The sequence below is a fragment of the Neoarius graeffei genome, chromosome 5, assembly GCF_027579695.1.
Source record: "Neoarius graeffei isolate fNeoGra1 chromosome 5, fNeoGra1.pri, whole genome shotgun sequence".
NCBI classification, from domain to species: Eukaryota; Metazoa; Chordata; class Actinopteri; order Siluriformes; family Ariidae; genus Neoarius; species Neoarius graeffei.
Genome location: NC_083573.1, coordinates 7,572,633 through 7,694,528, shown reverse-complemented (window position 1 = coordinate 7,694,528; position 121,896 = coordinate 7,572,633). Strand labels below are relative to the sequence as shown.

Sequence of the window (121,896 nt, the reverse complement as noted above, 5' to 3'; positions counted from 1 at the left end):
CATGACACACCCACTGATACCATCATGGTTTGCTCTGGAAAAACTAGCTATCTTTTGATTCCATTTGGGAACCAAATTATCAGTTTCTGAACCAATTTATTTTTGGTTGAAATGTTTAAAATTGTTGCGCGAACCAGAACAGAACCCATTTCCTGTTGGTGGAAAAGGGGTATCAGTGTGTTGACGGCGGCTAATCCAGGAACCATCACAAATCCATGATCCATGATTAGCTCGTGCCAACTTACCTGCCTCTTGAAGTCACCAATTTCCCATTAACCCCTATTTACTTCGGTCTAGTTCACCAGTTCACCATTTGTGGTGTTGGAGCCCGTCCACCCATCCATTTTCATCATGTTGTGATGCTTTTCTGCTCAACATGGTTGTAAAGAGTGCTTATATGGGTTACCATACAGAGTTATCATCCTGTCAGCTCAAACCAGTCTGACCATTCTGCTCTGTCCTCTACAAGGCATTCCCACCCCTACAACTGCCCCTCACTGGATGTTTTTCACAGCATTCTTTGTAAACTTGTGTGTGAAAATCCCAGATCAATAGTTTCCAGACTACTCAAACCAGCCCCTGCATAAAAAGTGGTAAATCCAAAAGCTGTGTATATCCATCCATTATCTGTAACTGCTTATCCTGTGCAGGGTCGCAGGCAAGCTGGAGCCTATCCCAGCTGACTATGGGCGAGAGGCAGGGTACACCCTGGACAAGTCGCCAGATCATCGCAGGGCTGACACATAGAGACCCACAACCATTCACACTCAAATTTACATCTACAGTCAATTTCGAGCCACTATTTATCCTGACCTGCATGTTTTTGGACTGTGGGTGAAACCGGAGCACCCGGAGGAAGCCCACGCAGACACGGGGAAAACATGCAAACTCCACCCAGAAAGGCCCCTGTCGGCCACTGGGCTCGAACCTAGGACCTTCTTGCTGTAAGGCTAACCACAAAGCTGTGTATGCGTTTCTTCTACTCAGCTTAACCAGTCATACGCTGATTGTTAGAAGGCCATAAGCCTGTTGGTTTCCAGATATTTAATGCTTTCAACAAATTTGAATACAAACAATGCATTAAAACACATTTAATACTTGACTATACAATCATAACTAAAGAAGTGTAGCTTAATAACAATTACAGTTTATACCAATAACACAACACAGGACAATCAGTCAAAACAAGAACTTAACCAACTACCAAGAACCTATTTTACACTGTTAATATTACAGTAATACAGTTTTTTTTTTTTGCCTTAGTTGGTTCATGGCTGCTGCTAATGAATTCTTGTCTTATAGTGACTAGCTTCTCATTATCGTTTAAAAATTTTTTTTTTTTAATTTTTTTAAACTAGACCAGCAGCTACAATTATCGACAGTCCATAATGATCAACACCTTTTCAGATTTACCACTAATTTGTTTTTACAAAGGTGAGTTTCACCTACAACAGTTATTATTGGTTAATTAATCAACCGGAAGACCCTCCTCGCCCTTTGATCTTGTCGTCTGATGACACAGCTCGTTACCTGAGATAGAATTTTTTTTCGCACCAATCAGCAATTTGAGGAAAACTCGGACGTTATCATCGCAGGTAAGCATGGTGGAAAGATCATGGACATGTTTTTACTGATCAAATTCACCGATATTTCATGATCTCCTCGTCGAAACCGACTTTATTTCTTCCTCTTTCATTTGACAGTCGCCATTTTGTATCGAAACGCGCGTTTGAGAAGTCACGTGAGGTGTCGATAATCATGATCCCTTTCACCGGTGTCCACCATTATCGACACCCTGTGGAATTAAGGGACATTTAGAACTGTTATGGATTGATCTTTGTGTAACATTGTTGAAGTGGATGAAGTACTTTAAAAAAATAATAATAAAAGTGCTGTGATTTATCATAATTTTTTTCTGATTCATAACAGAATGGAATGTTTATAGAGTATTTGGAATCTGATCGCAATAAATAGAATTAGACCAGAATTAAATTCTCGAGCATATAAAAAATTACATGCTTGAAATATTCAGATTTTTCTATTCCATTCAGAAAATATTTTTTGCAGTTTGTTGTAAATATCTACCACATGTTACAAAATCAGTAGACATTTTATATTTTGGCTCGAGGAATAACATGCGACCTTTGACCTGGATTTTTATGTGGTTACAGTGTCAACTGCCTGTTGACATTTATTGGTAAACGACAAAACTAGAAATTAATACAAACAACAATGAGTGATTAACAAAATGTGATCTACGAAAATACTTAGTGGGTAGAAAGTGGAACAAAAAGTTTTTTCTGACGCAGGTTAAACATTATCAGTTCATTTGTTTACAAACATTCGAATTACTTCCTCATTTACGTAAACACCGACATTGATGTATTGATATAAAAGATATTTTGTACTAAATATAAGTCTATGTAAAACAAAATTTAAATAAAAACTTTGTTTTGTTAACTTAATACCACATTCCAATTGTTTTTTATAAATAATCGCCTGGATGTCGATAATTGTGGAATGGTGTCAATAACTGTGGACAGAGGTGTTGATAATTGTGGAACGGTGTCACGTGATCCGATACGCGAAGTAATCAAGAATCAACTCATTTTTTTCCAGTGGAAGTTTGAGTAATTATTCAGGCACAATTTATGTATTGAAAGTCTTTTCTACTTTTGCATCGGCCAGAAGATCGTTAAGGTGTCGATAATTGTAGCCACGGCTCTAATATTACCTGGGCTGTAAAGCAAGGAATTGCATGTACTTATGTACACGTACTCTTTTCAGGTACTTCATCATCATCAGCTGAGACATCTCTGAGACAGACAGTGGAGGCAGTTGAGTATCGCTAACCCAATTGATCAGTAGTTTTTAATGCTTCAGTGCAAAATCATGAGCCAAGTTCTTGGTAGTGGACTTTTTTGTATTTGAAGTAATAACATACATCCTATATACATTGATTTTGCTTTACATTGTATTCCAGTGTATTGCTTTACAATTTCATATTTTGGTGTCTTTCATGTGAAGAAATTGTATGTGTTTGTGTTTCTCAGTCAATAACGCTGCTTTTCCAGATGACCATATAGACCAGTATGGGAATGACGCTGACAGGCAGCAGGGTGAGAACGAGGACAACCCTTGCAGGGGCATCTGGGAGAACGTCCTCTTTAGTGCCACACAAGTTGAAGTATTGCTTATGAACATCTACAAACAGCTCCTGCGCGACAGCGTTTGGGTAGTAACAATGTGCTCTCGCGGCACATATCTCCGAGCAGTCGGACAGGTAATTGTAATAGCTAAAAGGGAACAAGGACATAGATACAGATCTCTTATCTGGCAGCAGAAGGAAATGTCTGTCAGTAATTAGAAGGCAAGAAAGCTTTACTCATGCTTTAGCTGTGTTTGTGTATGTGAATACACTCCTTTCTAAGCAAAATGCAGCTTTTCCTTTACATACTTGCACACTTCCTCCTTAAATGCCGGCATGAAAAGCCTGTTGTTTCAGTAAACTGGGTAAAGAATGTAAAACGGTCTCATGATTGTCATGGACTGCGCTGGGACTACTTTTAACTCACCATTGACAAACTGACTGATTTCCGAAGTTACTAATTTCTGACCGTCAAAACTGCCTTTTATTGACTGACTGAGTGAATAAATGACTAACTGACTGATTCACTGATTGACTAACTGACCATTATAATTGAAAGACTCACAATAAATCACTGATTGAGTGACTGAATGAATGACCGACTGGCCAATTATGTGCCTGCCTGCCTGCCTGACTAAATTATTAACTTTTTGACTGTCTAAATTATTTACTTATAGACTGACTGACTAATTGATTAACTGATTAGCTGACTGGTTGATTGGCTGACAGATAAATTATGTGACCGATTCTCACAGAGTGACTGAATGAATTATGTGACTAATTGACTAACTGACTGACTACTGAGTGTCTGATTGACTGTCTGTCTGACTGACTGATTGAATGACTGAATGAAAGAATGAATGAATGAATGATTACTGAGTGGGTGATTGTCTGTCTGACTGATTGCCTGGCTGGCTGACTGCCTCACTGACTGTCTGTCTGACCAACTGTCTGAATGACTATCTAAGTGACTGACTGACTAATTGACTGATTGACTGTCTTTGTGACCATCTGTTTGACTGGCTGCCTACTGAGTGGCTGATTGACTGATCATCTCTCTGACTGACTGACTGACTGACTGACTGATGGTTTGAATAACTGACTGACTGGCTGACTGTCTCACTGACTGTCTGTCTGACTAACTGACTGATGGTTTGAATGACTGACTGACTGAATGACTGATTGACTGACTGACTGGCTAATTGTTTGAATGACTGACTGACTGTCTCACTGACTGTCTGTCTGAATGACTGACGGACTGTTTGAATGACTAACTGACTGTCTCACTGACTGACTAACTGACTGATGGTTTGAATGCTTGACTGACTGACTGATGGTTTGAATGATTGACTGTCTATCTGACTAACTGACTGATGGCTTGACTGACTGACTTTGAATGACTGACTGACCGTCTCACTGACTATCTGTCAAACTGACTGACGGTTTGAATGACTGACTGACTGATTAACTGTCTGAAAGACTGTCTGACTATTGCATATTATTGCACATGACTATTATTTTACAAATAATAACACTTCAGATATTGTTTTAACAATAATAAGTATTAATGTCTAAATGAGAGAATGCAAATAACTGTATAACTAGATGTCCTTGGGGTTGTTCAGTCATGGAGGGCTGGGAATAGCTTACCATCTAGCCTACAGTTCAGGTCGGAATCCTTTGAGGGTAAATGCTTTGGCTTTTGTAACATTCCGTTCCCAAAAGCTGATGTTGGGAAAAATTCCATCCACAAAGAAGGTTTTGTGGCTTTTGTAGTTTTTTTTTAACTGGTCTTCCATGTTGGGACTCTTTGGGGGAAAAAGAAGGTATATTCCAACATCTATATAGATGTTGGAATATACCTTCTTTTTCCCCCGAAGAGTCCCAACATGGAAGACTAGTTAAAAAAAACCTAATGCTAATGTTAATGCTAGGTCAGAAATCTACATCACTCCAGTCGTTTTGAGGAATTTTGTGTGGATCATAACTGCTAATGAACTCTAATTTCTATGTATATCTATCCTTTGCTTCTTTCTGACTAAGATTATCCAAGTAATCTGGTAGTCAAGCTTTTTTAGCTGTAGTTTTCTTCGGACAACAGCAACAGATGTCGGACATCTTCACTTGGCTTCAAGATATGAACAGTACCTATGTAAACAAAGTTTGCTTGTTTCCCAGGTATAGGGTAGCGATGATTGCTAAGGTAAATGTGATGTCAGTGCAAGGGGTCGATAGCAATGTGCACCTGTCATTCCAAGGTTAAGACACAGTTTACTGGGCCACTTGTCAAATGATAAATACAGAAAAAAAAAATCTAAGTTGGCTACAAGTCAAGCAGTGCAATGTAGTACTTCATTTGGCCACCTGAAGGCGCAACTGCAAAGGCGGGACTCATTAGACAACAAGTCCTGAAACCAAGCTCACATATTTATGCTTGGCAAAACCATAGTGTTCATTTTAATTTATTTTATTAGCTAACAACCTTTATCTATCAGATGATTGTCATTTCACTGATTAGCTAGCAACCGTTATTCACCCTCGTACTGTAATTAATGCACAACTGTCTTCAATCCGATTACCTCAATTTCTATTTAGCCTATTACTTTAACATGATTAGCCATCACGTTATTTGTCCTCGTACTCTAATTTATATTATTAACTGTTCATCCTATTGCTATCGTTTCTGTAGTTAGCTTGCATTAGCTATGGATCATATAACTGTAATTTCTATGATGAACTAGTAACAGTCTGCATGTCTCAGCTGGCTGAAGAATTCAATTAAGGAAGATTTAATTTGACTGATAATTTGGTTGGAAATGTTTGTCAAAACCACAGTGTTTTTGTTTCCTTGTTTCAAGTAGTTGGTTGCGATCAAAGGACACCTTCTGTAAAAATCCATACGGCAGTGGCTATATTACACTTAGGATAATGGACAAAACATAACAAACACATGTAGTTGCTTTATATATTACAGCTAGTCTCCTTTGTCTTCAATGTGTTTTTTTTCTTACCTGATCACCATCTCCCAATTACACCAGCTCTGTTGCCCCAGGTATTCCATATACTTGTGAAAAAAGTCCAAGCATTCTAGTTCTACGCAATACATGAGCAGTGTTTCATTACAGTTATTATAGTGATGCTTTTTCTCCTGATCCTGGAAATCCTCTGGAAAAGACAATGATATGGAGTATCACATGAGTGTCTTTAACATTTGTTCTGGTTGCAAGGTTTATATGAATGCACTCTTTCTAATACGTAATTGTTTCTTGAGTAACAAAGAAAACAGTGACTTGTATTTTGTATGGCAGTCGCTCCACATGGAAAAAAAAATTGTGTGAGGAAATGTTTATTTAACATTGATGGAAGGAGTCTCGAGGGTCAATATTTAATAGACAGGTAGTTTTTCCACCATGGGAAAGTCTTCAGTACTTGTAACACGGCAACAGCGTTTCTTTTGTCTGATTAAACTTCGGAAAGAGGGAACGACTGCTTGTACAGTGCCCTGCAAAATTATTCATCCCCCTTGGTGTTTGTCCTGTTTTGTCGCATTACAAGCTGGAATTAAAATGGATTTTTGGAAAGTTAACACCATTTGATTTACACAACATGCCGACCACTTTAAAGGTGCAAATTGTTGTTTTATTGTGACACAAACAATAATTAAGATGAAAAAAAACCCTAGAAATCTGAAGTGTGCATAGGTATTCACCCCCTTTCATATGAAACCCCTAAATAAGAGCTGGTCAAACCAATTAACTTCATAAGTCACATAATTAGTTGATGAAGATCAACTTGTGTGCAATCAAAGTGTCACATGATCTGTCACATGATGTCTGTATATATAAATCAACCTGTTCTGGAAGGACCCTGACTCTGCAACACTACAAAACAAGCAACATGAAAACCAAGGAGCCTCCAAACAGGTCAGAAACAAAGTTGTGGAGAAGTATAGATCAGGGGTGGGTTATAAAAAATATCCCGAACTTTGAATATCTATGGCACTGCTACAAACCTGATAAGAGAAGGCCACCCACCAAAACTCACAGACCGGACAAGGAGGGCAGTAATCAGAGATGCAACAAAGACACCAAAGATAACACTGAAAGAGCTGCAAAGATCCACAGTGGAGATGGGTGTATCTGTCCATAGGACCACTTTAAGCCCTACACTCCACAGAGCAGGACTTTATGGAAGAGTGGCCAGAAAAACGTCATTGCTTCAGAAAACACATTTGGAGTTTGCCCAACAGCATGGGGCAGACTCCCCAAACTCATGGAAGAAGATTCTCTGGTCAAATGAGACTAAAATTGATCTTTTTGGCCATCATGGGAAATGCCATGTGTGGTGCAAACCCTACACCCTGAGAACACCATTCTTACAGTGGAGCATGGTGGTGGCAGCATCATGGTGTGGGGATGTTTTTCATCTGCAGGGACAGGAAAGCTGGTCAGGACTGAAGGAAAGATGGACGGCACTAAATACAGGGCAATTCTGGAGGAAAACCTGTTTGAGTCGGCCAGAGGTTTGAGACTGGGACGAAGGTTCACATTCCAGCAGGACAGTGACCCTAAACATACCGCTAAAGCCACACTCGAGTGGTTTAAAGGGAAACATTTAAATGTCTTGGAATGGCCTAATCAAAGTCCAAACCTCAATCCAATTGAGAATCTGTGGCAGAACTTGAAGATTGCTGTACACCAACGCAACCCATCTAACTTGAAGGAGCTGGAGCAGTTTTGCCTTGAGGAATGGGCAAAAATCCCAGTGGCTAGATGTGCTAAGCTAATAGAGACATACCCCAAGAGACTTGCAGCTGGAATTGCAGCAAAAGGTGGCTCTACAAAGTATTGACTTTGGGGGTTGAATACCTATGCACACTCCATTTGAATTTCAGCTTGTAATGTGACAAAACAGAACAAACACCAAGGGCGATGAATACTTTTGGAAGACATTGCATATAGTAGTTGACAAATAGCTGTAGTGTAAGAGGGATAAACATATAATTACATGTTGTTATAATTGGAAAATAATAAACTTTGGGGTGATAACAGTAACTCCTATGCTTCATACACATACACACAGTGCTCTGTCGTACCTTGATCTTCATGAACGACATCGCCATGCATGGTTTCTGAAAAATAAGACACATAATTTGTTATGACCAGCATCAAACTCCTCCATCAGAATGGATTTTCACTTCATTTCCTTCTGAAAATAAGCTTCATAAGAATGACAGGAAGTACAGGATTATCTCATCTCATCTCATCTCATCTCATCTCATCTCATCTCATCTCATCTCATCTCATCTCATCTCATTATCTCTAGCCGCTTTATCCTTCTACAGGGTCGCAGGCAAGCTGGAGCCTATCCCCGCTGACTACGGGCGAAAGGCGGGGTACACCCTGGACAAGTCGCCAGGTCATCACAGGGGTACAGGATTATGTTTTTCATAATATCCTGACTGAAGGAGCTTGATTTGAAAGAGTAGCTGTTATTAGCCCCAGCGCTGTCGAATTCTCCATTCTGATTGGTCAGAAAGTATTCTGGAAAATCACATGTTTATATTAAAGCACTCATTCGAATTTGTTCTCGTTTCTGTTGTAACAATTTGCACCGGGACTTATAGCTCCTGTAACCTGTATGGTAAGTGATAACCAGAGACAACTTGTTTTGCAGCTTTTAAATGTAACTATAAATGGATTAAAAATGATAACGTGCATTTATTTCATTAATAAAGTTGCTTTAGCATAAGAAATCGGGACATGATGTTTGAGGAAAATAATCAGTTTTCGGATTGTAAGAGTTACTCTGTGTCATGCTGCAGTGCATCACAAAACTTAATCTGATCTCATCTCATTATCTGTAGCCGCTTTATCCTGTTCTACAGGGTCGCAGGCAAGCTGGAGGCTATCCCAGCTGACTACGGGCGAAAGGCGGGGTACATCCTGGACAAGTCGCCAGGTCATCACAGGGCTGACACATAGACACAGACAACCATTCACACTCACATTCACACCTATGGTCAATTTAGAGTCACCAGTTAACCTAACCTGCATGTCTTTGGACTGTGGGGGAAACCGGAGCACCCGGAGGAAACCCACGCGGACACGGGGAGAACATGCAAACTCCGCACAGAAAGGCCCTCACCGGCCACAGGGCTCGAACCCGGACCTTCTTGCTGTGAGGCGACAGCGCTAACCACTTCACCACCGTGCCGCCCTACTTAATCTGATATGTGATGTAAATAAATTCAACCCAAAAAAGCACCACCTATGGAAACACACCATCGCATTAGAAAGCACTCTGATTCAACTTCAATAGTGATTCAAAAGCATCAGAGATGAAATTTCATCATCATGGATTTTTGTGCCTTTCACCACATTGCACATGTTCAAGGGGCTACTGTGTACAGACTTGCAAATTACTCAGACAATACAGGAAGCAGGAAACAGGAAACAGGAAAACACAGCTATCATAGTCATGAGCAAGAGGGCGTCCCAGTGCTAGAGCAGATCTTTATTTGTATACAAGATTCACAGAATCGGAAACAACACACAGATCCAACCAATAAAGAGAAGTAAAATCATTTCATTACATTTTAAACATCTTTGTTTCTCTCTTCTATGGTATGAGCAGCGGTTTGATGTTATCAGTGTGATCAGTGAGTCTTGTGGTGAGCCCAAGGCATGTTGTGCTATTGCATTTTAATCTTTAAGGTGATCTTTGGAACAAATCTTCATTTTTCATCCAAGGAATATTATCATGTACATATTTTTTCTCCAGTTTTTTTTTGTGTATTAAAAGTGCTGCATTTATGTTCTATATGCACTTGAGTGACATGTATCACTGACCAAATGCTTCCCGAAATCTGCCATTGAGCATCTGTACGTGCAAATTAATTTTAAAAAATGTGGATTTAAATAAAGCTGTAAAATTATTTTGGAAAATGGGACGGTTTACCTGTCAAGATGGTTCCATTTACTCCAGAAACGTGTGAAACATTACGAACCACATCTACACAAATAAGAAAACAGGAGAACAGGCCACTTAACAGACCCAATTTCCAGAAAAGTTGGAATATTTTCCAAAATGCAGTTAAAAACAAACATCTGTGATTTGTTAATTCACGTGAACCTTTATTGGACTGACGAAAGGATAAAGAAAAGATTTTCAATCGTTTTGCTGACTAACATGATTATATTTTGGAAATATAAGTGAAGTTAGAATTTGATGCCTGCAAAACACACAAAAAAAGTTGGGACAGAGGCAAAATAAGACTGAAAAGTTTCTCGGATATTCAGGTAACACCATTTTGGAAGAGTCCACAATAAGCAGGTTAATTAGTAATACGATTGGGGTATAAAAGGAGCATGCACCAAAGGCTCAGTCTTTGCAAGCAAGAATGGGTCGTGGCTCACTCACTTGTGCTAAAATTCATGAAAGAATTGTGAGTCAATTCAAAAAGAACAATTCTCAACGCAAGATTTCAGAGAATTTCGATCTTTCAAAATCTACAATACATAATATTGTGAAAAGATTCAGGGAATTTGGAGACATCTCAGTGCGTGAATGGTGAGGTTGGAAGCCACTGTCAAATCTGTGTGACTTTCGAGCCCTCGGGTGGCACTGCCTGAGAAACCGTCATACTAATGTGACAAATATAGCCACATGGGCTTGGAAGTACTTCGGAAAACTGTTGTCACTTAACACAGTCCTCTGTTGCATCCGGAACTGCAATCTGAAACTGTATGATGCAAGGAGGAACCCATTCATCAATTCTATGCAGAAACTCTGCAGATTTCTTTGGGCCTGAACTCCTCTCAGATGGACCAAGAGACAGTGGAAACGTGTACTGTGGTCAGATGAGTCCACATTTCAGCTTGTTTTTGGGAAAACTGGACGTCAAGTTCTTAGTATCAAAGGAGAACACGACCATCCGGATTGTTATCAGAGAAAGGTGCAAAAGCCAGCATCTGTGATGGTATGGAGGACATCAGTGCTCACAGCATGGGTGAGTTGCACATGTGTGAAGGTACAATTGATATATTGGGGCATATACTCTGATTTTAGAGAGACATATTCATCAAGGCGACGTTTCTTCCTGGGAAGTCCATGCTTATTTGAGCAGGACAATGCCAGGCCTCATTCTGCATGGGCTACAACAGCATGGCTTCATAGACACAGAGTGTGTGTGCTTGACTTGCCTATTGCCAGTCCAGATCTGTCTCCTATTGAGAATGTATGTAGACATAGAGTGTTTGTAGACATAGAGCACATGTGCTTGACTGGTCTGCTGCCAGTCCAGATCTGTCTCCTACTGAAAATTTATGTGGCATCATGAAGAGGAGAATCAGACAATGGCGACCACGGACTGTTCAGCAGCTGAAGTGTTGTATCAAGCAAGAACGGACAAAAATTCCAATTGTAAAACTTCAACAATTAGTATCCTCAGATCCCAAATGATTAAAAGGTGTTATGAAAGGAAAGGTCATGTAACACAATGGTAATAATGCTTCTGTCCCAACTTTTTTTGAGTGTGTTGCAGGCATCAAATTCTAACTTTGTTTATATTTACAAAATATCATAAAATTGGTCAGTAAAACGATTGAAAATATTTTCGTTGTACTTTAAATAAAGGTTCACGTGAATTAACAAATCACAGTTTTGTTTTTATTGCATTTTGGAAAATATCCCAACTTTTCTGGAAATGGGGTTTGGTATATACATGTCTATATTTGTATTTCAGAACATGAAGACTGTATAACGTAATTTATTCATAACTGCATAATTATAAGTGGAATATATGCAAATATAAATATTAAATGGGATGGAATTATGTCAATAATAATGTATTTGACAAAAGAATTGGCCGAGCAGCGAGAGTGAGTATAAAAACTTTCGAAAGAGAATTAGCTGTACATGACATGATTAGGAAAGAATTTTAGAATTTCAGCTCATTTTCAGCTTCATACCTTCAGATATAACCAGGGTGCCTTCTGCGAGCTGACCTATAAAAAAAGGCATAAACATTTTTATGAAAAACACACACTTATAATCGATATAATAAATGGCAAAGTTTGTTTGTCTTGAGCTAACGTTGCCATTTCTCGATGGATTTTCACCAAATTTGACAAGTAGGTCCAGAGATGACCTGAAATTTTGCAGATCTATATAGAAAAGTTCATGTACGGACCCCAGGGGGTCCCCGGTGGGCCCTTGGGTGGTGGATGCTTGGATTTTTATTTGTCTTGGGTTAACAGCACCATTTCTTGACGGATCTTCACCAAATTTGACATGGAAGTCTGGGGGCAACCCAGAATTTTGCAAAACCCAGGCAACACTGGGTAACCTGCTAGTATGCTACGGGGTCCAAAAGTCTGAGCCTCATCTTGAAAATGCTTCAATTTTGCATTATTTTCACATTTACTCCAGCAATTTTCATTGCAGATTCGATCGTCAGTGAAAGCATGAGTGAAAAGTGAAAAAGCCCTACAGAAATATTTACAAGAGTTTCAGAATTAGTATTTGGGTTTGTCCTGCTTTTGCTTTAATGACATTGTGCACTCGTGTGGGTGGGATCAGCAAATTAGCATCACAAATTTGCTGAAACGACCGAGAAATAGTGCTAAATTTTGAATATTATACATTGAATATTCAAGAAAAATCCGCACTGAACCGCAGTGCACTTAAGTAATTATTGTGGATGTCATGAAAGTGAAGTGAAAGAGGATGTACACGACCATTCAAAAGTTTGGGGTCACTTTGAAATGTCCTTATTTTTGAAAGAAAAGCACTGTTCTTTTCAATGAAGATGACTTTAAACTAATCAGAAATACACTCTATACATTGCTAATGTGGTAAATGACTATTCTAGCTGCAAATGTCTGGTTTTTGGTGCAATATCTCCATAGGTGTATAGAGGCCCATTTCCAGCAACTCTCACTCCAGTGTTCTAATGGTACAATGTGTTTGCTCATTGCCTCAGAAGGCTAATGGATGATTAGAAAACCCTTGTACAATCATGTTAGCACAGCTGAAAACAGTTGAGCTCTTTAGAGAAGCTATAAAACTGACCTTCCTTTGAGCAGATTGAGTTTCTGGAGCATCACATTTATGGGGTCGATGAAATGCTCAAAATGGCCAGAAAAATGTCTCGACTATATTTTCTATTCATTTTACGACTTATGGTGGTAAATAAAAGTGTGACTTTTCATGGAAAACAAACACAAAATTGTCTGGGTGACCCCAAACTTTTGAACGGTAGTGTATTTGTCTGAAATCTCAGTCAGGAAGATTTTACATTTCACAGTGTAGTATTTTCTTTCCCTAAAAAGCCTTCTCAATGATTCAAGAAAGTAAAACCCTTTGACACTTCTCATCCAAATATACGGTATGGACAGTCAATCAAGGTAAGGCTGTTTTACCAAAACACCTTAAAATCCAGACCACTTTAAAGACCATTACTTGAATTTAACATCAACCATTATCTTGACTTCTTCGCAAAAGGCGAAATTTTTTATGTATATATATTTTTAACTCCGTGCCCCTGACATAAAGAACATCCATTTCACTTTTAATACAAGTGATATTTCATGACTAAAACATGAAGCTTGTGTTTCAAATTCAAATGATATAGGTTTAATAATAAAAATGCTCATTGAAAGAAACAATTCATATGTGAAAAGATTAAATGAGTTAACACAGCATTCTTTCTGTCCAAGCCTTTATAAGTATATAAATCTCATACCTGAAATTAACACTAAGTCCAGCAAGAGTGACAGTGTTCCTGAGAGCATGTGTCGCATTCTGCAAGTATGTACGTGTCCAACTGTATGTACTGTATGAGCATGTGTGGGAAAGACCAGGATTTGTCAAGTGAGAGCAAGGAGCATTAGGAGGGGACAAAGAGGAGCGTGTGTGTGTGTGTGTGTGTGTGTGTGTGTGGCTGAAGAATACGCCCATGTCTTTTCCTTTCTTTGTTGATGGATAGATTGGGATGGGATAGAATTCTGCTTGAGCTACTGATGTTTGCAGATTGTGTGTGTGTGTGTGTGTGTGTGTGTGTGTGTGTGTGTGGGGCAGGGACGTAAAGTGGAGATAGCCTATTGTGATAAGCTCGTCTAAAGACAGCTCATTTTGCTCCATTCAGTCCCACAGAACCTTTTAATTATTAAAAGCATGCTAACATGTTTCAACACACTTTCTATGCCTAAGTGCATTTGTGGCAAAGTAATGCATGCCTCAGCGGTCGAAACTTCTTCACTGTTTCACACAAATGGCTGCACTTCACATGTGTTTCCTTCTCTGACTCTGCTCAACTTCCCCTCTTTTATCTTCAACAGAGACAGAAAAGTGGTTAAGCTTTGGAGATTCGGAGCCTTGAGTTAAAAATAAATAAATCTTACATTCTTTTTCTGTCTGGTTTTCCGTTATTTCATTTTCTCTACCAGCAATATGACATGTTCTCTTTTTTTGGCACAGAAAAAGCTAGCTTTAGGTAGAATTTAAAGAAACTCTTTGAAGAAAATCTGCTTTGCCAATGGACATCTCCAAAAACAGCCAGTTCTGTTCGAATGGGAAGAATGAATATGAAACTCATCAGTAGGCATGTCACGATTCACCCGATTCACAATTTGATTTTGGTTCACTATTCGATTTTTGAAAAAAATATTAAATGAAGAAAAGTTTATGATCAAAAAAAGCAACAATTATTTTTATTAAAAAAAAAAACTTACTTCATTTTCTTAATCACCAAAAATAATTATTTACCCACATTTGTAAAGGTTGGAGGAAAATATTATAGCCTATTAGCAGGCCTTTTCTTAATAAACTCTGATGAACATTTGTACTTCCTCCATTTTCTTCTCTTTTCTCTATCTTTCAGCAGTCTGTAAAAAAAGAGCTCTGAGGTCGGCATTTGAGCTGTGTTACTTCTGCCTACAGTGAAGTCATGTGTATTCTTGCTGTTTTACGTATCAAAATAACACAATTACAGTGAGGAAACTCGAAGAGATTATATAGCCTGATAATAATCACAATTCATTTTTTATTTAATTGATTTGAATCATCATAAATGTGTATCACGATTTATCATTGCATGATATAATCGTTACATGCCAACTAATCTATAAAACAAAATGCACCAGTAACTGCAAACTCAACTCAAAAATCTTGCTCATATCCATCTAAAGACATGCTCCTGGACAATGCTGTATAAGGAATAAAACAATTGCGGACAAAAAATAATCAACAGCTAGGTTAGGTGCTGCAGCCCGACAGGAAGCAGAGTCACTGCTACCGCCACGGTGTTGATTATTTTCCAATTACAGCATGTACCAAATTGCTTTATTCCTCCTAAACAATGCTAACAATTGTTAAAGAATGACTCTTCATGCTTTATAAATAATAGAATTATTATGACATTAAAAAATTATTCCATGAGATAAAATAATACAAATATTCGAATTAACGTGATCATTAATATTTACAACCCCAAATCAGGAAAAAGTTAGGACGGTATGTTGAAATTGAAATTAAAACTGAAAACAATGATTTGTAAATACTCTTTGACCTGTATTACACTCAGAACAATACAACAGCAGATTATTTGATATTTTACCTCATGAATTTTCTCATCTCATCTCATTATCTCTAGCCGCTTTATCCTTCTACAGGGTCGCAGGCAAGCTGGAGCCTATCCCAGCTGACTACGGGCGAAAGGCGGGGTACACCCTGGACAAGTCGCCAGGTCATCACAGGGCTGACACATAGACACAGACAACCATTCACACTCACATTCACACCTACGGTCAATTTAGAGTCACCAGTTAACCTAACCTGCATGTCTTTGGACTGTGGGGGAAACCGGAGCACCCGGAGGAAACCCATGCGGACACGGGGAGAACATGCAAACTCCACACAGAAAGGCCCTCGCCGGCCCCGGGGCTCGAACCCAGGACCTTCTTGCTGTGAGGCGACAGCGCTAACCACTACACCACCGTGCCGCCCCCTCATGAATTTTATTTTATTTTTTCAAAATCAATACCTTTCAATTTTGATTCTTGCAAAACATTTCAAAAATGTCAGAATGGTAAAGCATTTACTACTTTATAATGTTGTTATTCCATCTCACAACACTGAAAATATGTTTAGGGACTGAAGACACCAAGTGCTGAAGTGTTTCAGGTGGTATTTTGTCCCACTCTTCCTGCAAACAAGTCTTAAAGTGTGAAACAGTCATGATGGGGTCATCATTGCTGTCATATTTTTCATTTTTAAATTCTTCACACATTTTCTATTAGGGACAGAGGGGACACACCCTTTTCTACCACAGCCATGCCTTTGTAATGTGTGCAGAATGTGGTTTTGCATTGTCTTGTTAAAATCTCCCTGGAAAAGATGTCATCTTGAAGGCAGCATATATTGCACGGAAATCTGTGTACGTTTCTGAATTAATGCTCCATCACAGAAGTGTAAGTTATCTTTGCCAAGGGCACTGACACAACCCCGTACCATGACACACCCTGGCTTTTTTTTTTCCTGGTACCAGTCTGGATGGTCCTTTTCGTCTTTGGTTCAGAGCACATGGCGTCCATTTTTTCCAGAAAAGGCCTGGAATGCTGATTCATCTGACCACAATACGGTACATGTTCCCACTGTGTGATGGTCCATCCCAGAAGTCGGTGGCACTTCTGAACACAGTTAACACAAGGCTTCCTTTTTGCACAGTCAAGTTTTAACTGGTGTTTGTGGACGTAACTCTGTATTGTCGAGCTTGACAAAGGTTTGCCAAAGTAATCCAGAGCCCACGTGGTTCTATCAGCTCGAGATGAATGATGGTTCTTGATGCAGTGCTGTCTGAGGGATCAGAGATCATGGGTGTTCAGATTAGGCTTGAGCCCTTTGCCCTTTACGCACTGAAATTCCTCCAGATTCCTTGAATAGTTTAATGATATTATGCACTGCAGAGGGTGAAATATCCAAATCTCTTCATATCATTCTTGCAGTGCTGTCTGAGGGATCAGAGATCGTGGGTGTTCAGATTAGGCTTGAGCCCTTTGCCCTTTACGCACTGAAATTCCTCCAGATTCCTTGAATAGTTTAATGATATTATGCACTGCAGAGGGTGAAATATCCAAATCTCTTCATATCATTCTTTGAGGAAAATTGTTTTTAAACATTTCAATCACTTTCTCACGCATATGTTGACAAACTGTACATCCTCGGCCCATCTTTGCTTCTCAAAGACAAGACCTTTCCTGGATACTGATTTTGTACCAAATCATGGTTAGAATCACTTGTTGACATCACCTGTTTCAAATCACATCATTATATAATTGTTTAACCTCATTGCTCGCCCTAAATTGCCCCTACCCCAACTTTTTTGGAATATGTTGCAGGCCTGAAACTCAGGAATGGATGTATATTAACAAATGAAATGAAGTTGAGCAACGAAACATGAAATATCTTGGGCTCATTCTGTCTGGAATGAAATACAAGTCAAAGTAAATTTAGAAATCACTGCTTTCTTTCTGTTATTTGCATTTTCAATACCGTCCCAACTTTTTCTGATTTTTCATATATCATTTTTATTCCTTTTATGTTGCAAGCACATTCTGACAATAAAAAAATCAACGGAATTAACGCGAACACCTACGTGCCTGATGCAACAGTGCAGCCTAGTGGTTGTAAATACAAAGAATATAATTTGGAGCTACATGCAAGACTGCATAAAAGGTTTTATCTTGAAAGCAAAAGTAGGTGAGTTCTCGAGTTCATGAAAGATAAGTGAATTGACTGATCAGCTGTCATAAATTCCATAAAACGGGACTTTATCTTCGAACCCGTTCTATCAAAGCAGTGGGATATATTCTGATCAAGAATGCATGATCCAATCAAGAAAGAAATAGCACGAAAGGAAGATAGGACGTTTTTGAAACTTACATCATTACATGCATACAGTCTTTAGAGGTTAGTGAGAATGGTGTGCAAAAAAAAAAGGAGGGGGCTCTCAGGAGAGTGATCAGACTGGTTTAGATTAGATTAGATTAGATTAGAGATTAGATTCACTTTATTCATCCCACATTGGAGAAATTCACGTGTTACAGTAGCAAGAAAATGTCAAACAGATAACAAATAAAACTGAAATAAAAATTAGACAAACGAAGAATTAAATACAGAGGGCTATTTGCATTATCTACTGTGAAAAAGTATAGAAAAATTGCCTTATTGAGAGGCTCAGAAAAATTGCACATTACAGGTAGACTCTGTATATATACACACATATATACATAAATAATATATATATATAAGTATGCATAAAAATAGTTTAGGGCCTATATTAATTGCACATAATAATTGCATCGATGAGAGATGGCAGAGGTAGTAGTGGTGAAGTAGTGCAAATATAACGACAAACAGGTTATTGGTGCTATGTTACAAGTTGTGGGTGTTATACAGTCTGACAGCAGTAGGTATGAATGACCTGTGGTATCTCTCCTTCTTACACCGTGGGTGTAGCAGTCTACTACTTAACGAGCTGCTTAAAGCCCCCACAGCCTCATGTAGGGGGTGAGACGGGTTATCCATGATTGAGGTCAGCTTGGCTAACATCCTCCTCTCACCCACCAACTCAATGGAGTCCAGAGGACAGTCCAAGACTGAGCCAGCCCTTCTGACCAGTTTATTACGGTAAATTTCTTCCTGTCCCTCTCTGAACTTCCACAGCCCCAGCAGACCACAGCGTAGAAAATCGCTGATGCTACCACAGAGTCATAAAAAGTCCTAAGCAGTGTCCTGCACACACCAAAAGACCTCAGTCTTCTCAAGAGGTGGAGACAACTTTGGCCCTTCTTGTACAGGACATCTGTGTTGTTAGTCCAGTCCAGTTTGTTGTTGAGGTGAACACCCAGGTATTTGTAAACTGATAAGAAAGCTATGGTAACTCATCATCACTCTTTTGCAACCATGTTGACCAGAAAAGCATCTCAACATGCTGAAGCAGGAGGGATGGGCTAGAACAGCAATCATCCAAGTACAGGAATCTGAGGCTACACACACACACACACACACACACACACACACACACAGCACCATAGATACACAACATGCAGTTAGCTTTATGGAGGACAGCAAGCTGGAGTGGTGCTTCAGGTGGCATGGTGGTGTTGGCACTGTTACCTCACAGCAAGAAGGTGTGTGGGTTTCCTTCGGGGGCTCTGGTTTTCTCCCACAGTCCAAAGACATGCAGATTAGGTCAACTGGCTACTCTAAATTGCCCATAGGTGGCCACTGGTAATCCATCCATCAGCGTTTGAGGAGTTGCAACTCAGGCTTAGATGTCATTCAGCACAGTAAGGCCCAAATATAGATCTGTTAGGGTTTTGCTGGGATTTGAACCCGGGTCATTGGTGTGATAATCCTGCAAACCCTCATTAGGCCACCAGGGGGATGACTCAAGTGCAGAGGCGTGAGGCGAAAGTAGAGTATCAAAAAACAGTTTATTTACACTATTTACAATCCAATGGCAAAAACAAAAAGAAAATCCAAAAGCTCAGAAGATAAACCAAAAATAAAAATATCCAAAGGTTAAATGTCCAAAAACAAAAGGAAAGACAAAATGCTGAATGCTCAGAAGATCAAAAAGGTACAAAGTCCAAAGAAAGCAAAAATATCAAAAACACAAGGGCACAGGCAAGATACGTGAGACAGAGGAAACTAGCACTAGACAGCATAGCATAAAGACTCCGTGACAAGGGAACAAACAGAGGGGTATTTATACACAAACTAATTAAGGAACAGGGCGGGGCAGGAAACAGGCAATCAAGACAAACACAAAACACAATGGCGGCCTCTAGAGGCCAAAACAAACATGACAAGATAAACATAACAGCGACCTCTAGAGGCCAAAACAGTCCCAGTCCTAACAGGACCCCCCCCCCCCCCCCCCTCTAGGAGCGTCTCCTGACGTTCCCAGGGCGATCCGGATGGGCCGAATGGAAGTCCCGGCAAAGTCCTTTATCCAAAATGTCCCAGGTGGGGACCCAACAGCATTCCTCAGGGCCATAGCCCTCCCAGTCTACCAGATATTGAAGCCCGCCGCGGACCCGGCGGGAGTCAAGCAGGCGATGCACAGTGAACACAGTCTGACCCTGGAAGATGCGGGGGGGTGGGGGATTCCTAGGGGCAGGGGCATACGTGGATGTCAGTATGGGCCGCAACAAAGAAACATGGAATGTGGGGTTGATCCTCAGAGTCCGGGGCAACTGGAGCCGGTAGGCGACAGGGTTCACCCTGCGCACCACCTTGAAAGGGCCAATGTAGCGAGGAGCAAGCTTGCGGTTCTCCACCCGCAGCGGAAGGTCCTTGGTGGACAGCCAAACCCACTGCCCAGGGCAGAAAGCGTGGGCAGGTCTTCTATGGCGGTTGGCCTGAGTCTGGTTGGTTCTGGAGGTCTGGATGAGGGTCTTCCTGACATTGCTCCAAGTCTTGCGACACCGTCTCACATATTGGTTGACTGAGGGCACCCCCGCGTCCTCCTCCTGGTCCGGGAACAGAGGTGGCTGGAACCCGAATAGGCACTGGAATGGCGACAGCTTGGTGGCCGATGATTGCAGGGTGTTGTGGGCGTACTCTGCCCATGGCAGCCAGGTGCTCCACGATGTCGGGTTATCCATAGCCAGGCCTCGCAGGGTGGTTTCCAGGTCCTGGTTGAGCCTCTCCGTCTGGCCATTGGACTGTGGGTGGAACCCAGAGGAGAGGCTGGCAGTGGCTCCGATGAGCTTGCAAAACCTGTGCCACACTCGGGAGGAGAACTGGGGCCTCCGGTCAGAGATGATATCCTGTGGGAGACCAAAGACTCAGAAGACGTGATTAAACAATAGTTTAGCTGTTTCAAGAGCAGAAGGGAGCTTGCACAGTGGTAAAAAGCGGCAGGCCTTGGAGAATCTGTCAACTATGACCAAAATGACAGTGTTACCTTGTGACTCAGGGAGACCTGTGATGAAGTCGACTGCCACGTGGGACCAGGGACGCCGGGGAATGGTCAGAGGATGCAGGAGGCCCTGAGGATGCTGTCGTGGGTTCTTGCTTCTGGTGCACACCTCGCAGGAAAGGACGAATGACCTCACTTCCTTCTCCATGCTTGGCCACCAGAAGCATCTTCTCAAAAAGTCCAGGGTCCTTCGAGCTCCCGGGTGGGCAGTGAGAGGGGACGAGTGACCCCACTGGAGAACCTTGGCCCGGGCTTGATGTGGGACGTACAAGAGGCCCAGTGGCCCCATCCCAGGACCGGGGTCCTGGCGTTGGGCTCGTCAGATAGCCTCCTCAATACCCCAGCGGACAGGGGCCACAATCCGGGCCACAGGGATAATAGGCCCAACTTCGCTCTCCTTGTTGGTGGGAGCGAACAGCCTGGAAAGCGCGTCAGGTTTGGTGTTTTTGGAGCCAGGGCGGTATGGTAGGGTAAAGTCGAACTGACTGAAAAACAAGGCCCACCTAGCCTGTCGTGGATTGAGTCTCTTTGCTTGCTGGAGGTACTCCAGGTTCTTGTGGTCCGTCCAGACCAAAAATGGATGTTGCGCTCCCTCCAGCCAGTGCCTCCACTCCTCAAGGGCCAGTTTAACTGCTAGCAGTTCTCGATCCCCCACGTCATACTGGGACTCCGCAGAACTCAGGCGGTGGGAGAAGTATGCGCAGGGGTGCAACCTTCCTTCCGAGCGTTGAGAGAGGACCGCGCCGACGCCGCTGTCCAAGGCATCCACCTCGACGATGAAGGGTTGCGAAGGGTCCAGGAGGACCAGAATGGCTGCCGTGCAGAAGCGGTGCTTGAGGTCTTTGAACGCCTTTTCCACCTGAGGAGACCAGACATACGATCCACCTGTCCCTTTGGTGAGGTCCGATATGGGCGCTGCTACAGAACTAAAGTTCCTGATAAACTTGCGGTAGAAGTTAGCAAATCCTAAGAACTGCTGAACCTCTTTGACGGACTTGGGGGTGGGCCAGTCCCGGACGGCCAGGGTCTTGGCTGGATCCATCTGGAGTTGGCCTGTCCGTACAATAAAACCCAGAAAGGAGACCTCGGGAACATGAAATTCGCATTTCTGGGCCTTAGCGAACAGATTGTTCTGTAGCAGCCTCTGGAGAACCTGGCGGACATGGTGGCGGTGCTCCTGAACGGTCTTGGAAAAGATTAGGATGTCGTCAAGGTAGACAAAAACGTACAGGTTAATCATGTCCCTCAAGACGTCATTGATTAGGGCCTGAAAAACAGCTGGTGCGTTGGTGAGTCCAAAGGGCATCACCTGGTACTCGTAGTGCCCAGACGGGGTGTTAAAGGCAGTCTTCCACTCGTCTCCCTGTCGGATACGGATGAGGTGGTATGCGTTCCGTAAGTCCAATTTGGTGAAGACAGTGGCACCTTGGAGCAGATCAAATGCTGTAGACATCAGCGGAAGGGGATAGCAGTTGCGTACAGTGATCTTGTTCAGACCCCTGTAATCAATACATGGCCGGAGCCCCCCATCCTTCTTGCCGACAAAGAAGAAGCTGGCACCAGCGGGTGAGGTGGAGGGTCGAATGAACCCAGAGGCCAAGCCTTCCTTGATGTACTCCTCCATGGCCTTGCATTCTGGCTGAGAGAGGGAAAACAGTCTGCCACGAGGAGGGGTAGTCCCAGGGAGCAAGTCGATGGCACAGTCGTAGGCACGGTGCGGAGGGAGAACGGCGGCCCTGCTCTTACTGAAAACTTCCTTGAGATCCCAGTACTCTGTGGGAACTTGAGATAACTCGGTGAGATCAGAAGGCTCGGCAGGAGACACAGGAGAGCTAGAGAGCAGACAAGAGGCATAGCAAGCAGGACCCCACTCCACAACCTGGCTAGTGACCCAGTCTATACGAGGGTTGTGGCGGGTAAGCCAAGGAAGACCTAGAATAACTGGGAACTCAGGTGAAGGAATCAGGTGCAGGGATATTTCTTCCTTGTGACCTTGAGACTGGAGGAAGACTGGAGAAGTTACTTGGGTGAATCTTCTGTCACCTAAGGCTTGGCCATCCAGGGCAGACACAGACAGTGGGACTTCAAGAGGTGCAGTCGGGACATTGATACTTTGGGCGAAGTGAATATCCATAAAGTTTCCAGCTGCACCGGAGTCTAACAAGGCCTGACAAGAGTGGACGGACTCACCCCAGGAGATGGAGACCGGAATGTAGACTCCTTGGCCAGGGAGTTCGGGAGAGAGGGTAGGCCCCATCACAACCCTCCCTCGGCTGGACGGGGCGGTCCTTTTCCTGAGAGCTCGGGACAAGATGCTCGGAAATGGCCAGGCTTGCCACAGTAGATGCAGCACTTGTCCCTCCTTCTGCGCTCCCTTTCAGCTGTGGAGAGACGAGTACGGCCAACTTGCATGGGCTCTGGACAGTCACTGGAGGAGGTAGACGGGCTCCAGGTCAAGGCAGTGAGGCCGGGGAAGCTCAGGACTTGGCGGCGCTCTCTAATCCTGTTATCAAGACGAGTAGAATGTGAGATCAGAGTTTCGAGGTCACGTGGGCATCCGATAGAGGCCAGGCCGTCTTTGATAGGGTCAGACAAACCATGGTGAAAGGCTGAAACCAGGGCTGCTTCGTTCCAGCCGCTGACTGCTGCGAGCGTCCGGAACGCGATGGCGTAGTCTGCGACGCTTCCTCCTTGCCGGATGGACATGAGCTTCTTGGCTGTGTCTTTACTGGTGTCTGCCTGATCGAAGACACGAAGCATCTCCTCCATAAACAGCTTGAAATCAGAGCACTCGGGTCCCTGTCTCTGCCAAATGGCCGTTGCCCAAGCTCGTGCCTTACCAGCTAACAAGGTTATCACAAAGGCAATCTTGCGGCGATCCGTAGTGTAGGTGGTAGGCTGAAGCTCAAAGGTGAGTTGGCACTGGGTAAGGAACTCCCGGCACTCACCGTGCTTGCCGTCATACCTCTGTGGTGCAGGAAGTCTGGGTTCGCGAGGTGAAGGAGACAGCGTGGCGGGAGGAACTGGAGCGGGAGCAGATGGTGGAGCAGGAGCCGGATCAGGATGAGGAGATGCGAGCAGAGGAGACAGCTGTGCCAGGGTTTTCCCAATTTGCTGAAGCAGTACCTCGTGGCGAGCAAGGGCCTCACGTTGGCTCGTAAGTGTTCGTCCATGAGTGTACATGGTAGCTCCGAAGTGTGTTAAAGAAGCCATAATTCCCTGAAGGTTAGCCGGGTAGACCGTTGAAGACACCTCTGCTGAGTCGGTCATGACGGAGTCTTTCTGTTAGGGTTTTGCTGGGATTCGAACCCGGGTCATTGGTGTGATAATCCAGCAAACCCTCATTAGGCCACCAGGGGGATGACTCAAGTGCAGAGGCGTGAGGCGAAAGTAGAGTATCAAACAACAGTTTATTTACACTATTTACAATCCAATGGCAAAAACAAAAAAAAAATCCAAAAGCTCAGAAGATAAACCAAAAATAAAAATATCCAAAGGTTAAATGTCCAAAAACAAAAGGAAAGACAAAATGCTGAACGCTCAGAAGATCAAAAAGGTACAAAGTCCAAAGAAAGCAAAAATATCAAAAACACAAGGGCACAGGCAAGATACGTGAGACAGAGGAAACTAGCACTAGACAGCATAGCATAAAGACTCTGTGACAAGGGAACAAACAGAGGGGTATTTATACACAAACTAATTAAGGAACAGGGCGGGGCAGGAAACAGGCAATCAAGACAAACACAAAACACAGTGGCGGCCTCTAGAGGCCAAAACAAACATGACAAGATAAACATAACAGCGGCCTCTAGAGGCCAAAACAGTCCCAGTCCTAACAAGATCATGACATTGGGCCCGGCTGAGGCCGACCGAGTAAGTACAACCCCAATTCCAAAAAAAGTTGGGATGCGACATAAACTGTAAATTAAAAACAAAATGTGATAATTTGCAAATTGTGGAAACCTGGTATTTCATTGAAAATGGTACAAAGACAACATATCAAATGTTGAAACTGAGAAATGTTATTGTTGTTTGAAAAATATATAGTCATTCTGAATTTGATGTCAGCAACATATTTAAAAAAAGTTGGGACAGGGGCATGTTTACCACTCTGTTGCATCACCTCTACTTTTAACAACACTCTGTAAATGTTTGGGAACTGAGGAAACCAATTGTTGTAGTTTTGAAAGAGAAATGTTGTTCCATTCTTATGTGATGTACGATTTCAGTTGCTCAACAGTTCGGGGTCTCCTTTGTCATATTTTACACTTCATAATGTGCCACATGTTTTAAATGGGAGACAGGTCTGGATTGCAGGCAGGCCAGTTTAGCATCTGGGCTCTTTTATGTTGGAGCCATGCAGTTTTAATATGTGGTTTGACGTTGTCTTGCTGAAAGAAGGAAGGGCTTCCCTGAAAAAGATTTTGTCTGGATGGCAGCATATTGCTCAGAAATGTGTATATATCATTCAGCATTAATGATGCCTTCCCAGATGTACAAGCTCCCCATGTCATGTGCACTAATGCACCCTCATACCATCACAGACGCTGGCTTTTGAACTGTGCACTGATAACAAGCCGGATGGTCCCTCTCCTCTTTAGCCTGGAGGACGTGGTGTCCATGATTTCTAAAAAGAATTTCTACTTTTGATTCGTCAGACCTCGGGACAATTTTCCACTTCGCCTCAGTCCATCGTAAAAGAGCTCGGGGCCCAGAGAAGGTGGCGGTATTTCTGGATATTGTTTATATCTGGTTTTAACTTGCATTTGTGACTGCAATAATGAAGTGTTTTCACAGACGATAGTTTTCTGAAGTGTTCCTGAGCCCATACAGTGATTTCCACTCCAGACACGTGTCTGCTTTTAATGCAGTGTCTCCTGAGGGCCTGAAGATCACAGGCATCCAATGTCAGTTTTCAGCCTTGTCTCTTGCATACAGAGATTTCTCCAGATTCTCTGAATCTTTTAATGATATTATGGACCAGAGGTGATGTGATCCCCAAATTCTTTGCAATTTTACATAGAGGAACATTATTCTTAAATTGTTGCACTGTTTGCCCATGCAGTCTTTTACAGAGCGGTGAACCCCTCCTCGTCTTTACTTCTGAGAAACTCCACCTTTCTGGGATGCTCTTTTTATACCCAATCATGTGACTGACCTGTTACCAATTAAATACATTAGTTTTTTTTTTTTTTTAGCATCACACAACCTTTTCAGTCTTGTGTTGCCCCGTCCCAAGTTTTCTGAAATGTTTTGCTGCCATCAAATTCAAAATGAACATCTATGTCTCAAAAAAAAAAAAAAATCTCAGTTTCAACATTTGATATGTTGTCTTTGTACTGTTTTCACTGAAATATAGGGTTTCCATGATTTCACATTCTGTTTTTATTTGCTTCACACAGTGTCCCAACTCTTTTGGAATTGGGGTTGTAAGTAAGTAAGCTGGAGTGTCTCTGTGTGTACCGATGCCATGCTTACCCATAAACCAACCTCTCTGCACAGCAACACACATACTCGGAGATGTGTGGAGGAGATGGAAAAGAAGCTAAAAGTCTGTTCAAAGTATAAATTACACAAAAAAATTGTGATAAGTGATAGAACATGTTACTCAACCCTGAGAGTTAAGCAGTCAGATTATTGCTAGATTAGATTTAATTCTCATGCTTAATATCATGAGCACTTTTTGCTCGAAATTATACTGCAATGTCAGCGTGTGTGTGTGTGTGTGTGTGTGTGGTATGCAGCTTGCATACATGGAGGTGGTGTGTGGGTGTGTGGCCTTCTTACCACAGTACAATCAAAACAAAATATAGGGCGTGGGAAAGTAGCATAGCGGTACGTAAAGATGCGGAAGGAGATTTGCCCAGAGCTCAGCTACAATGCAAAAAAAAAAAAAAATCGGAGTACGACGGGCAACATTAACCTCACTTACCGCAATTACTTGCAAACAAATTCTTGCATACTCCACAGTGAGTGGGAAACAAAGATTCTTAACCACACACTTAATATTTGTAACGAAACACCTGATCTGATTTTCGTCTGTCAACACGCATGGATATAGTCACACACGCATAGATGTGTAATGTGGTGGAAGATGTAAATAATGTGTCTTTGGACTGTGGGAGGAAACCGGAGCACCTGGAGGAAACCCACGCAGACATGAGGAGAACATGGCCAAATAAATTCAACACTGCAAAAAATGATATCTTAGCAAGTGAAAATATCTTGAAAGTAGTTGAAACAGTCTAGCATTTCCTATTAGAAGAATACAAGACACGAATTCTGAGATTATTAGACTTGGTTCTAGATTGCAACCAACTTATTCTAAGATGTCTTATCAAGTAAAAATATCTGTCCATGCAGCAAGATCATTTCACGAGTGTTAAGTAATTAAGTGTTAAGTGAGAGCAGCTGAGAGGATCATTGGTGTCTCTCTCCCTTCTCTAATGGATATTTATAACTCCCGCCTCACCCGCAAAGCCATCAGGATTGTAGATGACCCCACCCACCCATCTCACAGCCTCTTCAGCCTGCTGCTGTCGGGGAGGAGACTGCGGAGTCTCCGGGCCAAAACCATCAGGCTCAAGAACAGTTTCTTTCACCAGGCAGTCAGGAGGCTCAACTTCCTCCCTGTTCTGCCCCTCCTCCCCCCTCTGCCCCGCCCCTCCTCCCCCCTCTGCCCCCTGCCACAGATTCTGCTCGCACACCCCCCTGCCCCCCCTTCAGCATCTGACATGTCATCCTTACAGTTTCCTCCCCCCAACACACACACACATACGGTACATCTCATCGTTCATTAACACACTGAACTCAGGGACAGCACGTCTCACTTTACCTCGCTCATTTGCACTATTCCGCACTACCTCATCTTAACAGCTGCTAGTTTGTTTATTCTGCTTATTTCATGTTTCATGTTTACCTGCTGTACCTCAAGTGCCCTTGACTGTTTGGTTATTTGAACCAATTTATATGTGTGTGTGTGTGTGTGTGTGTGTGTGTATGTATATATATGAGTGTTTAGTCTACGTCTAGTTCATATCTAGAGTGTTTATACTGTTTATATTGTCTGTTTGAGTGTTTAGTCTGTGTGTAGTTCTTATCTAGTGTTTACACTGTTTATATTGTCTGAGTGTTTAGTCTATGTCTTGTTCTTATCTAGTGTTTATACTGTTTATTTATACTGTTTATATTGTTTGAGTGTTTAGTCTATGTCTAGTTCCTATCTAGAGTGTTTATACTGTTTATATTGTTTTTTTTCAATTATTCTATTTTTATTTATTGCATTGCCTGTTTGCACCGTGGGTCAGAGAGGACTGATATTTCATCTGTGCTGTATGTCGAGCATGTATAGCATATTTGACAATAAAGTTGACTTGAATCTTGAATCTTGAATCTAATTTTCTCCTCAAATTCAGTTTTCAGTTTTTTGCAGTGAAGGTGCATGGGGAAAACAATAAAGTGAAAAATAAAACCTGATGCCCTACATACAGTATGTGAAAGTAACTAAATCACAGAAGCACATCTGCTGAAGGAGAAGTCATTCCTATGCGACTAACCTTTTCAACCTACACCCTCCTAAGATTGGGCAGTGCCCCAAAACCACAGGCCTCTAAAGTCATCAAGGTTGACCTGTTTGCACACTCGCACACCATAGGGAAACCAGTACAACCCTGTCATGACCTCAGGTTCAAGACATCTGTAAAGTCATCAGCATATCAAAGTGTACTTTGTAGTCATTTGATTGAGCTTTTACAGTGTGGTGGTTATGTGTTTAACACTCTGAGAGAAAGACAGCAGGGTCCAGACAAGCTCAGGGTCTGGTTCGAGCTTTTGTTTGAATGTTCCAGCTGGTAAAATCTATATTTCTACATTTTGTGTCCATTTAGCTTGGATGCTTTACTGTATCATGTGGCAAAAACAATGAATAAAGAGAAGAAGAAACTAAACACTTCACACATGGCATACTGTTAAAGGAAGATAATGCTATTTATTCTTTTTATACAGCAGCAAATTTGTCAATCCTAATTTTTTTTTCATTCAAGAACAACACGTGGTGGCACGGTGGTGTAGTGGTTAGCGCTGTCGCCTCACAGCAAGAGGGTCCGGGTTCGAGCCCCGTGGCCGGCGAGGGCCTTTCTGTGCGGAGTTTGCATGTTCTCCCCGTGTCCATGTGGGTTTCCTCCGGGTGCTCCGGTTTCCCCCACAGTCCAAAGACATGCAGGTTAGGTTAACTGGTGACTCTAAGGTGGGGTTTACATTAGACCGTATCAGCGGATCATCAGATTAACGTTTTTAAAACGATTAACATGCACACAGCAACACCAATACACGATTCGCCTGCACACAGCAACGCCAAGACACGGATACGCTCGGCTCCGCAGGCATCCTGCGCTCCAAATCACTCCGCCCTGAACAGCGAGTGCCCTCTGGAGGGTGTGCACTCCGGCCCTGCACAGCTCACAGAGCGCGCGAGTGAAGTGCATGAGCTGTGATTCGGGACTGAGCCGCTGTGTGTGTGATCCCAGCACATATCGGGTATGCGCGTCACTTACCACTTGCAAGTGGAAGGATGGCAAGCCTAAAGACAATCATAACTACACAATGGGCAGTATTTGCATCGGTATTTGCAGTATTTTCATACTTTTATACTCTTTTTAATGAAAGGTGATACAAGGCGGAAGTCCGCGCCGTTTTTCAGCAGTCGCGTCACATGACCAACGCCAGCGAATCAGGAAGGTGGATGTCACAGTGATGTTGTCCAATGACGACGCCAGCTAGAGCTCAGCACAGCGTATTCGCGTATTCTCAATGTTTACACAGCACCGGACCAGACACGATCTAGATTGAATACGTGGACGCTGGCGGATTCCCGTTTCCCGGCGTTTCCAGGCGTTTTAATGTAAACGGACAGTGCATCCGCGAAGAAAACGAGACAGATACGGTCTAATGTAAACTTGGCCTAAATTGACCATAGGTGTGAATGTGAGTGTGAATGGTTGTCTGTGTCTATGTGTCAGCCCTGTGATGACCTGGCGACTTGTCCAGGGTGTACCCCGCCTTTCGCCCGTAGTCAGCTGGGATAGGCTCCAGCTTGCCTGCGACCCTGTAGGACAGGATAAAGTGGCTAGAGATAATGAGATGAGATGAGATGAGATGAGAACAACACGTCGTATTTTTTTTTTTTTTTGATTTTCAATCAAGTCAAGTTAGTTCCTGTTACACAGCATCAGTTCCAACCCATTAACGTGACTGGACGAATTGTGTTCCAAACGTGCTTGTGTATATTTATATGTATGTGGCTCTAGGATCCAGATATGTACAGTATCCGGATCCAGGATTTTTTTTTTTGGCCTGTTCCCAACATAACTCAAAAAGTACTGAACGGATTTTGATGAAATTTGGTGGAAAGTGGGCCATGGGCCAAGGAACAACTGATTAGATTTTGATGCAAATCCAGATATGTATCCGGATCCAAGATTTTTTTTTTTGGCCTGTTCCCAATGTAACTCAAAAAGTAGTCAACGAATTTCGATGAAATTTGGTGGACAGCTTTAGTATTATCCTACTTTCAAGTGATTTGATTTTGATCTTGATGTTGCTCATATGTCGCTTGGTAAAGGTCTGTCTACTGAGTCATTCATGTTGCAATGTCTTGAAGTGAAAAAGACAAAAAAAACCCCAACAACAAAACCACATTTTGCCATAACATAAAAAAAAAATTATAAAAATCTCTCTTGCTGTAGAAACGGTAGCATATTAGAATGAAAGCATGAAATATAACCAAGTTTTGACTTGATGATTTTATAGAAAACACATCCATTATAGATGACATGGAAATAAGTGAATAAACGAATTAGAATAGAGAATTCAACAGCTTTGTGGTATAACACATAAAATCAAGTGGTTATGCGCTTGTTTCCAAATTATTGGCACCCATGCCGATAGCATGACCTGACTTAACATTCATGGCAATGCGATGATGCGGGGTAACAGTTCTGTTATTGTAAGCTTGCATTATTTTGCATCTCCAAGATTGTTGTTTGTTGCATGCGACTAAGAAGGAGTGCTGTTAGTTACTTGAAGCATGAGTGTGTACAGTCTATTTGTTCTTGTTTATAAGTCATCTGGGATTAAAAGTGTCAACCCGGAGTAAAAACTTTATTAAGAACACCTCTCGTGCAATTACCGTATTCAGTCAGCAAATCATGTGGCGGCTGCACAACACGATGCATAAAACCATGCAAGTTCTGGTCAAGAGCTTCAGTTAACATTCACATCAACGGTCAAAATGGGGAGGGGAAAAAAAACAAGTGACTTGGCATTGTTGTTGTGGTTTGAGGACTGTGTTTTGGAAACGGCTGACCTCCTGATATTTTCGTGCAAAACGACTCTTGAGAGTTTAGACGGAATGGTCTGAAGAAACAAAAAAACATCCGCTGTTTGTGCAGGTGGAACCCCCCCTGCACCACATACACACACACGCATGCATGCACACACAGGATTTTCAAGAGCAGAAATCTGATGCTGTCATCCAAAATTGGAAAAAGCACAAACAGGTGCACAGAATGCTATTTGAACATACAGTATCGTTCAAAAGTTTGGGGTCACTTTGAAATGTCGTTATTTTTGAAAGAAAAGCACTGTTCTTTTCAATGAAGATCACTTTAAACTAATCAGAAATCCACTCTATACATTGCTAATGTGGTAAATGACTATTCTAGCTGCAAATGTCTGGTTTTTGGTGCAATATCTCCATAGGTGTATAGAGGCCCATTTCCAGCAACTCTCACTCCAGTGTTCTAATGGTACAATGTGTTTGCTCATTGCCTCAGAAGGCTAATGGATGATTAGAAAACCCTTGTACAATCATGTTAGCACAGCTGAAAACAGTTGAGCTCTTTAGAGAAGCTATAAAACTGACCTTCCTTTGAGCAGATTGAGTTTCTGGAGCATCACATTTGTGGGGTCGATTAAATGCTCAAAATGGCCAGAAAAATGTCTTGACTATATTTTCTATTCCTTTTACAACTTATGGTGGTAAATAAAAGTGTGACTTTTCATGGAAAACAAACACAAAATTGTCTGGGTGACCCCAAACTTTTGAACGGTAGTGTACAACATACCGTACAACTCAGTGCCATGTTAATCTGAAATGCATGACAGGACCAATCTAGTGTACATCTGAAGTAATCCGTCACCTCGATTGCGATTCAAATGCGTGAGCTGAGAAAAAACAATGACCATCTTCTTTTCATTTCCACTAAATAAACCAGTCAACACTTTTTTTTCCTCTCTGTCTCTCTCTGAAAGATAATAAGCTTTACCGCTTTACCTCTGCCTGCTGATACTGGAGACTCCTTCCGTAAAAGTTTAATAAACATCTCCTCACATTAAAAACAGCAACAACAACAATGCAACAACAAATCTTTAAAAAAGAGCACATTTGTATGTTTTTTCTTTTTACATTTGCAGCCACGACTACTGTCCAGAAATTAATCATCACCTTCTGACCAATCAGATTTTGAAACATTTTCAATGAGGAATTTCTCTTTTTTTCCCTGTTATTTGTAAACACGCACTCATATTTCCCTTATTCATTCCATCAATCACAGTTTTTGGTCTCTGTTATTTAAGACACTCTGTTCATGTCGGTCTTTCTGTTGTACTGACAAAGATCCTGACCTTTTGACTGAACTAACCCCTCCTCATATGGAGTGCCACCTCAGAACTGAAAAAAACAACTGAAAGCAGTTTGGCACTGCGTTTCCGTGCAGGGTGTGTTATGATGCTATAGTTTTTTTTTCTTCTGACAAATCCACTAGCTCATGTGAAAGTAAGCTGTCTAATATAAACCCATTGGGTTTGAATGACTCAAACGTAACAAAATCAGCACACACACGGACCCCCTGCACACACTGTCTCTCCGAATACTACTGCATTTCTGATACCTGTGCACAAAGGTAAGAGAAACCAGTCTGCATCATAAAAACAATATAGTACAGAACTGAAGATTCTCTCTAAAGCTATGCCTTTTATCTGTCTCTACAAGTGATGTGTTTTAAAATGCATTCAGCAATTTGTAAGTTATGTCCTTATGCATGCATTTGTTCTTGGGAAATCGAGAATATTACATATTGTCCATGGTCTGTAGAAAGTTTTCTTTGATTGACTGAGCTTTCTTCTTGGATGGAAGGCTTTCTTTTATTTTTTTTTTCTGCTAAAGTATAGTCATTGACATGTCACATTTTAAAGATACCAAGATGCCATTTATCCTGAATTTGAATGCATTTCCATTTGCACATTAATGCCATGTTGTTTTTTTAAATAATGAATAGATAGAGATAGAAAGATAGATAGATAGAAATCAATGTATCATTTAAATAAGAAAAAAGATAAATGAATGCGCATTTAAATTTTAATGAAAAAATTTTCTTGCCTCGATATCATTTTGTTGATCAATAATTTAATGAAATTAATTCATTGCCTATTCTGAAGTGTTTTATGCCTCTAAAACCAAAGCAATTTGCTGATTTTATATATATATATATATATATATATATATATATATATATATATATATATATATATATATATATAAACCCCCCCCCCACACACACACTGAAAAAAGTGAAACAAAGCTGTTGTTCATTTAATGTATTTGTTTTCATTCCAGTGAATAAAAAAAAAATACTTTGCTCCCATATTCAAAAGTTGTTTAAATGAATTTAAAATATTCAGGTTTAACAAAGAAGATTGGTTTTATTACTTAATGCAAATAATGTATTTATTTTAATTTAGGAAAATCTGAAATAATTGCTTTGGTTCAACCGTCAGAAATTGGTTTACATGAAGTTAAATATTTCAGGTCAAATCAAATTAATTATTTATATTGTATAACACTACAATATTAGGTGTGATCGATTACCTCAATTTTTTTAATTTGAGCCAATGTTTAATTTTTTTCAGTGCACATATATCTCATCTCATCTCATCTCATTATCTCTAGCTGCTTTATCCTGTTCTACAGGGTCGCAGACAAGCTGGAGCCTATCCCAGCTGACTACAGGCGAAAGGCGGGGTACACCCTGGACAAGTCGCCATATATATATATATATATATATATATATATATATATATATATATATATATATATATATATATATATATATATATATATATATATATATATATATATATATATATAAAATGTGTGTGTGTGTGTTTGGATTGATTTATGCAAAAAATTTTGTACTTTTTTATCCATTTATAGTTACAGAGTGTCCGTAAAGCAAGTTAGTTCTTGTTATCGCTGATGAAAAATTAAAAGTATGAACCTGAAGTACACTTCGTTGAATTAATATTTAATTAGTTTCCATATTATATGTTGGCCCATTGAACAAAAATCCGCTTGCTTTTAATTTTTTAAAGGATGTTTATATTGTATATTTTGTCAATGGCATATATGTGGAACATATATCCGAATGCATGGTTGAAAAATGTCCATGACATTTCTTTCTCATGCACTTTTTAATTTTTGCTTGAGAAAACCAAATCAAGGAAATAAGTAAGCAGCGAGAAAGGAAGTTAGGAGGGAGTAATTAAGGAAGTAGTAAATAAGTAAATAGGACGGAAGTAAACAAACAAACAAACAAACAAACAAACAAACAAACAAACAAACAAACAAACAAAAACAAATAAAGTAATTCAGTAAATAAGTATACTATAAGTAAGTGAGTAATTAAATATGAAGTAAATAGTCAGTAAACAAGTATGTAAATGAATAAATAAGTAAATAGTAAGTTAATTAATAAGTAAATAGTAAATAAGTATGTAATAGTAAATAAGCATGTAACTAAGTAAGTAAGTAAGTAAGTAAGTAAGTAAGTAAGTAAGTAAGTAAATAAGGAGTAAGTAGCAAGTATATAAATATGTATGTAAATAAATAAATAAATAGTAATAATTAAGTGAGTAAGTATGGAAGGAAGGAAGGAAGGAAGGAAGGAAGGAAGGAAGGAAGGAAGTAATTAATTAAAGAGGAAGTAAGTAAATATTAAGTAGGTGATTAAATAAGTACATAGTAAATAAATAAATAAGTAAATAGTAAGTATGTAAATATTAAGTCAAGGAGTAAATAAGTAAGTACATCAAAGTAAATAAGTATGTAAGTAAGTAATTAAATAGTAATTAAGTGAGCAAGTAAGTATGTAATGAAGGAAGTAATTAAATAGGAAGTAAATAAAGATAAAGTAAGTGATTAAATAAGTGCATAGTAAATAAGTAAATAGTAAGTATGAAAATATTAAGTAAAGGAGCAAATAAATAAGTACATTGAAGTAAATAAGTATATAGTAAGTATGTCAGTAAGTAATAGTTCAATAGGAGGTAAGTAAGTAAGTAAGTAAATTAAACACTTGTTAAAATGAAATAAAAATATTTGCATTAATTCATATTTGGAATAAAAGGCCTATGAAACTTACAATTTAAAGGCAATATAACTTGCGTTATTTTCTAATTTAAGTCAAGTCGTGTTTACATTGGAAATATTTTCGATAAAACCATTTGTGCATTTGAATTAACACACTATTAAAATGACACTCGGGTAAGCAGGCCTGTTCGTGCACAGTAATATAGTCCACCATTATCATGCCGTGGCTGATGGAAAAAGAACCACAGACCAGGCTGTAAAAGAGAGAGGTGAATACAGCCATATATATATATATATATATATATATATATATATATATATATATATATATATATATATATATATATATATATAACATTTGGAAAGGAATATAGTACATTTACTAAATTAGACTACAAAGCCATAAAAATATACCTATTATCCACAAGTAACCACACAAAAATATTTGCAATATATTTTAAAATTGTTTTAAAGTGTATTAATAGTACGACACAATTGTTTTTGTATTGTACTTTGATATGGCCTAATAATTGATTCTATTATTGGTGAGATCTAGGCTATTAGATATACATTAGAATAAAATTAATCGAAAATTTAGTCACTAAAACTTACCAAACTGATGCAGGTTATATCCAAAATATGTTGTGAAATTTACAGATCATTTTAAAGTCCTTTAACCCTCTCACCTTTTGCTGGCCTTCCAACCAGGTCGGGCGCGTACACCGTTACATCGCTGCGATGGCCTATACAATGAACACTTTTCAGGGAATATTTTTCGTGATCAGAGCAACACTGCTGTTTATTTCTGTTCTAATGAAGCAGTTTTTGAGTTTTCAAACCTCTTAAAGAGGCTCTAGCACGCAATATGACTGAAAACGCGAAAGATTAATCATCCCAAGAGGTGTTCACACATCAGTGGCTGCACGCGATGTCACCTTATGAGTCCAATATCCGAGCCCTATGCGCTCAGCTCAGCTCAGATTTCGTGCAACTGCAAACCACGAGAAACGTACGGTGACTGTTTTGACGGTTTCCATGCCGTTGTTATGTTTTTCTCTTCAATTATCAGACCGAATTGGGGCAAAAAGCATAAAAAACAGTAACTTACATCTGTTTTAGAAGGGGCACATGCAACTGTGGATTCATCTGAAAAAGCACAGGTGTTTCATGTGGTTAGTAGTTGCACGCAATCCTAGCTATGGGGTTTTTATGGCATCTTAAACCTGGATTAAACAACAACAAAAAAAGCACTCTCAAACACAGAGCAGTTTTCCATGTCGTTGTCAGAGGTACCATCATGAGTACATCTCTTTTGTACCTTGAGTATATATGTTTTACCTAAGAAAGTACATGGGATGTAGCATTTAGAATAATGCTTCTTTAAGGACCAATAAATTATATCCTTGGATGAGCAGAATGTTCAAGAAATCAAGAAATCTCTAAAGTCAATAGAGTTTGGTTCCATCATCATCAGATGAAGATAAAAAAAAATGTATGAGCTTATTCTGGCCAAAAGTTTATGGACACCTGGCCATCATGCCTATACACAGTTGCATAGGTCTTTGTTTGCTGTAGCATTACCTTCACTGGAACTGCGCCCTAAACCTGTTCCAGCTGGACAGTGTCCCTGTCCACAAAGTGAGCTCAGTGAAGACATGTCAAGGTCAAGGTGAAAGTATGTGACTGCGCCTCAGGCCTCCTCGGCATGGAGGTACAAAAACCGCACATGGGTGTGATGGACAGGTGTCCACAAACTTTTGGCCATATAGTACACAATGAGATGCTCGTTTGGTCTGCCTCGCCTTTAAATTATCCAGCACCAACGGTCTGTCTTATAAAATGGAAAAAGAAAATAAAAGAGCTATGCCTTTATACTAAATGTAAATTTGTGCTAGAAAAGGGTGACAAATTGAAACGTCCATAATTCCACAAAGCATTAATCACAGAGAGTTGGACAGTTTGTCATTTAAATGTTTAAAAAAAACCCACTAAATTTGTTTCAAAAATACATTTTGTTGAATGACAGGAAATCCAGACAGTTTTTTTCTTTTCCTTTTTATCAGGAGTAAAACTGATAACTAATAATTTCTCGCCTGGTTCTCAACACCACAAGCAAAACCTCAACTCTTGTTTTTGCTCACAAACTAGTGAGGGTAAATCCCTGTCCACTTCTGATAGTCTGTCTGGGAGATGCCATGACATCAATGATAGTACGGTAGTATTAAGGAATTTTTAAACTGATTCATAAAACGCTTCTTGACATAGAAAGGACTCATTATACCACATACAGTACATCATTATCGCAGCTGTCTTTCAGAGAACTTTCTTCTCAGCTCTTGTTCATAGAAATAAACAAGCTTCTGAGCTTAAGAAGGCAACAGGAAACCATGACTGTAATTTTTCCCGAGAGACGTTGAAGGCTGAAGCCGTCAGAGCAGCCGTGTCACTGCAGTGATGTGCCACAGAGATAGACATGCAGATGCCTGAGCTTATGGTTTAGGTAGATGGGACATTTTTGTTATTGTGAATGCAAATGAGAGAAAACCAAGAGTCTCTCACAATAACAAAAGTTATTTCAGAATTCTCGGTGTGAAAAAAAAGAACACATCGAGAACTACACCACCTTCTATGCTAAAGTCTTCATCCCTTGTTCAAACTGCACTAAGCTTGCCTTTGAACATCCATTGGCTACCAAAGCTTCAGGTTCAGGTTCCCACCCATACCAATCACCATGCTTCAGAAGCCTTCACAGGTCTCAGTCTGGGTTTACAAGACAGTGGGCGAGAGGCGGGGTCCACTCTCGACAAGTTGCCAGGTCATCGCAGGGCTGACACATAGACACAGACAACCATTCACACTCACATTCACATTTCTGTTGGTGACCTCACTGTTGGCCTCATTCTAAATCTTCAGACCTGCACACTTCTAACCTATCAGAACCCGGACCCATTTCTCCTTAAGGGAAAATTATGAGGATACAAAACAGACCAAATGGATCTCATAGAACTCATCTCATCTCATTATCTGTAGCCGCTTTATCCTGTTCTACAGGGTCGCAGGCAAGCTGGAGCCTATCCCAGCTGACTACGGGCGAGAGGCGGGGTACACCCTGGACAAGTCGCCAGGTCATCACAGGGCTGACACATAGACACAGACAACCATTCACACTCACATTCACACCTACGGTCAATTTAGAGTCACCAGTTAACCTAACCTGCATATCTTTGGACTGTGGGGGAAACCGGAGCACCTGGAGGAAACCCACGCGGACACGGGGAGAACATGCAAACTTTGCACAGAAAGGCCCTCGCTGGCCACTGGGCTTGAACCCAGGACCTTCTTGCTGTGAGGCGACAGCGCTAACCACTACACCACCGTGCAGCCTAGAACACATTTCTGACTTTTTTTTTTAATACAACCTTGTAATGTCAAAAATCTTTAATGTTACATATATGTTACATTTGGGCATTTATGGTAAATTTTAGGGGTGGCACGGTGATGTAGTGGTTAGCACTGTCGCCTCACAGCAAGAAGGTCCGGGTTCGAGCCCAGTGGCCGACAAGGGCCTTTCTGTGCGGAGTTTGCATGTTCTCCCCGTGTCCGCGTGGGTTTCCTCCGGGTGCTCTGGTTTCCCCCACAGTCCAAAGACATGCAGGTTAGGTTAACTGGTGACTCTAAATTGACCGTAGGTGTGAATGTGAGTGTGAATGGTTGTCTGTGTCTATGTGTCAGCCCTGTGATGACCTGGCGACTTGTCCAGGGTGTACCCCGCCTTTCGCCCGTAGTCAGCTGGGAAAGGCTCCAGCTTGCCTGCGACCCTGTAGGACAGGATAAGCGGCTACAGATAATGGATGGATGGATGGTAAATTTTATTCCTCGTTTGAAAATAAATCAGCTTGACAGTTTTAGCAACACAGATACACCTTTTTATTCGCATTTTTAACAACATGTCAGTTATAACTTTGCTTGTCAAACAAATTCTTTTTCAGCTTTGTTTGACAATGAAAAAGTATAAAATAAAAATGAATAAAATTAAAACAAATAGGACAGCTTCTGACAGCCTCATATTGGAGGCCTTCTCAAACTACTTTAGCTGTACAAAAAACTTATGTTGTAAACTTGTAACTTGGTAAACTTGTAATGTTATGACCTATGAGCAACAGACTTATGTACTGAACTTCAGAAAACATGTACATAGTGCAAAAATACTGCCAAAAAAACCTGACAGTAAACAAAACCTGTGCATTATCAGCACCATTTCTGAACCACTGTTGTGAGTTTTGACATTTGTAAAACATTTTTGCCCGTTTAGCCTATGCTGAATGGTAACATTTGAAACAGTTTCTTTGCTCAGTGAAGCAAAGACACACATCGCATTTCTCACAGAGGGTGGTGGCTCGATTGGCTTTGCACAATTTGCAACACCCACATTTGCCACATTTCACAGACCAGTATGCAAACTGGTCACTGGAAACATCAACTGAAAGTCTAACATGAACTCTCTTGGGCGGTGGAGGTGGAGATGTGGTATTGGGTGACAGGTGACAAGTTTACTGAAGTTTCCAAGTTTACACCACAAATCTGTTGCTTTTTTCTACAGCTAAAGTAGCTTGAGAAGACCTCCAGTTTGAGGCTGTCAGAGGTTGTCCTATTTATTTTTATTTTATTCATTTTTATTTTATTATTGGACTTTTTTGTTATAAAACAAAGCTGAAAAGGAATGTGTTTAACAAGCAAAGTTATCATTTGTCATCTCCTTGGATGATCTCCAGCGCATCCTGAACACTGAACTGGTACTGGCGCTTGTACCTGTTCTTGTTACTCATTCATCTCATCTCATTATCTCTAGCCACTTTATCCTTCTACAGGGTCGCAGGCAAGCTGGAGCCTATCCCAGCTGACTACGGGCGAAAGACGGGGTACACCCTGGACAAGTCACCAGGTCATCACAGGGCTGACACACAGACAACCATTCACACTCACATTCACACCTACGGTCAATTTAGAGTCACCAGTTAACCTAACCTGCATGTCTTTGGACTGTGGGGGAAACCGGAGCACCCGGAGGAAACCCACGCGGACATGGGGAGAACATGCAAACTCCACACAGAAAGGCCCTCGCCGGCCCCGGGGCTCGAACCCAGGACCTTCTTGCTGTGAGGCGACAGCGCTAACCACTACACCACTGTGCCGCATTCTTGTTACTCATACTAAAAAAAAAAAAAACATTGAAATAAGACCAAAACCTTGTTTGTTTTATCTCACTATTGTTTTATGATATATTCATAATTTATGTAATATGACATTATTTTTATGTTTACATTTGTTTAAATATGCTTTAAAGTGAATAACAGAAAAGATATTGATTCAGAATAACTAAATCAGCTAAATTAATTGAGTCGTTCATCACCATTTTTCTTATTGTGGCAAAGACGTTACAGCATGACGTCAGTGAATATTTTCAGGTTATAAGCCCGATATGACATATGTCACAATGATATGGTCTTAACTGGCTTAATATCAATTTGTTCAAGAAATGTAGCCAAAGCTGCTTAAATGTAATATTTAGCATGTTATTAAAGCTTTAGAATTCTTGAATGTGCCAGAACTCACCTTTAGTAACAAAAACCAAGGTTTTTAAAATTAGCTTGTTCAGCCACATGTGCCAACTAGGTACACCACCATTTTGGAAATGATGCCATGGCAACACAAATTCGCACATTGTCACACCAGGATGTTCAGTATATGTCACTTAGGGACTTCATGAGTTAAAGTCAAGGATAAAGTTGTATAAGGAACTTTCAAGAGCATTGAAAGAGTGTGTGACACTTGTGTCACCATGGGTTCTTCTGGGCTAATGGACTTACTTATTTCCTTGATAATCCTAGCAGCATGTAAATCTGCAACACTTTTCCATGTAAATGTACAACTATTAAACTGTCCAGCTTTACTTCTAGAATTGGCTGTTCACGTTGATGTTACTGGCTTTTATGGGTATGATTGCCTGTTCTCAACCCATGCCACTGGAAAGTTTCCACATGTCAAGGATACTTGGATTTGATTTTGGTATTTGGTATTGCTGAATTTATACGAGCTGTCCTGACTGTCCCTTTCTGTCTAGCACCAGTGGATCATTTAAATTCCAGTCTACCCTGGTCACCAAAGCTACTGACCTCAGATACCACCCTGATCACTGCTTAATCAGATATACTTTACATTGCAAGGTACACAAAGTGTTAAACTTCTAGACGAGAAAGTTCAAGTGCCAACTGAACAAGTGACAGCAATACTTCATGTCATATTCTGTTGAAGTATCAATTCTCAGAAAACAGCCAAAGAAAACAAACCAACCTTACAAATTACAGCGAAATAAAGAACTCAAATGGCTAACCTCAGGCTAGACAGTACACAGCCTGGGTTGGTCTCGAGTGAAAAGCAGTTACACAGTGGGCAGGGAAGCAGGGGAGAGGTGCAGCCTTCAGCCTTCAGTCTGTGCTTGAAGGTGGATGGGGAGTCAGCAGGTCTGACCTCAGTGGGAAAGCCATTCCACCAATGGGGAATAAGGACAGACAGCAGTCTTGAGCTGGCTGGGCAGGAGCAGAGAGGAGGAGGGGCCAGGCAACCAGTAGCAGGGATCTGGCTGGTGTGTAGGGGCAGATCAGTCTCTGGAGGTATGCTGGCCCTAACCTCTTGACAGCCTGGCAAGGTAGCACCAATGTCTTAAATTTGATATGAGCTGTGATAGGTAGCCAGTGCAGGTCGACAAGCAGAGGGGTGACATGGGAAGAATGAGGGAGGTTGTAGACCAGGCGAGCTGCAGCATTCTGGATGGGCTGCAGGGGTATGGTGGCAGATGCTGGAAGGCCAGCAAAGAGAGAGTTGCAGTTGTCCAAGCAGGAAAGGATCAGTGCTTGGACCAGGAGCTGAGTAGAGTAGGTGGTGAGAAAAGGGCGGATCCTTTGGATGTTGTTAATGCGGAATCTACATGTCCAGGTCACTGCAGAGATGTTCACTGAGGAGAAGAGTTTGTCATCGAACATGACCCCAGGTTCTTCGCACTGGGTGACCAAGAGATGTCCCACTGTGAGATGATGATGTCCAGGGGTGGAGAGAATGGAGCAGGAATGTAGATTACCTCCATCTTGCCTGGGTTGAGCTTCAGGTGATGGTTGTCCATTCAGCTCTGGATGTTGCACAGGCAAGCAGAAATGCAAGTGGAGATTTGTGTGTCAGAAGGAGGAAAAGAGAGAAATAGTCGGGTGTCATCAGCATAGCAGTGGTAGGATAGACTATGAGCAGAGATAATTGGGCCAAGAGACTGTGTTGGGTGGAGAGGAAGAAGAGAAGGGGACAAAGACTGAACCTTGAGGGATGCCAGTGGCAAGTGGGCATGGTGCTGATACAGTACTAGACCAGGTAATCTGGAAGGGGTGACCGGAGAGGTAGGACTTGAACCAGTCTCGGACTGTTCCACAGATCCCTAGAGCTGATCATGATGATAGGAGGATGGGGTGATCAACAGTGTCAAATGCAGCAGAAAGGTCATGGAGAATAAGGACAGAGGAGAGGGAGGTGGCACAGGCTGCATGAAGTGCCTCACTGACGGAGAGAAGCGCAGTCTCGGTTGAATGTCCAGCTTGGAAGCCGGACTGGTGTGGATCCAGGAGGTTGTTCCATGAGAGAAAAGAGGAGAGTTGGTTAGCAACAGCACATTCAAGTATCTTTGATAGGAAGGGGAGAAAAGAAACGGGACAGTAGTTCTGGATGACAGCGGAGTCAAGGGTGGTTTTTTTCAGCAGAGGAGTGATGTGGGCCTGTTTGAAGCTGCAGGGAAAGTATCTGGAAGACAGTGAGGAGTTGAAAAGGGAGGTGACAAAAGGAAGGATGTCAGGAGTGATGGTCTGGAGGAGAGATGAGGGGATAGGGTCAAGGGCACAGGTGGTCAGACAGTGAGAGAGCAGGAGCTGGGAGACATCTGAAGTGGAAAAAGGGGGAAAAGCAGAGAGCAAGGGGAAAGAGACAGGGAGGGTGCGGAGGGGGTGGGAGGGGGAGGCAGACACGGTGAAGGAGTTGTGAATGGCTATGATCTTTTCTTCAAAAAAGACCACAAAGTCCTCTGCAGTGATGGAGGACTGAGGTGCAGCTGGTGGAGGGCTGCAGAGGGAAAACAGAAAACAGTTGGCGAGGGTTGGAGATGGAAGTATAAATTTTAGAGTGATAAAAATTGATCTTGGCTGATTTGAGCAAAGCTGTGAACTCAGCAAGGACAGACTGGTAGTGAGACAGGTCAGCAGGGGCCCTCAATTTTCTCTACTTCCTTTCTGCTGCATGTAGACTGATTCTGTTGGAGCGAAGTGTTACAGACATCCAGGAACTAGGAGGGGAATATCTTGCTGGCCTGAACACAAGAGGAGATAATGTGTCAAGTGATGAGGAGAGAGAGGAGAGCAGAGAAGATGCAGCAGATTCAGTGGAGAGATTGGAGAAGGATTCAAGAGGAGGAGGGAAGCAGTGACAGAGGAAGCAAGAGAGGAGGGAGATAAGGAGTGGAGGTTACGATGGACTGTAACAGTGGCGGTAGGGGGAGGTGGGTGCAGAGGAAGAGGGAGGGAGAATGAAATGAATTGGTGGTCAGACAGATGGAGAGGGGTAACTGTGGGATCTGAAGCAGAACAGTTTCTGAGGAAGACCAGCTAGAGAAGATTGCCAGTTTTATGGGTTGGAGGAGAGTGCAGCAGGGACAGGTCCAAGGAGTGGAGTAGTGGAAGGAAGGCAGCAGAGTAGGAGGCTTCTAGGTAAAGCTTGAAGTCTCCCAGGAGCATCGGTGGGGTGTCATCTTCTGGGAAGGAGCTGGGTAGGATGCCCAGTTCATCAAAGAAACATCCCACAGGGCCAGGAGGGTGATAAACAACAAATGACAAAAATGTTAACAGGAGAAGAGACAGAAACCGAGTGAAATTCAAAGGAGGAGATGGAGAGGTGGGAGAGTGGAAGGGATGATAACTTCCATGACTGAGAGACCAACAAACCAGTGCCACCACCATGATGACCAGACAGGTGAGGGTGTGAGAGAAGGAAGTGGAGAGGGCAGCAGGTGTTGTGAGGTGAAATCCAGGTCTCAGTCAGTGCAAGGTTGTGGAGGGACAGGAGGGAGGCATGGGCAGAGATGAAGACAGCCTTCCATGTGGCAGATTGGCAGTTCCATAGTCCAGCAGTGATCCAGAAGGTGTCAGTGGAGGTTGCTGAAAGGTAGATGAGGTTGGCGAGGCATCGTTTTCTCAGGGGGCCATGGCAATAGAGATCTTGCAGTCACGTGACCGGAAAGTATACAACCCCCATCTTGTCGGTCAAAAACACAGCTGAATACTGCTGCACTCGTGTACAGAATGGATCAATTTCAACCGACGGACTACACGGCTCATTTTTCTAATGAACAGATAACTAGATATATGTCTAAAATAAACGATCTACAGATTTGTGACCCTTATGGCTTACCGGACAGAGTTTTCACGACCAGATTTTGAACTGCCAGCGGAATACCCGGACGTGTATGATTACCTCATTAACTTTCCCTCGCTGTTCAGTGGTGAAGCACTGCATGCTTATAAATATCTGGACAGTTTTCTTTACAGAAATTCAGGATTTGTCAGCGACTCAGATGTGGCATCTTGTAAACAAGAAAATAACAATCCTCATTGGATGGGTAAGTCACTTAAGTATTGAGTATAGCACTGACCAGCCGATTATAGAATAGAATAAGGTAATTCCAAATCGTCCGTCTTGTTTACATGGATCTGGCGTTGGAGAGGTAGAGGCTTGGCAGTGGAGGTTTGAGTAGCTGTTTTCTGAGCTTAGTCAACAGGCCGGCTCTGCCTGTAGCCTCGCTTTTGCTTCTGCTCCCGGCGCCGCCTCCTTCGCTTTGCTTCCGATAACAATCCACGGAGACCCCGCTGGCCTCACCCGGAATGTTATTTTTTTTTTTTTTATCGTCCAGAATGTTGTGCATGTGATGGAAATAGCTACAAACCGTCATTTTCTGCTGGAAACCAATGTCCAGTAAGTCCATACGGTTGTAGTGGATATTGAAGTCCGGTACAGACGAACAACACGCAAAAATACACACAAAAAAACATAAAAAACGTGCACAGGTAGGGAGAGCTTGTAGCCGCAGCCGTTGTAGTAGAATTGTATATAGTAGGGTTTTCCAGAAGAAAAGGTAGAAGTAAAAGCAGAAGTAGAACCAGAAGTAGAAGTAGAAGGCGGAATATGGTGTTTGACTGACACGATGGCGTCTGTCACAATCTGGATCGGCTGTGACGTCACATGCAAGTGCTCCATAGAAGCGCCTTTTGTGGGTGAGACCACACACAGGAAAGGTCAAGACACATTGTGAACAGTTATGGGAGCTGTAGGAGAGGGGGAGAGATTTTGGGAAGGAGCGTCTCTCGAAACCACATGAAAAGCCCAGCTAATTAGCAAATGAAAAACAGCTGATTGCTCACGCAATCGAAACTGATGGGTGAATCCCATCTAGTAGCAAAGCAGAAATAAACACAAGGTAAACACAAGGAGTAGCACACACCTAACAAGCAGCAGATATAGAGGATGTGCAGTCACGTGACCCGCACATGTGTACTCCGCCATATTGGACGGCATCAGGATTGTTTACCTTGCGCGAGCGTAATGGATCCAGGGAGTAATCCCCAAGAAAATTCGGAAAATACCCCACCTACATCACGCGATTACTTGTCTAAGTTTGTTCAGCATCTTGAAGGTGATGTGAGGCAGCGTTACATGGAAAAGTGTTCCAGGTTGGGGATTGCAGCTCCGTACAACTTGCCGCAATCCTTGTTCAGGGAAATTCGGAGCTGCGGTGCCGGCGATTTGCCTGATCTGGCCTACCATGACATTTACAATTTTCTTGTTAATCATGAATCGTGTTACACTGGCAAAGCCCTCAAAGCTTACAAGAGCCTGGAAGCTTATAAATATTTTGTTGCGGGATGGGTATCCCAACTATACCTCTGGAAGGTTCCGAAGAAGAATGTCTACTTGATAACCTCACGGGTAAGTGGCATTAAGACGTTAATCATAAAGAGACTATGCAGGACGTTTTATCGTAAGAATGTTCGAAATCTAAACTCAGTTCCAGATATGAGAAGAAAACAGTAAATCAGAAAGCTGTGCACATTTGCGCAGCTTCCACGAAAACGTGCGCAGCTTTCTGATTTACTGTTTTCTTCTCATACTTCCTGCTTCATGGACTGTAACGGTATTTGCTTATTTAGTAATTTTAATACAGAATTTACTCTGATGAAATTATTCAGACACTCCAACGCCCCCCCTAAAAAAAAACGGATCTGCACGATTCAGCCGTGAAAAAGTCGGCATCCGCCAAAAGGCGCGCTGTTTGCATCCCTGTAAACTCATAGGTTAACCGACTTTAACTGGCTAATGAGGCTCGGTGGTCGGTCAAGATTTTTTTTAGTTTTTGCCATCCCTACTATGGATTGGCCTTTCAAAGGCATATATGAGCCAAAAAGATAAAACATTGTCATAGACTAGGCCAGGGTAGTAGGGCTAGGCATAGCCATTTTAAACGTTAGAGATCAAGCGGACTGATGGCCACAAACACTGTTCTGTCTAGTTTCTAAGTATGCAGTTATCATTCAATCCGAAAATCAACTTAACAGATGTACTAGGAGTATTGAATTAGAAGATTACACCTACCTGATATGAAGTGTTCACTACAAATTCGGCTGATAGAACTGGGGTACCAGTTTTCTCTTCGCACAGCGGACACCCATTTTGCGCGTCTCTCCTCGTCTGCGGGGAATCTATAAAATGACAGGCCCTCCTTTTGGCCCTGTCTATTGGTACAACCAAATGCTGAACAAAATATAACCATTCTCGAAAGATCTACTCCCACACACTTGATAATTAGAACGGGTTCGTCTAAGTTCTATGCGCGGCCTTGCCGTCCAAGATGGCAGATAAACAAATATCACGTGACCTCATGACGTCACATGCACGCTCTCTATACTCATAGGTTGTTCCGAGTATGTAACATTTACCTCATTTGGCTGACACCTTTAACCAAAGCTAAATGTAATTGAGACCACATACAGCTGAGCAATTGAGAGTCAAAGGCCTTGCTCAAGGACCCAACCATGGAAGCTTGGCAATGCTGAGATTTGAAATGCAACTTTCCGTTCAGTGACCCGATGCCTTAACCACTGATCTTTGCTTGAAAATGTAGCCAGAAAATTTCTGACTACAATACATGTTTCCACTGTGTGATAGTCTATCCCAGATGCCTCTGAGACCAGAGAAGTCAACCGTGCTTCTGGACACAGTTAACATTAGGCTTCCTTTTTGCACAGGAAAGTTTGAACTGGCATTTGTGGATGTAACTCCATACTGTAGTGCTTGAGAAAGGTTTGCCAAAGTAATCCTGAGCCCATGTGGCTATATCAGCTAAATATGAATGACAGTTCTTGATGCAGTGCCATCTGAGGGATCGGAGATCACGAGTGTTCAACTTAGGCTTGAGCCCTTGCCCTTTACGCACCAAAATTCCTCCACATTCCTTGAATCGTTTCATGATATTATGCACCGTAGAGGCTGAAATATCAAAATTCCTTTCTATCTTTCTTTGAGGAACATTGTTTTTAAAGATTTCAATAATTTTCTCACACTTGTGTTGACAAACTGAAGATCCTTGTTCCACCTTTGCTCCTCAAAGACGAGACTTTTCCTGGATACTGATTTTGTACCAAATCATGATTAGATTCACTTGTTGATATCACCTGTTTCAGATCACATCATTATTTAATCGTTTTATTTCATTGCTTGCCCTAAATTGCCCCAACTTTGGTTGGAATGTGTTGCAGGGCTGAACTGCAGGAATGGATGTATATTAACAAATGAATTAAAGTTGACCAAGAAAACATGAAATATCTTGGGTTCATCCTGTCTGCAATGAAATACAAGTCAAAGTAAATTTAGAAATCAGTGCTTTCTTTTTTATTTGCATTTTCCATCCCGTCCCAAGTTTTTCTGATTTGGGGTTGTATGATTATAAAGCACATACAGACCATGTAATAAATTTTCACTGAACACTATACGGTTACCTGCCAAAGTAGTTGCTAGTGTGGTATTCATTATGCCCTACTGATGCAACTGCTTTCTTTAAACAAGAACAATTCGACAAGTTGGAATCTTGTTTCATGAATTCACAATTTATTTTAAACTTCTCCATTGGCATTTAAATGCTAATTGAAAACCCATCTGTTTGTTTAAATTCAGTGTTAATTTGAACTGTATACTGAGCATTTTGTTTGTGTGCACACTTTTCTGGTATTGATCCTGTTTTGTTGATTGAGTTTGTCTGATTCTTTGAATTGAGGTATTTCACCTGACATCACAGGGTCACGTGACGCCCCGGTGTCCGCCATTTTGAAGGTCAAGCTAGCTAATGTCAACAACATAGTAGCTAGTATGTTACTGTAGCAATGTTAACGTTCAGTCATTTGGATGACTGTTAAAACCTTTCAGTCTCAAGTTTTTCCTTTACTGTATTTACTAGTTTACTGTAATTATGATCCGGCAGCTATTTACACCGGATCCAGTGTAAATAACTGCCGGAGCGCGCTCCGGCTTACTCCCCCTCAAATTAAGCAGTGCGCTCCGGCTTGCTCCCGGAGTGCTCCGGCCGAGGTTCCGGAGCGCGCTCCGGCTTGCTCCCCCTCAAATTAAGCAGCACGCTCCGGCTTGCTCCCGGAGTGCTCCGGCCGAGGTTCCGGAGCGCGCTCCGGCTTGCTCCCCCTCAAATTAAGCAGCAAGCCGGAGCGCGCTCTGGCAGCTATTTACACTGGATCCGGTGTAAATAGCTGCCGGATCATAATTACAGTAAACTAGTAAATACAGTAAAGGAAAAACTTGAGACTGAAAGGTTTTAACAGTCATCCAAATGACTGAACGTAAACATTGCTACAGTAACATACTAGCTACTATGTTGTTGACATTAGCTAGTGCTAACAGCTAGCTGCTAGTACACTGCTACAACACAGACACTGACCCTAATAATACAGTTCTTGGTCATTGCCTGGTAACAGCAAATTTATAACGGGCCATGTCTCAACAGACTAAGAAGTTATTTCAATGACATTTAATAACATTTTGTTTATCCTGAGGACCGAAAGTAAATGAAAATGTGAACAAACCTTAGCTGTAATAAGATGGCGACCACCAGCTCCAGGGACGACCCGCTGATGTAGGCATGTTACCCAGCCTGACAGAAAATATTTGTAGGCATCCAAACTCTTATACGCTTTCAGATCAATACCTGTGTATGGCGATGGGTTTTTAACGACATAGGTACACAGATCATGTGGGCCGAAGTCAGGTAAAGACGAGGGCTTCGTGTACTTCTGTACGTCAGTGAACAATCCTGGTGGAAGCAGGTAAACGTCGTTCTCTAAGCCTGCTAACCTCAATTTTTGCAAATACATCTCCCTCTGCTCGCCCTGTAAATGCCCTACGTCGCTGGATAGTGAAGGTGTTTTCTGCATCTCGCTCCTTTTTCTTTTATGTTTTTCGTTTGTCACCTTCCTCGCATTCAAACTGATTCGAGCTGTGACATCCAAAATGGCAGCCTAACGATGCATCACATGACTTGGTCACGTGGGTGAAAAACCTCAATTCTACCAATTTGTATGGAGTTGTCTGGTTTGTTCAGCAAAACTCTGTACTTACATTAAAACTCTGCCTGTGTCTGTGGTTTTGCTATAAAGGAATAAAAAAAGGACTGGAGCAGTAACACAGTAATAAAGCTTTATGGGTCATGAAATTGGATATACAAATGATACAATTATGTCTCTCTCTCTCTCCCTTAGAGCAATGGAGGAAAACATCTCTTATCCCTACGATGGCTACGATGATAACAGCACAGGTGACGCCAAGCTTGACAAAATAATATCTGCCAATGTCATTTATGGCCAGCAAGGGGCAGCAGTTTACCATCCAATTTTCCATCATTCAACATACGTTTTCATTCTTTTTGTACCATGTTGCGTTTTGACAGTGCTATGAATTACCGTACATTGTTTTTTGTGCATTGTACTGAATTGTAAAGAAATTAGGACTTGGTTACTGATTCTGTCTAGTCCATGTTCATTTAGTATTCTGTAGTAGTAGTACTTGACATTGATCCAAACTATTTACTCTGTTTTGATCTGCCTATATAAAGCAAAACACTGTAAACTTAGTCATATTCTCCATCAGAAGACTTAAAGAAGATTTTAGAGATGATTTGATTTGAATTAGAGATTTTTTTTTGGTTAACAAACTCTCTCTTTATCACTGTAATACAGGCAACTGCAGTTCTTGCATTGAAATGTGTGAGCCGGATAACAGGCAGGAGTTGACCATCATGATTATCCAGGTTGCGATCTTCTGCATTGCCTTCATTCTTGGTACAATTGGGAATAGTTTGGTGATTGCGACATTCATCAAGTATCGGTGCTTCCGTCTGCGCTGCATGACTGATGTCTTCCTGTTCTATCTTGCGATTTCTGACCTGCTACTGCTGCTGAGTTTACCACTGGAGACCGGCGAAACCATTATTGGCTCTTGGTCGTTTGGAAACGGGCTGTGCAAGCTAAACCATGTCCTCTGTGCCATCAACACTTACAGTGGCTTGCTGTTGCTCGCGTGCATCAGCATAGATCGCTACCTGCTTGTAGTACGAGCCAGGGCTGCTCAGGTGCTACGTTCAAGTATGCTATGCTACAGTAAGTTGTCTGCGATTGCTGTGGCAGTGACCTCCATCATCCTTAGCCTGCCAGAGGTCCTGACCACCTCTGTGAATCCAAATACATTAAGGTGTGAATATGTAGGGAAAGCGGACGACAAAGTGAGGTTCAAGCTCTGGGCACGTGCTGCAAAAATTACAGGTTTCTGCGTGCCATGCATTGCCATGCTGGTGTGTTACAGCATCATCGGCCACGTGTTGATGCAAGGTCGGGGAAAATGCTTTCGCAGACAGAAGACACTGCAACTCATAGTAGCGCTGATACTGCTCTTCCTGCTGTTCCAACTGCCGTATGCAATTGTGTTGTCTATCCGATTGTTCATACCTGTATCTGATTATTCCTGCAAAATGTGGTTTGACATTCACCTGGCTGAGGATGTCACCCGCAGTCTTGCTTATGTCCGTTGCTGCCTCAACCCCCTGCTCTATGCCCTTGTGGGAGTACGATTCCGGAGAGATGTGATGAGGTTTATTCATTATTGTGGTTGCCGTTGTCATTGTCTGGCAAATGTGACACCAAATCTGGACTTTGGAAGCTCAATTACTCCCTCATCCCCTCCTCCTACCGGTACTTCTACTTTCATGCCCATTTCTGATGTTTATTCACCTAAAATCTTACCTGATACCACCAAGTTCGAAAATCCTGCAGTTATACCACAGGCTGGAGTCAAAGAATCATATCCACCTCAGATATTCTTCTCTTCTGCTTTCCCAAACTTACAAAAACCTGGGGACATTGTTATTTCAACCTATACCTGCCAGTGAACTCTTCTTTTTCACTATAAACAACTTTTTTTTGCATAGGATATGTAAATAATAAAACTTATTGAGCATATGCTCTTTTAGACAAACAATCAGCAATAGTGTTAAGGTTGCTAGCCTGAAATGTTTTATACCACAGCAATGTATCAATATTCGCAAGACAAGTTAATTCCGATAAAATTTAATTGTTATAATATATTAGAACAGCTGTGCACAATCAATCCCTCATCAGCTTGCCATGTTACCAAGAAACCTGAAAGTCCTCTGTCCTGAAGACTGTCGATTGACTGCTTTAGGACTCCTTCCATAAATGGTAAATGTCACCTGATAGAAAACATCCAAGTCCACGAGTAAGTTGTTCCTGGAGAAAGAATAAGCACAATAATATAAACTTGGGATACACCTTGTAGCTGGAACTACTGTCAGAGTTGCTCTTACAGGAAATGAATCAACACCTTCTGACCAATCAGATTTGACTCAACTGTGACTGTGGTTTAAAAAAAAAAATTTTTTTTTGTGAGATTGTGTTTCTGTTTCTTCAACTGGCAATGAACTGTATTTGTAATAAGAACTAGTTATTTGTTATACATTTCAGTCTTACCTCTAATATTTAATGCAACTTTTTACATTTTTTATTCATCTTTTTAAATCTTGACCAGATGTACACTACCGTTCAAAAGTTTGGGGTCACCCAGACAATTTTGTGTTTTCCATGAAAAGTCACACTTTTATTTACCACCATAAGTTGTAAAATGAATAGAAAATATAGTCAAGACATTTTTCTGGCCATTTTGAGCATTTAATCGACCCCACAAATGTGATGCTCCAGAAACTCAATCTGCTCAAAGGAAGGTCAGTTTTATAGCTTCTCTAAAGAGCTAAACTGTTTTCAGCTGTGCTAACATTTTTACATTTTTTAGGGTTTTCTAATCATCCATTAGCCTTCTGAGGCAATGAGCAAACACATTGTACCATTAGAACACTGGAGTGATAGTTGCTGGAAATGGGCCTCTATACACCTATGGAGATATTGCACCAAAAACCAGACATTTGCAGCTAGAATAGTCATTTACCACATTAGCAATGTATAGAGTGGATTTCTGATTAGTTTAAAGTGATCTTCATTGAAAAGAACAGTGCTTTTCTTTCAAAAATAAGGACATTTCAAAGTGACCCCAAACTTTTGAACGGTAGTGTACTCCTGCTATTAATTATTAACATCATAATTCAGAGCAACTGTTAAATGCGCTTCTTGTAAATGCTTCTGGAATGAGTTGTAATTTTGAATGAATTTAAAACCATTAAACACACATGCTACACAAATACAGCAGTATCTCTATTAAAATATGGAACAAAGAAATGTGTTTTTCTTTTCAAACAAAACCTCAGATTGCTTTCTTTAATTAGCCAGCAATTCTACCTGCTTCATTCGCAAACTGCTACAAACCAATTCACAAACAAAGAGAAGCACTTTGTTCTCATGACTTTAAACCTCAGAAGTAGTTTTCTTGATTATTGAACAATTCCCTCTGTCACGTTTGCAAAATGAGGCGGCACGGTGGTGTAGTGGTTAGCACTGTCGTCTCACAGCAAGAAGGTTCTGGGTTCGAGCCCAGCGGCCGACGAGGGCCTTTCTGTGTGGAGTTTGCATGTTCTCCCCGTGTCTGCGTGGGTTTCCTCCGGGTGCTCCAAAGACATGCAGGTTAGGCTAATTGGTGGCTGTAAATTGACCGTGAGTGTAAATGGTTGTTTGTCTCTATGTGTCAGCCCTGCAGTGACCTGGAGACTTGTCCTGGGTGTACCCTGCCTCTCGCCCATAGTCAGCTGGGATAGGCTTCAGCTTGCCCGCGACCCTGCACAGCATAAGCAGTTACGGAGGATGGACATTTGCAAAACAGATTATGCTGATCTTACAAACAAATAAGAGAACCGTTTGTGGTTTCAAGGGTAAAATGCGGCATTATCCCGCTCCAGTGTGGACATTTCCAGTTCAAGTTGTCACAAAGGAGATTCAGAGAAACCCAGATGTACTGTAGATTTACATCTCTACTGAACAAGCAAAAGGGATTAACAAGGACAAGGTCCCTGAGAAGAAAGAAACCTTGAGAGGAAGCGATCAAAATGGAACCTGTGTTCTTTTAGGTGACACCAGATAATGGGAGTAAAAATCATCACAGTATACAGGTGTAGACAAGTACAGACACACAGTACTAAGTAATAATAACAGTCGAGGGCATAACTGCACCACCTGAACATCAACTATGCTATGTACTTTACACCAGGGGTTTTCAACCTTTTCTACTTTAAGGCCCACCTCTTCATACTTGTAACAAGTTGGGGCCCATTCAAAAAGACCTCCAATTATTTTGGCTCATCTATTCTATTAGAATCTAATAATCTATTGTAAAGTGTATTAATGGGATGCAACATCACTCCCTGTTACAGATGGGAGCCCAGGAATTAAATAAATGCAATAAAAACAAGCTGTTTTTAATCGTAGGTATTGTATTTAAAACTGTGTGGATGTGCCAGGGTGTTCTCAGTCAAAAGGGATTAATGATCCAAAACTGGAGTCTGGTCGATTAACGCAAGAACTTATTGCCATGTTTGTGTACAGCAAACAATTAAGTTATTAAAACCAAGAAGTGCACTCAAAAGAAGTGGATATAGAAACCACTCAATGGGATGAGATCCTTACACACTAACAAAGAAGGATTTTTCCTGTGAGTTGGAAAATTATCCATCCGTTGAATTCCCCAACATCTCAAACTACCTGGTGCTGCAGACATCATTCTACACAGACACACAGATGAAAACCTGGAAGAGCACAGAGGAGTATATATTTTTATATGTGGCTGGGTTTAAGATCTGGGGATCAGGATACTACAAGATAAATCCTGTCTCGTTTTTACCCGGGTAAGGAGGAATTTCTAGGCTTTTTGTACATGTCTTTGCGATGGGTGCTAGGATGCTACAAGTTTTAGTATCGGGTGTAAATAAACCACAGCTGCTCAATTCTCAATCCTCCCTGCTCTTCTTTTCCAGGTAAATCATTCACAAAGATCCACATAAACCCCTTTAAACACCTGGGTATTACATGTATTATATATGCATTAGTTTACAATATAGCATGGTCCAGTGGTTGAGAAACACTGCTTTATGCGACACTTTTGGTCCCAAAGCTGCTTCGCTAGCCTTTAAGCCATGGCTGCCCCTCATATTAGAAATGTTTTTAACAATTCAGTGTTTTACATTCAAGAATCTAATATGAGGAAAATTTGCCCTATTTTAATTAATTACTAAATGGAATTTTATTGGGAGTGGCATGGTGGTGTAGTGGTTAGCACTGTGACCTCACAGCAAGAAGGTTCTGGGTTTGAGCCCAGTGGCCGATGAGGGCCTTTCTGTGTGGAGTTTGCATGTTCTCCCCATGTCTGCATGGGTTTCCTCCAGGTGCTCTGGTTTCCCCCACAGTCCAAAGACATGCAGGTTAGACTAATTAGTGGCTCTAAATTGACCGTAGGTGTGAATGTGAGTGTGAATGGTTGTTTGAATGAATGAATGAATGAATGAACCCTTTATTGTCACTGTTACCAGTGAAATTGACCATCAACCTGTCCTTACAGAGGGGGAACAGGACAGGAAGACAGGGATAAAAGAAAAAGAAACACAGTAGTAACATGAGGAAAGATGAGGAAAAAAAGAACCCCCCCCCACTATGCTCCTATCAGGAGTACAGTGTGGGAGCATTTAAAAACCTCCGCACGAGCACACAATAACACAAGTACACTTTAAAACATGGGACTTGAGGGGGGGAAGGGGGGAAGGAGGGGGCAATCAGGGGTGGGGGGAAGGGGTAAGGGGGTAGGAGGGGAGGGGAGGAGGTAGAGGTAACCCAGCGCAAGCAAGCAGCCATCCGCTCCTGCAGCCATGCAAGCGGCGCTGGTCACGCACCCGCTTGTCACACTGGGGGTGAAAAACGGCGACCGCGGAAAATTGGGGAAGGAATGTGAAGAATGCGAGAGTGTCTCACAGCAGTGACCTTCTGGGGGAAATGTTGCCCCAGCAACGGCCTTGATCGAGGCTGGTGCAGTTCAGGGAGCCGAATGTCGATAAGATAAAGATTGTTTGGTCTTTTGAACAGACGCAGTCTTTACACGTCCACACCACTCGTCCATATCTGTCCATTTCATCCATATCTGTCCATTTCTGTCCATTTCTGTTCAATTCAATTCCATTTGGTCTCCGAAATACTTATTCCTTGCAAAGCCGAAAGCGTCTCCGAGATGACAACCATGTTGTGGTTCAAGTTCTATAGCCACAGTCTGAGTGCCGACAGCTTTGCCCACCGCTCAATCATGTCGGGCAGCTTTGTGGGGCTTTGAACAGCTGTCACCGTTGTCTGATTTCCTTGATATACCAGGGCAATGCCTAATCCAATCAGCAAAAGTCTGGTAATCATAGTTCCGAATAGGTAAATATCTCCAATGTCCTCCACAGACGTTCCGGCAGGACAGGTGGGTTCCCCCGAACCCAGAAACTGTGTCAATTTCGTTAGGAGACCAGTTTATCAAATCCATGCTTTTTTAGTTTAGAAATTCAATGCAGAGAGAGTCTCTCAAAAAAAAAGTATAAGCAGATGAGATGAAACAAAGAGGACAAGCAGGAAAAAAAGGAGAGGAGAGCAGAGAAATGCGACCGCCTTCCGTGAGAGCATGGAGAAGAAAGTGTTTTGTCTGTATGTGTTAGCCCTACGATGCTCTGGCAACTTGTCGAGGGTGTACCCTGCCTCTCACTCATAGTCAGCTGGGATAGGCTCTAGCTTGCCTGTGACCCTGTACAGGATAAGTGGCTACAGATAATGGATGGATGGATGGATGGAATATAATTGTAATCATATTTTGGTTGGAGAATCCACTGGCCCAAAGCTTTTGTCTTAATAAAAACAACAGGACATGTTTTGTTTGTTTGCTTGTTACAAAACTGAAAAGTCTCTCAAAAGTCATTATCTTGAAATAATTTGGTGACTTTTTCAGAGGAAGATTTTTAACAGTGGTCTCCATATCAAATGCAAAGGAATTTTAACCCTGTTTTGATATTATGCTAAAAATTACAGAAAATCCCCCAGCATTTATGCAAATCTAAGGCTTTCAAAAGATCTGAGGGTGTCGAACCCTCGAACAATGTTTTTCCAAAATGTATTTTGAACTCAAATCTATATACTATCCATCAGGTCAGGAGACCTGCTACTGGTATCCAGTAATCAAGTACTACCTGCTGCCAGGTCAGGCAGTTAGGGACTAAACCTTCTCCCCCACTGACTCCTTGGAGTATGATGAGTAGAGAGGCTTGAATCCCTGATGGGATTAAATACAAGATCCAGCTAAAGGGCGTTGGCTCTGGAAAGCCAACGATGCCCATCCAGCAACTTTTTTGAGTTGACTGCACCGGGTGGTGCCCCTTCAACTATTTTAGCCTTTGGTTTCTCATGATGATGGATATGATGAAGAAGAATGGCCATCAAGTGAAGTGCCTGCGGCCTTTTAAAGACTAAACATGCTGAACCGAACTGAACCGATACATCAAGCAAAGAATGCAAAGAAACCCTTGAAGAACCCTTTCTCAGAGGGTCACTGATTTTTGTTAGATTAGATTAGATGAGATAAAACTTCATTGATCCCTTTGGGCATGTTCCCTCAGGGAAATTAAGATTCCAGCAGCATCATTACAGATAAACAGAGAAAAGAAATAGAGAAAAACTTCTAGATAAATTAAAATAAATTAAGTATTTACATATACAAATATAAAAGAATAAGATATGGGGAAGAGAGGAAGGGGGAGGGGGGAGAAGTGGGGTTAGTGTGTGTGTGTGTGGGGGGGGAGCAGGAAAGATATTGCACTTTATATTGCACATTGTCCGGTATTGCTTATTGTTAGACTCGGCTACTGCTCCTTCCCATCCTCTGTCCTCCTGTTACCCCTCCTCCCCCCCAGAGAGGAGTTGTACAGTCTGATGGCGTGAGGGACAAAGGAGTTTTTGAGTCTGTTCGTCCTGCACTTGGGAAGGAGCATTCTGTCACTGAACAGGCTCCTCTGGTTGCTGATGACGGTGTGCAGAGGGTGACTGGCATCGTCCATGATGTTCAATAGTTTGTCCATAGACCTCTTCTCTGCCATCGTCACCAGAGAGTCCCGCTTCACGCCGATCACGCCCTCATCCGTTAAGCAGTAATATCTGTATATCTGTTGAGTAATATCTGTTAAACAGTAATATCTGTTGAGCAGTAATATCTGAAATTGGACACTAAACCGAAAGGATAAATTACTGGCCTTCTTTACATCAATGGCACATGGCAGGAGAACCTCTACAGATACAAGTGATGATTTTAAAAGCCAACTGTCCAGATTGAATCATTAAATTCTATTGTCCTGTGCTGGAGGTTCCCACTTCTTCCACAAAATGTATCAAACATTCCAGATGTTTTGGGTGGTTCCAATACACCATGCTGGGAATGAAAGAACACTACATCTAGTTGAAATGTCCAAATAGTTCCACATTGATTTGACTATGAATTGAAAGTTTTGGGGGAGGTTCAGTTTTTTCATCAAAGCATTCAAGTCAAGTCAAATTTATTTTTATAGTGCTTTTAACAAGAGACACTGTCGCAAAGCAGCTTTACAGAATTTTAATGACTTTAAACATGAGCTAATTTTATCCCTAATCTATCCCCAATGAGCACGCCTGTGGCGATGGTGGCAAGGAAAAACTCCCTCAGACGACATGAGGAAGAAACCTCGAGAGGAACCAGACTCAAAAGGGAACCCATCCTCATTTGGAATTCAGATTGGTATTCAGATTGCATGCAAGTAATAAGACCATTTCCACTCATTACCTGGAAATGCTGTAGGGGAGAGTGGGGTAAGATGAGCCACTTTTTACATTTTTCATCATAACTACATGTTAAAGCCATTTTTGCTTCCAGTCTACACACCATACCGAATTTCAAAGTGTACTGTTACTATCTGAGCAAAACATAATTGATAAGCTCTTATGGTTAGAGTGATATTACCTCTTGAAAAAAAAATGTCAAGTGGCTCAACTTACCCCATGCACGGGGTAAGATGAGCCACTGTGTGGGGTAAATTGAGCCAACACAAAACATGTTAGGTTAACAAAGTAAACAACTTTTATTATTAGAAATGCAATCAATGAATCAAGTCAAGTCAATCAAGTGGGGGATAGGGCCGTTGCATAGAGAAGGGGAGATGAAGAGAGAGGTGATAGAACGAGATGGGATAGGGAGGGATAGATAGATGGATAGAGAGAGATATATGCGTAGATAGATAGAAAGAGGGATGGTTAGAGAGGGAATGAGAGATATACTATATTATAGAAATAACTAAAACAGTAGAACAGTGCCAAAAGAATCTTATTTCTTTCAGTAGGTTAAAACATTGCTAAAACATGCAGCAATCGTTCCATCAATCATTCAATCATTTCATCATTATTCAATGTTCCAAGCGTTCAAATGGCAAGGGAACACCATTTGCCTCTCCCTCCGTGCTGTCCCCCCAACAGTAAAGGGGCGGGGCAATTTTTTCACAATATCCTGTCTTGACAGGACAGCCTTATCTTTCTCTTTGAAGACAAAGGTTGGCTTTCTTGCAGAGCCATGGCATGACCGGCTTCTTTTGAGAAATCTTGCCTCTATTTCGAAGACATCCAATTTGATTATCTGGCCAATGAAGAAATGCATTTTCTTCTTCCCCGTGTATTTTGCCACAACATAATCCCCCACATCTAACAACTGGTCTTCCTCATCTGATGTCATATATATATATATATATATATATATATATATATATATATATATATATATATATATATATATATATATATATATATGTTGTTGTCATATATGACCAGTAAATGTGAAAACTTAAGTGTCATCCATATTGGGTAAGCTCAGCCACCAATGGGGTAAGTTGAGCCAGTGGCTCAACTTGCCCCACATCTAATGGCTCATCTTACCCCATGGCCACCATTTTGTAGAAAAATGCTAATAAAGGGGATTAGGCTAATCAAAATTATTTTTATTAGCATTCATATCATAGCTTAGAAAGCCACTAACTTAACCCTAATGTGTCTAAATATTATTCTACTTTTGTCTTCTCTAAATCATCTTCACTGTGGACAAACATGGAATTGACTTAGAAAGCACAAAAACACATTTTTATAAATATGTCCCTCACCTAGTTTGACATGTGGTGCTCCTCTCCACAAGTGTAAGTAAATGGTCCCGGCCCCCTTTGAATGTGGTCACATGGTCACATTTGTTTACTGTTTCTTAGAAACAGGGGGTGGCTCATCTTACCCCCTGGCTCATCTTACCCCGCTCTCCCCTATGTCATATGCAGGTTTTTAACATTCATTTCTGTGCTACAGAGAGAATCAGATTTGCTAGTTACACTCACTGGCCACTTGAATAGGAACTTGTTTTTGATTCTAAGATTCCTGTTCTTTGGAGGAGTGGAACCCAATGTGGTCTTCTGCTGTTGCATGCTGAGATGCTTTTCTGTTCACCACAGTTGTAAAGAGTGATTATACGAGTTGCTATATCCTTCCTGACAAAAAAGCTCAAACCAATCTGGCCATTTTCCTCTGACCTCTCTAATCAACAAGGCGTTTGTTTCCACCCACAGAACTGTCCCTCCCTTGCTTGAAGTTTTTTGTTTTTTTGCACCATTCCATGTAAACTCTAGAGACTGTTGTGTGTGAAAACCCCAGGAGATCAGCAGGTTCTGAAATACTCAAACCAGCAGTCCATCTGGCTCAAATCAACACCCATACCACAGCGAAAGAAAGTCACACTCTGAGATCACAATTTTTCCCATTCTGATGTTTGAACAGGGCGGCACGGTGGTGTAGTGGTTAGCGCTGTCGCCTCACAGCAAGAAGGTCCTGGGTTCGAGCCCCGGGGCCGGCGAGGGCCTTTCTGTGTGGAGTTTGCATGTTCTCCCCATGTCCGCGTGGGTTTCCTCCGGGTGCTCCGGTTTCCCCCACAGTCCAAAGACATGCAGGTTAGGTTAACCGGTGACTCTAAATTGACCGTGAGTGTGAATGGTTGTCTGTGTCTATGTGTCAGCCCTGTGATGACCTGGCGACTTGTCCAAGGTGTACCCCGCCTTTCGCCCGTAGTCAGCTGGGATAGGCTCCAGCTTGCCTGCGACCCTGTAGAAAGATAAAGCGGCTAGAGATAATGAGACGAGATGATGTTTGAACATTGTGAACATTAATTGCATAAAACAGCAGGTGGATGGATGCACGTTATTAATGAAGTGGCCGGTGAGTGTAGATTTCCTTCTTTTTTATTATTTTAATTAATCCCGTCATTTCTATTCCTTCCTAGCCTTGTTTATTTGTTGGATCCGATGAGTAATTTTGAGTAAGATTACCATTGATATCAATGGCAAAGCAATGGAAAACAAACTGAGAAACCAAAGAGTGAGTGATAAAAGAAGATAAAGAGAGCACAGGAAAAGGAAACGGTGCCCAGCAACCTTCAAACTTTGCATGCTTCACAATACACCATTTTGAGACTTGTAAGCTCGTTTAAATTGTACGACAAAGTTCAGTGTTTTGAACTCATCTATCCTTTGTCCTCATTGATGTTTATATGATTTGATTCTCTTTTGAGTAAAACTCGTGAAACTATAGTTTAAATCTTGTTTTGCTGAATTATTGAACCTGCCTAAGACAGAAAATAGTGAAACCTTAGACTCAAATTCTAATATCATAAAAGCATTGATTAGTCTATCTGGATATAGATACGGTTTACATGATTTCTTCGTCCAGGTTGAAAGATTTCATTGCACACGTTCGTGAGAAAGAAATGACATGTTCATGAGTCAAAAACAAATAATTAAACCGGCATAACCGGTTGTGAAACTTTCAGTTAAGCTCAGTCATAAAACATGTTCCAACAACCATCTCCAATGAGACTAAAAGTTGCCTCATGGAAGAAATATAAAACCTCTAATAGCCCTTTTCCACTACCCTTTTTCAGCTCACTTCAGCTCGCTTCAGCTCACTTCAGCCCAACACGGCTCGCGTTTCGACTACCTCAGAGCAGCATGACTCAGCTCGCTTCAGCCCTGCTTATCACCCAAAACTCGCACGGTTTTGGAGTGGGGCTGAAGCGAGCCAAACCGAGCCGAGTGGGGCTAGGGGTGTGAGGAGCACGGGCGATTGCTCTAAGACAACGAGGGAGGCTCAGCCTCGTCTAAAAATGACGAACATCGTGTAGGATGAATTGCGCTAGGCTTATGTTATAGCCGACCTTATAACATTGCTATTTCAGATCCAGAATCATAGAAATATATGTGCTCAACCCACTACAGTGCGAAATCATTCCGTTATAACTTTCCCCAGTTTGCCTAATGTGTGCGTGAGTTTTTCCCCCTCGTGACAGCGCGATGCAGCCCAGGCTCAGTGGATTGGGAGCTCTGTGCTTGTCAATCTCAAAATGCAAGACGATTATTGGACAAATACTGTGAAAATGCCCGCCCACGGAGTCTCACGGACTCCCAGCCTCAATGGACTTCAATGGCATTTGGGAGCTATGCGCTTTTCAATCTCAAAATGCAAGACGATTATTGGACAAATACTGCGAAAACGCCCGCCCACCGGACTCCCAGCCTCACATGGGAGGGACATGGCAGTTTCCGCGAGGAGACTGGTGATTGGTGAAAGCGGCCGGATATTTTCTTTGATTGACAGCTCGTTTCAACTATAGACAGGCAGCGGTTAACAGTGTTGCCAGTTTGGGCGGTTTTAAGTGCATTTTGATGGGTTTTGAACATATTTTGGGCTGGATAACGTCAGCAGTATCTGGCAATATCAGTTCAGTCCCATGCAGATTCGCAAGTGCTGTGGTGTATTGTAAGAAATCGGCTTACATTTCGATTTCATTCATTACATACGGTTTCTACCAGCTTTTTTAGTTTGTATATATTTTCATTGTAAATAAAGTATAAATATAGTGTTGTCAAGTTTGCTATCTTAGTTCCAGAAATTTCGTTTATTTGAGTGACTGAACTTGAACTTGAGGGGGCTAGTCAGCTAGCAAGAAAGCTGCGCACGGATGCCAAGCATTGCTGATTTAATTTTGGCGAAGCCATTTGCCAGTCTTCCTTTCGAGGATAAAATTAAAGAGCAGGGTAGACCAACGCCTCAAATTGACTTGGTGAAAAAGGTAGGGAATAATACTCGTTCCTTTCAGCTCTCCTGGTACGAGAAAGTGAATTGGCTAACAGCAAGTGACCCACATCAACAACAGTAAATAAGCTAGTTTAGTAATATGTCATGGATGGACCAAAAATATAGAATCTATTTAAAATGTTTATGCTGAGTATATTATATTGGAATATATATTTTTCTGGATATGAATTAAACACCGCTACAATTTGGAAAACATTTTTAAACAAAAACACAGTGGAGGTCAATTTTTAAACAACATGCCACAATTTTAAAATATAAAATGTTAAAATATACCCCCCCCCCAACACCACCATCATGTATATTGGACAGTAGGCTAATTGGCCAAAAGAACCTGTTATTTCACAGTTTGTGACGCTGCCAACAATCAGCCAGATCAGAGGCAAGAGTATGGGCAAAATTGATGTGTTTTTTCTTTTAAAATCTGGAAATATCGTAACCGACCAGCCTCCCCTGTTTGAAAGACTACCAGCCGCCACTGGTGAGGAGACACTCCCCTGTGCACTGATTGGTGAGGAGGAGTGTCCTCATATGCCCACACACGCCCCGCGAGCACGCTGGGATCTGTAAACACTGTAAACCCGGAAGAAGAAGAATTACGAATTACGAGAATTTCTGAAGCCTTATGCGCCTCGCCTCATCTATACGCTCTTGCCAGTATCTGTTGGCGTTGTCGGTGACAACAAGCCACAGCACCAAGACCAGCAACACTAACGACTCCATGTCCTCCATGTTTATTGTTTACTATCCGGGGCATGAAACTACCGCTTAAAAGATCACTGATGTCACTGTTTGCGCCGCCTAACGACATCACGTGACGTCCACCCACTTTCGCTAACTCCACCCAATGTGTCCACCCACTTCCAGCCAGCACGGTTCAGCTCGGTTGTAGTCAAAATGCAACTCCAACAGCCCCACTCAGCTCGACTCAGCCCAACTCAGCACGGCACGGCTCAGCCCAACTCAGCCACATTGGTAGTGGAAAAGAGGCATAAGTTATTTATCCAGAGCATGTGGCACAAATCATCTCATCTTATTATCTCTAGTTGCTTTATCCTGTTCTACAGGGTCGCAGGCAAGCTGTAGCCTATCCCAGCTGACTACGGGCGAAAGGCGGGGCACACCCTGGACAAGTTGCCAGGTCATCACAGGGCTGACACATAGACACAGACAACCATTCACACTCACATCCACACCTACGGTCAATTTAGAGTCACCAGTTAAAGGTGGAGTATGAGAGTTTTTTCAGGAGTATTTTTTACCATATTGCTTGAAAAGCTCCTCACACCCATGTTGCAAGCAGTACAATAGAAGGTTTGACCCAAAAACGAAATATTTTAATCCAGTCTACAGTGTAAAATAAAGGAAAAACGCCATCCAATCATATCGAGCTACCACCTCAAAATGATTGGATACTGACATGTCAATCAGACTGAAGCCCGAGCAGCCCCCCTTCTGTGTGTGTGTGTGTGTGTGTGTGTGTGTGTGTGTGTGAGAGAGCGAGCAGAGCAGAGTGTCACACAGAGCGCAGGATTCTCTCAGTGCGCTGACTCCAAACAACGGGGATTTACAAGAAAACGGAAGGAGATATTCACAAAATTCTTTGACAGTGAGTGCCACAAGGCATAGATATACATAGAAGACTAGATGCCTCGTCCCCGTTGCCCGTCAACGAAGTCGAACGTCCGCCCATGGCGGCCATCTTACCTCAGACAGCTGGCTTACCCATTACATTGTGTTGGTAGCGATATGTACTTTTCAGATGACCGTAACTTCCTCAAATTTCAATCGATATTCAAACGGTTTGGTTTGTTATATAAAAAAAACAAACGGAAGTATGTATTTATGATATTAATGATGAATAATCATTTTATGTTTTAAAAAAATACATGCTGAAATTCCTATGCTGTGAGAAGCCTAACACTGCATACTTATGGATAACTGCGGCCTTAGGACAAATAACCATACAATTTATTTCCAATTTTTAATGAAAATATTTTTACATGTGATAGGGCCGTAGGGGAAGCTAAAGTTAAATAAACAGCTTACTCACTTCTGAAACTTCAGAAATACTTCATCCACCTCAAAAACCTAATAAACTCACATCATAGCATAACAAATGCAAACTCACATCATAGCATAATAACAAATGTAAACTCACATCATAGCATAATAACAAATGCAAACTCACATCATAGCATAATAACAAATGCACTGCCCGAGTAAGTAATAGTATAAAACAGTGACAGCGACTCACGGTAGTTTGTGACAAAAAAAGCATTTAATTAAATCACATGTGGTTATACTTCCAAGGATAAAAAGATATCTTTACATTTACAAAAAGAACATTCAAAGCTGATTATCATGTCAAAGTCAATATATGTTAGCACAGAAGATTGAAATGTCATTTGACTAGGCTTCAATGTGCAGTTAAAATAAAACTAAACATACTGATATAAACATCTACAATTAAAACACACACAGACCCACATATCATCTTGTCATCAAAGTCAGTACTTTGATTTCCTCTAGAAATCATAATGTAAGTTGTTTTAAATTAACCAACCCGAAAATGAAAACCATGTGCAAGTGCAACTTCATTCATTCATTATCTCTAGTCGCTTTATCCTTCTACAGGGTCGCAGGCAAGCTGGAGCCTATCCCAGCTGACTACGGGCGAAAGGCGGGGTACACCCTGGACAAGTCACCAGGTCATCACAGGGCTGACACATAGACACAGACAACCATTCACACTCACACCTACGGTCAATTTAGAGTCACCAGTTAACCTAACCTGCATGTCTTTGGACTGTGGGGGAAACCAGAGCACCCGGAGGAAACCCACGCGGACAACATGCAAACTCCGCACAGAAAGGCCCTCGCCAGACCCGGGGCTCGAACCCAGAACCTTCTTGCTGTGAGGCGACAGTGCTAACCACTACACCACCATGCCGCCAAGTGCAACTTCAGTTATTGAAAATATTATCTCATGACCTTCCATGTAAAATTACTTGGTGCTACAAGCTAGCCTAGCATGAAACACAACTTTGACAAAGCTGCAGTAAGTCGTTTTTGAAGAGAAAAGGTACGATTTTAGCATGTTCAAGCCCCCAGAATTACAACCACATTAATAATGTTTTAAGAAATCAAACCATTTGTATATACGTCAAAATTTCAGCGAGATAAGAAACGTTTAAGCATCTCAATGGTCTTACCTCAGTGTACCGCAAATTCTGTGGAAAAGCTTGCCTGTGGTAAGATGGCCGCCCTGTGCAGAAGTTCTGGAATACGCGGTGAGGCATCTAGTCTTCTATGTATATCTATGTCACAAAGATCTCCTGAACGCACTGATGTAATTTTTTTGTCTGTAGTGTAAAAAATGAGGTCACTAGAGCGAGTTAAAAACGAGTGACTTTTCTGCCAAGTTTTATAATGGAAGTCTATGTGGCTGCGCGGCTGTGCTCTCCTCACTTTCAGGCTTCTCATTCAAAAACTGCAAGTCCTATCATGTAGGTAGACACATTGTGTGAATCAGGACAAGTGTGGCTACTACTTTTGAGAAAATTATGTGTGTAGAGTGAAAATTGGGGCTGAAAACACAGTTTGAATGAGAAAGTTTGAGCTATTTTTCCAAGCTCTCTACACTCTTTCTCTACACTCTGCTCCACTGGTGTGTAACGCAATAGACACCCATTATAAAGGCTGATTTTCTCAGGCTTTATAAGGGGGAGGAGGGGTGGAAGCATGGCGAGGGCGGGCGTGTTTCTTTTCAAAATATGGCTTGGGGGAACCGTTATTCCAAAATCTCATACCCCACCTTTAACCTAACCTGCATGTCTTGGGACTGTAGGGGAAACCGGAGCACCCGGAGGGAACCCACGGAGAGAACATGCAAACTCCACACAGAAAGGCCCTCGCCGGCCACGGGGCTCGAACCTGGACCTTCTTGCTGTGAGGCGACAGCGCTAACCACTACACCACCATGCTGCCCGGCACAAATCATAAGAAAAAAAAACCCCATAAAGGTCAAAGTACAGATTGCTGGAGTTTGGGTATGACAGATAAGGAGACTACTTTGTGGTCTTGAATAAAAACATCCTCAGAGTAGTAATAATGCCATCAAGCTAAACCTGTGTAAAAACAAATAATTAAACTGGCATAACCGGTTGTGAAACTTTCAGTTAAGCTCAGTCATAAAACATGTTCCAACAACCATCTCCAATGAGACTAAAAGTTGCCTCATGGAAGAAATATAAAACCTCTAAGTTATTTATCTAGAGCATGTGGCACAAATCATCTCATCTCATTATTCTAGAGAGGAATTATTGCAGCGAGAAAACACACAAGTGAAAGGATGGTGTTTTCCACCACCTGCATACGAAGAAAAAAAAAGTCTCGAAGCAGGGTTTATTGAAGAGAAAAACCCAAGTCTTTTGGAGAGACATGAAATGAACATGTTACAGGAGGTAGGGGTGGGGGTGGGGTGGAAAATTTCCTCCGGGGAAAGTGGTGATTTTGAACCAAATAAAACAGCAGATGTTTCCTGGGTGCACACGAACATTTACAGCATTTACAGACAAACACTGAAATCATTATTAATAGTGAAATCTCCTCAATATGACTCAGTTGCTGGATGCCACTTGGCATAAGAGCAGCATTTATGCAGTAATGTTTGAAAAAATGACAATATTGCTCTTTACTCATTCTGAATTTGATGCCTGCAACACTTTCCAAAAAAGTTGGGCCAGGGACAACAAAAGACTGGGAAAGTTGTGGAAAGCTAAAAAAAACCCACTCGTGTGGATCATTCTACAGGTAAACAGGTTAAATGGTAATTGGAAAGGCTCAATCATTCACAAGCAAGGATGGGGTGAGTTTCAGCACTTTGTGAAAAACTGCATGGGGAAATAGTCCAACATTTTAAGAACAATGTTTCTCAAGGTACAGTTGCAAAAAAATTGACGGATTTCACCATTGACAATCCATAATATCATCAAAAGACTCAGAGAATCCAGAGAAATCACTGCACATAAGGGGCAAGACCGAAAACCAACATTGACTGCCTGTGACCTTCGACCCATCAGGTGGTACTGCATTAAAAGCCGACATGATTTCATCAAGGACATTATGAAATGAACTCGGGAACATTTTGGAAAACTTTTGTCGGTAAACACAGTTCATTGGTGCATCCACGATGCAAAGTGAAAGCCAGTAACATCCAGAAATGCCCTGGAACATCCAGAAAAGCTCATCTGAGATGGACCGATGCAAAGTGGAAAAACGTGCTGTGGTCTGACGAGTCAACATTTTGAACTGTTTTTGGAAATCATGCACAGTGTGTCCTCAAGGCTAAAGAGAAAAAGGATCATCCAGATTGTCACCAGCACAAAATTCAAAAGCCAGCATCTGTGATGGTATGAGGATGTGTTAGTGCCCATGGCATGGGTAACTTGCACATCAATGAAGGCACCATTAATGCTGAAAGGTAAATCCAGGTTTTGGAGCAACATATGCTGCCATCCACATGACGTCTTTTTCAGGGATGTCCTGCTTTTTCCAGGAAGACAATGCCAAACCAGGTTCTGCATGTTTTACAACAGTGTGGCTTCGCTGTAAAAGAGTGAGTGTGCTAAACTGGCCTGCCTTCCTACCAATGAATATGTGTAGCACATTATCTCATCTCATCTCATCTCATCTCATCTCATCTCATCTCATCTCATCATCTCTAGCCACTTTATCCTGTTCTACAGGGTTGCAGGGAAGCTGGAGCCTATCCCAGCTGACTACGGGCGAAAGGCGGAGTACACCCTGGACAAGTCGCCAGGTCATCACAGGGCTGGCACATAGACACAGACAACCATTCACACTCACATTCACACCTACGGTCAATTTAGAGTCACCAGTTAACTTAACCTGCATGTCTTTGGACTGTGGGGGAAACTGGAGCACCCGGAGGAAACCCATGCGGACACGAGGAGAACCCAGACCTTCTTGCTGTGAGGCGACAGCGCTAACCACCATCGTGCCACTCCCAATAAAATTCCATTTAGTAATTAATTAAAATAGGGCAAATTTTCCTCATATTTCCTTACTGAGTGTTGTTAAAAGAAAAGGTGATGTAACACAGTGGTAAACATGCCCCTGTCCCAACTTCTTTGAACCATTTTGCAGGTATGAAATTCAGAGTGACTGTATATTTACAAAAAACAACAAAGTTTATCAGTTCAAACTTTAAATATCTTGTCTTCAGTTGAATATAGGTCAAAAAGGATTTGCAATAATTGCATTCTGTTTTTAGTTTATGCTTGACACACTTTTTTGGAATTATGCATCCCAACTTTTTTGGAATCAGGGAGAAGAACTAATGAGCAATGACAGACGAAAGTTTAATCATAACGCCATCAAGCTCAAAGCTCTGCGAGCAAGGATTGAGCACAACATGAAAAGACACGAGTTCAGAGATTTTTTTTTTATGCGCTTGGTGAAGAGGTGGGACTTCAGTGCTCTTTTGAAGAGAGTTCGTGTCTTGGCTGTTTTCAAGTCATGTTAAGTTCATTGCACCACCTGTGTCTGAGATGAGTCATGTCGAACCACGCTGGAAGCGTTAGATGAACACGGTGGAGGGGACATGAAAATGGCTTCAGGTAGGTGGAGTTTTAGCGTTTTTGCCCTCCCTCTGCCATGTGTTGAAAGATGATTGGCTGGCGACCGATATAAAATGAGGCAGGTTCCTTTTCTCCGTGCCAGTCTTCGACAAAAAACAATAGACATTGACGCGGTGAGTGTCTTTAAACGTGTTTTCAAAAGTGTCATTTTTGAAACATTATCAAGATGTCTAAGTTGTTCAGTGCCCCTTGGCATCAGAAGAACATTATACTGGAATGTTGGAAAATGTTTCAATTTATGTATGGTCCTTTTTATTACACTCATGGAGAAATTTGTGTTTACAAGCCAAACGTTGAGCTGACGATTTTGACGGAAACACTTTGTATCATACGAATTCTTGATTTTTCAAACCTTGTAATTACAACTGGCTGTGGCTTTTATTACGGTTGTGGTCATGTCTTGACTGCTTTACATGTTATTAATGATGCAGAAATACTTGTCTTTTTCCCGACTGGAGACACGTCACTGATCTATAAGGCTGTCTTTACAAAATCGTGTAACACCGACGCAGATCGAGATCAGGCTTTTATTAAATTACTCGGCGATACGAGTCCGCTTGGTGATGGTCTGCAAAATCAGATTGGTAAAAGGAATGAAAATGAAAATATATACTTCTACACTTCAACCACCGATGGAAATTTCCAGAAGCAGGAGGGTAAAATCCTTTGTCCGGATTCAAGCATGAAGGCACACATGTGTACCAATGCATTTGTAATATCTGTCGCTGGTAAACCTGGAGACAGTGGCTCACCTGTTTTCAATGCTAAAGGTGAACTGATTGGCATATATCGGGGTAAATTTACGGAACCTAGCATCTCTGAATATGGTCAATGTTCAGGAATTTCTTCACAGTTTAGACCCGAGCCGACACTGTATTCTTATTTTATAACAAGATGTTTACAGTATTTTACAAGGAGAATGCAACAATTTATGAGACACATGTGGAGATGCATTCTGAAGCTAGACGTGAGCCAACATACACACAGCTGCCACGACAAGATTACCGATGACACACGTTAATATCATGTGTGAACGTGGCATGTCTGTGTGTTTTGAAAAGAAAGCACAACTTTATTCATCACACACTTGTGAAATTCCTCTCTGCATTTAACCCATCTGAAGCAGTGAACACACACATGCACACACACGTGAGCAATGAGCACACACACATACCTGGAGCAGTGGGCAGACATGCTAACAGCGCCCAGGGAGCAGTTGGGAATTCGGTGCCTCGCTCAAGGGCACCTCAGCCCAAGGCCGTCCCATATTAAGCTAACCGCATGTCTTTGGACTGTGGGGGAAACCGGAGCACCCAGAGGAAACCCATGCAGACACGGGGAGAACATGCAAACGCCACACAGAAAGGCCCTCGCCGGCCATTGGGTTTGAACCCAGAACCTTCTTGCTGTGAGGCAACTGTGCTAACCACTACACCACTGCGCTGCCCAAAAGGCCCCTGCCGGCCGCTGGGCTTGAACCCAGAACCTTCTTGCCGTGAGGCAACTGTGCTAACGACTACTCCACCGTGCCACCCAAAAGGCCCCTCCCAGCCACTAGGTTTGAATCCCGAACCTTCTGGCTGTGAGGCAACTGTGCAAACGACTACACCACCGTGCCACCCAAAAGGCCCCTCCCGGCCGCTGGGCTTGAACCCAGAACCTTCTTGCCGTGAGGCAACTGTGCTAACGACTACACCACCGTGCCACCCAAAAGGCCCCTCCCAGCCACTGGGTTTGAACCCCGAACCTTCTGGCTGTGAGGCAACTGTGCGAATGACTACACCACCATGCCACCCAAAAGGCCCCTCCCGGCCGCTGGGCTTGAACCCAGAACCTTCTTGCTGTGAACCATGTTTTTTGGCTGAATTCACTGAATAAACTCTCTGTTGCTTTTACACCCGTCTGTTGCCTGCATTCCTGACCTTTCATGGATTTTGATTAAATTCACTGAATTAAATGAAATTTAAAAAAACCCAGCTTTTAAAGTAGGGTCTAATTCTTTAAATCAAAGTTAAAATCCTGTTTTTTTCACCCAGGTAGTTTGCTAAATGCAGTAGCAATATGTATAGATCCAAGGGGTTCGGGGACATGGAGCTGAGAGACTGGGATATCACTCAGGGGGATTTGAACCTGAGTCACTGTGTTATTTAATATTTATTTCATAATTAACTCAATGTATTTGCAAGGTACAAGAAAAACAATTGAATATGGGCAGCAGATTCAACACCAGTTTACGCCCATTGATTGTCAGAATCCCTTGGAGGCACATGCGCATTCTGTGTATTCGGCTGTGAGCGAGCTCTGAAAAACGTTCTTTGCTGTGAAAGAGTGAGCCATCATAACTTAAGAGTGAACCACAGTACTACTTTGGCTACAGTGGTGTTTGGGAAAACCACATTAGTTTAAATATGGTTCTTAAGAGGCCGGTAAAGACGATCTTAGCCTTAAGAGGCTTTCAGGAAACCCACCCCTGATTTTGTGATTATTAGCTTAACATGGGGGTTCATGCTGTCTTGGACGCCTAGTTAGATTTTAATATCTTAGAATTTGTGTTCGCCATTTTCCAAAGTTTGATCATTTGTATCCCAAGAGACTGACAGGAAAGAACCTAGGACAAATATGAAGCTGAGAAAATCTACAGTGTACAGTATATCACATCACAAAGATCTGACTAATCAAGGCACTAATTAAACACTAAATGGAGCCTATATATGGCTCTAAAAATGACATATACTTAAATAAACAGTTTTTATACCTGTTCTGAACATAATAACACATTTTATTATTTTAGCCCGGACAATTTTCAATGTTTAAAATGATATCATTATGTGTAATTATTTTACAGTTCAAAAAATTTGCAGAATCAGAAATTGTCCGCTGAAGGGCACTTTTTTTTTTTACAGATTAAACACCACTGAAATCAATAATTTGCTCCACATTCTACAATGAAACATTAAAAATACACACGCATAGCTACAGGACAGGAAAAGCAAGCAATTACTTGGGGCCCTGAGTGTTAAGATGGACCCCTGAAGGCTGACACCATGAAAACATCAAATCTCAAAATGCAGAATTCTACGATGGGGAAGGTACAATGTTACATCAGAAAAGCCTCTAAATGAGGCTCGATACACTGTCAGAAAGAGGTTGTGCAGAAGGACTCCATGTCTGTCCCCCAAGGTACAGTCTACACTAATGGACCCCTGAGGGCTCACTGCTGGACCCCAAGGTACTGTAACTATTGCCCCTTTTCCACCAAATCAGTTCCAGGGCTGGTTCGGGGCCAGTGCTTAGTTTGGAACCGGGTTTTCTGTTTCCACTGACAAAGAACTGGCTCTGGGGCCAGAAAAACCGGTTCCAGGCTAGCACCAACTCTCTGCTGGGCCAGAGGAAAGAACTGCTTACGTCAGCGGGGGGCGGAGTTGTTAAGACCAACAACAATAGCAAGACCGCGAAAGATCGCCATTTTTAAGCGACGAGAAGCAGCAGCTGTACAAACGCGAAGTCATCCATTATTATTATTATTGTTGCTGCTGCTTCTTCCGTGTTTTTGCTTCGATATTCGCGCCAAGGTTTATGCAAACGTAGTGACATAACTGACGTATACAGCGATGTAACTGACATATACAACGACGTAATGACGTGGCTTCCCTTAGCACCGCGAGCTATGGAAAAGCAAACTGCTTCTCAGCTGGCTCGCAAGTTGAACGAGTTGTGAACCAGCCCCAGCACTGGCCCCGAACCAGCCCTGGAACTGATTTGGTGGAAAAGGGGTATCTGTGTCTATTTTTAGGGTCAAAATTGTACATATATGTTCCCAAGTTGTATATAAAGGGTACAAATAAGTACCTTGGAGGGTACTGATCCAGGGACAATAATGTACTTTATTTTCTGCGAGTGTCGCATGGACGAAATTTTATTTTTGAAGAAACCTTACCAATCTTGGAAAAGATGAAGCAGGAGTGCAGTAACTCCGAGTTAGTGTAGTGGAGATAATTTAATTTAATCATGAAATAATTGTGGATGACATTCTGGGTTAAGATGTAACCCAACCCATTTCACACTACATCTAGCATAAAGAATATAAAACTCACACCAGACTCATTTTAATATAATCCTCACTCACTCACTCACTCACTGGCTCTAGCAACAGCTACAGTATGTACGTAACTATAAACAGATAAAAAGTCGATTGGTCATTAATAATACTTCAATAGTGTTGCCAAATAGCTATAAGAGGAATAAACATTTCATGGTGTGCTGTTATTTGAAGTTCAGTCAACAACATCAGCGTCACGCCATCCCATCATGGATTAATTTCCTGTTACATTGCGCCCTCAAGTGTTCAGTTCTTTACAAAGACTGAAGATCAACAAATTTATAAAGGAAGGCGGAGTTCATTACTCGTTAATCAGCACCAGATCTATCTATTTTTTCTGCATAAATGAGAGCAAAAGTTACTAAAGAAATGAATATTAATGGCTCTGACATCGTATCATTCATTGGAAAAAACCCCATCATGCACTATATACGATTTACAAGGACAGTCTGATGAACAATAATGAAATTCCTCATAAAAATGTACATTTAGTTCATTTAGAGCCATGTCAACAATGTGGCAACCATTTTCTTCTCCTAAGTGTTATAACAGACATGCGTAACCTGTAATACTGTATTTTGGTGGCAGCATATGTAAGCTTTATGCCCCAGAATGACAAAAACAGGAATGATGTTAAAATTACAGAGATATTTTGCTGGTGCCATTTTTACATGGTTCACTATTTATCCATGGTAAATGGTAATTTGTCAATAGTAAACCCCAGTATGCATACGGTCGTCTATTACAAAAGCCTGGGGTCTGTTAGTTCACTTAATTTAATTACTTCCACAGAATATTGCCTGCAATTGATTTGTGTTTGACTTTGAAAAAAATTGACCATATATTTGACCATATTTCACTCAAATTATCCCAGCGACAATGACAAGCCCAGCCTGGTCCATTCTTCAGGTTTTCTTTCTTCAGATTTTCTTCAGGCTTTCTTTTATTCATCTCATCCCTTAGCATCCACAAACATACACTGTAACTACGAACTCCCACAATTATTTCCTGCCATTGGCCCTTTTATAGGCACACATGAATATTTAATTTATTATTAATATTTTAATGAATTAAACAAATAGAGTGGAGCAGTTGGAGAAGGATTTCGGGAGTCATTTGTGATAGGAAAGTCCCAGCAAAAGTGAAAGGTAAGATGTATAAGACAGTCGTGAGACCAGCTGTGATGTATGGATTGGAGACCGTACCCTTAACGAAGAGACAGGAGGCAAAGTTGGAGGTGGCAGAGTTGAGGATGTTAAGGTTTGCGATGGGAGGTTGGACAGGATAAGGAATGAGCGCATCACTCGGACAGCACATGTGGAGAGCTTGGGAATTAAGCTAAGAGAGATAAGACTGAGATGGTACGGGCACATCCTGAGAAGAGGTGCAGAGCATGTTGGAGGGAGAATGTTGAGGATGGAGCTGCCAGGCAAACAAAAACGATGAAGGCCAAAGAGGAGATACATGGATGTGGTGAGAGAGGACATGAAAGTGGCAGGTGTGGTAGAGAAGGATGCAGAAGACAGGGAGCAATGGAGACAAAAGATCCACTGTGGCGACCCCTAATCGGGAGCAGCCAAAAGAAGAAGAGGATTAATATTTTAATGAATATTTTTGAAATGAAAGCGTACACAGGCAATTTGGTGTATTATGTTATTTTATTGTAAATAGCAATGACAGTGAAGATAAAGGTGAAAATGCAGGGTAGAGTCTTGAGCCAGGCTGAGCAGCAAGAATGCTGATGTCTCAAGTACAGATTGAGCACAGTGCATCCTCTCATCCACGGGAACCTGGACTCCCAAGACGAACTTGCCAAATTTGAACTCCCAAGAACGGGACTCTGTATTTGATGTATTCCATATTGAGAAGTGCCATGTGTCTGAGTCCTGAATGTTACTTGGAAGGCTATTCCATAGCTGATGGGCTTTGTAAGAAATTAAAAAAATAAATAAATCTGCCCCTGCAGCAGTCTTTATTGTTATAGCTACTAATAAAGATTGAAGAACATGTGGCAGATAATAATAGACCAAGCATTTACACAGGTACTGTGGCTCCCCACAAGGCTATTGAGTCCTTTAAAATTTGAATCGTATTTTACAGTATTTTATAATTAATCAAAATATCACTAGAAGCCATTTTAGTTCAGTTGGTGATCTACCAACTGAAACTGATGGTGATCAGTAAAATAAGCCTTGGGACCGCCTCTTAACGCCAACATTTTCCAGTCTCTCCAGAATATTGTGATCAAAAGCTGCATTAAGATTGAGAAACACAGGTGAGCAGACACAACCCTGATCAGAGGCCAGTAGTTAGTCATTTACTACTTTAACCAGCGCTGTCTAAAAACTACGATGAGGCCGAAATCATGATCAGATGCTATACAAGCATAAGCTGATTCATATATGATTCATATATTCAAGTATAAGCTGAGCTGCTGACCAAGAAGTTTTTTTCTAGGATCTTGCAGATACAGTAAGGTTTGATATTGGCCTATAAGGTTTGATATTGGCCTGTAGTTTGACAGCTAACTACAGTAAAGGCCGGGGCTTTTAATCAATGCTTTGATACTTGCGTGTTTGAAAGATTTATGGAGACAATATTAATAGAGGGTTTAAAAAATTCACACAGGTTCCATTGCTCAGAATAATATTTATTAAAGAAAGTGTATTGTTGATTTATCAAGTACACAGTTGATGATTGTGTGCCTGCGATCATGTTATCAAACATGGAAATGTCAGTCTGATGGGAAATAAAGAGGACACGACTATTTGAGAGGAAGGACTGCAGTCTTGAATACATTTAAAGTTTTTGAAGCCGGTGTTAAAACTGAGGAGTTTTTCCTGCTAGCTAACTCGCTAACTCTTCCTTCTCCTTTTTGATTTTGTGAACTGTGTCTTCTTAAACGCACGGTGTTAATCCTTTATGAAAAAGGAAGAAGCATCCCTATTCAAGATGGCTGCCAGCAGGTTGTTTTGAATTTCAGCTCTGTGCTTAAGTGAGGTTTTTTTATATTGTTAATCTGAATGTGATCTGAAACTTTCTTATATGGACAAAGCAGCAAACATGAGTAAAAACAGAAGTAATAAAGTAGTTGGATATAACCATCAGGGAAATCAGATTAATGACCCTGTAAGAAATAGGCTGCAGTCCAGCATGTTAGCAAAGCATATACAACAGGTGGGAGACATAGACACATACACCAGTGATATTGGGCCTGACCCTGGCAACTCTAACACCAAAGCTAAGCTGGAATATCTTACAAAAGCTCTGGATTTTGTTTTTCACCAGCTAATTGATATAACAAATTCACTTGGATATACACAGGAGGACTTCACTGAACTACAAGCCAAGGTCAACAGCTGCACTGATTCTGTAAGTAAGATCCATGATGAGATGTCCACTCTCAAAAGTGAAAATAAAGAGTTGAGAGAGTATATCTATAAACTTGAGGCACAATCTCGCAGAGACAATCTCTTGTTTAATGGCATACCTGAGAGTGAAGGGGAGACATGGGCACAATGTCAGGATAAAGTTCGACAAGTTCTGAAGGAAAAAATGAAAATGTCTGCTGTGGATAACATTCGCATTGTGAGATGTCATAGGCTTGGCACAAAACGAAATCTCTTTAAAAGACCTCAGACAATTATTGTGAAATTTCACTGGTATGGTGATCAGGAAAATATGTGGAATGCAAGGCGTGAGCTGAAAGGGACTAATGTTTTTGTGGATGAAGACTTTCCAGTGGCGGCACGGTGGTTTAGTGGTTAGCACTGTCGCCTCACAGCAAGAAGGTCCGGGTTCGAGCCCCATGGCCGGTGAGGGCCTTTCTGTGTGGAGTTTGCATGTTCTCCCCGTGTCCGCGTGGGTTTCCTCCGGGTGCTCCGGTTTCCCCCACAGTCCAAAGACATGCAGGTTAGGTTAACTGGTGACTCTAAATTGACCGTAGGTGTGAATGTGAGTGTGAATGGTTGTCTGTGTCTATGTGTCAGCCCTGTGATGACCTGGCGACTTGTCCAGGGTGTACCCCACCTTTCACCCGTAGTCAGCTGGGATAGGCTCCAGCTTGCCTGCGACCCTGTAGAACAGGATAAAGCGGCTAGAGATAATGAGATGAGATGAGACTTTCCAGTTGCAATACAAAACCGCAGGCAAATCCTGCGACCTATCCTCACTGAGGCACGTAAACAGGGAGAAAGGGCAACACTCAGTGTAAACAAGCTAAACATTGATGGCCATATCTACACCACAGAGACACTCTCTGGGCTCCCAGATGGCGTCCATCCTCACAAAATCTTCTCTCCATCCAAAGATAATATCACTGCCTTTTACTCAGGTGCCAGTCCTCTCTCCAATTTCTCCAATTTTGAATGGGAAAAGAACTGTATTGACATCATGTATGATGTGTGTATGAAGACATTTCAACAGAATGACTCAATAATGAATTTCCTGATACAAACTGGTTCAAATGAGCTCATAGAAGCATCAAAGAATGACAAATTCTGGGGATGTGGGATTGCGCTATCAAACAAAATTGTCTTTAACAGAGATAAGTGGGACGGTCGCAACAATTTGGGGCGTATCCTAATGAAAGTCAGGGAACATCTAACCTGAGCCCACAAGTAAAATAGCATCAGTTAAATAATAAGATTATGTGCCGGGTGCCCTTATAAAGCACTTAATGACCTGTCAAATATTATGCTAGTCATTACATATGAGGTATATCAGTTTTTTTTTTACATTTATTTAAACTATCTATTAAATACTTGTGTATTAATGAACACATGTAAAACTATGTCTGCCATACAAATGTACTGATTTGTTTATCAAATATTGTGTTCAATAAAATACAGATCAATAAAATACAGAGATAAATTATATAGAATAAAAAAATCAACAGACCCTGAATCTCAAGAGTACATTAAAGCTAAAACTAATTTAGATACTTACAATAACATCATTAGGAAACTTATCCGTATCTGTCAGTGTAAATATTACAACCAGCTTTTTGACAAGTATAAGTCAGATATTAAAAAAACATGGAAAGCAATAAATAATATTCTCAATAGGACAAGTAAAAAGAAAGATTTTCCAATCTATTTCAGAGATAATGATAAAATTATAACTGACAAATTAACTATTGCTGAAAAATTTAATGACTTTTTTTTAATTAATATTGGAGGAAATTTAGCAAAAGGCCTAATATCATCCAATCCACTTGACTTTAAAAAATGCCTAAAAATTAATGTTCATTGTAAACTTTCTTTTCACACTGTTTCTCAGAATGATATTGAAAAAATTATAGATAAGCTAGCACCTAAAACCAGTTATGGATTCGATGAAATATCTACAAAGTTATTAAAAAGTATTAAATCTGTACTATTGTTACCAATTTTAACTATAGTTAATCAAATGATAACCACTGGCATTTTTCCAAATCTGCTAAAAATAGCCAAAGTCATCCCTGTCTATAAAAAAGATGATGAAACACAGTTCTCAAACTACCGCCCCATTTCATTACTTCCTGCCATGTCAAAAATATTTGAAAAAATTATATACAATCAACTTTATGACTATTTTCATGTTAACAAATTATTTATAAATTCTCAATATGACTTCCGATCTAATCACTCAACAGAATTTGCAGCTCTTGAACTAACTGATCGACTTATCTATGAACTTGATAATTATAATATACCACTTAGTGTTTTTTTTAGACCTTTCTAAAGCGTTTGACACCCTATATCATACTATACTTAAAATTAAACTAAGTCATTATGGAATACAAGGTCTATCTCTATCACTCTTGAAAAACTATTTATCCAATCGGAAGCAATATGTATCATTTGAAGATCATAATTCGTCTCATCAATCTTTAAACATAGGTGTTCCCCAAGGATCCATTCTTGGCCCCCTACTTTTTATTATTTACATGAATGATATAACAGTAAGTAGTAAGCTTTTCTCATTCATAATATATGCAAATGACACAACCTTACAAACAACTGTTAAAATAGATTTAAATAATAAACAAATTACAAACATTTCTACAGTAAATGATGAATTACAAAAAGTAAACAACTGGTTGCTGTTGAATAAGTTATCATTGAATGTTAATAAATCTAAATTCATTGTATTTCATACACCACAAAAATCAGTTGGGCACATTGATCTCCAAATAAATAATACTTCTATTGAAAGAGTCAGTACATTTAATTTTCTTGGCTTAACAATAAATGAAAACCTCAATTGGAAAGATCATGTTGACAAAATTGCAAACAAAATTTCTAAAACTTTAGGCATACTAAATAGACTAAAAAAATATTCTACCCCTTGATGCAAAAATAAAGATTTACAATTCTCTTGTGTTGTCACATCTAAACTTTGGTATCTTACTTTGGGGATTTAATTGTGAACGGATTTTTAAGATTCAGAAGAAAATTATTAGAGTCATTTCATGTGCTAAATATAATTGTCATACAGAACCCTTGTTTAAGAACCTCCATTTGTTGAAGCTTGGAGATATTTTCTATCTACAGAAACTTAAATTCTATTTCAAATATCATGAAGGCACTCTTCCCAGCTATTTTCAATCTTTACCTTTTAATATTGTAACTCCAATTCATAATACATGCTCATCAAGTCAAATTTATCAACCAAGAACTAAACACAAATTTGCTGAAAAATGTGTTAGATATGATCTACCTCAAATTATTAAATCCACACCAAAAATCATTTTAGAAAAGGTTCATACACATAGTCTTCAAGGGTTCTCTTTATATGTTAAACGCCATATCATTCAGAACTATAGTGTGAGCTGTAATGTTGTGAATTGTTATATATGTTCCAGATAGATGGTCTTCATATATATAAAATAATATTGTTTATACACCACTGACTGCATGCCTATTACTATGTATAATGTTTAAGTATGTTATATATGCAAGATTGTTCAAAAGTGACATTGCTATGTGTAAATTTATCAAGATAAGTCAAATGTGAATTTTATCATAAACCTAAACATCATATTATGAAAATCTAAAAAAGTCAACTACAAATATTTTATGTTCCTGCAGGGAGCCTATGGTGGCCTGCATGATAGCGGTTTTATTTTTATTACCTTAATGTAGATCCCCTGGATCTTTCATATTTCCTATTTTAAGTATTTTTGCTTTTTTATGCTTTATGTATGTTTGTTGAAGATCCAAATAAATGAATTCTGAGTCTGAGTCTTTATGAAAAGGCACGAATGTGAAAAGAAACACGCAAAGGAGCTGAGGTGAACGCCGGCCTGCCGGCGACATGTAGCAGGTTAGCGCCCGTGTACCATTAGCCATCCTGCTTCCCGCTAGCTAGCGAACTCCAGTCAGAGTTTAGCATGCAATCTGTATCTAGTTGCTCAGCTAACTCCCCTGTGCTAGCAAGCTGTCTGTGAGCTACATCAGCTAGCGAGCTGAACAACTTTTTTAAACTTTAATGTAAATGTCAGATAATTCCATGAATATGTCTGTTGCGACAGATAGCTGTGACACATCCAAGTCTGTTATTGTCAATGAGCTTCTCTGCTTCATTTCAAACAAAATGGACATTCTGGTTCATGATGTTCTTGTGAAAACTGCTGCTGATTTCTATAAATCATCTGAAATAGAGGATGCAAAGAAACTGTTGTTTGGCTTCAGCACTGTCAAAAAGAGAGGTACCCGTCTCATCAAGAGCCAAGGTCCTTCAAAGGATGTCAATAATGTTAGCGATATTCATCTCATCTCATCTCATTATCTCTAGCCGCTTTATCCTTCTACAGGGTCGCAGGCAAGCTGGAGCCTATCCCAGCTGACTACGGGCGAAAGGCGGGGTACACCCTGGACAAGTCGCCAGGTCATCACAGGGCTGACACATAGACACAGACAACCATTCACACTCACATTCACACCTACGGTCAATTTAGAGTCACCAGTTAACCTAACCTGCATGTCTTTGGACTGTGGGGGAAACCGGAGCACCCGGAAGAAACCCACGCGGACATGGGGAGAACATGCAAACTCCGCACAGAAAGGCCCTCGCCGACCCCGGGGCTTGAACCCAGGACCTTCTTGCTGTGAGGCGACAGCGCTAACCACTACACCACCGTGCCGCCCTGTTAGCGATATTGTGACAGCATTTCACAAATGTGACCCTAATGAACTGCCTATGTTCTGTACCAATGATTTATCCAATGTACCACCTGTGGACCTCAACAGCTTTGATATGTCTTCCATGTTTCAAGAATTTTCAGCAATGCACAAAGAATTTGCCTCGATGAAAGACGAAATGAAGGAATTGAAATTATTGTATCAAACTGAAATGCCCTCTGATAATACACAAGCTGGTAGATTTAGTGTGAAACAACAACTTAATGTTTCCCATATGAGACCTCAAGCTGTCACTCAGGAGTCTTCATCTGACCATGTCTCTGGTTCCCAGGCGAAAACTCAGGTGACACCTCATGTTGATATCAAAGATGACAAATCATCTTCTGACCCTGCCTGTGGCTCTCAGGTGAAATCTTGCTCAGTACCTGTTCAGAGGCAGGACCAGTCAGATTCCAGTGATAACACAGGATGTTCCATGACTGAGACAGTATCTCAAACCTATGCTGATGCCGTACAGTTGAACCAGTGCAAAGAAACTGTGGCCTCCCCCAGTGGTTTTCAACTCGTCACACGAAAGAAAACCAAGAAAAAAGTCTATCATCGGGTCTGGTGACGCAAACTCACAATTGAAGGCATACAGTGGACGTTTCTCGTCAGTGTTCATGTCACGACTTTCACCTGATACCTCCTGTGAAGACATTATTAAATATGCTAAATATTCACTGAAATTGTCTGTTAAATGTGAAAAATTGAAATCAAAATTTGACAGTTATGCATCCTTCAAAATTGATGTAGTCTGTGATAATCCTTCAATTTTATATAATCCAGAATCTTGGCCCGCTGGTGTTCTTGTGAGAAAATTCTTCGTGAAACAATAACTCAGTATTGTCTAATGTCACTATGGGTTTAAATGTTATATCCTTCAACTGTAATGGCTTTAAAAGCAAAGTGTCTCTGTTGCAAGACTTGCTAGGTGACTGTGATATTCTATGTTTACAAGAACTTATGATAACCAAACCTGAATGTAACATTCTTAATAATGTACATGATGACTCTTTTGGATTTGGTGTCTCTCCAGTAGATCCAACCCAAGGTATTCTTACTGGTCACCCGTATGGTGGTGTTGGCATCTTATGGCGGAAAACCATTGATCTCTCTATTACAGAGTTAAAGTATGACCTTGACTGGATATGTGGTATTAAAATATCAGCTTCCTCCCATGAATTATATTTGATCAGTGTTTATCTTCCTTATGAATCTGATTCAAATCTCGATTTATACCATGATTGTCTATCAAAGTTGTATGTTGTCATTCAGGAAACACCCCGCTCTTGTGTAATGGTTACTGGTGATTTCAATGCTGATATTGCAAAAAAGTCCTTGTTTGGTGATACGGTATTTTACTCAATTTCTGTGATGATAATAGCTTAACCATGTTAGATCGTGATCAACTCCCTGCCAACTCATATACTTATGTTAGTCATGCTTGGTCCACTACCTCATGGCTTGATCATATTGTTTGTACTAAGGATGTCACTGATTGTGTCACTAATACAGCTATTGATTATAGTTGTATTATCTCAGACCATCACCCTCTTGCATGTAATATCGATATCGATGTGTTGCCTGCCTCATGTTCAAAATCTCCTGTGAATGACTTCAGTCCTAAAATATTATGGGATAAGTTGTCTACTGGGTTAATTGAGAACTATCGCTGTGACACCAGTCTGATGTTTAATAATATGAATGTACCTGAAGGTCTGAATGTTCCAATACTAATTGTACCGAACCATCTCACAAAAATAACATTGATCAGTACTATATAGTCCATGCTCTGTCTACATGTGGCAGTAAATTGACCACAGCCAAACATAAGTCAAAAAATTAGTATTCTGTTCCTGGTTGGAATGACCTTGTTGCACCTTATCATAATGCAGCCAGAGACGCATACAAGTTATGGTCTTCTGCTGGCAAACCAAGGTCTGGTGCTATTCATGGTCTGATGAAGAGCTCTCGTGCAAAATTCAAATATGCTTTACGAAGATGTAAACATAATACTAATACTGTTCTAGCTGACAAGCTGGCTAACAGATATCAGCTCAAAAATCACAAAGAGTTTTGGAGGTCCATAAAATCAGAGTTGAACTCCAAAGTCAAACTGCCTAATTCCATTGACAACTGTTCTGGTGATGAAGTACCTGTTATGTGGAAGCAACACTATGAGTCTATTTTTAATTGTGTCTCTAACAGTAACTGTAAAGAGTTCTTGATTAACTTGTGCGAATCAGAACAATTTCCTAATGTACCTCATGTTACAGCTAATGAAATTATTGTTATTATTAAATCATTAGCAGTTGGTAAGGCTCCTGGCCCTGACGGGCTCACTGCAGAGCATTTAAAGTATGCAGGTATCCAGCTACCAGTTGTACTGGCTCTATTGTTGTCATCAGTTTTTTACATGGGTATCTTCCTGAAATGTTGATTCAGTCAGTTATAGTTCCAATTATAAAGAATAACAATAAAAGGATCTCTGATAAAAATAACTACAGGCCTATTGGTTTGCCTAATATTTGTAATAAAATAATTGAATCAGTAATAATGAAATGAATGGATACTTATTTAGTTACAACAAATAATCAGTTCGGTTTTAAATCTAAACATGGAACAGAAATGTGTGTGTTTGTTTTCAAAGAACTCATCAGATACTATACTAATGACCTTAGTGCAGCATTTGATACCATTGATCATTCCATTCTTCTGGATAGACTAGAAAATGCTGTGGGAGTTAAGGGAACGGCCCTCTCCTGGCTCAGTTCTTATTTAACTGATCGTTATCAGTATGTTGATCTAAATGGTGATATTTCTAGACGTACTGAGGTAAAGTTTGGTGTTCCACAAGGTTCTGTCTTGGGTCCACTGCTTTTTTCTCTATATATGTTACCTCTGGGTGATATTATTCGTAAACATTGTATTAATTTCCACTGTTATGCTGATGACACACAGTTGTATGTCTCTGCAAAACCTGATGAGAGACACCAGCTTAATAGAATTGAGGAATGTGTTAAGGACATTAGACACTGGATGCTTATTAATTTCCTTCTGCTTAACTCTGACAAGACTGAAGTACTTGTACTAGGACCACATGCAGCTAGAAGTAAGTTTTCTGATTACACAGTGACTCTGGATGGCCTTTCTGTTTCTTCACATGCAGCAGTAAAAGACCTCGGAGTGATTATTGACCCCAGTCTTTCATTCGAAACTCACATTGATAACATCACCCGGATAGCTTTCTTTCATCTCAGAAATATTGCTAAGATAAGAAATTTAATGTCATTACATGACGCGGAAAAACTAGTCCATGCTTTCGTTACCTCCAGGTTGGATTATTGCAATGCCTTACTGTCTGGATGTTCCAATAAGTGCATAAACAAGCTCCAGTTAGTTCAAAATGCAGCAGCAAGAGTCCTTACTAAAACTAGAAAATATGACCACATCACCCCTGTTTTATCCACACTGCATTGGCTCCCAATCAAATTTCGTATTGATTATAAAATACTACAATTGACCTTTAAAGCACTAAATGGTCTCGCACCACAGTACCTGAGTGAACTTCTGCTCCTCTATGACCTGCCACGCCTACTTAGATCAAAAGGTGCAGGCTATCTGCTGGTACCTCGTATAGTGAAGGCTACATCGGGGGCAGAGCCTTTTCTTACAAAGCTCCACAGTTATGGAACAGCCTTCCAAGTAATGTTCGGGAATCAGACACAGTCTCAGCATTTAAGTCTAGGCTGAAAACATATCTGTTTAGTCAAGCCTTTTGTTAATGGTGTTTATGAGGTAAAGGTGTAGATCTAGAGGGTCCTCAGACATAGTGTTTTGGTAAATTGGGATGTATGGATGCTGTCAGTCCCCACTCGCTTGCTCACTCGAGTTTGTTGACAGTGTAGTGGCTGCTGCTTTATGTCTCAGGGCACCCTCATGCCTGTGTTACCTTCTGGCTTTCCCCTTTTAGTTATGCTGTCATGGTTAGTTGCCGGAGTCCCTGCTTGTACTCAGTGCAATATGTATACTGTTCCTACTTATTCAGGTGACATTGGGAATACCTAACAACCTGTGTTTTCTTTCACTCTCCCCCCCCCAAAAAAAATCTGTCCCTCTGAGTTACATGGAGTCAACAGGAAATCTTTTGCTGGAGAGGGTGGAGACCTCGATTGGCTATGGTAGCCTGCAGGGAATCGGCTGTCAGACATTCTGTCGCATGTCCCAGACCTGGTGAAATGTAACTGAATTGTCTTGGCCAGCCCTAAGGGTCCCATCTGCATCTCATCATTGCTGAGGAGTGTGCTCCCATCACCCAATCAAGCATCCAGCCAGAGCAGGTCATGATATTTTTTAACCATATTAACATGCCATTGTTGTGTATTATGCCTGATGTCAAGACTCTCATCTCTGTGAGCCTACCACACAGATTTAATACTTGTGTCATTTTTAGGGCATACCTAACAACCTGTGTTTTCTCCCCCCCCCCCCCCCCCAATCTGTCCCTCTGAGTTACATGTTGGTCCTGGGATTGAGATGCTGGCCTCTTCTGCCCCTCAGACCTGCTTGATCCATCCTGGTGCCCTGTGTCTGGTCGGAGTTTTATCGCATCGCTCCTGTGAAGGACGGCCCCATGAGGACAGTTGAGGGTTACACCTGGAGGATGCTCTGGACTCTTACAGTAATGCTTTTATGGCTGAGGACTACAGTTGACTTGCTAACTTTAGGACTGCAGTTGTCATGAACAGTTTTGCACTCAAGTTTCCAGCAATGAAGAGTTATAACATCAATGAAACTGTCTTAATGTTAAAACTGTTAATATTATAGTCATGCTGTCTATTGTTGCCCAAATGAGGATGGGTTCCCTTTTGAGTCTGGTTCCTCTCGAGGTTTCTTCCTCATGTCGTCTGAGGGAGTTTTTCCTTGCCACCGTCGCCACAGGCTTGCTCATTGGGGATAGATTAGGGACAAAATTAGCTCATGTTTTTAGTCATCGAAATTCTATAAAGCTGCTTTGCGACAATGTTTATTGTTAAAATGCGCTATACAAATAAACTTGACTTGACTTAATCATGGCTCTCTGATGTTTGTGTCCTTTTTGGATGCCTCTTGTGCATTTGATCGTTTGAACCACACCACTTTGTTATCTAAACTAAAGGTGATTGGTGTACCTACAGTATGTATATCATCAGGCTTATTGCTTATTGGTATTGTCATCAAATATATCATATTAGATGGGGACAGGTTATCAGTGATGGTTTTTACACAAGTAATGGTGTAAGACAAGGCGATGTTTTGTCCCCTCTTCTTTTTAATGTTTATATGAATGATCTAAGTAATGCCTTGAATAAGATTTCTGTTGGTTGTTGTTGTGCTGGTACAACAATCAACCATCTAATGTACGCTGATGATTTAGTTGTATTTGCACCCTCTGCCAAAGGTCTGCAGAGATTGATGAATGTTTGTACTGAATATGGTCAGCACCACGATGTGATATATAATTGTACCAAGTCTCAGCTGATGTTGTTTGATCAGAAACATCTTGAAGTCAAACCCAACATAACTTTAGCTAATTCAGTCCTAGATTATGTTAATCGATATAAATATCTTGGTCATATCATTGATAGTCATCTTAATGATGAAGAGGATATGAAAAGTAAACAGAGAGCTTTATACGGTCGAGGTAATTTACTTGCCAGAAAATTTTACTTTTGTTCAAATGCTGTTAAGGTCAAGTTATTCTCATCATATTGTAACAACATTTACTTATGTACTCTATGGGTAAATTATCGTGTTAATTACAGAAATATTGTATGTGTTGCCTTTAATAATGTCCTTAGGGGCCTACTGAATTATAACCGCAGAAGCAGTGCTAGTCAGACGTTTGTTAGTAATGGCATTAAGTCTTATCAGGAATTACTAAGAACTGTTATCTATAGTCTTAAAAAACGACTTGAATATTCTGAGAACTTTTTTATTTATAGCATCATTCATTCTGATATTTGTCACGAGTCAAAATTAGTCACAAAATGGAAAAACCTGTTGTATGCTGGTCATCATATGTCTTAACTATCTATTCTGTTGTGATTTTTATATTGTTTTTTTTTATTACAGATGCTAGTCAATGGCCTATCATGGTGCAATTCATGCGTTCTGTTTTTATTTTATTTTACAGATTTTAAATATTATGGAATGTACGTTGTCCGCATGTCTGAGATAAATAAATAAATAAAATAAATTACTATAATTAATGTGTTATTTTCATGATAAAGTTTATTATGCAGTCTGTTGAACACATCCGTCTTATCCTGTTCTACAGGGTCACAGGCAAGCTTGAGCCTATCCCAGCTGATTATGGGCGAAAGGCGGGGTACACCCTCCAAGTTGCCAGGTCATCGTAGGGCCTGACAAACAACCATTCATAGTCGGTCAATTTAAAGCCACCAATTTGCCTAACCTGCATGTCTTTGGACTGTGGGGGAAACCGGAGCACCCGGAGGAAACCCACGCAGACATGGGGAGAACATGCAAACTCCACACAGAAAGGCCCTCGCCAGCCGCTGGGCTTGAACCCAGGACCATCTTGCTGTGAGGCAACAGTGCTAAATAAATATAAACATTTGAAGGAATGAAGGAAAACAAACAAATAAAGCAAAAATAGTATTACTTATCAAGAAGGAGTGACAAAAATCATGAGACAAAATTCAGAAAGGGCAAAGTTTGGATCACTGTCGTTAGTGTACAACCTCAATTCTGAACAAGTTGGGACACTGTGTAAAACATAAATAAAAACAGAATGTGAAGATTTGCAAATCATGGAAACCCTAGATTTCTTTGAAAATAGTTTAAAGACAAACATATCAAATGTTGAAACTGTGAAATTTTATTGTTTTTTAAAAAAAATATATTCTCATTTTTAATTTCAGCAACACATTTCAGAAAAGTTGGAAAAAGGGCAACAAAAGACTGAAAAAGTTGTGTAATGCTCAAAAAACCCCCAACTAATTTGGTTAATTGGTAACAGGTCAGTAACATGATTGGATATAAAAAGAGCATCCCAGAGAGGCGGAGTCTCTCAAAAGTAAAGATGGGGAGGGGTTCACCGCTCTGTAAAAGACTGTGTGGGCAAACAGTGCAACAATTTAAGAATAATGTTCCTCAATGTAAAATTGCAAAGAATTTGGGAATCACATCGTCTATGGTACATAATATCATTAAAAGATTCAAAGAATCTGGAGAAATCTCTGTATGCAAGATACAAGGCTGAAAACTGACACTGGATGCCTGTGATCTTCAGGCCTTCAGGAGACACTGCATTAAAAGCAGACATATGCAGTGATGGGAATAACGGCGTTAGAAATAAACGGCGTTACTAACGGCGTTACTTTTTTTAGTAACGAGTAATCTAACTAATTACTTTTTACATCGTTATAACGCCGTTCCCGTTACTTACAATAAAATGCTCTGCGTTACTTTATTAAAGCTGTTTTCATCTGGCACGCTGCTCGTTCAGCCTTTCTTTACTCTGCTTTAGTGTGGGGCGGGGAGACGCGAGACAACGGCATAGTCAGCCAATCAGAGTAGCTTTGGACAACATATGTAGGTAGCCTCCGCCTACTGCACTACTGCACACACTTTCAATCAGAAGACACAGCGATGGCGAGCGGTCAGCCCAACACTGCGCTTTCACACTGGAAATACAGCCATTACTTTTCATTACTTGAAATAAAAGGCAAAAATGTCTACGTGCAATGCACATTATGTCGAGGAACAAAGCGTTTGTCCTCGTCAGTGGCCAGTAATTAGTAACAATTTTAATAACTACAAAAATATATTAAATTTGATAGATGTCTTATCTCACATTGTCCCACAAAAATATTAATGTAGTGTAGATAACGTTACTAACTGGTTCTGTTAAGTGTCCATTTCAGTCATTAAACACATTTACTTTTATTATGATTACACTAATTGAATGTTTTTTTTTTTTTTTTTATTGGGGGGGGACACACAAAATGTAACGGAATAATTACTTTCCCTGGTAATTAGTTACTTTTATGACAAAGTAACTCCGTTACTAACTCAGTTACTTTTTGGGAAAAGTAACTAGTAACTATAACTAGTTACTTTTTGAAAGTAACGTGCCCAACACTGGACATATGTCTGTAGTGGAAATCACTGCATGAGCTCAGGAACACTTCACAACCATTGTCTGTGAAAACGGTTCATTACTGCATCCACAAATGCAAGTTAAAACCAGATATAAACAATATCCAGAAACACTGCCACCTTCTCTGGGCCCGAGCTCTTTTACGATGGACTGAGGCGAAGTGGAAAATTGCCCCAAGGTCTGACGAATCAAAAGTAGAAATTCTTTTGAAAAATCATGGACACCACGTCCTCCAGGCTAAAGAGGAGAGGGACCATCCGGCTTGTTATCAGTGCACAGTTCAAAAGCATCATCTGCGATGGTATGAGGGTGCGTTAGTGCACATGACATGGGTAACTTGTACATCTGGGAAGGCATCATTAATGCCGAATGATATAAACATGTTTCAGAGCAATATGCTGCCATCCAGACAAAATCTTTTTCAGGGAAGGCCTTCCTTCTTTCAGCAAGACAATGCCAAACCACATGTTAAAACTGCATGACTCCTGAAATAAGAGTGCAGGTGCTAAACTGGCCTGCCTGCAGTCCAGACCTGTCTCCCATTTAAAACATTTGGTCCATAATGAATTGCAAAATACGACAAAGGAGACCCCGAACAATTGAGCAACTGAAACTGTATATCAGGCAAGAATGGGACAACATTTCTCTTTCAAAACTACAGCAATTGGTCTCCTCAGTTTCCAAACGTTTACAGAGTGTTGTTAAAAGTAGAGGTGATGCAACACTGTCGTAAACATGCCCCTGTCCCAACTTTTTTGAAGCATGTTACTGACATCAAATTCAAAATGAGCATATAATTTTCAAAAAACAATAAAATTTCTCAGTTTCAACATTTGATATGTTGTCTTTGTACTATTTTCAATGAAATATCAGGTTTCCATGATTTGCAAATTATCACATTCTGTTTTTATTTACAATTCCATAGCATCCCAATTTTTGGGGGAATTGGAGTTGTATTTTCTGTTTCATTTTCTTGTGGCTAAAGCAGAAAGGACATTTGCATTTAAATTTACATTTAAATTTACATAACTTGGATGCCCTTATCCAGAGGGATAGTGCAGGTGGGTGTGGTGCTTTCAGAAAAGTGAACTTCTATCCTTCTGCCACCTGTTTAAAGATGATTGGCAGGCAATTCAACAACAGTGCTTCATTTCCTTTCTGCCATTGTGCAACTGACTGGCTGAACCTGTTTCTCTGAATGCCTTACGACTGGCTTTCTGGAAGCTGGAGGGAGCAGAGTGAGAAGGTGGAAGGAAAAGTAATTCCTTTCCTAAACACTAAATAACAATTAAAAAAATTAAATGAATAAAGCTGAGTTAATAAAATCACCACTTAAAGACAGTGCCTGTTACTGATTTTTTTTAAATATGAGGATCAATGCTCAAAACTAAATAATCAGGACTGGAAGCATCAATACAACTGATCAATACAATTGATATCAATCCAACCATCTTTAATTTAGATCCCTAATGTGCAAACCAGAGACAACTGTGGCAAGGAAACTGTGAATTGCAGATCTGAAAACAGAGCCCTTCGGGAGAGGTGGCTTTTAAGATGGGAATAGGCCATTGAGCCAATTGAGACAAACAAACAAACAAACAAACAAACAAACAAACAAACAAAAAGTCACTGCTCTAGCTGCTTTATAGACCAATGGGACATGACTACATGGGCCTGGGAACACTTCAGAAAACCGGTGCTGGTAAAAACAGTTCAAGGCTATATGTGCCATGCAAAGTGAAGGCCAATAACATCCAGAAAAGCTCATCTGAGATGGACTGATGCAAACTGGAAAAGTGTGCTGTGGTCTGATGAGTCCACATTTTGAATTGTTTCTGGAAATTGTGGACAATGTGTTCTCCAGGCGAAACAGCAAAAGGACCATCCAGATTGTCACCAGCACAAAGTTCAAAACCCAGCATCTATGAGGGTGTGTTCATGCCCATGGCATGGGTCACTTGCACATCTGTGAAGGCATCATTCATACTGAAATGTACTTAGAGGTTTTGGAGCAACATACGCTGCCATCCAGATGACGTCTTTTTCAGGGACGTCCCTGGTTATTCCAGGAAGACAATGCCAAACCATCTTCTTCACGTGTTACAAGAGTGTGGCTTCATTGTAAAAGAGTGAGGGTGCTAAACTGGCCTGTCTTCCTCCCGTTGAAAATGTGTGGTGCATTATGAAGCGCAAAATACGACCATAGAAACCCTGGACTGTTGAGCAAATTAAGTCATATATCAAGCAAAAATGGGAAAGAATTTTACATTCAAACCTTCACCAATTAGTGTCCTCAGTTAGCATCCCAAAGATTTACTTAATGTTGTTAAAAGAAAAGGTGATGTAACACAGTGGTAAACATGCCCCTGTGCCAACGTTTTTGGACAATTTTGCAGGTATGAAATTCAGAATGAGTGTATATTCACAAAAAGCAATAAAGTTGATCAGTTTCAACATTAAATATCTTTGTATTGTATTCAATTGAATATAGGTTCGAAAAGGATTTGCAGTGCATCAAATTTTTCCTTACATTTTACACAGCATCCTGACTTCTTTGGAATCAGCGAGAAGAATTAATGAGCAAGGATTGAGCACAACATGAAAAGACCCAAGTGAAGGGATTTTTTATGTGCTTGGTGAAGAAGTGGGACTTCAGTGATCATTTGAAGAGAGTTAGTGTCTTGGCTGTTTTCAAATCGTGCTAAGTTCATTCCGCCACCTGCGTCTGAGCACAGAGAAAAGTCTTGATACAGAACTTCTTTGTATGTTGAGGTGTGTCACGTTGAGCCATGCCGGAAGCTTTCAGCGAACATGGTGGAGGGGACATGTAAATGGGTTCAGGTGGGTGGGGCTTGAGTAGTTTTGCTGTCTTTGTGCTGAAAGATGTTGAAAGATGATTGGCTGGTGACTGATATAAAACCAATCGGTTTTGCTTTCTTTGTACCAGTCGTCGACGCTGAATCGGTGAGTGTCTTCAAAAGGTTTTGAACAAGTTATTTTGTAAACACTTAAAATATGTAAGAAATAACACATGGCAAACCGTGCTTTGGAGTCGGAAAACCTGTCGATATACATTTTCTCTCATCTGTTAACTTTGCTTTGGGTTTGATTCAGTGATCGGGTTGTAAAAAATAGTGTCTATTGGGAAATTGTTACTTTATATTACATATAATTTATTACTTACTGTAAACGTGTTATTATTATTATTATTATTATTATTGTTAATTTTTAGATTTTTTTATTTCATTTACAGGTTTTCTGGATGCACACAAATATTTACAACATTTCCTTTGCGATTTTGAAATATTCTCGAGATGTCTCAGTCATTGTATGCCACTTGCCCTGACATCAACATCATGCAGAAATGTTTGAAAATGTTTCAATCAACCAATGGTCCTATTCTTTACAAGAATGGAGAAATTCGTAACTACGTGCCCAGCATTGATGAGCTGACGATTTCCGGGAAAATACCTTACGTAATCTGCATTAAACGTGAAAACAAAACCATACGTTCAAATGGCCTTGGCTGCTATTACGGTTCTGGTCATGTCTTGACTGCCTTGCATGTTGTTGAGGGTGCATGTAACGTGGAAATATTCGTCGTTTTCCTTTCTGAAGACACGTCACTGATCTATAAGGCTGACTTGCGTAACACCGACACAGATCGAGATCAGGCTTTTATTAAATTACATGGCAATACGAGTCTGCTTGGTGATGGTCTACAAAATCAGATTGGTGAAAGGAATAAAAATGAAAATATATACTTCTACACTTCAATCACCGATGGGAATTTCCAGAAGCAGGCGGGTAAAATCCATCGTCCGAATTCAAGCATGAAGGCACAAATGTGTACTGATGCATTTGTAATATCTGTCGCTGGTAAACCTGGAGACAGTGGCTCACCTGTTTTCAATGCTAAAGGTGAACTGATTGGCATATATCGGGGGATCTTTTCGTGTTCAACAGTGCACAGTGAATATGGTCACTGTTCAAGAATTTCTTCCTCGAGTACACCCTGGTCCAAACCGTCTTCGGATTGGACAAGATATCTCCAGTATTTTACAAGAAGAATACAACTATTTCTGAGAGGATACACAAGACACACATGAAGACGCCCAGACATGAGCTGACGTACATACAACTACCACTACAAGATCACAGATGACTCGTTTTAATACCACATGTGAACAGGTTTTGTGTGTGGCTTTTTTGGGTGCCTGTGTATTTTCTCTGTGTGTGTGTGGGGGGGGGGTGTTTAACCCTTTGATGCAAAACATATGCACTAGGGTGCATCAGTTGCCCCCTAAAAATGAAAACTTCCTCCGATCATGATGCATTTTTGTTTTTATGTTCCTTTTGGTAAGAAAACACACTGGGTGAAATATTTTGACAAAATTCAAAAGTTTAATGGTGGTACCAGGAGCTCAAAGTTATGGAAAAAGCTGCTGTTTTATGACTTTTATGACAAAATTTCGATCACTTTTCATGAAACATTATGGCACCTTATAGAGTATACCAAATATCTTAGATACACATTTTTAGTACATATTCTAAATATATTATCAAGCACAGTTTGAGTTTTAGCTGTTCATTGAATCATTGTTCAACTACTTTTAAACAATTCAAATGTATTATGAATCACATTAATGCGTCTCAATCCCTTGCAAAGGTTCTTAACATGATCTCTGGGTCACAAGAAATCAATAAATGGAGTCCAACATTGTGATTCAAACCTTACGCGAAAACATAAAATAAGCGTTTTTTTGGCAAAAAATGAATCTCATGGTGCCGCCATTAGACTTTTGAATATGGTCAAACAATTTTACAGGATGTCTTTACTGGTGAAAAGGAACACCCAAACAAAAATGCATCAGATTTTATGAAAGTGAGGGCAACTGATGCACCCTAATATGCACACCCCTTCTAATGCACAACATGGGTCAAAAATGACCCGCATTCATTTTCCAGGTTATTTCATGCTGACTGAGTTTTCTTTGCTCTATCTTTTGAAATCAATTTATTTTATGATTGAATATTCCAAGTATTCTTTAAATATCTTGTTTTTAATTACCACAAATTATTAATTTAATTTTTTCTTTCCTACTTTATGAACAAAAATACTTTTTATATCACTACACATGGGTCATCCAAGTGTGATTTAATTTTAAATGTCTTAATACTATAATAAGAATTTGTTTCAAGTAATTACTTTAGCAGTGAATGGGGCCAGTTATTTATTTATTAACTATGTAGTTAGCTAAGCCAACTGCAATAAAATTATCTAACTAAAGTAGAATATGTCAACAGCTAGGTACAACAGCTTTTTTTTTCATTTCCATTTCTGGTTGAGAGTACGTCGTGCGCGTTCTGGCTGCCGCTTCTCACTGGAGCTGTTTTATTTTGTTTTATTTTATTTCTTTTTCTATTTTTTTCTGTGTGTTTGTGTAGTTTGATATTTGTTTGAGTGTTTTCTCCACTGGTTGTGGTGAAGCTCCGGACCTAGTTTTGGGTGTCGGTTCCCTCCAGGCCTTGGTTCGCCGCCGGCGATGCCATGTTCTGAGCGATGTTGCTCGGTGGTGTCGCGGCAGCGCCTGTGCAGGCGGTTTGGGACACACCAACGCTCTGCGTGGCGGAGCTTCTCTGCTCGCTGTGTGGATCCACGGCATGGTGTTCGAGCGATGTCGCTGACGGCAGTGGTGCTGGAGATGTGGGACTTGTTTTCTTGCGCCTTTTGGTGGGACTGTGGCTGCTACACCACGGGAATTACATCCTGACCCCTACTTGGTGGACTTTTTATTTATTTATTTATTTATTTATTTATTTATTTATTATTTTTTATTCATTTAGTTTTTTTTCCTTGTCTGTATTGTAAAGGATCCTTGGGTTTTTTGAAAGGCGCTATATAAATTTAACTTCTTCTTCTTCTTCTTCTTCTTCTTCTTATTATTATTATTATTTAGGTAGCTAATAGTAATTACTTGTAACTTTCTGACAAGTAATCTACTCACTCTCAAGGTAACCTAAACATAATCAATTTTTTTCTAAGGTAATGTTGGAACAATTGAAAAACATTATTTACATGTATGAGATGGGCAAAGGGCGCTGTGCTGAGCTGTGAAATGTCTGACACAAGCACAATTCACAGTTCCCACCAAACGCAGTAGTAAATGCATGCGGGTCGGTTCTGACCCATGTGTGTAAACTTGATGTAGAATTACAAAAGCTGTGCTTGTTCATAACTTAAGAAAGGAAAAATAAAAAGATTTGTGCTAAACAAAAACAAGATATTTACTGCATATTTGGAAAAGTAAATCTCATCTCATCATCTCTAGCCACTTTATCCTGTTCTACAGGGTCGCAGGCAAGCTGGAGCCTATCCCAGCTGACTACGGGCGAAAAGCGGGGTACACCCTGGACAAGTCGCCAGGTCATCACAGGGATGACACACAGACACAGACAACCATTCACACTCACATTCACACCTACGCTCAATTTAGAGTCACCAGTTAACCTAACCTGCATGTCTTTGGACTGTGGGGGAAACCGGAGCACCCGGAGGAAACCCACGCGGACACGGGGAGAACATGCAAACTCCGCACAGAAAGGCCCTCGCCGGCTACGGGGCTCGAACCCAGACCTTCTTGCTGTGAGGCGACAGCACTAGCCACTACACCACCGTGCCGCCAAGAACACATTTCTGACTTTTTTTTAATACAACCTTGTAATGTCAAAAATCTTTAATGTTACATTTGGGCATTTATGGTAAATTTTAGGGGTGGCACGGTGATGTAGTGGTTAGCACTGTCGCCTCACAGCAAGAAGGTCCTGGGTTTGAGCCCAGTGGCCGACAAGGGCCTTCCTGTGTGGAGTTTGCATGTTCTCTCCGTGTCCGCGTGGGTTTCCTCCGGGTGTTCCGGTTTCCCCCCACGGTCCAAAGACATGCAGGTTTGGTTAACTGGTGGCTCTAAATTGACCGTAGGTGTGAATGTGAGCGTGAATGGTTGTCTGTGTCTATGTGTCAGCCCTGCGATGACCTGGTGACTTGTCCAGGGTGTACCCTGCCTCTCGCCCATAGTCAGCTGGGATAGGCTCCAGCTTGCCTGTGACCCTGTAGGACAGGATAAGCGGCTACACCCGGAGGAAACCCACGCGGACACGGGGAGAACATGCAAACTCCGCACAGAAAGGCCCTCGCCAGCCACGGGGCTCGAACCCGGACCTTCTTGCTGTGAGGCGACAGTGCTAACCACTACACCACCGTGCCGCCCTGGAAAAGTAAATGACAAAATGAATTTATTCATTTTATCATAGAAACTTATTTATTCATTATATCATAGAAACACTGAGCCATACATGAAATAACCTGGAAAATGAATGCAGGTGGGCGGCACGGTGGTGTAGTGGTTAGCGCTGTTGCCTCACAGCAAGAAGGTCCTGGGTTCGAGCCCCGGGGCCGGCGAGGGCCTTTCTGTGTGGAGTTTGCATGTTCTCCCCGTGTCCGCGTGGGTTTCCTCCGGGTGCTCCGGTTTCCCCCACAGTCCAAAGACATGCAGGTTAGGTTAACTGGTGACTCTAAATTGACCGTAGGTGTGAATGTGAGTGTGAATGGTTGTCTGTGTCTATGTGTCAGCCCTGTGATGACCTGGCGACTTGTCCAGGGTGTACCCCGCCTTTCGCCCGTAGTCAGCTGGGATAGGCTCCAGCTTGCCTGCGACCCTGTAGAAGGATAAAGCGGCTAGAGATAATGAGATGAGATGAGATGAGAAGTAAGAAAGGAAAAAATAAAATAAGGATGTATGATGATCAAAAGCAAGTTAATTGAGGAATACCTTGAATACTGAATGATGGAATTAATTTATTGCAAAGATATAGAAGATAAAAACTCAGCCGGGTCACTTTTGACCCATGTTTTGCATCAAAGAGTTAAAAAAATAAAATCAGCAAATTTTATGTTGTGTGTAAGTTCTTTCTTGATATTGTGGCTGCTGGCAATGATGTTCACTCGGGTTTGTTGACGGTGTAGTGGCTGTTCCTTTATGTCCCAGGGCTCCCTCATGTCTGCATTAACTTCTGCCTCTCCCTTTTATTTATGCTGTCTTGCCAGAGTCCCCGGTTGCACTCAGCACACAATGTGTCCTTAACCATTAGGCGACATCGGGCATACCTAACAACTTGTGTTCTCTCTCTCTCACTCTGTCTTTTTCTATCGAGTTACACTTCACTCCTGAGATACCAGTGATGCTGGTCTCTCCTGCTCTTCGGACCTGTCTGAGCCATCCTGATGCCCTATTTCTGGTTGAAGTCTCATCGCTCCTGAGGAGGACAGTCCCATATGGACAGTCAAAAGTTGCACCAGGAAGACGGCTCTGGACACTTGCAGTTTTGCTATGATGGCTGAAGACTACAATCACCATGATAACTTTAGGAGTGCAGTTGTCGTGAACAGATTTGCACTCAAGTCTCCATCAATGAACAGTTGATAACGTCAACAAAACAGACTTCATGTTAAAACTGTAATGAATTACCTGGTTACACAGTTGCACTTTTTGACCATGTACCGTAGGTCACACTTATAGAAATGAGTTATTATCATGCTATCTGTTATCACCCAAATGAGGATGGGTTCCCTTTTGAGTCTGGTTCCTCTCAAGGTTTCTTCCTCATGTCGTCTCAGGGAGTTTTTCCTTGCCACCGTCACCACAGGTTTGCTCACTGGGGATCAATACATTTACGAAGGATAACATTATGTTTAAAGTATTTTTTTTGTAAAGCTGCTTTGCAACAATGTCTGTTCTTTAAAGTGTGATACAAATAAAATGACTTGTCTTGACATGTACAAGTCACAAGCACCTTGTTTTTTTTCATGGATTTTGATTAAATTAACTGAATTAAATGAAAAAGTCTAATTTCTGAAAGTAGGGTCTAATTCTTTAAATCAAGTTTGAAAACCAGTTTTGTTCACTCAGGCAGTTTGTTAAATACAATAGCAGTATGTGTAGATCCACGGGGTTCGTGGACATGGAGCGGAGAGACTGGGATATCACACGGGTTTGTATAGTGGAGCATTGGGGGAACAGTTTTGTGATAATTAGTTTCACATGGGGGTTCATGCTGGTCAGTACACCTAGCATATGCAAGTTAGATTTTAATATATTAGAAATTATGTGGCGGCACGGTGGTGTAGTGGTTAGTGCTGTCGCCTCACAGCAAGAAGGTCCTGGGTTCGAGCCCCGGGGCCGGCGAGGGCCTTTCTGTGTGGAGTTTGCATGTTCTCCCCGTGTCCACGTGGGATTCCTCCAGGTGCTCCGGTTTCCCCCACAGTCCAAAGACATGCAGGTTAGGTTAACTGATGACTCTAAATTGACCGTGAGTGTGAATGGTTGTCTGTGTCTATGTGTCAGCCCTGTGATGACCTGGTGACTTGTCCAGGGTGTACCCCGCCTTTCACCCATAGTCAGCTGGGATAGGCTCCAGCTTGCCTGCGACCCTGTAGAAGGATAAAGCGGCTAGAGATAATGAGATGAGATGATAAGAAATTATGTTTGCCATTTTCCAAAGTTTGATCATTTGTATCCCAAGAGACTGACAGGAGAGAACCGAGTGAGAGAGAATTATTTTCTGGACAAATATGAAGCCTAGAAAAGCTACAGTGCATATCATATCAATGTTTAAAATTATATCATTATGTGTTATTATTTTACAGTTAAAAAAATTTGCAGGATCAATCAGAAATTGTCCACTGAAGGGCACTTTTTACAGATTAAATGCCACTGAAATCAGTAATTTGCTCCACATTCCACAACTAAACACTAAAAATACACACACGTAGCAACAGGAAAGGAAAAGCAACCAATTGCTTTCAACCCTGAGTTTTAGGATAGACCCCTGAAGGCTGACACCATGAAAACATCAAATCTCAAAATGCAGAACTCTACCATGGTGAAGGTACAACTTGACACCAGAAAACCCTCTAAATGAGGCTTGATACACTGTCAGAAAAAGGTTGCATAGAAGGCGTCCATGTCTGTCTCCCAAGGTACAATCTACACTAATGGACTCCTGAGGGCTCATTGCTGGTCCCCAAGGTAACTATGTGTACCTTTTTAGAGCCAATACAGTATATGTTCCCAAGTTGTATATAAAGGGTACACAAATAAGTACATTCAGGGGTACTGATCCAGGGACAATATTTTCTCAGTGTGTAGCATGGAGGAAATTTTATTTTTGAAGAAACCTTACCAAACTTGGAGCCAGAAAAGAAAGGGAAGAAGTGGAAAAGATGAAGCAGAAAAGTAACAATGACTTAATGAATTTTTTCAGTGAGAAAATTGAAAATATCCGACAAAAAATTCAAACTACTAATTTAGGGTCAGACAACTTAACGGTGGCATGGTGGTGTAGTGGTTATCATGGTCGCCTCACAGCAAGAAGGTTCCGGGATTGAACCCAGCGGCCAGTGAGGGCCTTTCTGTGTGGAGTTTGCATGTTCTTCCCGTGTCTGTGTGGGTTTGCTCCGGTTTCCCCCACAGTCCAAAGACATGCAGTTCGGTTGACATGGGGTGGCCTTGGGCTGAGGTGCCCTTGAGGAAGGTACCTGACCCCTGACTGCTCCTGGTGTGGCTGCCTGCTGCTTTGTGTGTGTTCACTGCTTCAGATGGGTTAAATGCAGAGGATGAATTTCACTGTGCTTGAAGTGTGCATGTGATGAATAAGGGTTTCTTCTTTTCCTTTAGTGACAATTTATGTAACCCTGTTGTTAACAATATAACTGTATCAGATCAGCAATTAGAATGTTTTACTCCCCTTAGAGAAACTGAATGACTTTCATTCATCTCCACATCAAAATCCTCAACTTTTATACTAAATCCCTTACTTACACATCTATCTCATCTCATCTCATTATCTCTAGCCGCTTTATCCTTCTACAAGGTCGCAGGCAAGCTGGAGCCTATTCCAGCTGACTATGGGCGAAAGGCGGGGTACACCCTGGACAAGTCACCAGGTCATCACAGGGCTGACACATAGACACAGACAACCATTCACACTCACATTCACACCTACGGTCAATTTAGAGTCACCAGTTAACCTAACCTGCATGTCTTTGGACTGTGGGGGAAACCGGAGCACCCGGAGGAAACCCACGCGGACACGGGGAGAACATGCAAACTCCACACAGAAAGGCCCTCGCCGGCCACGGGACTCGAACCCAGGACCTTCTTGCTGTGAGGCAACAGCGCTAACCACTACACCACCGTGCCGCCCCACTTACACATCTATTCAACAGATAATACCTGCAGTAGTTGAACTGCTTCCAAAAATAATAAATTCTTCTCTTAGGATTGGCTATGTACCCAAGTCCTTTAAACTTGCAATTATCTAACCCTTGATTAAAAAACCTGACATCGATCCCTGTCAGCTGTCCAATTCTCGGCCAATATCAAACCTCCCCTTTATCTCCAAGATCCTAGAAAAAGCTGTGGCACAGCAGTTGTGCTCATATTTACAGAGGAATAACATCCATGAAATGTATCAGTCAGGATTTAGACCTCATCATAGCACAGAGACAGCTCTGGTTAAAGTAGTAAATGACCTATTGTTGGCGTCTGATCAGGGCTGTGTCTCGCTGCTTGTGTTGCTTGACCTTAGTGCAGCATTTGATACCATTGATCATTCTATTCTTTTGGATAGACTAGAAAATGTTGTGGGAGTTAAGGGAACGGCCCTCTCCTGACTCAGGTCTTATTTAACTGATCGCTATCAGTATGTTGATGTAAATGGTGATTTTTCTAGACATACTGAAGTAAAGTTTGGTGTTCCACAAGGTTCTGTTTTAGGCCCACTGCTTTTTTTATTTATATATGTTACCTCTGAATGATATTATTCATAAGCATGGTATTAGTTTCCACTGTTATCCTGATGACACACAGGTGTATGTTTCTGCAAAACCAGATGAGAGACACCAGCTTAATAGAATTGAGGAATGTGTAAAGGACGTTAGACACCAGATGCTTATTAACTTCCTTCTGCTTAACTCTGACAAGACTGAAGTACTTGTACTCGGACCACATGCAGCTAGAAGTAAGTTTTCTGATTACACAGTAACTCCGGATGGCCTTTCTGTTTCTTCACGTGCAGCAGTAAAAGACCTCGGAGTGATTATTGACCCCAGTCTTTCATTTGAAACTCATATTGATAACATTATGAGAACAGCTTTTTTGATCTCAGAAATATTTTGCTCAGATAAGAAATATAATGTTACTACATGAGGCAGAAAAACTAGCTCATGCTTTTGTTACCTCCAGGTTGGATTACTGTAATGCCTTACTATCTGGATGTTCCAATAAGTGCATAAACAAGCTCCAGTTAGTTCAAAATGCAGCAGCAAGAGTCCTTACTAGAACTAGAAAATATGACCACATCACCCCTGTCTTATCCACACTGCATTGGCTCCCAATCAAATTTTGTATTGTTTATAAAATACTACTGTTGACCTTTAAAGCACTGAATGGTCTCGCACCACAGTACCTGAGCGAACTTCTGGTCCGTTATGACCCACCACATCTACTTAGATCAAAAGGTGCAGGCTATCTGCTGGTACCTCGTATAGTGAAGGCTACATCAGGGGGCAGAGCCTTTTCTTACAAAGCCCCACAGTTATGGAACAGCCTTCCAAGTAGTGTTCGGGAATCAGACACAGTCTCAGCATTTAAGTCTCGGCTAAAAACATATCTGTTTAGTCAAGCCTTTTGTTAATAGTGTTTATGAGGTAAAGAAATAGATCTGGAGGGTCCTCAGACATAGAGTGTTTTGGTAAAACTGGGATGTATGGATGCTGTCAGTCCCCCACTTGCTTGCTCACTCAAGTTTGTTGACGGTGTAGTGGCTGCTACTTTATGTCCTGGGGTGCCCTCATGCTTGTGTTACCGCCTGGCTCTCCCCTTTAAGTTAGGCTGTCATAGCTAGTTTTGCCGGAGTCCCTGCTTGCACTCAGCGTAAAATGTATCTTGTTCTTACTCATTAGATGACATTGGGCATACCTAACAACCTGTGTTTTCTCTCTCTTTCTCTCCCCTCCCCCACACTCTATCTGTCCCTCTGAGTTACTTGTCAATCCTGGGATAGAGATGCTGACCTCTTCTGCTCCTCGGACCAGCCTGATCCTTCCTGATGCCCTATGTCTGGCTGGAGTCTCATCACATTGCTTCTGTGGAGGACGGCCCCATATGGACAGTTGAAAGTCACACTTGGAAGATTCTCTGGACACTTACCTGTACAGTCATGCTTTTATGGCTGAGGACTACAGTCAACTTGCTAACTTTAGGAGGACAGTTGTCATGAAAAGTTTTGCACTCAAGTTTCCGTCAATGAAGAGTTGTAACATCAGTGAAACAGACTTCATGTTAAAACTGTTAAAAATGTGAAAATCACATTGTTATCATGCAAATGAGGATGGGCTCCCTTTTGAGTCTGGTTCTTTTCGAGGTTTCTTCTTCATGTCATCTGAGGGAGTTTTTCCTTGCCACTGTCACCACAGGTTTGCTCATTGGGGATAGATTAGGGATAAAATTAGCTCTTGTTTAAAGTCATTAAAATTCTGTAAAGCTGCTTTGTGACCATGTCTATTGTTAAAAGCGCTATAAAAAGAAACTTGGGTTGAAGCAGGAGTGCAGTAACTCCGAGTTAGTGTAGTGGAGATAATTTAATCATGAAATAATTGTGGATGACATTCTGGATTAAGATATAACCCAACCCATTTCACACTACATCTAGCATAAAGAATATAAAACTCACACCAGGCTCATCCTAATATAACCCTATATGTGTACAGTTTGGATAAGATAAATTATATGGCTTAATTCAACAACAGTAAAAAAAAAGTATTGTACTTTCTACAAGTTGGCCTCCAGATGTTGATAATTATAAGTTAAATAACTTAACATGACTGATATTTTTATATTAAATGCTCTGTCGAACATCATTATGAGAGGATATTTTCCTCTTTTTTATATATCTCCTGCACTTTAAACATTGCAACATGATAAACTGTCCATGATGATGAAAAGGACACTTCACTTCACTCACTCACTCACTCACTCACTCACTCACTCACTCACTCACTCACTCACTCACTGCCTCTAGCAACAGCTACAGTATGTAACTATAAACAGAGAAAAAATCGATTGGTCATTAATAATACTTCAGTAGTGTTGCCAAATAGCTATAAGAGGAATAAATGTTTCATGGTGTGCTGTTAAAACTCCATCATGCACTATATACGATTTACAAGGACAATCTGATGAACGATAATGAAATTCCTCATAAGAAAATGTACATTTAGTTCATTTAGAGCCATGTCATCAATGTGGCAACCATTTTCTTCTCCTAAGTGTTATAACAGACATGCGTAACCTGTAATACTATATTTTGGTGGCAGCATGTGTAAGCTTTATGCCCCAGAATGACATAAACAGGAATGATGTTAAAAATACAGAGATATTTTGCTGGTGCCATTTTTACATGGTTCACTATTTATCCATTGTAAATGGTAATTTATCAATCGTAAACTCCAGTATGCATACGGTCGTCTATTACAAGAGACTGGGGTCTGTTATTTCAGTGTATTTTAATTACTTCCACAGAATATTGCCTGCAATTGATTTGTGTTTGACTTTGAAAAAATTGACCATATATTTGACCATATTTCACTCAAATTATCCCAGCGACAATGACGAGCCCAGCCTGGTCCATTCTTCACGTTTTCTTTCTTCAGGTTTTATTTCACTCATCTAATCCCTTAGCAACCACAAACGTCCACTGTAACTATGAAGACCCACAATTATTTCCTGCCACTGGCTTTTTTTTAGGCACACATGTATATTTAATTTCTAATTAATATTTCAATGAATATTTTTGAAATGAAAGCAGACACAGGCAATTTGGTGTATTATGTTATTTTATTGTAAATAGCAATGACAGTGAAGATAAAGGTGAAAATGCAGGGTAGAGTCTCGAGCCAGGCTGAGCAGCAAGAATGCTGATGTCTCAAGTACAGATTGAGCACAGTGCATCCTCTCATCCACGGGAACCAGGACTCCCAAGACGAACTTGCCAAATTTGAACTCCCAAGAACGGGACTCTGTATTTGATGTATTCCATATTGAGAAGTGGGCGGTACGGTGGTGTAGTGGTTAGCGCTGTCGCCTCACAGCAAGAAGGTCCGGGTTCGAGCCCCGTGGCTGGCGAGGGCCTTTCTGTGCGGAGTTTGCATGTTCTCTGTGTGTCCGCGTGGGTTTCCTCCGGGTGCTCCGGTTTCCCCCACAGTCCAAAGACATGCAGGTTAGGTTAACTGGTGACTCTAAATTGACCGTAGGTGTGAATGTGAGTGTGAATGGTTGTCTGTGTCTATGTGTCAGCCCTGTGCTGACCTGGTGACTTGTCCAGGGTGTACCCCGCCTTTCGCCTGTAGTCGGCTGGGATAGGCTCCAGCTTGCCTGCAACCCTGTAGAACAGGATAAAGTGGCTTGAGATGAGATGAGATGAGAAGTGCCATGTGTCTGAGTCCTGAATGTTACTTGGAAGGATATTCCATAGCTGATGGGCTTTGTAAGAAATAAAAAAAAAAAATCTGTCCCTGCAGCAGTCTTCATTGTTATAGCTACTGATAAAGATTGAAGAACATGTGGCAGATTATAATAGACCAAGCATTTACACAAGTACTGTGGGGAGAGGCTATTGAGTCCTTTAAAATTTTAATCATATTTTATTTACAGTATTTTATAATTAATCAAAATATCACTAGAAGCCATTTTAGTTCAGTTGGTGATCTACCAACTGAAACTGATGGTGCTCAGTAAAATAAGCCTTGGGACCGCCTCTTAACGCCAACATTTTCCAGTCGCTCCAGAATATTGTGATCAAAAGCTGCATTAAGATTGAGAAACACAGGTGAGCAGACACAACCCTGATCAGAGGCCAGTAGTTAGTCATTTACTACTTTAACCAGTGCTGTCTAAAAACTACAATGAGGCCAAAATCATGGTAAGATGCTGAATCGTATATCAAATGTTGAAACTGTGAAATGTTATTGTTTTTTTTTTCAAAAATATGTACTCATTTTTAATTTCAGCAACACATTTCAAAAAAGTTGAAACAAGGGCAACAAAAGACTGAAAATGTTGTGTAATGCTCAAAAAAAAAAAAAAAAACAACCAAACAACTCATTTGGTAAATTGGCAACAGGTCAGTAACATGATTGGGTATAAAAGGAGCATCTCAGAGAGGCGGAGGCTCTCAAAAGTAAAGATGGGGAGGGATTCATCGCTCTGTAAAAGACTGCATGGGCAAAGAGTGCAACAATTTAAGAATAATGTTCCTCAATGTAAAATTGCAAAGAATTTGGGGATCACATCATCTATGGTCCATAATATCATTAAAAGATTCAGAGAATCTGGAGAAATCTTTGTATGCAAGAGACAAGACTGAAAACTGACACTGGATGCCTGTGATCTTCAGGCCCTCAGGAGACACTGCATTAAAAGCAGACACGTGTCTGTAGTGGAAATCACTGTATGGGTTCAGGAACACTTCAGAAAACCATCACCTGTGAAAACGGTTCATTACTGCATCCACAAATGCAAGTTAAAACCAGATATAAACAATATCCAGAAACACCACCACCTTCTCTGGGCCCGAGCTCTTTTACGATGGACTGAGGCGAAGTGGAAAATTGCCCCAAGGTCTGACGAATCAAAAGTAGGAATTCTTTTGAAAAATCATGGACACCACGTCCTCCAGGCTAAAGAGGAGAGGGACTATCCGGCTTGTTATCAGTGCACAGTTCAAAAGCCAGCATCTGCGATGGTATGAGGGTGCATTAGTGCACATGACATGGGTAACTTGTACATCTGGGAAGGCATCATTAATGCTGAATGATATAAACACGTTTCAGAGTAATATGCTGCCATCCAGACAAAATCTTTTTCAGGGAAGCCCTTCCTTCTTTCAGCAAGACAACGCCAAACCACATATTAAAACTGCATGGCTCCTGAAATAAAAGAGTGCAGGTGCTAAACTGGCCTGCCTGCAGTCCAGACCTGTCTCCCATTTAAAACATTTGGCGCATTATGAATCGCAAAGTACGACAAAGGACACCCTGAACCACCGAGCAACTGAAATTGTATATTAGGTAAGAATGAGACAACATTTCTCTTTCAAAACTACAGCAATTGGTCTCATCAGTTCCCAAATGTTTACAGAGTGTTGTTAAAAGTAGAGGTGATGCAACACCATCGTAAACATACCCCTGTCCCAACTTTTTTGAAATGTGTTACTGACATCAAATTCAAAATGAACATATAATTTTCAAAAAACAATAAAATTTCTCAGTTTCAACATTTGATATGTTGTCTTTGTACTATTTTCAATGAAATATAAGGTTTCCATGATTTGCAAATGATCAAATTCTGTTTTTATTTACAGTTTACGTAGCATCCCAATTTTTTTTGGAATTGGAGTTGTATTTTCTGTTCCATTTTCTTGTGGCTAAAGCAGAAAGGACATTTGCATTTAAATTTACATAACTTGGATGCCCTTATCCAGAGGGATAGTGTGTGTGTGGTGCTTTCAGAAAAGTGAACTCCTGTCCTTCTGCCACCTATTTAAAGATGATTGGCAGGCAATTCAACAACAGTGCTTCATTTCCTTTCTGCCATTGTGCAACTGACTGGCCGAACCTGTTTCTCTGAATGCCTTACGACTGGCTTTCTGGAAGCTGGAGGGAGCAGAGTGAGAAGGTGGAAGGAAAAGTAATTCCTTTCCTAAACACGAAACAACAATTTTTAAAAAAACATATTAATTAATAAAGCTGAGTTAGTAATGTCACTACTTAAAGACAGTGGCCTGTTACTGATTTTTTAATATGAGGATTGTTATGTTGCTTCCAAATATCTCTATATGCAAACAATTCTACATTTCAGACAGAGCAACATGGGCACACTTGTGGCTGGTTCACTCATACCCCTTTTCCACCAAATCAGTTCCAGGGCTGGTTCGGGGCCAGTGCCTAGTTTGGAACCGTGTTTTCTGTTTCCACTGACAAAGAACTGGCTCTGGGCCAGAAAAACTGGTTCCAGGGTAGCACCAGCTCTTTGTTGGGCTAGAGGAAAGAACTGCTTACGTTAGTGGGGGGGGGGGGGGGGGTTTATTAAGACCAACAACAATAGCAAGACCGCGAGAGGGCACCATTTTTAAATAAGCAACGAGATATCATGGATGCAGTAATGCAGCAGTCATCCATTATTGTTGTTGTTGTTGCTGCTGCTTCTTCTTCTTCTCTGTTGTTGCTTTGATGTTTGCACCAAGGTTTATGCAAACGCAGCGACGTAACTGACGTATACAGTGACGTAATGACGTGGCTCCCCTTAGCACCCCGAGCTATGGAAAAGCAAACTGGTTCTCAGCTGTTTCACAAGTTGAACCGAGTTGTGAACCAGCCCTGGAACTGATTTGGTGGAAAAGGGGTATCACTTGTTCTGGTCATGTTTATTCCAAGCGCATTTCAACCAGTTGTACAGAACATCAGCTCCACCTGCTGGTAACGATTAATATGGTGCAAACCTTGTCTCAAATATAACATCCCCCCCAACTAAACTATGTTGTCCATCAACACATGGGTATTTCTTTTACACAACAATATATATATTTTTTGTTTCAACACAATACTCAAAATGGAGAGTGAACTTGATTTTATCAAATCAACTTGTATGCTGAAGACAGTGTCTCAGAACCAGACAGTCTTATATTCTTTCAACTCGGCAAAGTGTTCACTCATCACGGTATCGAACTGGTGGTTTGGTAATCCTCACGGGATAACGTCTCACAGTCTTCGTCACATGTGTAAATCCAGTCTGCGGTGGTTCAGTGGACTGTTTTGTTTTTGATGGTTCAATGATGTCAGAGACTCGATCATGCATTTGCTCTTGGTGAGGTGCACTAGGTGGAAGTGTGGTGCAACTCTCACTCAGTAACACTGGAGGACTGTCACAAGGGTTCACAGCAGTCTGTTGACACTGTGAAGGATCCGGATGTGTCAGCATTTGATCCACATGGCGCTTCCATGTGCCTTGTGTTCCCACATTTACTTTGTATGACACAGGTCCAGTCTTTTCCATGACAACACCCTGTGCCCACTTCTCCTCCCCCTTTCTATAGTCATGCACAAGGACTGACTCTCCAACATCAAACTGTCTGTCCTTAGAATGTAGTTGGTGGCGTTGCCATTGAGCATCTTGTGACCTTTGCACTGCTTCAGTCATGCTGGGTATCAGGAAATCCAGCCATGAACGCAGCCTGCGTCCAAGGAACAGCATTGCTGGCGTTTCTTTAGTTGTCGCAGGGGGAGTGTTCCTGTATGTCAACAGAAAAGTATCAAGGTGTTGTTGCACCTGTGCTGTGCCTTTCAAGGACTTTAAAGCTTGTTTAAACGTTTGCACAAAGTGTTCCTCCAAGCCATTGGTGGAAGGATGGTACGGCGCGGAGCGAATGTGTTGGACTCCATTGAACTTCAGAAATGCACTGAATTCTTCAGAGCAAAACTGAGGTCCATTGTTTCTCACAAGGATGTGGGGAATGCCATAGCGACTAAACAGTCCTCTGAGCACTTGAATGGTCTTAGTAGTTGTGGTGCTGTCCACAATATGTACCTCAGGCCATGTTGAATGAGCATCCACAGCGAACAGGTACATGTGTCCTTCAAATGGACCAGCAAAGTCCACATGTATCCTTTCCCAAGGACTGGAGGGCCACATCCACAGGTGTAGAGGTTCTAACCCAGGCTCTTTTTGTACTCTCTGACAGGAGTGGCAGGATTTAGCCTGGAGCTCAATTTGAGAAACAATGCCGGGCCACCAAACATAACTGCGTGCCAAGCTCTTCATCCTCACGACACCTGGGTGTGCAGTGTGAAGTTCTTTGAGCACCCGGGGGCGCAGTTTGGGTGGCACAATGACTCACACCCTACATGAGGCATCTCTGTTGTATAGTGAGATCTTGCCAGCACAGCAGGTAGGGTGACAGCTCTCTGCCAGCATCCTTTGCAGCTGGAAAACGACCAGTTGAGGTCATTTCCAGGACACGTAACAAGATGGGATCAGACATGGTGTCATGTCTTATCTCGGTGTTACTAACTGGTAAGGTGTCCAACTGTGAGGTGTAGAATACATCTACTGTGCTCAACTTGTCCTTATGGGTGTGTGTGTGAGTGGTAGCCTCGACAGTCCATTGGCATTTGCATGTAATGCACCTTTTCGATACTGAATGGTGTAATCGTGTGCAGACAGGAGTAGCGCCCAATGCTGCATTCGGGCTACAGCCATGGATGGAGTACTTTTCACTGGACTCAGGATGGAGGTCAGCGGGCGATGATCAGTGAGTAGGGTGAACTTGTTACCACAGAGATACTGGTGAAACTTACGTACTCCAAAGACGATTGCCAATGCCTCCCTCTCAATCTGAGCATAGTTCTGCTCTGCTTTATTGAGCATGCGTGATGCATAGGTGATGGGTCTTTCTTTACTGTTGGGCATGACATGAGAGAGCACTGCTCCCACGCCATACGGTGAAGCATCACATGCAAGGTGGAGCAACAGCTCTGGATTGTAGTGGGTGAGTACTTCCTGTGATACAAGGAGTGCTTTAGCTTTGTGAAACGCTGACTCACAGGTTGAGGTCCACTGCTATTTCTTTTCTTTCATGAGCACTTCATTGAGTGGTCTCAGAACAGTGGCCAGGTTTGGAATGAAACGTCCATAGTAGTTCAGCATTCCTAGAAATGAATGTAGCTGACTAACATCACCTGGCGCTGGGGCTTCCACAATGGCACATACCTTCTCTGGTGATTTGTGGAGCCCAGCTGCATCGATGATGTGGCCAAAATATTCCACAGACTCTTGGAAAAACAGGCACTTCTCTTGCTTGAGATGCAGGCCCTGATCTTCTAGCCTGCCCAAGACTGCATCCAGAGTTTTGAGGTGAGACTGCTCATCAGGACCACTAACAAGAATGTCGTCCAGGTAGCAATGAGTGTATGGCAGTCCACAAGGCACTTTGTCCATCGCCCTTTGGAATAAAGCGGGCGATGACGCGACGCCAAATAGTAAGCAGTTGAAATGAAACAGTCCTTTCTGTGTTGTGATAGTCAACAGCTCTTTTGATTGTTCTTCCACCTCCATCTGTAGATAAGCATTTGATAAGTCCAACTTACTGAAACGTTGACCTCCTGCTAGAGATGCAAAGAGGTCCTCAATGCGTGGAATTGGGTACTTATCCACACAGAGGGCTGGGTTGAGGGTGACCTTGAAATCCCCACATAGCCTCACTGCATCATCTCGTTTAACCACTGGCACTACAGGAGTACCCCAGTCACTGTGCTCTATTGGCGATATCACTCCCAGTTCTGCCAGACGTTTTAACTCGGCCTCCACTCGTGGTCGCAGGGCATAGGGCACATTGCGTGGAGGACAGAATTTTGGAACACTGTTGGGTTTAAGTGTCAATGTGGCTTTAATCCCTTTCATTGTTCCAAGCCTTTTAGAGAAAAGAGCTGAGTGTCTCTTTAACACAGCCTCCAAGGTGTCTTTCTCTTTTTGCTCAATGGCATACACAGTGTTTAAATCTCTCTAGTTCAATTTAATAGCTCTCAGCCACTCTCTACCAAAAAGTGGTGGTGCATCTATTTTCACAACGTACAAGGGTAACTCAGCACACTGCTTGTTCAACTTTACCTGCACCTTGATGACCCTTTCAGGTGCAAGAGATTCTACTGTGTATGTCTTTAGCATGACATCAGTGGGTTGTAAAGGCAGCTGGCTGAGCATGCTTTTGTACTGTTCCCAAGGAATCAAAGACACAGCAGCCCCTGTATCCAATTCCATCTCTGTCTTCTTTCCATTTACTATAGGCAGCACAGAGATTCGTGAATATTTCCCCTTTTCAGACAATGCCTAGTCCCAAATCAGAGTCAGTATCAGATTTAGTTTCCTCGCTTTCACTTTCATTTACTCTTGCACCCACATGATGAATTCTCTTCTTTTTGCTTTTAACACTGGGTTTGATTGCATTACCTTTCTGCTCAAATTTTTCTTCTTTGTGTTTCCATCTGTCTTGGTTGCTTTGGCTTTTGCTCGTGCACATTCTTTTCGTGTGACCAACCCTCTTGCACCGGTGACATTCACGATCTTTATACCAGCAGTCTTCCTCACTATGGTTTGTCGTCCCACTTGTCCTTTTGTGAAAACACCACGTTTACTTTGAGGGAACTACTTAACTGCTGCACGTCACAAGCTGCTGTCTTTGCTGACACAGCATAATCCACTGCTTTCTTAAACGTGAGGTCTTTCTCAGTCAACATGCGCTTTTGGACAGTTTCACACTTTAATCCACAAACAAATCTGTCTCTTAGTGCATCTTCCAAATATGCACCAAATTCACAATGTTCAGAGAGTTTCTTTAGCACAGCAATGTACTGCACAACTGTTTCTCCTTCCCCCGGATTTTGCTTGTGGAACTGGAACCTCTCTGCTATCACGAGCGGCTTTGGCGCAAAATGGTCGTTCAGGATGTCTACAACACAGTCAAAATCCACATCTGCAGTAGTGCTAGGAGCAATCAAATTGCGAAGCAGTCCATAAGGCTTCGGTCCCATCACACTAAACAATACAGCTAGCTTCTTTCCTTCCTGAATGTCATTTGCCTTGATGTAATGATCAAAACGTTCAATATACATCATCCATTGCTCACTTGTCTCATCAAAAGCATCCATATGTCTTATTATTCCCACCATGATGTGTCTGCTTCTAATGACTTGCACTGTACCAGAAGATTTGTTAGATGAAGACTGACTCATCCCTTCTTAACAGCCAACTTGTTAGCACATTAACTATCCAATGTCCCATGCAGCGTGGTCGTTCTTTTCAGTTCAAAACAAAAAACTTCTCCAGCACCGTCCGCCACTTGCAGATGATGTGAAAAGTCTTCCGAATGACACAACTCATCGCCAATTTATGTGATGTTGCTTTCAAATATCTCTATATGCAAACAATTCTACATTTCAGATAGAGCAACATGGACACACTTGTGGCTGGTTCACTCACTTCTTCTGGTCGTGTTTATTACCTGCACATTTCAACCAGTTGTACAGAACATCAGCACCATCTGCTGGTAACAATTAATACAGTGCAAACCTTGGCTCATATATAACAAGGATCAATGCTCAAAACTAAATAATCAGGACTGGAAGTATCAATACTTTGATATCAATCCAACCATCTTTAATTTAGATCTCTAATGAGCAAACGAGAGACAACTGTGGCAAGGAAACTGTTAAGTGCAGATCTGAAAACAGAGCCCTTAAGGCCTCTGCATGCTCTTGCAACAAGGCTTTCGCAGATAGCTTTTCGCAGACAGTTGTAATTTATCGTTAAGCGGGGAGTATAGGCGTGCGCGATGTTATTCACCACCACAACGCAAGGGGGTGCAAAGTCGCGAAATCGCTAGGAGTAGTTGGTGGGTGTGGTTAATGGAGTGTTTATCCTCCGGTTACTGAGCAACAGGTCATTCAACACCAACAACAATGGTGACTGGACGAGTTCGCACTTTGATCGAGATGCAGCTGAAGGATCTAGAAATCACTTCCTCGATCAACCGCTCTTCGTGCTGCTCCATCTTCACTCGTGTTTTTAAAAATGGCGGTCGTGAAAACAAAACAAACCGGGGAAGTAGGGAAGCGGAAATGCGTGTACAGCAGATGTAGAGTGGACCAATCAGAGCCCTCTTGTCTGCGACGCTGTCTGCGAGGCTGTCTGCGGTGGTCACAATTTTTGGGAGGTGCGTGCAGAGCGTCTGCGAAGGGGGGGGCTTCGCAGACGCCATCTGCGACGCCGTCTGTGAGGACTGGGTTGTCAGCATAAATTGGCCCTTAGGGAGAGGTGCCTTTTAAGATGGGAATGGGCCATTGAGCCAGTTGAGAAAAACAAAAACCCACTGCTCCACCTGCTTTATCGACCAATGGGACACAACTACATGGGCCTAGGAACACTTCTGAAAACCAGTGTTGGTAAAAACAGTTTAAGGCTATATATGCCATGCAAAGTGAAGTTTCAGAAATGGTGAGTGGAGGTGGAGTGAGGACCCAAGAGCAGACTCAAGATAGGCAGTGTACAAAAGAAACTTCTTTAATGAAGTATAGCGCAGAGGTACAATAAGGCTAAGGCAAAATCGGTGGTCAAAGAACGGGCCAAGAGTTCAAAACACAGAAGAGCAGGCAGGCACGGTCAGGGACAAAAACAGGACAGAAAAATCTTCACAAAAAACTGAAGAAAACAGGGAAAGGGAAACCCAGGCAGAGAGAGCAAAAAACACAATCCAGAGGAACAGGCAGGTAAAACAGGGGCAAAAAACTAGACAAAAACACAGAACAATTCAGGCAAGGGGAATCAAGAAGTCACAATACCAAAGGGCTGTAGCGAGGCAAGGAAAGTCTGCAAGAGACAGTCTGGTAACAGGATTCTTCTTCTTCTTCTTTTGGGTTTACTGGCGGGTTTACGCTTAGTTTGCGCATACCTCCACCTACTGGTTCCTGGGAGACTCTGCTACCCTCTACTACTTAAATGCGGGCATATAGCCCTGTTGTTGTTAAATATCTCAGAATTGCCCTTATATTGGCCTCCCTTCCCAGTACTGCGGCCTGATTAAAGTCAGCTCTACCCTCTCTAAGAAGCTCATCTTTCCAATGTTTCCTTTCCTGCTCATATGCTAGGCATTCAAACAAAACATGTTGGACTGTTTCCTCCTCCAAGGTACAGCCTTCACACTGCCCTGATGCCACTCTTTCAAATCTGAACTGAGTGCTGTTCAGTAATGAGTGGCCTATCCGTAATCTAGTTATCACCACCTCATCTCTCCTACTACCACTCACCTTAACTCCTTTCCCCACCTCCCTTTGGATATTGTACAAGTGCCTTCCCTTACTCTCCCTGTCCCATATCATCTGCCACTGCTTCATCACTGCCCTCTTAATTAGCACTTTCATTTCCCCCCGGCCCAAGTGGACTGTTATGTCGGGTTCTGGTCTCTCTAGCGCTTCTTTGGCCATGTTGTCAGCCCTTTCATTGCCCCACACTCCAACATGTGCTGGAATCCACATGAATATTACAGTGATTTCATATCTTTCCAAACGGTATAAACCCATATACACTTCATACAATAAGTCCATCCTACATGACTTAGATGACTGTATGCTGTTTATCACCGCAGCAGAATCTGAACATATAACTACCTTTCCTGGCCTGGCCTCTTCCACCCACTCTAGTGCTTTAATTATTGCTGTCATTTCCGTGGCATAGACTGACAGCTCATCTGTCAGTCTCCACATCAGGCTAATTCCCCTTCTCCTGACGACCATGGAGGCCCCTGCTCGCCCTGTTACTGGGTCCTTAGAGCCATCTGTGTAGATTTCAGTGCAAGGATGGTGTGTGTCTTTAATGTACTGATTAACATATCCTGCCAAGGACTCTACTTCCATCTCTGTCCCCTCGTGCACATACTGCAGTATTGCCATGTCAACTGTTGGTTGAGGAAAGAACCATGGCGGGACTGGAGATATTGGAACAGTTGGGGCAATTATTTCTCTTTGGAGCCCTGCCTCTTGTGCCCAGGATCCTATGCTCCACCCAAATCCCCAGCCCCGTTTTGCAACATACTCCCAGCACTGCTCCAGGACTGTCTGTGCAATGTGTTCCCTCTCATGGCCCCCCAGATTTGCCCAATAAGCTAGGGCTAGCTTCTTCCTTCTTAATGCCAATGGTGTTTCCAAATATACAAATACAGCTTCACATTGCTGCCCGCCTTCTTATTGGTGAAAAATTCACAGCACGTTTTTGATATGGAGAACTTAAACCCCCATTCCCCTGCCCATTTCTCCACCTCCATTATAGCCTGTTGGATTTTGTTAACTACCAGGTTAACATTTCCTCCCCTTCTCCACAGTGCTCCATCGTCTGCGTAGAGTGAGACCACTATATCTGAACCTACATTTTTAAAAATGTCATTTATCATGATGTTGAACAATACTGGGCTAATGACGCTGCCTTGTGGAGTTCCATTTTCTACCTCTACAACCGATGATAGATCTGATCCTACCCTGACCTGTATTGTGCGTCCAAACAAAAAGCTCAGTATCCAGTTGTACATGCGCCCCCCCACCCCAAGCCTATTTAACTGCATCATGAGTCCTTCTTTCCATAGCATATCGTATGCTTTTTGTATGTCAAAGAATACTGCCACTATCACCTCTTTCATAGCCAGTGCTTTCTTAATATCGGTTTCTAGTCTTACCATTGCATCTATGGTTGACCGTCCTTTCCTGAATCTGCACTGATAGCTGGAAAACAAACCCTTACTCTCCATATAGTATGACAGCCTATTTACCAGTATCCTCTCCATAAGTTTACACAGGTTCGAAGTAAGTGCAATCGGCCTGTAGTTAGTTGCCTGAGATGGGTCCTTCCCTGGCTTGGCTATGGGCACTATCAGTGCATGTTTCCATGTTACTGGGACCCTACCCTCTACCCATACTTTGTTGTACAGCTCTAGTATCTTCCTTAGCACTGTATCAGACACATGTTTCAGCATTACATAGCACACACCATCCTGCCCTGGTGATGTCTGAGTTGTGCTAGCCAAGGCACTTTTAAGCTCGAACAATGTTATCTTGGCATCTAAAGGGCTCTCGAACTCAGTTCGTTTCTTACAAACATCTCCACACTGCCTTATTAGTGTCTGCCAGTGTGTTGCCCACTCAGCGCCTAAATTGGCGGAGCTATGTGCCTTCACAAAAGCATTTTTTAGCATTTCTGCTTTTTCTTTAGTGGAGCTGGCCACCCTGTCCCCTTCTACTAACACTGCCATTTTCTTTGTTTTACTTGCCCCCATCATTCTCTTGATCATGCCCCACACTTCTTGTACTTCTACCTCCTGCCCTATTTGGGAACAGTACTCTTTCCAGCATTTTCTTTTTGCATCCTTGATTACCTTCCTTGCTACTGCTCTTGTTCGTTGGTACTCTAAAACTTTCTCTGGAGTAAGTGTCCTTCGTAACACCTTGAATGCTCTGTTTCTCGTCTGTATGGCTTCGGTGCATTCTTGTGTCCACCATGGCACTGCTTTCTTCCTTTGTTTCCCTGTCGACCTTGGTACAGCAGCTGATGTGGCCGCTAGTAACATATTCGCTAAAGCTCTTGCCACTTCGTCCACCTGCTCTCCTACTGTGATATTCTCTACCTGTGCCTCACACATTTGGTTGAATTTTTCCCAGTTTGCCTTTTCCCAGCACCACCTCCTTGGGTACCAGTTGTCTTCCTTACCAACATCCACTCCTATTCTACACACTATTGGGAAGTGGTCGCTACCAACTGTAGACTCACTTAACAGCTCCCATTCACACACTCCAGCTATTGAACTTGATACACATGTGAGGTCTAAGGCTGTAAGGGCTCCAGTGCTGCTATTTATCCTTGTGCCCGTTCCATCATTCAGACATACTAGTGCCTGGTTATCCAAAAAATCTTCTACCGCCTCACCATTCTTATTAGTGGTTTCACTCCCCCACAGCGTGTTGTGCGCATTAAAATCCCCACACCACACCACCTTTTCCCTACCTGTTTCAACTATTCCTTCTTGGTAATAGGATTAGCTCCAAACAGCTCTTAAATAGGGCCTGACTGATGGGAGAAGACTGGTAACAGGTGTGGGAGTGCCACTTCAGGGAAGATGGCCTCCAGCAGGGCAGGACTGAATTCCTGTCCCGGATCCGGCCTGGAAGTCCCACAAACTCAGGCACGGATGGACTGGACCGGACTGTGACAGTGAAGGCCAATTACATCCAGAAAAGCTCATCTGAGACGGACTGATGCAAACTGGAAAAGTGTGAAAAGTGTGGTCTGATGAGTCCACATTTTGAATTGTTTTTGGAAATCGTGGACAATGTGTTCTCTAGGTGAAAGAGCAAAAGGACCATCCAGATCATCACCAGCACAAAGTTCAAAACCCAGCATCTATGATGGTATGAGGGTGTGTTAGTGCCCATGGCATGGGTAACTTGCACATCTGTGAAGGCATCATTAATGTTGAAAGGTACTGTACATACAGGTTTTGGAGCAACATATGCTGCCATCCAGACAATGTCTTTTTCAGGGACGTCCCTGCTTATTCCAGGAAGACAATGCCAAACCACATTCTTTATGTGTTACAAGAGTGTGGCTTCATAGTAAAAGAGTGAGAGACATGTAAAAGGGTTCAGGTGGGTGGGGCTTGAGTAGTTCTGCTTTCCTTTTGCTGAAAGATGTTGAAAGATGATTGGCTGGCAACTGATATAAAACCAATCGGTTTTGCTTTCTTTGTGCCAGTCGTCGACGCTGAATCGGTGAGTGTCTTCAAAAGGTTTTTAACAAGTTATTTTGTAAACACTTAAAATATGTAAGAAATAACACATGGCAAACTGTGCTTTGGAGTCAGAAAATCTGTTGATATTCATTTTCTCTCATCTGTTAACTTTGCCTTGGGTTTGATTCAGTGATCGGGTTGTAAAAAAATAGTGTCTATTGGGAAATTGTTACTTTATATTACATATAAATTATTACTTGCTGTAAATGTGTTATTATTATTATTATTATTATTATTATTATTGTTGTTGTTGTTGTTGTTAATTTTTAGATTTTTTTTTTATTTCATTTACAGGTTTTCTGGATGCACACAAATATTTACAACATTTCCTTTGCGATTTTGAAATATTCTCGAGATGTCTCAGTCATTGTATGCCACTTGCCCTGACATCAACATCATGCAGAAATGTTTGAAAATGTTTCAATCAACCAATGGTCCTATAATTTACAAGAATGGAGAAATTCGTAACTACATGCCCAACATTGATGGGCTGACGATTTCCGGGAAAATACCTTGCGTAATCTACATTAAACATGAATACAAAACCATACGTCCACATGGCCTTGGCTGCTATTACGGTTATGGTCATGTCTTGACTGCCTTTCATGTTGTTGAGGGTGCATATAATGTGGAAATACTCGTTGTTTTCCTTTCTGAAGACACGCCACTGATCTATAAGGCTGTCTTGTATAACACCAACACAGATCGAGATCAGGCTTTTATTAAATTACTTGGCGATACGAGTCCGCTTGGTGATGGTCTACAAAATGAGATTGGTGAAATGAATGAAAATGAAAATATATACTTCTACACTTCAACCACCGACAGGAATTTCCAGAAGCAGGAGGGTAAAATCCATCGTCCGAATTCAAGCATGAAGGCACAAATGTGTACTGATGCATTTGTAATATCTGTTACTGGTAAACCTGGAGACAGTGGCTCACCTGTTTTCAATGCTAAAGGTGAACTGATTGGCATATATCGGGGTAAATTTACGTGTTCAACAGTGCACAGTGAATATGGCCACTGTTCAAGAATTTCTTCCTGGAGTACACCCTGGTCCAAACCGTATTCTTATTTAAGAAGATATCTACAATATTTTACAACGAGAATACAACTATTCTTCCCGGAGTACAACTCTTCTTCCTGGAGTACACCCTGGTCCAAACCGTATTCTTATTTAAGAAGATATCTACAATATTTTACAACGAGAATACAACCATTCTTCCTGGACAGTGGCGGCTCCTGAATTTTTTTTCGGGGGGGGGGCGATCCTCCCCCGTTATGTCTACACGGACCATAAATGTCCACAGGACTGAAATAAATTGACCTAGGTAACAAATCAATTGGCCGAACTTGTTTTTGCCTGGTAAATTCAGATATCAATATAGACAATATCTCTTCTCTCCACTAGGTGGCAACACTAAACAAGTTAAAGGTGGCAAACTAAGGTAGCCTAGTAAACTAGACCCACCCGCCTAGCGGCCAAAAATATTTTTGCCTATGAGTGGCAAATATTCACATTTAGTCTGGCTTGCCAGGCTAAAACTAAGGAAGATTCATTGTGAAGCCTTCAAAGCAAAACATCTGGCATCACAATCAATTAATATTACATTACTCATTTATTTTCTCATATTATTCCAGTATTCTATAAGAAGTAGACACAAATTCTTAATTATAAACATATTCTAATTTCTTCAATTCTAAAGAATGCAAGTAAAGTGGCAGGATATAAATCCAAAACAAGTGTTTAAGTTTTGAAAAAGATGAAGAAAAGCAGAACCATCAAACAAACATGTGCAGCTTAATTCATCTCATCATCTCTAGCCGCTTTATCCTTCTACAGGGTCGCAGGCAAGCTGGAGCCTATCCCAGCTGACTATGGGCGAAAGGCGAGGTACACCCTGGACAAGTCGCCAGATCATCACAGGGCTGACACATAGACACAGACAACCATTCACACTCACATTCACACCTACGGTCAATTTAGAGTCACCAGTTAACCTAACCTGCATGTCTTTGGACTGTGGGGGAAACCGGAGCACCCGGAGGAAACCCACGCGGACACGGGGAGAACATGCAAACTCCGCACAGAAAGGCCCTCGCCGGCCCCGGGGCTCGAACCCAGGACCTTCTTGCTGTGAGGCGACAGTGCTAACCACTACACCACCGTGCCGCCCCTGCAGCTTAATTATGTGGGGGTTTTTTTTATATGGAATTGCACCATTTTAACAACAAATAATCTCATCTCATCTCATTATCTCTAGCCGCTTTATCCTTCTACAGGGTCGCAGGCAAGCTGGAGCCTATCCCAGCTGACTATGGGCGAAAGGCGAGGTACACCCTGGACAAGTCGCCAGATCATCACAGGGCTGACACATAGACACAGACAACCATTCACACTCACATTCACACCTACGGTCAATTTAGAGTCACCAGTTAACCTAACCTGCATGTCTTTGGACTGTGGGGGAAACCGGAGCACCCGGAGGAAACCCACGCGGACAACATGCAAACTCCGCACAGAAAGGCCCTCGCCGGCCACGGGGCTCGAACCCGGACCTTCTTGCTGTGAGGCGACAGCGCTAACCACTACACCACCGTGCCGCCCCTGCAGCTTAATCATGTGGGTTTTTTTTTTATATGGAATTACACCATTTTAACAACAAATAATAATTCTAAATTAATTCTGCAGTTTTTTTCCCAAGAATTCCTCCAGAAAGCCATGCCTTAAAAGGAAATTTAAAGTATTACAAGCATGTCAATGAACACAAAAGGCTTTAGTTATTTAGCTATATACACACAAGGTTACACAAGGTTTTGTAGTCAGTGCAACTTGGCTTAACAAGTTGGAAAAAAGGTAAGGTGCTGCTGGCTCCAATGA

At 41.5% G+C, this 121,896-nt stretch overlaps 2 protein-coding genes, 1 long non-coding RNA gene and 1 pseudogene across 5 annotated transcripts; 2 read left to right on the top strand and 2 right to left on the bottom strand.

Annotated features, from left to right (window-relative positions):
* Positions 1 to 1,038: 1,038 nt before the first annotated feature.
* Positions 1,039 to 67,058, bottom strand: LOC132886454 (receptor activity-modifying protein 1-like). 2 transcript variants are annotated; one of them, XM_060921109.1, is made up of 7 exons: positions 66,635 to 67,058; positions 52,466 to 52,502; positions 12,121 to 12,156; positions 10,109 to 10,162; positions 8,244 to 8,279; positions 6,160 to 6,313; positions 1,039 to 3,296 (listed from the first exon to the last, which is right to left on the bottom strand). In XM_060921109.1, exons 1-7 carry the CDS (start codon positions 66,719 to 66,721, stop codon positions 3,050 to 3,052), a joined length of 651 nt encoding a protein of 216 aa, XP_060777092.1. In that variant the 5' UTR covers positions 66,722 to 67,058; the 3' UTR covers positions 1,039 to 3,049. The 2 variants fall into 2 exon arrangements, with proteins under 2 accessions (XP_060777092.1, XP_060777093.1); XM_060921110.1 differs by lacking the exons at positions 52,466 to 52,502; positions 66,635 to 67,058 and adding an exon at positions 13,896 to 14,382 and having other exon boundaries at positions 1,040 to 3,296.
* Positions 32,894 to 53,464, top strand: ccr10 (chemokine (C-C motif) receptor 10). 2 transcript variants are annotated; one of them, XM_060921107.1, is made up of 2 exons: positions 32,894 to 33,100; positions 50,463 to 53,464. In XM_060921107.1, exon 2 carries the CDS (start codon positions 50,963 to 50,965, stop codon positions 52,142 to 52,144), a length of 1,182 nt encoding a protein of 393 aa, XP_060777090.1. In that variant the 5' UTR covers positions 32,894 to 33,100; positions 50,463 to 50,962; the 3' UTR covers positions 52,145 to 53,464. The 2 variants fall into 2 exon arrangements, with proteins under 2 accessions (XP_060777090.1, XP_060777089.1); XM_060921106.1 differs by lacking the exon at positions 32,894 to 33,100 and having other exon boundaries at positions 49,737 to 50,518; positions 50,940 to 53,464.
* A 2,724-nt stretch (positions 67,059 to 69,782) lies between the features above and the next one.
* Positions 69,783 to 87,421, top strand: LOC132886452 (uncharacterized). Its single transcript, XR_009654701.1, has 2 exons — positions 69,783 to 70,063; positions 86,474 to 87,421. It is a non-coding gene; the product is annotated as an uncharacterized LOC132886452 (long non-coding RNA).
* A 21,918-nt stretch (positions 87,422 to 109,339) lies between these two features.
* LOC132885823 (uncharacterized protein K02A2.6-like) lies at positions 109,340 to 112,706 on the bottom strand (annotated as a pseudogene).
* Positions 112,707 to 121,896: the final 9,190 nt, after the last annotated feature.

Bases quoted from the DNA above. Each gene is read 5' to 3' on its own strand.
- ccr10 (XM_060921106.1), top strand. From the start codon at position 50,404: ATGGGTCATGAAATTGGATATACAAATGATACAATTATGTCTCTCTCT. The intron at 50,519-50,939 runs GTGACGCCAAGC...ACTGTAATACAG, and splicing joins CTACGATGATAACAGCACAG to GCAACTGCAGTTCTTGCATT.
- LOC132886454 (XM_060921109.1), bottom strand. From the start codon at position 66,721: ATGCCTCACCGCGTATTCCAGAACTTCTGCACAGGGCGGCCATCTTAC. The intron at 10,163-12,120 runs GTATGAAGCTGA...TTATTTGTGTAG, and splicing joins CACCCTGGTTATATCTGAAG to ATGTGGTTCGTAATGTTTCA. The intron at 6,314-8,243 runs GTACGACAGAGC...TGTCTTTTCCAG, and splicing joins TGTCGTTCATGAAGATCAAG to AGGATTTCCAGGATCAGGAG.